Raw genomic sequence first — 144179 nt, 5'->3', positions numbered from 1 at the left:
CATTTTTTTACATTTTTTTCTCCAGAACTATGATGATGGTACAGGACTCCATCCTTCTCTTTCCTTCCCTCGCACTGCGTGGGAGTGAGAGGGACAGGGTAACAGCCCGGTCCGGCGGGGGAAAGCGCTGTCCGTCCAGACACCTCTCCCTGGCCCTGTCCCTTCTCAAACCTTCTCCACTTTTTTACATTTTTTTACAATTTTTTTTCCAGAACTCTGAGGGAGGCTCCCAAATTTTTACAAACATTATTTTATTATATATTTTTGTATATGTATATATATATTTTTTCCAGAAATCTAAGGGTGGTTCCCACTTTTTTACAAACACGTTATTTTCAGAGATCTAAGGGTGGTTCCCATTTTTGTACAAACAGATATTTCCAGAAATCTAAGGGTGATTCCCACATTTTTACAAACAGATATGATTTCCAGAGATCTAAGGGTGGTTCCCACTTTTGTACAAACAGATATTTCCAGAAATCTAAGGGTGATTCCCACATTTTTACAAACAGATATGATTTCCAGAACTCTAAAGGAGGTTCCCACGTTTTTACAAAGACATATTATTTCCAGAACTCTAAGGGAGGTCCCCACAATTTTACAAACACACAGGAACACACCTTTTTTCTCCAGAACTTAAAGGGGAGTTCCCATATTTTTACAAAATAATTTTTCCAGTACTCTGAGGGTGTCTCCATTTTGTTATAAACTTTGTTTTACTAAGGGATGGTGCGGAAATGGAACGGAGAGATGCGGACGACGTGCGCCGGCCAGTGCATTGCCTTTGAACCCTGTAAACTGCCCAGTCGTCGGACCAGGGTAGGGGGTTCATCGAGATAGCATCAAACAACTAACCCTAGCCCGTGCCTTCGGTCAGCGATCTCTCTGAACACACAAGCCAGGTTAGCACCATCCCCAACGTTCCTCCTTGCTCCTTGCTCCTACACAAAGATGAAAACTGAACCAGAAAATGGACTATTAAAACTGACTGAAAATACTGGTCATTCCTCAAAGACACAATGATAACTAAACCAGAATATGGACCATTACAAATAATTAAGTCTCTGAAGACACCGATAATAACCAAACCAGAATGGATGGAAAATAAGTATGTCATTAAAAACATCGATAACTAAACCAGAATATGGATTACAAATAATTAAGTCTCTAAAGACTTAATAATCAAACCAGAATATGGATGGAAAATAAGGATGTCATTAAAAACATCGATAACTAAACCAGAATATGGATTACAAATAATTAAGTCTCTAAAGACTTAATGATCAAACCAGAATATGGATGGAAAATAAATATGTCACTAAAAACATCGATAACTAAACAAGAATATGAATTACAAATAATTAAGTCTCTAAAGACTTAATAATCAAACCAGAATATGGATGGAAAATAAGTGTCACTAAAAACATCGATAACTAAACCAGAATATGGATTACAAGTAATCAAGGCTCCAAAGATTTAACAAGAATCAAACCAGAACATGGATGGAAAAGGATTAAGTTTCTAAAGACATCGACAACCACGCCAGAATACAAACTAGTAAAACGGACTGAAAATAAAGGTGAGTCCTTTCAAGGATTTAAATACTACCATTAAAACGGAATAAAAATATAAAAGCATTTTTTAATAATTATTAAAACGGGTTAGAGATAGAAATTATTTTAATAATTAAATATTACCATTGTAGAAGATTAAAAATACAGGGGATTATTTTACTTATTAAATATATACATATATAACATGATTATTTAATTCGCCGGATTAACCGGATGCAGCAGAAAAAGAAAAGATTTAACCAGAAGATAGAAAATACAGGTGATTATTTTAATTATTAAATATATACATATATAACATGATCATTTAGGTTTTTAAAATTAACCGGATTACCCGGATACAACAGAAAAAGAAAAGATTTAACCAAATGATAGAAAATACAAGGGATTATTTTAATTATTAAATATATACATATATAACATGATTATTTAGACTTTTAAATTTCACCGGATCACCCGGATACAAGGAAAAAGAAAAGATTTAATCAGGACAGACAATATAGGCGATTATTTTAATTAATAAATAAATATATACATATATAACATGCTTATTTAATTACCGGATCAACCGGATACAGCAGAAAAAGAGTTAATCAAAGGTTGGAAAAATACAGGTGGTCCTTTAATGATTAAACACTCCCTAGTGGTTAAAAGCGGGCATAACAGCCTTAATTAGGACCCTTATTCCATAACAAAGAGACCCCCCTATTTTTAAAAATCTAGCAGTAAGGGGAGCTGAGTAATTACATTTTACTTTTAACCATATTAGACGATTAGAAAACCCAGTTGAATTCTGGGTAAACCTACGGGAGACCTAATTATCTTAATAGCTCTGTAATTACAAATAAAAATATGGACATATGGGGTATTTTCGGACAGCTCTAAATGAGATCTTACTAATTATAGGGTTTTTAGAACATTTTTTTTGAAACCATAACGGAGTAGGACTGTAAGAAATATGACCTCCACTCACAGCCCAGTCTAAAAAACGAGTTTTCACAAATTCTGTAGTCATACGGTTTATGAGACACAGAATTACTTTGCCATGGGTGAAGAGGACCATTCTTCATCCTTCCTCTTCGTCACCCTGCTCCAAAAAAAAGGTGGGGGCTGCCTTGTGATGTCACAGACTCTCCTGTGCTGGAATTCAATGGTAAGTATGCCTTTTTCATGAAAAATTCACCTTGTTTTAAAAAAATAATAATAATAATAATACTATTTAAATAAATAATAATAATAATAATAATAATAACAATAATAATAATTATAATAATTAAATTCATAATAATAATAAATATAATAATAATTATATAATAAGTTTTATAATATATAAAAAAATATAGCCTTCCTACCGTGATTATAATAACTTTAACTCTGTAATATTAACTCATAAAATTAGATTTTAACTTATCTTTATACTAAAATGGACACACCCTGGGAACTGATCATCCCGGCGGGGCCATCCCTTGGGTGAGGGTGTCTGGTGGTAATGGCCGAAACACCCCGTGATCCCGGGGTTCACTACTGATGATGTGTCCTATAAATAGATTTAAAATAGACATAAAATAGGGAAATAAATAGATTTTTGCTGAATAGAATTGGAAATATAATAGAGAAATAAATAGATTATTGCTGGATGGAAATAGACTTTTATCCCGAAGGACCTGTCAACTGCAGCCTGGATGGGGTCCCCTAACTCTTCCCTCCAGTCCCTAAGCCTAACCCTTTCCCAGATCCTAACCTTAACCCTTCCCCCACCATAACCCTTCCCCAACCTAACCCTAACCCTTTCCCAAATCCTAACCTTAACCCTTTCCCAAATCCTAACCTTAACCCTTCCCCCCACCATAAATCTAACCCTAACCCTTTCCCAAATCCTAACCTTAACCCTTCCCCCCACCATAAACCTAACCCTAACCCTTTCCCAAATCCTAACCTTAACCCTTCCCCCCACCAAAACCCTAACCCTAACCCAAACCCACCCTGACCTTAACCCCAACCTCACCCTGACTTGGATCGTACCAGGAAATTCAGGACTCCATCCTTCTCTTTCCTTCCCTCGCACTGCGTGGGAGTGAGAGGGACAGGGTAACAGCCCGGTCCGGCGGGGGAAAGCGCTGTCCGTCCAGACACCTCTCCCTGACCCTGTCCCTTCTCAAACCTCCACATTTTTTTACATTTTTTTACATTTTTTTCTCCAGAACTACAATGATGGTACAGGACTCCATCCTTCTCTTTCCTTCCCTCGCACTGCGTGGGAGTGAGAGGGACAGGGTAACAGCCCGGTCCGGCGGGGGAAAGCGCTGTCCGTCCAGACACCTCTCCCTGGCCCTGTCCCTTCTCAAACCTCCACATTTTTTTACATTTTTTTACATTTTTTTCTCCAGAACTATGATGATGGTACAGGACTCCATCCTTCTCTTTCCTTCCCTCGCACTGCGTGGGAGTGAGAGGGACAGGGTAACAGCCCGGTCCGGCGGGGGAAAGCGCTGTCCGTCCAGACACCTCTCCCTGGCCCTGTCCCTTCTCAAACCTTCTCCACTTTTTTACATTTTTTTACAATTTTTTTTCCAGAACTCTGAGGGAGGCTCCCAAATTTTTACAAACATTATTTTATTATATATTTTTGTATATGTATATATATATTTTTTCCAGAAATCTAAGGGTGGTTCCCACTTTTTTACAAACACGTTATTTTCAGAGATCTAAGGGTGGTTCCCATTTTTGTACAAACAGATATTTCCAGAAATCTAAGGGTGATTCCCACATTTTTACAAACAGATATGATTTCCAGAGATCTAAGGGTGGTTCCCACTTTTGTACAAACAGATATTTCCAGAAATCTAAGGGTGATTCCCACATTTTTACAAACAGATATGATTTCCAGAACTCTAAAGGAGGTTCCCACGTTTTTACAAAGACATATTATTTCCAGAACTCTAAGGGAGGTCCCCACAATTTTACAAACACACAGGAACACACCTTTTTTCTCCAGAACTTAAAGGGGAGTTCCCATATTTTTACAAAATAATTTTTCCAGTACTCTGAGGGTGTCTCCATTTTGTTATGAACTTTGTTTTACTAAGGGATGGTGCGGAAATGGAACGGAGAGATGCGGACGACGTGCGCCGGCCAGTGCATTGCCTTTGAACCCTGTAAACTGCCCAGTCGTCGGACCAGGGTAGGGGGTTCATCGAGATAGCATCAAACAACTAACCCTAACCCTAACCCTAACCCTAACCCTAGACTTAACCCTAGACTTAACCCTAGACTTAACCCTAGACTTAACCCTAGACTTAACCCTAGACTTAACCCTAGACTTAACCCTAGACTGGGATTAAGGGGCCCCCCCGGGAGAGCATAGGACCAGCCGCAGCGAGCTGCTGCCTTCCCAGCCATCCCAGGTCGTTACGGCCCCCCGTGCCCTGGTGCTTCACCAGGCACTGACAGGACCAGCCACAGCGAGCTGCTGCCTTCCCATCAGTCCCCAGCTGGGTAGAGACCTGGACCAGCCGCAGCGAGCTGCTGCCTTCCGGACTCCCCCAAAGCACCACTCAGGACCGTAATAGCAACTCCTTTATTCCATATATTGCAAAACTCCAGGATTCTTGGGGAGAATTGGTATACTCACCAAAGTGGGTCTGGTATCTCCGACCTTCGGGTAAGGTTGTTTTTTGGGGGGGGGGGGGGGGGGGTATTCCTGGACTCTGCTTCATCTTCCATTCAAATGTTTATTAATTCGATATTATTATGTACAGGAACATGGTTTAGGTTCAGAATCAGTTACCCAACTTAAGATAAGACACTGTCCGACCGTATGAATTATAAAATTTTAAATCAACTTTGCTGATGATATTTGGTCTATAGAATGGGTGATACATTGTGAATAATGTTGATCACTGCTCCCCAAAACCCAAGCAGACATCCAAAAATATTTTTACACAAAGTAGTCCACAATCAAAATATATTCAATTTATTGTCAGACTGTCAAAAGAGACCATTTCTTGTATTGATGAGAGCATCTTGCAGATGGAGCTGGTTGATGTGCAATGTTCATTTACTTTAAAACAGCACTTGCAACGTCCTCTAAGATGGGTAATGGATAGGTTTAGTTTTTGGGCCACCCAAGACTGTAAAAATAAATCTATTCAAATCGAGAAACTCGACATACAAAGAATATAAATTTGGAAATGAGTGGATATTGAAGTCAGAGAAACACTAAAAACTGAAAGAAAACTGAACAGCCTACAATGGAGGTGGTCTCTGACCATGAAGAAGGTGAAGTAGCAGAGACTACGGATCAGAATTAAACATTAAGAGCAGGGCTAGATAGCATCAGCAACGACATACAAGACCTCAAGAAGGAGCTCTGCAACGGGTTGACATAATTCAAGGATGAAATTAAAAGTGATACGAGTCAAGGAGGCCGGTACCCTGTGGCAAGATATTGACCACAAACTCATAGAAAGTAACAAAGGACAGCCAACTGCTCGTGAACTTAACTAAACAGACACATCAGATGCAGAATAAATGAACTGACCTTCAGTCGAGGTTCCGGATAGATAATGCCCAAGGACACAAAGGGAGGCTCCATTACAGGCTACCTGGACCAACTTCTTAAAAACGGAGCTGGAGTTAACTGAAGGAGCTGATTCATACATCCAACGCGACCACAGAGCTCTAAGAAAACCAGGCCAAGGTGGTGCTCCCAGATCAATAGTGAATTTTCCCAAGTTTGAAACCAATGGTCTTACAAAAAGTCTGGCAGAAGAGGGCGATACAGGTCGGGAACAAGAAAATCCAATTTGACCAAGACTGTCCCACTGAAATTGTCCAAAAACCTAACACATACCTTGATACCAAGAAGACACTAAAAAGAGAAAGGGATTTGTTTTCAGAGCCTATACACAAAAATATGGATGCACTCGAGTGACGGCGGTAAGAGCTATGATAACATGAAGGACGCTACCCACTATATGAAAACAAGGGGATTAACCATGGATGAACTGAGCGAGGACGCAGAGCTAGCAGAGGAGAGGATCCACGGTGCCGTGGGATGGCAGTGAGTGGCAGATCAAGGTATGAAGCAGCGGCAGAACGAGGGAAGGCTAAGTTACAAGGAGGCCAAAGCACGCTGGACACTTAATATCTTATCATCAAGGAGGTAAAAAGGATAAAAGATTACATTGAAATATAGACTCATTCTGGATTAATCAGACTATGAAAATGAAACTTCAACCCTTTGAGTTTATAAATACACTAAGGCTTCATTTTTTTTAGTTCATGTGATACTACCAGCTGGGTGAGTCTGCTGACGGGAGCCTAGGTGCATTCAAGTGTCGTCACTGTGACCGAAGATGTACAAGCCGCATTGTACTAACTGTACTAATTGTACTAACCCTAACCCTAAAATAAAGGAGTAGTGTGTTTATAAAAAAAAAAAAAAAAAATACATTGGAACATGGACGTTTCGCAGGCAGCCATCGTCGACTCGACGGGCAGCTTTAAAAAGTAGGTGAGTCAAATTTTGGACATGTCTAGATGGGGTTTGACACCGTTTAACACCGTTTAACAGGTCTAACCCTGGGTCTAGGGACGGGCTGTTACAGGGTAGGATTTCCCATGACCCACCGACAGGGAATTAGGGGAGAAAAGGACAAACCCCAAATGGAAGGGTCTAGACTTAACGAGGGTTAAGTCTAGACAAAATGTTTTTGTTCATGTCCTTCCTAGCTGCTTGGGAAAACAAATGTAAACAGTGAAGCAATATGGTATCTAATGGCCTGATAATAGTGTTGTTGAATGGTTTAAATGCGCCTAACAAGAGGGATGAAATAAAAAAAAAAAACATGTCATTTTATAGGAGACCCACCTGTCTCGGTCAGAGCATAAATATATAAAAAGCTTGATTTTAGAAATGCATATTATAGTGCTTACACACAAGGATGTAGAATGGGGATCATCAAATGAATTCCAAAATCAACTAAATTTGTTTGTGAAAAGGAAATTAGCGATAAAGAGGGAGATGCATATTGAGAGGAAAATTGGAAAATGAATCTTTTATGTTGACAAATGTCTACTCACCCCAAGAAGGTGATACACTTTAAAACTTTGTTTAATGTTATAGCAGCAGAGAAAGTGGGTATTTTAATTTGTGCGGGGGGGTTGAGGTTGTTCCAGGAAAGTTAAAAGCTAAGATCACACTACTTAAAAATATAAAAAGCATATCTGAAACTCTCTGCAATAAGCAAATACTAAATGAAGAGAAATGATATTATTGGATGAATAAGGAAGATATTGGATGAATAGGGAAAGATGCGTATTTGAGACAAAATTATTATGAGAATGGCCCCAGAGCAACAAAACTCATACGAAAAACAGCAAGTAATAAGTACCATACAGAAAATCAAGGATCCACATACCAATGAGATAATACATGAACCGGATGGTATAGAGAAAATATTTCAGAAGTTCTATGAAAATTCACACACACTGAGAACTTCTTTAAATCAATTGGATTTACCATCAAGTGGTGTATCGCAAAATTAAAGACTGAAAGCAGAAATTACAAGGGAGGAGATTATCAAAGCAATAAATTCATTGACAAATAATAAATCTCCAGGGATCAATGGCTATCCTGCAGAATGGTACAAGGTGTTTAAGAAAGAGTTGTTACCGGTACTTCAGGCCTCTTAAAGTAAAGTCAGAAACCAACATGGGAAGAAGCCATTATTTCAATCATACCAAGGAAAATAAAACATCAAAATTTGTAAAGATCTCCATAGAAGAAATGGGAATGATAGACATGGAGGAGTCTCCACCCTCTTAAGGACTACACAGTATACGGCAAAGTGACTCTAGAATATACTTTATATATGGGGGATAGATACAGAGTGATCGAGTGTAAGATTGGAGGGGTGGATATATCAGATCATAATACCTAGTTTTTAAAAATAAATCTGAATGCAAGGGGAAAAAAAAGACATAATCTGGAGACTAAATGTGGGGATACTCACTAATAAAGGTTTTGTGGAAGAATTAAAATAGATCGGGCAATACATAAGAGAACAACAAGGAGAAGTTATCTGCATATTGTATGGGACGCCTTGACAGCTGTTCGAGGAAAGGTAATAGCCAAGATCCCACTATTTAAAAAGATAAGCATATCTGAACAACTCTGCAATACTGCGAGAATTAGAGCAACAATACCAGAGGACAAAAAAAAAAAAAAAAAAATAGTATATGAACAAATTAAGGACACCAAAATGAAGATAAATGAGAGATTATTGGATGAATAAAAGACACCATACAGAGACCCCACTTGAGATCAGTAAAGATCCTGTGGAAATCCAGCCCCCCCATACACAAAGTGGTATCCAAGCTGCTGCCCCGAGCTTTGCCAGTCAGGCCTCTTACAACCCCAGACTGACATCCAAGTCAAGATTTTCTCTGACCTAGAGGAGAAAGAACCAGCACATTCCACTTGCCTTCAGATCAAATCAGCACACGAGAAATATTTGAAACAAAATTACTATGAGATTGGTCCCAGAGCAACAAAACATACGAAAACAGCAAGTAATAAGTACCATACAGAAAATCAGGGATCCACATACCAATGAGATAATACATGAACCGGATGATATAGAGAAAATATTTCAGAAGTTCTATGACAATTTACACACACACACTTTAAATCAACTAGATTTACCATCAATTGGTGTATTGCAAAATGAAAGACTGACAGCAGAAATTACAAGGGAGGAGATCAAAACAATAAATTCATTGAAAAATAAATCTCCAGGGAGTGATGGCTATCCTGCGGAATGGTACAAGGTGTTTAAGGAAGAGTTGTTACCGGCACTTTAGGCCTCTTAAAGAAAAATCAGATACCACCAACATAGGCAGAAGCCATTATTTCAACCATACCAAGGAAAATAAAACATCAAAATTTGTAAAGATATCCTTAGAAGAAATGGGAATGATAGACATGGAGGAGTCTCCACCCTCTTAAGGACTACACAGTATACGGCAACACAAAGTGACTCTAGAATAGACTTTAAATATGGGGGATAGATAGTGATCCAGTGTGAGATTGGAGGGGCAGATATATCAGATCATAATACCTTGTTTTTAAGAATACATCTGAATGCCAGGAAAGAAGAAAGACAATCGGGAGACCAAATAAAGGTTTTGTAGAAGAATTCAAAAGAGGAGATTGGGCAATACAAAAGAGAATAATGGAGAAGTTGATCTGCATATTGTATGGGACGCCTTGAAAGCTGTTCTAGGAAAGGTAATAGCTAAGATCACACTTGTAGGAGCCATATATTGATGTTTCATTTGTTTGATCTGGTTGCCACGGTGATGAAGGAAGTTTGGGTCACGTGGGTCATCACCGTAGCTTATATAAGGAATCAAATCACCTGCACTGGGGAGGAGAGAGGCGAGTTGGGTAGCCGTAATTTTTGTTGACCGCCTTTTACTGATCACCCCGATTACACTTTGCAGTGTACACATTTAAAACCTATAAGTGAATGTAATCGGGAGGCTGAGCATCTGTCATTAAACGTCATAAAACAAATCTCGGACTCAGCGTGCTTCTATGTCAGCAGCAGCGCGTCATACAAATATACAGGACCCAACAAAAACTCTCAAGCGGCTCTTTTAAGTACAGGAAAGCCGCAATAACACTATTTAAAACATAAGCATATCTGAACTCTGTAATACTGCGAGAATTAGAGCAACAACACCAGAGGACAAACAAATAGTATATGAACAGAATTAACGACACACAAATGAGATTATTGGATGAATAAGACACCATACAGACACTCCACTTGAGATCATTGAAAATCCAGTGGAAATTCAGCCCCCCATACACAAAGTGGAATCCAAGCTGCTGCCCCGAGCTTTGCCAGTCAGGCCTCTTACAAACCCCAGACTGCCATCAAAGTTGAGATTTTCTCTGGCCAAGAGGAGAAAGAACCACCACATTCCACTTGCCTTCAGATCAATGCAGCACACCAGAAATATTTGAAACAAAATTACTATAAGATTGGCCCCAGAGCAACAAAACTCTTTAACCGTGTACGAAAACAGCAAGTAAAAAGTACCATACAGAAAATTAGGGATCCACATAGCAATGAGATAATACATGAACCGCATGGTATAGAGAAAATATTTCAGAAGTTTTACGAAAATGTATACACACACACACACACACACACACACACACACACTGCAAATGAGGAAGTAGTGAGAACTTCTTTAAATCAGCTAGATTTACCATCAATTGGTGTATCGCAAAATGAAAGACTGACAGCAGAAATTACAAGGGATGAGATCAAAGCAATAAATTCATTTAAAAAAAATGATAAATCTCCAGGGAGCAATGGCTATCCTGCAGAATGGTACACGGTCTTTAAGGAAGAGTTGTTACGGTACTTCAGGCATCTTAAAGAAAAATCAGATACCACCAACGTGGGCAGAAGCCGTTATTTCAATCATACCAAGGAAAACACATCACAATTTGTAAGGTATCCTTAGAAGAAATGGGAATGATAGACATGGAGGAGTCTCCACCCTCTTGAGAAGGACTACACAGTACACGGCAACACAAAGTGACTCTAGAACAGACTTAAAATACCGGGGATAGATACAGAGTGTTCCAGTAAGAGATACATCAGATCATAATACCCTGTTTTTTAAAATACATCTGAATGCCAGGAAAAAATACAGACATTCCGGAGACTAAATTAAGGTTTTGTAGAAGAATTAAAAAGAGATCGGGCAATACAAAATAACAATGGAGAAGTTGATCTGCATAGTGTATGGGACGCCTTAAAAAGCTGTTGTCCGAGGAAAGGTAATAGCCAAGATCACACTATTTAAAAACATAACCATATCTGAACCACTCTGCAATAATAAGAACAATACCAGAGGACAAACAAATAGTATATGAACGAGATATTATTGGATGAATAAAAGACACCATACAGAGACCGCACTTGAGATCAGTGAAGATCCAGTGGAAATTCAGCCCCCCCATACACAAAGTGGTATCCAAGCTGCTGCCCCGAGCTTTGCCAGTCAGGCCTCTTACAAACCCCAGACTGCCATCAAAGTTGAGATTTTCTCTGGCCAAGAGGAGAAAGAACCACCACATTCCACTTGCCTTCAGATCAATGCAGCACACCAGAAATATTTGAAACAAAATTACTATGAGATTGGTCCCAGAGCAACAAAACTCTTAAACCGTGTACGAAAACAGCAAGTAATAAGTACCATACAGAAAATTAGGGATCCACATAGTAATGAGATAATACATGAACCGGATGGTATAGAGAAAATTTTTCAGAAGTTTTACGAAAATGTATACACACACACACACACACACACACAACCACTTGCTGCAAATGAGGAAGTAGTGAGAACTTCTTTAAATCAACTACATTTACCATCAATTGGTGTATCGCAAATGAAAGACTGACAGCAGAAATTACAAGGGAGGAGATCAAAGCAATAAATTAATTTAACAAAATGATAAATCTCCAGGGAGCAATGGCTATCCTGCAGAATGGTACACGGTCTTTAAGGAAGAGTTGTTACGGTACTTCAGGCATCTTAAAGAAAAATCAGATACCACCAACGTGGGCAGAAGCCGTTATTTCAATCATACCAAGGAAAATACATCACAATTTGTAAGGTATCCTTAGAAGAAATGGGAATGACAGACATATGGAGGAGTCCCCACCCTCTTGAGAAGGACTACACAGTACACGGCAACACAAAGTGACTCTAGAACAGACTTAAAATACCGGGGATAGATACAGAGTGTTCCAGTAAGAGATACATCAGATCATAATACCCTGTTTTTTAAAATACATCTGAATGCCAGGAAAAAATACAGACATTCCAGAGACTAAATTAAGGTTTTGTAGAAGAATTAAAAAGAGATCAGGCAATACAAAATAACAATGGAGAAGTTGATCTGCATATTGTATGGGACGCCTTGAAAGCTGTTGTTCGAGGAAAGGTAATAGCCAAGATCCCACTATTTAAAAACATAACCATATCTGAACCACTCTGCAATAATAAGAATACCAGAGGACAAACAAATAGTATATGAACGAGATATTATTGGATGAATAAAAGACACCATACAGAGACTGCACTTGAGATCAGTGAAGATCCAGTGGAAATTCAGCCCCCCCCCATACACAAAGTGGTATCCAAGCTGCTGCCCCGAGCTTTGCCAGTTAGGCCTCTTACAACCTCAGACTCCTATCAAAGTAAAGACTCTCTGGCCAAAAGGAGAAAGAACCAGCAAATTCCACTAGCCTTCAGACCAAATCATTACACCAGAAATATTTGAAACAAAATTACCATGAGGTTGGTCCCAGAGCAACAAACCGTATACGAAAAAAGTTAAAGTTGAGAAAACAGCAAGTTATAAGAACCATACAGAAAATTAGGGATCCACATACCCATGAGATAATACATGAACCGGATGGTATAGAGAACATATTTCAGAAGTTTTATGAAAATGTATACACACAACCACTTGCTGCAAATTAGTGAGAGGAGATTATCAAAGCAATAAATGCATTGAAAAATAATAAATCTCCAGGGAGCAATGGCTATCCTGGAGAATGGTACAAGGTATTTAAGGAAGAGTTGTTACCGGTACTTCAGGCCTCTTAAATTGGACTCATTATTTCAATCATACCAAAACCAGGCAAAGAATCTCAATAAATATAGATTATAAAATTTGTATACATCAATCATCTCCAAATGGATAAAAACCTGTATAGCAGATTTAATAGATAGAAGACCAAACTAGGTTCAAATTGGGTCGTAAAACAAAATATTCAAAAAACAAGCGCAAACAAAGAAACGTAGCACTATATTGGTATATTATGTTATACAGGCTGGGTTTTTTAGATTCCCTGGGATTCTGGATTTGGAGTCTATTCTCTCCCTGACGAGGGGGATGGCGAGCCACCCATGTGAGTGTCTGGATTGAGGAGGGGCCTTTCCTTTCCGGCAAACTATTTTCTTTGTGTGTTTAATTCAGTGGATTTGCTAAAACTTACCTGCATGTTCCTTTTACTCATTGTGGTGTCCAGTCCCTTCTCATTACCTCTACTTGTGAATCTAGAAAATTCTGGTCCAGTGTGCACTTACCTGCCAGGTCAGCTACATAAACATCAAACCATCACTGAAAATGTGAGACTTTATGAACATTGTTCAGCATGATTTGATACACTTAAACTCAAAAAAGGTTCCCATTACAGATTAGTTATTTTAAAATTACCCAGCCAGGTGAAGGAAAGACCCGGAGCTTCAATACCTACAAGAAAAAAAAAAAATACCAGGTGAAAGCCTGCAAAACTCTGCATTTTTCCTCACACAGATTCATATAACCATATAACAATTATATATAAAGCCTAACCTTTGGCTCAGGTAAAAGGGGAAACATCTGGGCCGACACAGCTTTCATCGATGTCTGAAAAATGATCACTTACATACAATAAACTACTCAAAACTTTGAAAAACTGGACAATCTGAAATTGACTACATTTAACAGCCTACTGGAATACCGCATTGGCCTGAATATAAGACATTTTTTTGCATTGAAAGACTGAAAAAGTGGGGGTCGTCTTCCATTCGGGGTCTAGATATTATACCCATTCACAACGCTAGATGGCGCCAGATATCTTTAAAGCAAATGCTGAACTTAACTCCCCAGGCCAAAGCCAACCCCTGTCACGAAGAATAAAAATAGCGGTAGCACAAAATAAATAGAGGTAAGAAATAAACGAGAAAATAAGGAGATAAGAGAAAATTGGCAACAATCTGGAGAAAAGTGGGTGGAAGATCAGCAGGTAAACTGGCAGCTGAGGATGTTATGACGCAAATGATTTGAATTAAGCAAAACATGATTTTTCTCACGAATATGTTCTTTTTTTTCCCAAATGAACTAATTATTTTCTGTGTAACAAAAATTAATTTGGTGTTCAAAAAGTATCTTTTCAAACTTGAAAAGGAGGGTTGTCTTATAATCAGGTTCATCTTATATTCGGGCCAATGCGGTAGTTGGAGTAAGTACGATCAACGTGACACAAACAGACCTATGAGTGCGAGTGTGTGTACAAAGGGGGTAGGTTGTATGGACAAAAATGAAAGCGGTGGGCACATGGCTAAATATTCTTGAAAAACAGAGCGAGGTTTGCAAGCAGTAAGCATGGAGCACAGGTGAAGCTGCTGGCTGGGAACAGGCCTACGAAATTAACCAACTCTGCTAGACGACATGTCACAAATTACTGCTGATATGAAACACACATTTCATTATATTGAGGTTGGTAACGTTATGGTATAGTTTTTTTTTTGTAAAACAAATTGATCAATTATTACTGTAACAGGCCTAGCAGGGAATATTTTTCAGCAACGGTTGATCCGGTGGGGACAGAGCAGGAAAAGCCTTAATGACCCCTGAAGATCACTGGGGGAAACCGTGTACACCATATCCACAAACAAAAACATTAAGTCTGCAGCAAAACCTCCAGCACAGGTGGGGTGGTCGTCTGGGCGGAGGAGTCTGTCACAGCTGACTGAAAAGACAAGCACGTTTCACACAATTATACTATGACAAACTATCTAAACTCAATATCTACAGATTTTTTCTACCATGATACATTCCACTGAATTCCACAGTGTAGGTACCAGCTGAGTGTCAACATCCACGGACAGATCCACCTTCTTCCTCTCGGCAGCCTCAGCACGTCGTCCCTTACGAGGCATCCTGGCAGGTCCCAGCTTGCTGGAAATAAGACCAAGAAAAGACAGAGAGCCAAAAGTATGACCTACCATTCTGCTGAATCAAAGTTGTGAGTGGTGTGTTAGTGTTAATGAATGAAGGCAGTGAGGTGATGTTACCCGTCAATGTGGTGAACAGATGAATATAAGTCCTCAGGGTCGGGTCTCTCTCTGAATCAAAGTTTGCAGCAAAAACTCTGGAAATCAAATCTCAGTGTCAAGCTTTAAAAAGGAGGCAAAACATAAATAATTAATTTTGGAAGGCCAATTACTTGCTGGAATGTTTTGCTAATAAAGTACAGACTCCAATTTAACAAAATCATTCACTATGAAAAGTTATGCTTTTACAGCTTACATATGCGAATAAGCTTAATGTGACAAATCATTTGAGTTGTATCAAGATTTAAGTTGTTAATTCGTGACATCCGTACATAACTGCTCATTTTCATTCCACCAGTAATAATGCCATCATTTTGTGTAGTTTCAGGTTTGTTTTTTTTACATATAGCCCTACATTTGTGAATGTGACCACATGTACAGGAAGTGTAAGTTATGTACAATTGTCTGCACTTTTGAGGGATTTTTCTACACCAGGGGCCTCATGTACAAAGAGGGCGGCGCACTAAAAAAGTGTTTCTACACTTTCTACGCTCACGGTCAGATGATCAAAAAGTGACACTAACTTGAAAAGTCGCAGCAGTCCCCACATCACCAGATAAGTTACACATGAGTGGAACTGCAACAATCTCACAATCAATCAACCACAGGAACATATGAAGGTAGGAACATGTCAATCACCACAGGGGAACCTGTCTTTTTTTCCCCCCCTCTTTTCACACTCAGATGTTCCAGCAATAATAGGCCAGAAGCCTATGAGCCAGTTTTCTCATCATTGTATGAAGCATTGTTTTTTTCCAATTAAACAAAAAAAAAAAAAAAAAAAAAAAGGACCTGGACCGGTCTCTCCTCCCGGTGACGGAGGCCGAGGACTAAACGAGTCTCTCCTCCCGGTGACGGAGGCCGAGACGCGGAGCGGTCTCTCCTCCCGGTGACGGAGGCCGAGGACTAAACGAGTCTCTCCTCCCGGTGACGGAGGCCGAGGACTAAACGAGTCTCTCCTCCCGGTGACGGAGGCCGAGGACTAAACGAGTCTCTCCTCCCGGTGACGGAGGCCGAGGACTAAACGAGTCTCTCCTCCCGGTGACGGAGGCCGAGGACTAAACGAGTCTCTCCTCCCGGTGACGGAGGCCGAGGACTAAACGGGTCTCTCCTCCCGGTGACGGAGGCCGAGGACTAAACGGGTCTCTCCTCCCGGTGACGGAGGCCGAGACGCGGAGCGGTCTCTCCTCCCGGTGACGGAGGCCGAGACGCGGAGCGGTCTCTCCTCCCGGTGACGGAGGCCGAGACGCGGAGCGGTCTCTCCTCCCGGTGACGGAGGCCGAGACGCGGAGCGGTCTCTCCTCCCGGTGACGGAGGCCGAGACGCGGAGCGGTCTCTCCTCCCGGTGACGGAGGCCGAGGACTAAACGAGTCTCTCCTCCCGGTGACGGAGGCCGAGGACTAAACGAGTCTCTCCTCCCGGTGACGGAGGCCGAGGACTAAACGAGTCTCTCCTCCCGGTGACGGAGGCCGAGGACTAAACGGGTCTCTCCTCCCGGTGACGGAGGCCGAGGACTAAACGGGTCTCTCCTCCCGGTGACGGAGGCCGAGACGCGGAGCGGTCTCTCCTCCCGGTGACGGAGGCCGAGACGCGGAGCGGTCTCTCCTCCCGGTGACGGAGGCCGAGACGCGGAGCGGTCTCTCCTCCCGGTGACGGAGGCCGAGACGCGGAGCGGTCTCTCCTCCCGGTGACGGAGGCCGAGACGCGGAGCGGTCTCTCCTCCCGGTGACGGAGGCCGAGACGCGGAGCGGTCTCTCCTCCCGGTGACGGAGGCCGAGACGCGGAGCGGTCTCTCCTCCCGGTGACGGAGGCCGAGACGCGGAGCGGTCTCTCCTCCCGGTGACGGAGGCCGAGGACTAAACGAGTCTCTCCTCCCGGTGACGGAGGCCGAGGACTAAACGAGTCTCTCCTCCCGGTGACGGAGGCCGAGGACTAAACGAGTCTCTCCTCCCGGTGACGGAGGCCGAGGACTAAACGAGTCTCTCCTCCCGGTGACGGAGGCCGAGGACTAAACGGGTCTCTCCTCCCGGTGACGGAGGCCGAGGACTAAACGGGTCTCTCCTCCCGGTGACGGAGGCCGAGACGCGGAGCGGTCTCTCCTCCCGGTGACGGAGGCCGAGACGCGGAGCGGTCTCTCCTCCCGGTGACGGAGGCCGAGACGCGGAGCGGTCTCTCCTCCCGGTGACGGAGGCCGAGACGCGGAGCGGTCTCTCCTCCCGGTGACGGAGGCCGAGACGCGGAGCGGTCTCTCCTCCCGGTGACGGAGGCCGAGACGCGGAGCGGTCTCTCCTCCCGGTGACGGAGGCCGAGACCTGGACCGGTGACGGAGGAGAGACCCGGAGCGGTCTCTCCTCCCGGTGACAGAGGCCGAGGACTCAACGAGTCTCTGATCCCGGTGACGGAGGCCGAGACCTGGACCGGTGACGGAGGCCGAGGACTAAACGAGTCTCTGATCCCGGTGACGGAGGCCGAGACCTGGACCGGTGACGGAGGCCGAGGACTAAACGAGTCTCTGATCCCGGTGACGGAGGCCGAGACGCGGAGCGGTCTCTCCTCCCGGTGACAGAGGCCGAGGACTCAACGAGTCTCTGATCCCGGTGACGGAGGCCGAGACCTGGACCGGTGACGGAGGCCGAGGACTAAACGAGTCTCTCCTCCCGGTGACGGAGGCCGAGGACTAAACGAGTCTCTCCTCCCGGTGACGGAGGCCAAGGACTAAACGAGTCTCTCCTCCCGGTGACTGAGGCCGAGACCCGGAGCGGTCTCTCCTCCCGGTGACGGAGGCCGAGACCCGGAGCGGTCTCTCCTCCCGGTGACGGAGGCCGAGGACTAAACGGGTCTCTCCTCCCGGTGACGGAGGCCGAGGACTAAACGAGTCCCTCCTCCCGGTGACGGAGGCCGAGGACTAAACGAGTCTCTCCTCCCGGTGACGGAGGCCGAGACCCGGAGCGGTCTCTCCTCCCGGTGACGGAGGCCGAGGACTAAACAAGTCTCTCCTCCCGGTGACGGAGGCCGAGGACTAAACAAGTCTCTCCTCCGGGTGATGGAGGCCTAAACGAGTCTCTCCTCCCGGTGACGGAGGCCGAGACAAAAATCTTTTTTCCTCCCGGTGACAGAGGCCGAGACCTAAACGGGTCTCTCCTCCCGTTGACGGAGACCCGGACCGATGTGTAATGATGCACCGTACAAAACCCACAACTCTTCATGGAACGCAACACAAAGCAAAGAACTACGATACCCATAATGCAATGCAGCCAACACAACTTCAGCATGTCAGTTCTTTTACAACTTAAATCAGAAGAAAAGGCCCCAAATAAATGATTTTCCAGCCTCAACTTCTGACGGGAGAGTCTCCAGCTGACGACTGATGTTTCAATTATTTTTACTTGTTTTTCCAAGTACCTTGTCAGGATGAGCAGTTTACTGGATATTTATATTCAAATATTTCTAATTGAGGGCGGAGACGGGTGGAGTGTTGTTCTCCCGCATGTCGCTCGATTCCACGTTGATTGTGATATTCAAACAAATGTACATGGATTTGGGCGAACGCAGTTTTGAACATCTGAATTTCTTTTTGCGTACACAAGAATTCCACGCACGGATTCACGTTGAAATCCACGCACTCTTTGTACATGAGGCCCAGGTGATGACGCCAGCAGTACTGATGACAGGAGCAGCACTGATGACAGGAGCAGCAGGGATGAATAAGAGGGAAAAATCATGAACTAAACTAAAAACTTAAGTTAGGCTGTTTCAAGTGGTGGACTAAACATTGACTGCTTTGTTTAATTTTGCCGATTAAAATCACCAAAAGTCGATGAAATCTCAGAAACCAACGGTACGTTTATACCAAACCATTTTCAGATGACAGTTGGATGAAACAAGAAATAAACTTAACAGAATAAAGTAGGTCTGCTCACCTCGACCGGGAGTTCAGAGTGATGCTAGGATTGGGACGGGGACAGGTGCAGCGGACCAATCAGATGTTAGGATGGGGGGACGGGGACAGGTGCAGCGGACCAATCAGATGTCAGGATGGGGGGGACGGGGACAGGTGCAGCGGACCAATCAGATGTTAGGATGAGTTTCCAGGTAATGACAGGTGGATTCATGTGATGAAGTCTCACTCCTGCATCAGCACCACCGGTGCCGGATGCATTTAAAATAAAATGACGGGGGTGAGCCCTCTTCTCAGTCATGCAGCCGCTTCCTTTGAGTGCAGCCACAGATTTAATAATAGTTATCAGGATCACCATTAGCTGGTACTGACATACCTCACCAATTCCTCCTGGGGTCCACACAAAAACATAACAAGTGAATGGAAATGAATGCATGTTAAGGTTCTTGGTATTCCTAACTGTAACTTTCAAAGTAAAACACCCAGTGGCGGGCGGTGTATTTCACACTTAGGCCATTAGTGATGTCCAACTTAGTCAATAAATACCTTTCATTATGCAGCATTCATCACACCAGGACTGGAGAGAAGTTAGAAACACACTTAAGCACTACTAGGCATTGCATCACCTCAGTTGTGTACAAAATGGGCTATTATCCTGCACATTTTAAAAATCGACAAACCTGCGTCAGCAATTAAAACATACCTGGTCAAACCTTAACAAAAGGGTCTTTAAAATTATCTTCCCAAAAAGTTTTATTAAATGACTCAAGAATAAGCAAGCTTTAACAAGACTGTACTTTGTGAAAAGACTTTTTCATGCCAAACCGTGACGTATCACGGCTTATGCGACTTGTTGCTCTGAGTGCAACCACACTGCTGCGCCAATTATTTACTTACATTGCAGAAGGGAAAGATTTGTTTGTTCCATTTTCAGTACATTTGTCATTTCAGTTCGTTATTACTGATTTGATATTAACAAAATTAAACGTGGGAAAAAAAAAAAAGTGTTTGCATTTTTCAACTAAGGTATTTTGATTTGAAATTACTGAACGATTTGTGTGGAAATTGTCGACAACCATCTCAAGTAAAAGTGGACATTACTTTTTGAGCGTGTCTGGAGGTGAAGATGGGAAATCCCAAGTCCCTCCAGGCTGGAGGGTCTAGTGCAGCGGGACGTGCTGGTACCTGGTCCGGTGAGAGGAGGCTCGTGCCGGGTCTCTTCTGGTACCTGGTCCGGTGAGAGGAGGCTCGTCCTGGGTCTCTGGTGGAGGATGGATCCAGCAGGCCGGACCGGGAGTCCGAGTCCGCGGGGGAACAGCGTCTCTACCGGCTGCTCACACACTCCGGACGCATGCGCACCACAGGGGCTCCGTCTATTTATCCATTCAAAATAAAAACGGAGGTAAATGATTCCTTGTTGCATTTGATATTTCCTGAAAATTGTCTTCAAACCCCTCAGAGACTAACCGTCTTTCTGCACCGGACACTCTGCTGCCGTCACAGGTGTTGAAAGTTGGTCTGATGAGGGGGTGTGGCCTGATGAGGAGGCGTGGCTAACAGGTAGACCGACAGCTGCTTCACCACCACATCTCGATGCTTGTCTGAACGGATCCTTTTCAGCTCAGTTTAATGTCCCACACCTCGAGCTGCTGGATCAGAGGAATGATGGATGAATGTGGCGGTTAAAGAGTAACGTTGGTCAGCAGGTTTTTATGCTGGTAGCTGCAGAGCCATTAGACTAGATATCCCGGATACCTATAAACAGGAGATGGTTAGTAGCTGTGAACATGTAAGGAGCAATATTCTGATCCCTATAAACAGGAGATGGTTAGTAGCTGTGAACATGTAAGCAGCAATATTCTGATACCTATAAACAGGAGATGGTTAGTAGCTGTGAACATGTAAGGAGCAATATTCTGATCCCTATAAACAGGAGATGGTTAGTAGCTGTGAACATGTAAGCAGCAATATTCTGATACCTATAAACAGGAGATGTTAGTAGCTGTGAACATGTAAGGAGCAATATTCTGATCTCTCCAGGACTCTTACGCCCACAGCCTGTCCACACTGGCTAGGAAGAGAAGTTTGTTCTCCGGCTTACTGGAGCAACTGCGGTCATCACGTGAAGCTAAATATTGATCAGAGCTGCTGCTGTCCACGGTGACCGTCTATTGTTCCCTTCCTGGATCCAAGTTGGAACTTCTTAAAGTCCTCCATCACCAGCTCTGGAGGAGAGAATTGAACATTGATTAAAGGGGTTGTGCAAACAGAATAACATACACTCAGAAATATTTAGGTTTTATGCATTTCAAGTGCACATAAAATTTCCTTCCATGTGAATTACATATCATAAACGGGCTAATAAACTCAATGTGGTACATATTTATCAATGGAACGTAAATTAAAGAATGAGCTTTATGTAATACCAATAAACTTAACGTTCAAAATGACAAAGTATTTGTCATTACATCCAATTTGTTCCAAATGCTTAAAAACCAGTCTGTTTTAATACAAATTATTCCAGCGTGTTTGAAATGCTTAAATACAGGTCTATGCACCAGACCAAATTTAAATGAAATGGAGTAAAATATATTTGAAATGATAAACCCAATGCAATTTTTAGTCAGATATTTTTTCCCCAATCAGGCTGCACCTACAATATCTACAATTAAGCTACAAAAAAAAAAAAAAAAAAAACATTTTGTTTAACATTTAATTTATTAGGCTTCACAAGGCAAGTTAAGGCATCGCAAAACTCAAAGACAGCGTCACATCACACACCATCACCTACATTCAGCAAAACTACAGCTAATTCACATGTTCAAAAGAAAACCACATCTTGGCGTGCAAATCACACAAATAAATTTACTAATTTGTGTACATCAACATTGAGGAAGTCCTTTATTGTTAAATGGAACCTTTGCCAGAAAAATGGATAGCCTAATAAATGCAGACATTTAAACTCATTCAAGGGAACATGGAACTTCAATGCACTATATTCTCCTGAAGGCAACGTCAATGCATCAGGCACGTTAGTCACATCTTAATGTTTCGTTTTTGGACTCTGGTCAAAGTCAGGTCCTTACAATGACACAAATCAGTCCCAAGAACAACATCTTCACATGCAGCACAAACATCTGCAGTAATCTTGTCTTTAGGACAGGCTCCCTCAACCCGAACGAGGTCGATTCTCATCGAAATCCCTGAAACAGTCCAGGCAGATTTGCTTTTATCATTTTAAATACTAAACATTTGTACACGAGACCTTGCTGGGGCAAAAATGAACTCTGTTTAACTGTGTGAATCTTTAGAAAGACGGGTAAACTAACAGGAATGACTGTGATGCTTACCGCCGCCACTGTCTCTCACCTGTACTGACCCTGAACGCTCCTGGGTTCAACTCCAGCCGGGAACCTTCCCCAGAAGGGGGACTCCTCACCTCCAGCCAGGAACCTTCCCCAGAAGGGGGACTCCTCACCTCCAGCCAGGAACCTTCCCCAGAAGGGGGACTCCTCACCTCCAGCCAGGAACCTTCCCCAGAAGGGGGACTCCTCACCTCCAGCCAGGAACCTTCCCCAGAAGGGGGGACTCCTCACCTCCAGCCAGGAACCTTCCCCAAAAGGGGGGACTCACCTCCATACAGGACATAGTCTTCTCTGCCTCTCAGTGGGAGTTCTCCCAGAGAGTGGTGTGTTCCTCTGCTGGTCCATGCTGGTCTGTTCTGTCACCAGTGTGGAGGACAGGACCCAGATGCAGGAGACCAGGAGACAGGAAATGTTTAACTTAAACTAAAAGCACTGCTGAGCAGGATTGCAAAAACCAGAACATGACTAAATCCAAAACCCAGACCTGAAACATGGAGGAAGGAACAGTACACACCAGCAGGGATCAAGGGAAAGGCAAGGGAAAGACCAGACAGATATACACAGAAGGCCTGACGAGACACAGGTGACGACAATCAGGGCAGATGGAACAAAGGAAGTCGAAACAGAACTGAAACACAAGGACACAGACTTTCAAAATAAAACAGGAACTAAACACCAAAACCATGACAGATGGTCCCGCCCATTTTATAGATTATGCATCAAGAGGAGTCATATGTACTGTAAACTTCAGATGGCAACGTATCCCATAATGCATTTCTTGCCAATAAGGGAAAGTAATTGAGGAGGCAAGAGGAGTGAATATAAAGTTATAACTTTATTTTTGAGGACAAATCCGGGCATTTTTTCTTTATATTTTATTTTATTTATCCTTTATTTATCCAGGAAAGTCCCATTGAGATACAATATCTCTTCTGCCAGGGAGTCGATGAGAAGATATATATATATATATATATATATATATATATATATATATAAATACACATATACTGTATATAAAACAAAGGATGACACATCAGGTGACCTGTTGGTATTTTTTAACCCTTTTTTCCTAACCCTAAAGCATATATGCGTGCATTTTTGAAATAAAATATATATGATATATTTTTAAATATAGCCACCGGCAGCACGGTGGCTTAGTGGTTAGCACTGTTGCCTCACAGCAAGAAGGTCCCCGGTTCGACTCCCAGGCCCGGCAGGGTCTTTCTGTGTGGAGTTTGCATGTTCTCCCCGTGCTTGCGTGGGTTTTCTCCGGGTACTCCGGCTTCCTCCCACAGTCCAAAAACATGCATATTAGGTTAATTGATGATTCTAAATTGCCCGTAGGTGTGAGCGTGAGTGTGATTGTGAGCATGGTTTGTGTGTCTATATGTGGCCCTGTGATGGACTGGTGACCTGTCCAGGGTGTAACCCCTGCCTCTCACCTAAAATGAGCTGGGATAGGCTCCAGCAGACCCCCGTGACCCCGCAAGGGATAAAGCGGGTAAGATAATGGATGGATGGATGGATATTTTTAAATATGTCACATATATTTATTTTATTAATATATATATTATCCAAGACGCGAAAAACACATGGAAACGCACGAGAACTGGAAATCGGGCAGTGGCGGCAGAGAGAAGCCCCGCCACCCCCCCCCCCCAGACCAACGACCCCCACCCGGCGAGAGGCCAGCCTGCCCAGAGAGACACATATATATATATATATATATATATATATATATATATATATATATATTTCGAATAATTCTTTTTCTTCTTCGATGGTTGTGGTGAGTGGCGTGGCGGTGTCCTGGCGCCCTCTACTGGCCGGCCGCCACTGCAGCAGAGGAACCCTAGTGGTCAGCAGATGAACTGCAGTAGCAGGTAAATGACAATGACACCAAATGACTTTAATGAGTTTATTAACAAAATGAAGCAGAATAAAAGACTCTTGGGCTACAGCTGAAGTTCATGGAGAAACCAGTATGAGGTTAACAGAAAGTTTCTGGACATAAAAAGAATAAAAGCTTATAAACATCTCTGCTCAAATCTAATTATTATACTGTTGTCTGAAGATGCATCTCTCCAAAAACTGTTTCTGGCTTTAAACTAATTTGTCAGTTTTACATTTAAACAGAAATCAAACAGGGTTAGAAGTCACTGTGAAGGCCTTCCTACGAAACGAGCATCTTTAGTACGTTACTATTCATGTCCTGAAGGAAAAACCCCAAGAGTCAAAGAAGAAACAGGAATTCAGATATGAAAGCTAACACAGAGACAAATCTATCGGGATCAAATTCATAAAAACAAGCGCTGAAATTATATACAAAGTAGTAAAAGCATCCAACTGGTGCTGCAGAAACACAGAGGTCAGGCTGCATCTCCAGAACCTTCCTCACATCTCCACGGACTCACAAACAGCTAAACATCTTAAAGGAAGAAGGAAATCCGGATGCAGCCATACTTCAGCCTTCTTCATCCAAACTTATCTTCAACAACTGCTCCAAATGTCTAAACTAAAACCTTTCTAAAGTGCTTAAAGGAAAATAACCCCAGGAGATAAATCCAATGAAACAAAGAACACCTTTCATATTTTACATTTGTTTCCATCGTCACCAAACACTCAGAGCTGCTTCCTTCCTGGTTTCCTCTGCGGAGGTCCAGTCCTGGTCCAGTCCTGGTCCTGGTCCAGGTCCAGGTCCAGGTCCAGGTCCAGGTCCAGGTCCAGGTCCAGGTCCAGGTCCAGTCCTGGTCCAGTACTTCAGTAAAGTCCTTGGGTCAGTACTTGGGAACCTTGGTGTAGTCCTCGTTGTGGACGTTCTTGCACAGACAGACGGACAGGATCATCCCCAGCAGCTGAAACAGACCAGCAAACATGAGCATGTCTTCGGTCCTGGGTCCAGACCACCAGGGTCTGGGTCCACTAGGGTCCAGACCACCAGGGTCTGGGTCCTCTAGGGTCCAGACCACCAGGGTCTGGGTCCACTAGGGTCCAGACCACCGGGGTCTGGGTCCTCTAGGGTCTGGGTCCACTAGGGTCCAGACCACCAGGGTCTGGGTCCACTAGGGTCCAGACCACCAGGGTCTGGGTCCTCTAGGGTCCAGACCACCAGGGTCTGGGTCCACTAGGGTCCAGACCACCAGGGTCTGGGTCCTCTAGGGTCCAGACCACCAGGGTCTGGGTCCTCTAGGGTCCAGACCACCAGGGTCTGGGTCCACTAGGGTCCCTAACCCGTACCTCCATGAAGGAAACGAACCTCCATGAAGGAAATGTACCTCCATGAAGGAAACGAACCTCCATGAAGGAAACGTACCTCCGTGAAGGAAACGAACCTCCATGAAGGAAATGAACCTCCGTGAAGGAAACGTACCTCGATAAAGGCCACGCCGGCGCTGATGCCCAGGACGACGCCCATGTTGGTGGTCAGCCAGCTCTCCACGCTGGCAGCACATCCCTGATGGAGGAGAGGGACGTTAGAACAGAAAACCCCCCCATGAAAACAGAGAACCCCCCCCATTAAAACAGAGAACCCCCCCAATAAAACAGAGAACCCCCCCATTAAAACAGAGAACCCCCCCAATAAAACAGAGAACCCCCCCATTAAAACAGAGAACCCCCCCATTAAAACAGAGAACCCCCCCAATAAAACAGAGAACCCCCCCCCCATTAAAACAGAGAACCCCCCCAATAAAACAGAGAACCCCCCCCCAATAAAACAGAGAACCCCCCCAATAAAACAGAGAACCCCCCCATTAAAACAGAGAACACCCCCCCCCCCCCCCCCCCCCCCCAGGAAACATCCCCCCCCCCCTCCAGGAAACAGCATTCACCACGTCGTAGACGGGCCAGTCGGGACTCTGGGCTTCACAGAAACCGCCGTCAGAGAAGTTTCCGGAGGACGGAGGAGTTTCCAGCGAGACGTTGTGGCAGGAGCAGGGGAACAGCAGCTGGGAGCTGTTGGTTACGACCAGGTTGCTGCTCCAGTCCTGGCGGCCGGTCCACCCACAACACGACATCTGTAACAACACGACATCTGCAAACATCAGATCAGCTACCAGCTCAGTTTTACAGGTCAGATACCAGCTCAGGTTTACGGGTCAGGTACCAGCTCAGTTTAAGAGGTCAGATACCAGCTCAGGTTTACGGGTCAGGTACCAGCTCAGGTTTACGGGTCAGGTACCAGCTCAGGTTTACGGGTCAGGTACCAGCTCAGGTTTACGGGTCAGGTACCAGCTCAGGTTTACAGGTCAGATACCAGCTCAGGTTTACAGGTCAGATACCAGCTCAGGTTTACGGGTTTACAGGTCAGATACCAGCTCAGGTTTACGGGTCAGGTACCAGCTCAGTATTACAGGTCAGATACCAGCTCAGGTTTACAGGTTTACACCCCCGGCTCAGGGTCAGGACCGGTATTCTGCTGATTTCTGCTGCTTCTTCAAAAAATGCTACCTAATTGTTTTCTACCTTTGAAGAGCTACAATTCTACTGTGTTTTACTCCCTAGCCCACTTCCTTTCCCCCAAGTGGTCCTTGTTTCTTTCCAGGCCGTCATTGTAAATAAGAATGTGTTCTTAATGACCTGGGGCCTCATTTAAAATGGACTGCGTAGGAGTCATACTAAAAGTGCACGTACGCTCAAAAGCCGAAAATGCCGGGCGCAAAAAAAAATCCGGATCTATAAAACAGCGTGCACGCAGACTTCCACGTAAGGTTCTCTTTATAAATCACAGTCCAGCTGGAAGGCTGCGCACGTGAATCCGCCTGGTATCCCGCCCACTTTCTACCGAAAATGGAATCATTTTGCATATGAATGAGCCTGCTGAGCATGCGCAGTGGCTTCCTGCAACCTGTTTGGCTTCAGAATGAATGAATGAACGTGTCGAGCCACCATGCCACTGAATTTCACTGAGATCTGAGATCTAGATGTTGTTGATAAGGAGGAGGACAGGAAAACCACATTATTTTGTGGTCACAGTAAAAGTAGAAAAATAAATAGTATAAAATAAAGCGAGTGAGTGGCAGCACGCCGTTGCTGCGCGGAACGCCGTGAGTTCCCCGGTGCAACAGGGGGACACACGTCCCCCCGTCTTTTCAAAATCATGTTTATTTTCTCCTTACTTTTTACAGTTTAAAAACTGAACAGCCTTAAATTGCAAATTATCAAGACACTATGAAAGCGATACGAGAACGGCCCCGCAGCCCCCCCCCCTCCTCCTCCTCTCCCGTCTCCCCTCAGAGCGGCTCAGGGCGGGTTTATGGTTCTGCGTCACCAACGCAGAGCCTACGGCGTAGGTGCACGTCGCCGCGTACCCTACGCCGTAGCCTCTGCGTCGTTTTAACGCGGGGTCATAATTTAGGCACCATACACCCGCACGTAAAGGTTTCACGTGCCCGTAAAACTCATATATATGAAAACAAATCTGAGTCCCTTTAGGGAAGAAATGAGGGGCTCCGTGGGGCTCCCTAAACGCAGCCCCTCATTTGTTCTGTCCTAAAGCGGTGAAGGAGGTTCCCGGCGTGTCCTGCACCGCGGCTGCAGCTCCAGCAGCACCAGAGTCCTGACTGACTGAGCTTCACACACAGAGGAACACGATCAGCGCTATATTATTTTATTTTATTATTTTATTATTTTAAGTCTGATATATTTTGTGATATGTGATGACATTATTACGAGTATGACATGAATCTGGCTTCATTTCACCACCTCAATCCCTGCGTCGCCAGTTCCCCGTGTCTTAAGTTAATTCTTACGGGAGGGTCTGAGTTGCCGTAAAGATAAGCAGATTTTTCGGTTAGTTTTTTCTTTTTAGATCCGAGGATTTGCGTAGAAGGCGGCTTCCGCAACTTTCAGGCGCTTTTTCTGCGCAAGCAAGCTTTATAGATGAGGCCCCTGACTGGTTAAATAAAGGCCAATGACTGAATTAATATCAAATAAAGAGATAGAATTGGGTTTTTTTTCTCTTTGTCGTATAATGTTCACAAAGTGTAATGCAATTCATGTCATGGGTAGTGTATTTTCAAGGTTAAAATACTCAACATCCCATATTATCAATTTTACATCGAGCAAGAAAGGATGGGCGTGGCAATCAAACTTTGAAAATCGACTGTGCGCACAACCACAAAGTAGCATTTCTCGACGGGGAGCAAGGATCGGCAGAACACCAGGCTGTACAGCTCACTCCTAAAGATCGGGGGCCTCATTTATAAAAGAGTGCATAGGATTCATACTAAAAGTGTACGTGCGCTTGTAGAGGAATTGTTTTTATGTATGTACAGTCATTTGCTTGAAATCTAGCGCTGGGAACGTTCTACTTCAGAATGATCTATAATGAACTTTAAGCTAAGGGAGGAAGGAAAAGGACGGTGTGTGGGTGTGGGTGTCTTTATCATCTTTATCATGTGGCTGTGTGTGTGTGTGTGTGTGTGTGTGTGTGTGTGTGTGTGTGTGTGTGTGTGTGTGTGTGTGTGTGTGTGTGTGTGTGTGTGTGACTCTCTCGCAGGGCAGATTGCCCCCGTGAGAAGCACCCACGCGCGCACACACGCAGTAGGTCCCCAACCAGGCTGTAGCGCGGATAAAGATGAGCGTCAGAGAGGTGAAGTTGGTTGTAGAAGACTTATAAGATGCAGGGCCAAAATGTCAACAGATAGGAACAGGGAAGAGTCATATATATGCACTAGATGGTACCATATACCAGTGATGTCATAGTTAAAAAGGGGCCTGTTGGCAGGAAACTGTCTAAAAGAGCATAAATAAGGCAGATTGTACAGTATAAGAGATGAGTGAAAATCCACAGGTTTTCAGAGTCGGTACCGGGACCCTGCCGGCTCTCTTGTGCGTGATGCTGATTGTAAATTCTTGCAATAAAGACCTGCACAGTATTTGGACAGAACATAAGCCGATACCTGACTCCTGTGTTTTTCTTCAAGTTCATGGATGAAGGAAAAACTTAAGACTATGTGGGGTAGGAAAAACTTAGAATTATGTGGAGGTCCCGAAAAGGATTTTCTCTACACACTCAAAAGCCGAAAATGGCGTGCGCACAAAAAAATCCTAATTTATAAAACCGTTATATGTTCTCTTTATAAATCACAGTCCAGCTGGAAGCTTGCGCAGGTGAATTCTCCTTATATCCCACCCTCTACACGCCCACTTTCTACCATGAATGGTCAAATGAATGAGCCTGCTGATCACGCGCAGTGCCACCTGCAGCTGGTTTCCTGCACGGCTGTGTGTCAGGATGAATGAGTCATGTGTCGAGCCACCGTGCCAATAAATTTGTCAGAACCATGTTTGAGGCACAAATGACTTGTACATTTATTGAATGCGATTTTTTACTGTTCACATAGACAAATTCATTTTTGCTCGGAGCCCTTATAGCAATGTGAGTGCGGGTCGACCCGCCTATTCCGGCGGGTCGGTCTGTCTAACACTGGACCCAGTTCAGCACATAGATCCAAGAGCACTGCTCTAGGGAATCAAAATCGGCTTATTTTTGGGCCAAGAAATCTTCATGGTCCCTTAATACTCTCTCCATCCTGATCCATTTACGTGATCTTCAAGCAGTGCCAGCGCATCCATGGTGCAGCGTTACGCACGGCTGTCACCACGCAATTTATATTCTTACTCAGCAACTAGACTGTTGTTACACACCCAGTCACGATAAATAATCATTCTGGTGCTATTCACCACTCCATACCATTTGAAGATGGAAGTATGATATATCAACTTATGGAACACATAGATCTATAACTCTGCCGGCTTGGGTGTACATGGATCTATAAGTCTGATATGTGATGACATTAAAAGTATGACATGAATCTGACTTCATTTCACCACCTCACCATCTGCATCGCCAGTTCCCCATATCTTCAAAATGTTTGTGCGCTAGGATCAAAGTTTGTGTAGAGATACGCACATTTTCCCGTTACGTTTTTTTTTATAAATCCCAACCATTGCGTAGAAGGTGGCGTCTCATATTTCAAGCCCTGTTTTGTGCTGCAAGCTTTATAAATGAGGCCCCAGGTCTGGCTGAGCTGGAAAAGTCACCCTCATCGTTCAGGGCACCTCTTCAATCCAAAACCCAATAAAAACAAACAAAATAATTATTATTCATAGTTACATGTCCTGTGAAACACTTTAATTACAGCAGAGTTGTTGGTAAATGGAGGGGTAGAGTGTCATCATGGAAGCTAACCAATCAGAACAGACTTCTGCCATTATATTTCACCAGGAAAAATGTTGAAGGTTAAATCCATACACAAAATTTCAACACGTTTTATTTGACTCATGGATTTACAGAAGTATGAAGCAGCAGCTGAGTCTGATCTCAGATCAGATCCAGAATAACTCACACTCCGCTGGACGAAGTCCCAGGCCTGCTCTGTGCTGGAGTTGTTTCCACGGTAACCGTCCAACACCTTCGTCACAACCTTCGACGTCTCGTCGTTCAGCTGGAAAACAGCAGAGTTAAACTGGAGTTAAACTGGAGTTAAACTGGAGATCCAGAATAACTCACACTCCGCTGGACAAGTTAAACAGGATGTAAACTGGGGTTAAACTGGAGTTAAACTGGGGTTAAACTGGAGTTAAACAGGAGTCAGTGTTTCATTGCGCAGGTCTCTCTATAAATCGCAGACCTTTCGTTTTTATCACCCAGGTATCGTTTTATCTCTCAAGTCTTAATTGATCAGCCAGGACTCTTTATGTCTCAGGTCTCATTTTAATATCTGGGGTCTTGTTTTATTGTCCAGGCTTCTCTTTAATAGTTCAGGTTTCCTGCAGATCTGTGCTGGAACATAAAGTAAAATAAAAACCCTACGGACAGATTTCTGAGATAGAAAAGAATGAACGTTTTTCAATCATCTTCATCAGGTCAAAATAAATATTTAAGATTTTCCATTTATCCTTCCTGTGATTTTCCATTGATTCTTGACATTCAACATCACTGTCTTAAGCAGTTAAAAGCAACTGAGATGACAGAAACGATAAACATGTTAAAATGGTAAAAAAAATGAGCCACAAAACTAAACATTTTATAGAAATATTAATAAAATGCATAAATCAGCATTTCTTGTCTTGTATTTCTACTGTTTCAAAATAAATCTCATGATCAAAGCCTCTCTGATGGCTCAACGTGACCAGCAGGGGGCAGCAGAGTCCAGATCCACGTCTCTGAGGTCCTGTCCCCAAGCAGGACTAGGAATGGTGACCCCTGTCCCCAAGCAGGAGTCACCATTCCTGGAGGACCAGGATTGGTGACTCCTGTTCCCAAGTGTCACTCAATCAGGAAACTGGGAAGTGAAGATGAGAAAGATGGATGTTTACTTGTGAGTGAGGAGTGAATCACTCACCACATCCTTCTGGAAGTAGATGAGGACGCCGGCAACAACCTGGGCCATGAGGATGAGCAGGAGGGAGGTGAAGTACTGAGGAAGAGCAGTGAGACACAGATACACGTTTTTATGTGAGACATCTGTTCAACCGTCCTACTCCAATAATATATATATATATATATATATATATATATATATATATATATATATATATATATATATATATATATATATATATATATATATATATATATACATGCTTTAATGTGTTTTCAGTTGAAATCATTAGTTTTATAACAAGCCACAGCTGAGCAGCTGAGCAACTATTTAACCTCTCGTCTGCAGCCGTTGGAACCTGGTAGTTTTTACCTCCTGAGGGTCTGACTAATACCTGGAACAATCACTACTGTCCCATAAGAACCTGGTAGTTTTTTACCTCCTGAGGGTCTGACTAATACCTGGAACAATCACTACAGTCCTGCTGAGGGCTCTGTGGGAGCAGCTCCTTCAGCCAAAGACTGCTCCACCCGCGCTGCAAGAAGGAACGCTACCGCAGGTCCTTCATCCCCACAGCCATCAGACTGTATAATAAGCAACAGTAGCCACCCGTGTGCAATAAACCTGTCTCTTTAAAAGTGCGATAACCACTAATACCTCGCGTATTTTTGGAAATATTTGTAAATATCTTGTAATTATCATCCGTTTACTTGGTGTTTACTACTTTTTTTTCTCTCTTGTACTTAGTCTTTTTCTACTTTTTATATTGCTCTTTTTTATCATTTAACTATTTATGGTAATTTCTATTTTACATTTTTTGTATAAAGCGTGTGTGTGTTTTGGCTGCTGCACGACTGAATTTCTCCTCTGGGAGATCAATAAAGTCTACTATTCTATTCTATTCATAAGAACCTGGTAGTTTTTTAACACCTGAGGGTCTGACTAATACCTGGAACAATCACTACCGTCCCATAAGCTCCTTAATGGACACAGTGTTGATTCTCCAGTAACTAGGACGGACCTGAGATACGACTTAGCAACGGGAGATATTCTAGTCCGCTCAGCTCCGCTCGGCTATGCTACAGTAACAAACAGGAAATATATTTGTTTCAAAGAATCAAAGTCCACAGATAGTTTCCTAAACCGTTTTATTAAGCTACATTTATATTTATATATATATATATATATATATATATATATATATATATATGCTATGTTCAGATTTGCCGGACTTCTGGTCTTTACCATCCTGGGGTAGCCGGCTCTTCTTTTCTGAATCTCCGTTGCCGTGGTTACCACCTGGCAGTTGATCCAGCGCAATGATATTAAAGTTATCAGGCAATTTGACCGAACTTGTTTTCTAGGTGTCGGTTATAAGTGATAACCTCCACCTGCCAGCCAATCAGAATCCAGTATTCACACAGACCGTGGAATACATACAGATATATACATACATACATACATACATACATACATACATACATACATACATACATACATACATACATACATACATACATACATACATACATACATACATACATACATACATACATACATACATACATACATACATACATACATACATACATATAGATATAAATAAATGTTTTACACACAGAGACAGGCCTCCAAAAGAACACTTTGCTCGGCGCTGGTTCCGCCGCTGACATTTACTGGCCCGACTGAGCTGGACGTCTCAAGTGTGTCAAATGTTTTGCTGTATTGCTGCTGCAACAGGTTCTATACATATGGATGATAAAGATGGGAATGTCTTTGCCTTGTACACCTATGAAGCGTGAAGCGCTGGGATATCAATCCATTTGTGGTGACTGTTGCCATCAGTGATGTGTAAAGAATCTTCATCGAATGAATAAATGATTCACTAACCCACATTTCTGAGTCCTTAAAATAGAAATTCCCAATACATTTTATCAAATGCTTTTTTTGCATCCAATGAAAATATGGCTGTTCTAATATTTGTGATGAATAATGAATTGAATTGAATCGTCTGTGCAGGTCATTAGCAGAGAGGTAGGTAGGTATGCATGAATAAAAACACATTGACACACATATGCTGAAGGCGAGTCATCATCACTTCCTGTTTCATTATTCCATTATTCACCAAAACAGTCTGCAGTTGGTACGAACCCGGCGTTGCCTAAACACACGGCTCATTTTTCCTGTCACCACCGAAACATCATAACCAGCTGAAGCTGGTGGCGGTAAGGCCACGTTTCCACGTGCCAGGTATTTACAAAAACAGATATTTGCCCCCTCTATGTTTTGAAAAATCCCATAATTTCCAGGAACCTGCATAAATATCTGTTAAGGTGCTATGAGCAGCCAAACCTACAGGGGGCAGTGTAACGAGAAGATAAAGTCATGCTAGCCAATCAGAATCGTGGAAAAAACACGAGTAACTTCCAGTTACTTCCAGTTACTTCCAAGATGAACCAGAGTGGTTTGGAGTGACAGAGAAGTGGAGTTACTTTTAAGTGTGACGTTAGAATATAAAACAGGTAAAATACAAGAAAATACTGACGGTTACAAACTAATTGTAACCACAGGTGTCACTCATGACGCTGGTGACGTTTCTGTCTCATAATGTGACTCACCAGAACCAGAACCATCCGGGTCCAGGAGTCACCAGAACCATCCGGGTCCAGGACTCACCAGAACCAGAACCATCCGGGTCCAGGACTCACCAGAACCAGCAGGGTCCAGGACTCACCAGAACCATCCGGGTCCAGGACTCACCAGAACCAGAACCATCCGGGTCCAGCACTCACCAGAACCAGAACCAGAACCAGAACCAGCAGGGTCCAGGACTCACCAGAACCAGAACCAAAACCATCCGGGTCCAGGACTCACCAGAACGAGCAGGGCCCGGATCTCGTAAACGGCCCCCAAACAGCCCACGAAGCCCATCAGCATCGACAAAGATCCGGCCGTGATGAGGAGGAAGCAGGTCGCCTTCACCGGAACCGAGTCGTCTGGAAAAGAACCAACACAGACACGTCAGAGTTCTGCTGGAAACCAGAACCAGAACCAACAACCGTCAAAGTTCTGCTGGAAACGGCGATGTGTTTCCAACACATGACCGGGTCAACCGGGTCAACCGGGTTCATCCAGTAAAGATCTGCTGCTCAGCGACACGGAGACAGAACCAGACCAGAACCAGAACCAGGGTGGACCGAAGAGTCACAGCACCGCTGGAAAATTGATCCGGGTCGCCGGTGACGGATGATCCACTGACCAGAACCAGAACCAGAGGATCCTCTGACCAGAACCAGAACCGGAGGATCCTCTGACCAGAACCAGAACCGGAGGATCCTCTGACCAGAACCAGAACCAGAGGATCCTCTGACCAGAACCAGAACCGGAGGATCCTCTGACCAGAACCGGAACCAGAGGATCCTCTGACCAGAACCGGAGGATCCTCTGACCAGAACCAGAACATCCTCTGACCAGACCATGTTTTTCCCTTTAAATATGTTTAAAAATATGAACATGTTAAAGTTTTCAGTTATAGTTAAATAACACAATAGCACAATAACTGCTGCTATTAAAGTTGTGAACGATATTGTTGAGGCACTGGATTGCAAGAAATACTGTGCAGCTCTATTTATTGACCTGTCAAAGGCGTTTGATACAGTCGACCATACCATTTTGGCGGATAGACTGCACAGGATTGGTTTATCTCGGCATGTCATTCATTGGTTCTCTAACTATCTGTCTGACAGATCCCAATGCGTCCAGTTGGCTGGCTCCTCTTCTTCGTTCCTCCCTGTATTAAAGGGGGTGCCTCAGGGTTCCATATTAGGACCGCTGCTGTTCAGCATTTATGTAAACAATATATGTGACAATGTATCAGATGCTGCTTTCCATTTTTATGCAGATGATACGGTATTATATTGTTCATCCCCTTCTGTAGTGCAAACTCTTGAACTCTTGCAGTCTGCTTTTGATGTTGTTCAGTCCCATCTGACTCAGCTTAAACTAGTCCTAAATGCAAGTAAATCGAAGGTGATGTTATTTTCAAATGGCAAACGGCTACCATTAAGTATTCCAAAAATATTAACTGCTCATGGAGTTTAACTTGAAACAGTCAAAACATATAAGTATTTGGGAATTATCATTGACGAGAACTTGTCTTTTAAACCACACATAGAAAAGCTGGTCTGTAAGCTTAAGATGAAATTGGGTTTCTTCTTTAGAAATAAATCTTGTTTTTCCCTACACGTTAGGAAATATTTAATTTCAACTACGTTTGTTCCTTTACTGGATTATGGAGACTTGCTGTTTATGAACGCACCTGTCACTTATTTGAGAAAGCTGGACACTGTATATCACTGTGCCCTACGTTTTATTACAGGATGTGGAAATCTTGTTCACCACTGCACTTTGTATGCAACTGCAAATTGTCCGTCTCTATCTGCCCGCAGACTTTCTCGATGGTTAGCGTTCATTTATAAATCTCTTCTTGGGCTGGTTCCCTCTTATTTATGTTCTTACATGTGTAGAGTCTCTAATCCTTACAGCGTACGCTCACAGGACGTTCTGCCCATGTTCGTTCCTAGAGCCAACACTGAACTTGGGAAAAAAGCCTTCAGTTACGCTGCTCCCCGGTCATGGAATGACATACAGAACGATCTGAGATTACCTGAACTGATCACTCTGGGGGAATTTACATCAATTTTAAAGGATCGAGAAACTAGTTCTCTCGGGCAATGTGCTTGTTTTTAATTCAAATGGTGCCAAAAAGTTTTCAAATTATATGGAACCGTTTATGTTGTATGTAATTTGTGTTCCTGACTACAGTGTGATTGCTGTTTGTTGTTTTTTGTTGTGTTTTCTGTTGTAACTTATGCTGCCCTCTTGGCCAGGTCGCTCTTGGAAAAGAGATTTTTAATCTCAATGAGTCTTACCTGGTTAAATAAAGGACAATAAAATAAATAGTTGCATAAATTGTCTATATTTCATTACTTTATATACTGTCTTGAGGTTACATTTGCATAAAATGCTAAAAACCAAATTATCAAAAATGATAAAAACTAAAAGTGATTTCCTCCGTCTCTGTTTCCTCCCTGGATGTGTTTGGTAATTCTGCCCCACGATGTTTCTGAAAGCAGTTCTATCAGCATTCTGGAGCTGATTGGTCCCTTACAGCATCATTAGCTGCAATACTTGCTGTTGAATCTCAATATAATACTAGTATTAACATGTTGCAGAACTACAGTCATATCATTCATGCAACAGCTCAAAAAACAGTTTTAATAACACTAACCCAAATCAATATCGGAATCGAATCAAATCTTGATAATCGATTCTGAATCTTAGAATGGATCCTCAGCCCTGATAAGAGCATTAGCAGAGGAAAAGGCCAACAAAGGAGGTTGAAATGTGGGGTTGTGGTCCGACGGGGTGATATAAAAGCTGAAATCAGCGCTTGTTCTGACTCAGCTTTGTTCCACCAGACACCAGCGGTCTGATGACATCACTCCTGGGCCTGATGACATCACTCCTGGGTCTGATGACATCACTCCTGCCACAACGGCCTCAGAAACGGTTCAACGTCAGTGACATCGATGTGCAAAACAACGCTGCTCTGTCCTCCGCCGGCCGCCTCCATCAGCATCACATGACCACATCCCCCCACCCCCCTCCCCCCCGACCCCCCGACCCTCGACCCCCCCGACCCTCGCCGCCCGGCGCTGCAGCGGTGAGTCAATGACCACATCCCCCCCCGACCCCCTGACCCCCCGACCCCCCAGCCCCCCCCGAAATTCTAATTGATTCATTCGTGTGTCTGCAGTGCTGCATCAGTCGTCTCTGTGTTTGGCTGTGACACGGCTGCTCTGTCTCCTCCTCATTTCAGCCGGCTCTGAGAAACTGCTGAGACTCCTGGTCACTACTCAGTAATCTCAATGTACCCATGTATAATGACAATAAAGTATTCTATTCTACTCACTAATCTCACTGTACCCATGTATAATGACAATAAAGTATTCTATTCTACTCAGCTGATTCACCGCTCAGAGAAACAAGTTGTCTCTTTCACTGGTCCAGGATTGTCCCCGAGGTTCCTCCTCTGAGAGGACGTTGTGTCCTGCATGTTTCTCAGCATCTACCAGGGACAAATCTATGGCAAGCCGTTTTAACATTTAATGGCTAGGTTTGGCTATCCGGAATTAACATGGCAGATATCTACAACTGCATTTTGACTAGTGGTAATTACATCGTGACTAGTCAGAATTGTCATTCAAGATATCTAAAACGTCATTTTGACTAGTCAAAACTCTAATTCAAGATATCTGTAATTACATTTTGACTAGGCAGAATGGAAGTTAAAGATATCTCCCATTTGAGATATATCTAATTAAAATTAATTACAAGATATCTATAACTTGATTATTATTGATTATATATTGATTATAACAATTAAATTAGGACTATCCGTAATTCCAGTTTGAGATATCTACAACTTTGTTCTGACTAGTCAAAACTTAATTTAAGATATCTAAAAAGGACGATGTTGATATCATGAATTGAGGGGAATTAAAGATGTCTTGAACTTGAATTATGACTAGTCAGAATTAAATTGTAGACATCTTAAACTGGAATTACAGCTAGTCGTAATTCAGTTGCAGATATCTGTAATCCACATTACGGATATCTGCAACTGAATTGTAGATATCTGTAATTAGAAACCCCACACACATGACTGGCAGAATGATGTTGTGGATATCTGAAATTACAATTGTGGATAGGAAGAATGCAATTGTAGATATCTGAAATGCTCTTTTTGACTAGGATGAATTGAATTGCGGATATCTGCAACACATATCCAGTCTAGCTGTTAAATATTAAAACAGCTTGACATATAAATCTGGTATAAAATGAAGTTAACGCACGTGAGATTCCAGTAGAAGTGTAAAAGGAAGTATAAGTATCATCAGAGCAGCGTAAACGAAGACGCACAACAGAAATCTGACTAAATCTTCAATTTTTAGAGCTCATATTTGCTTGAATTCACTGAAACACTGGAAATGTTCTCTGGAGGAGCCAAAGTCTGAAGATTCCCGACAGCTGGAGGGTCGAACATGAACCACATATAGGATGATAGGACTATTACACGCACGCACGCACGCACGCACGCACGCACAGGTATATACACACACACAGCCACATATACATATACACGCACGCACACACACAGACATATACACACACACACACACACACACACACACACACACACAGCCACATATACACACACACACACACAGAGCCACACACACACACACACACACACACACACACACAGCCACGCAGACATATACACACACACACACACACACACACACACACAGCCACGCAGATATATACACACACACACACACACACACATCCACACACACACACACACATACACACACACACACACACACACACACACACACACACACACACAGCCACGCAGATATATACACACACACACACACACACACACACATCCACACACACACACAGACACAGCCAAGCAGACATATACACACACACACACAGAGCCACACACACACACACACACACACACACACATCCACACACACACACAGACACACACATCGGCTTGTTCACCTGCATGCTGCTCTGTAGTTTTTGGGGTTAGTTAGCGGTAGCTTAGCTTAGACTGTGATCGGATCTCGAGATTTGGGTCGATTGCTGCTCATGTTTTGGCCGGTTCCGTGCTGGTTTCGTGTCTGTCTGTGTCTGTTTTTTTTTTCTTTTTTTGCAGATTTCCAGGGCTAGACGCGCGCCTCCATGTGTGTTCTTGCTTCCTGGTTTAGCAGCGGATGTCACCCCCCCAAAAAAAAAATATATATATGCCTTAAGTTCTTACCAGCATGGTATTAACCATTAATATGTGTGCAGACAAGGTAAAAAAAACAAGAAATATAATTAGTTGGAACTGGCTAGTGTTTCATTTGAGCAGTAAAGTGGCTCTATACATATACATGTACATACATGTACATGTACATACATGTACATGTACATACATGTATGTACATACATGTATGTACATATACATGTGTGTACATATATGTACAGACCAGCGGTTCCTCTAGCGACCGCTAGTACAAATAATAAAAGGTTTATTTATCTGTCGTTCACCTCAGTCCAGCAATGGAAGCAACATTTTCATTCCTTCTTCAAGAGAACAACAACAAGAAAACTTAATTCAGCAGGAAATGTGAACCACAAACTGATCCTCAACAAACTGATCCTGAAAATGACCCATTTACTTAATTTAGCTGACAAAAACAGCCCATCAACCTCCTCAGGCACTTACTGATAACCAGGATGAAGCTCTGATTGTCCAGCAGGAGCCACAGTCCGAAGCCCAGGATAACGAGTCCAGACAACTGCAGGGAACATGAAACAATGTTACAATGAATCAATAGAATTAGCTGGAACTGTAGTGTTTCATCTGACTGAACTGGCTCTTTACATGTAGCTGTATGTTGTTGTTAATGGCATCAAGGTCAGAGAAGGTCAAGCAGGACGGATCTGTTGTTCTTGTTGAGACGTCTCAGAACGGTCCTTTTTAAGCACTGATTCATATCAAAAAGCAAATTTTGTGTGACGAAGGCCTTTAATAACGTGTCAACGAGTGAATAAGGTCTATTTCATTAATAAATGTAATATGCTCACGTCATTTTTAAAGGTTTCACTACAGTTTATTTTCCAGCTGTGGACACAGACTCAAAGGTATTATCAGCTCAAATGAACATAATAATCACGTCAAACCGACCAACAGCTCTGCCACGTTGTGTAGAGATATAAACGCCCAGCAGCGATTGTAAAGCTGCTAAGAAGCTCATCACTGCACATCCCAGAATTCCCTTTCACAGCTAGAGGAAATGAGTCGCCGTGGTAACCAGGCCACCAGCTCGTCATCTGCTCCGTCATTAATCAGCGGACTGAGATCATGAACCCGAGAGCTTCGTTAAATCTACCAGACCAGCTTACAGCAAATATCTTGCTTTCTTATGGACTTAATCACAATCTGGGACGTTACCCACTAAAATGGAGGGAACAAAAAGGAATTAGCGGGAATTTAAATGAGGGACAGAAGCAGTTTCCAGTGAAAACCAAATATGTGTTTGCAGCAAAATAAAGGTTCAAATTCTAAACTAGTGTTCCACTTGAGTGATAGTGACTACGTTTCCATGCAGTCAAATTTGGGGTTACGATCAATATTCTGGTTACTGAAACAATGGGAATAATGTGTTTCCATGCGTGAGCTAACAGGGTTATCCCTGTATCCATGGTAACAGGTTTATCCCTGTATCCATGGTTACAGGGTTATCCCTGTATCCATGGTAACAGGGTTATCCCTGTATCCATGGTAACAGGGTTATCCCTGTATCCATGATGATTAATCATTTATCTGGATCAAACCAGCGACGCACGGAGAACCTCATGATGCAATTCCCCTCATTTCTGCTTCTTCTTCCTGGATCCAAATCCACAACGACAACAACAACAGCACGGAGGATAATCAACAACAACAACAACAGGAGGATAATCAACAGCCCAGTAGAAGTTCCTTTTCCAGCGTCTTCCAGCGGAGCTTGATCTGGTCTGGCGTTCCTACAAATCCTGCTGAAACTTTTGGATCACCTTCTTGTAAATCTTCTATCCCGGTACTTTCTACCGTCTACAAATGCAGAAATGTTCATATCTTTCATTACATTTATGAAGTGATTAGTCTCCTCCTGGTCTTGGTTTCTCCATGTTTAGAAGAACTTCCTGGACTCAAAAGACCAACATTCCTTGTGAACAGAGCGTGTGCAGAAAACAGATTCCTGTTCCTTTTGATGTGGATATCCTTTTAGGCTATACATGACAAAATATTCGGGTTAGAAAAGGAGTAACCCAGGGATCATATTCGGGTTTTTAAAAACCGGAATATGAGCAAATTCAAGTTATTCAAATTGGTGTTTACATGGCCGAGCGCAACCGGGCTATTGCTAATATTCCGGTTAGAAAAACCAGATCTGGTTTTAACTCTACTAGCTCTGGTTTTAACTCTACTAGCTCTGGTTTTAACTCTACTAGCTCTGGTTTTAACTCTACTAGCTCTGGTTTTAACTCTACTAGCTCTGGTTTTAACTCTACTAGCTCTGGTTTTAACTCAACTAGCTCTGGTTTTAACTCAACTAGCTCTAGTTTTAACTCAACTAGCTCTGGTTTTAACTCTACTAGCTCTGGTTTCTGGTTGCACAGACATTAACAAGAGGCTTCACCTTCATAAAACACTGATGACATCACAGCAGGTTTGACCAGCTCTTTTTTATCCGCCAACATCTGCATGTAGGAAATGTCTTTGTTTGTTCTGAACTGCAGATATTCGTTATCCCATTTTATCCCACTTTATATTCCAGTTGTGTTTCCCTCACAAGGCACAGTCTTATTGTGACACTAAGAGCGTGAGATACTCACAAAGAAGAGGAGGTTGAAGAGGAACAGGAAGTACTTGCTCGCCGTCATGCAGGCTTTACCCATGATGCCTAATCTGCAAACAGAAAAACACATTTGTGTGAACAGATCAAGCAGTGAGATCTGACCATAGCGTATCCCAGCCATGACAGATGCAGCTGCAGATGCTGCTACAGATGCTGCTACAGATGCTGATACAGATGCTGCTGCAGATGCTGCTGCAGATGCCGATACAGATGCTGCTGCAGATGCTGCTACAGATGCAGCTACAGATGCTGATACAGATGCTGCTGCAGATGCAGCTACAGATGCTGATACAGATGCTGATACAGATGCTGCTGCAGATGCAGCTACAGATGCTGCTACAGATGCTGCTGCAGATGCAGCTACTGATGCTGCTACAGATGCTGCTACAGATGCTGCTGCAGATGCTGCTACAGATGCTGCTGCAGATGCTGCTGCAGATGCAGCTACAGATGCTGATACAGATACTGCTGCAGATGCTGCTACAGATGCTACTACAGATGCTGCTGCAGATGCAGCTACAGATGCTGATACAGATGCAGCTACAGATGCTGCTACAGATGCTGCTGCAGATGCTGCTGCAGATGCTGCTGCAGATGCTGATACAGATGCTGATACTGATGCTGCTGCAGATGCCGCTACAGATGCTGCTACAGATGCTGATACTGATGCAGCTACAGATGCAGCTACAGATGCAGCTACAGATGCAGCTACAGATGCTGCTACAGATGCAGCTACAGATGCTGCTGCAGATGCAGCTACAGATGCTGCTACAGATGCAGCTACAGATGCTGCTGCAGATGCTGCTACAGATGCTGCTGCAGATGCTGCTGCAGATGCTGCTACAGATGCTGCTGCAGATGCTGATACAGATGCTGCTGCAGATGCAGCTACAGATGCAGCTACAGATGCTGCTGCAGATGCTGATACAGATGCAGCTACAGATGCTGCTACAGATGCTGGTGCAGATGCTGCTACAGATGCTGCTGCAGATGCTACTACAGATGCTGCTGCAGATGCTACTACAGATGCTGCTGCAGATGCAGCTACAGATGCTGATACAGATGCAGCTACAGATGCTGCTACAGATGCTGCTACAGATGCTGCTGCAGATGCTGCTGCAGATGCTGATTCAGATGCTGATACAGATGCTGCTACAGATGCTGATACTGATGCTGATACTGATGCTGCTGCAGATGCTGCTACAGATGCTGCTACAGATGCTGATACTGATGCAGCTACATATGCAGCTACAGATGCAGCTACAGATGCTGCTACAGATGCTGCTGCAGATGCAGCTACAGATGCAGCTACAGATGCAGCTACAGATGCTGCTACAGATGCTGCTGCAGATGCAGCTACATATGCTGCTACAGATGCTGCTACAGATGCTGCTGCAGATGCTACTGTAGATGCTGCTACAGATGCTGCTGCAGATGCTACTGTAGATGCTGCTACAGATGCTGCTACAGATGCTTCTGCAGATGCTGCTGCAGATGCTTCTACAGATGCTGCTGCAGATGCTGCTACAAATGCTGCTGCAGATGCAGCTACAGATGCAGCTACAGATGCTGCTACAGATGCAGCTACAGATGCAGCTGCAGATGCTGATACAGATGCTGATACAGATGCTGCTGCAGATGCTGATACAGATGCTGCTGCAGATGCAGCTACAGATGCTGCTACAGATGCAGCTACAGATGCTGCTGCAGATGCAGCTACAGATGCTGCTGCAGATGCAGCTACAGATGCAGCTACAGATGCAGCTACAGATGCTGCTACAGATGCAGCTACAGATGCTGCTACAGATGCAGCTACAGATGCTGCTGCAGATGCTGCTGCAGATGCTGCTGCAGATGCTGGGTGGGTTCTGTGCCCCCCCTCCCCTCTGTACCTGTCAATCACATCTAGACCTGCATGGCCTCCTTCAGTCACCTGAACGATGACCAGCTTCCCTACGGGGGTCCTGTCCTTCACACACCTGGAGATCCACACACCTGGAGATCCACACCTGCCTGTCCTTCACACACCTGGAGATCCACACCTGTCTGTCCTTCACACACCTGGAGATCCACACCTGTCTGTCCTTCACACACCTGGAGATCCACACCTGCATGTCCTTCACACACCTGGAGATCCACACCTGTCTGTCCTTCACACACCTGGAGATCCACACACCTGGAGATCCACACCTGCCTGTCCTTCAGACACCTGGAGATCCACACCTGCCTGTCCTTCAGACACCTGGAGATCCACACACCTGGAGATCCACACCTGCCTGTCCTTCAGACACCTGGAGATCCACACACCTGGAGATCCACACCTGCCTGTCCTTCACACACCTGGAGATCCACACACCTGGAGATCCACACCTGCCTGTCCTTCACACACCTGGAGATCCACACCTGTCTGTCCTTCACACACCTGGAGATCCACACCTGCCTGTCCTTCACACACCTGGAGATCCACACCTGTCTGTCCTTCACACACCTGGAGATCCACGCCTGTCTGTCCTTCACACACCTGGGGATCCACACCTGCCTGTCCTTCACACACCTGGAGATCCACACACCTGGAGATCCACACCTGCATGTCCTTCACACACCTGGAGATCCACACCTGCCTGTCCTTCACACACCTGGAGATCCACACCTGCCTGTCCTTCACACACCTGGAGATCCACACCTGCATGTCCTTCACACACCTGGAGATCCACACCTGCCTGTCCTTGACACACCTGGAGATCCACACCTGCCTGTCCTTGACACACCTGGAGATCCACGCCTGTCTGTCCTTCACACACCTGGAGATCCACACCTGCCTGTCCTTCACACACCTGGAGATCCACACCTGCCTGTCCTTCACACACCTGGAGATCCACACCTGCCTGTCCTTCACACACCTGGAGATCCACACCTGCATGTCCTTCACACACCTGGAGATCCACACCTGCCTGTCCTTCACACACCTGGAGATCCACACCTGCATGTCCTTCACACACCTGGAGATCCACACCTGTCTGTCCTTCACACACCTGGAGATCCACACACCTGGATATCCACACCTGCCTGTCCTTCACACACCTGGAGATCCACACACCTGGAGATCCACACCTGCCTGTCCTTCACATACAGACTTTATTTACAAGAAGGCACACCAGCCTCCACCTGCTGAGGAATCTAAGGACATTTAATATCAGAAAAGACATTTTAACTCTGGTTTACTGTTCACTCATTGAATCCATTCTTACATTCAACATCTCATCCTGGTACAACTTGCTCACCAGCAAACACAAAACCAGCAAACACAAAACCAGCAAACACAAAACCAGCAAACACAAAACCATCAAACACAAAACCACCAAACACAAAACCAGCAAACACAAAACCACCAAACACCAAACCAGCAAACACCAAACCAGCAAACACAAAACCACCAAACACAAAACCAACAAATACAAAACCACCAAACACAAAACCACCAAACACAAAACCACCAAACACAAAACCAACAAATACAAAACCACCAAACACAAAACCACCAAACACAAAACCAGCAAACACAAAACCAGCAAACACAAAACCACCAAACACAAAACCACCAAACACAAAACCAGCAAACACAAAACCAGCAAACACAAAACCACCAAACACAAAACCAGCAAACACAAAACCAGAGTGACCCGAATAATAAAGGTGTCATGTTTATTTATAAAATGTATGTTTAAGCAAAACAATAATCAGTAAAAAACATCAACTACCAGCTTGAATAATTTTGATCAACTGTGTGTTTTTGGTAAAGAGTTATTAGTTTACTCTCTCCATGATAATATCTATACGTTTACTTTCCACCTCAAAGAGTTTAAAGGTCCAGGTCGTTCGTCTCTGTAGGTTTCAGCCGGTTATTCTTCCGTGTGATGATTTATATTTATTGAAACATCTGAATCACCAACGTCCTTCAGCGTCCAATAAATCGATCAGATCCTACTGAAATGTGGAGGCGACCCACTTTCCCAGCGTGGATCTGGGTTACTGGTGCTGGTGCGGAGCCAGTTTGTGAGGGGGCACCCGCGGGTGGGGGCGGGTGGGAGGGGGGGGGGTGACGGGACCAGCAGGGTGGTGGTGGGTGGGGGGGGGGGGGGGGGGGGGGGCACCCGCGGGTGGGGGCGGGTGGGAGGGGGGGGGTGACGGGACCAGCAGGGTGGTGGTGGGTGGGGGGGGTGGGAGGGGGCACCCGCGGGTGGGGGGGGTGACGGGACCAGCAGGGTGGGGGGGGTCTGTGATGGAACTGGGTCACTGGTGCTGGTGCGGAGCCGTACCAGGCACCAGCGTCAGCCTGGCCGTGACGCCGCAGAGAGAAGCAGCTCTGTGTTCAGACGTTAGTGGATCCTCCGACGGAGGGAAACTCTGAACCAGCAGCTCACAACAACAACAACAACAACAACAACAACAACGCTGGTCCATCAGCTGCTGCTGCTGGAGCCGCTGGTTCAACTCTCACTCTCAACCTTCTGAAGAGACAAACACATCAACGTCCAGCTCCAACCCTCTAAACTGCGGTTCGGACTGCGACCCGAACCCTGACCCAGTTCCGGGTCCGGACCAGAACCCTGACCCAGTTCCGGGTCCGGACCAGAACCCTGACCCAGTTCCGGGTCCGGACCAGAACCCTAACCCAGTTCCGGGTCCGGACCAGAACCCTGACCCGGCAGCAGCTCTGCTACCTACAAACCGTCAACAGGATGAAAACCCGAAGGAGCAGCTGCAGCTGCAGAGGAGGAGCCCGGACCTGCAGGGACATTCCTGAAACCAGACCAGCCGGTTCTGCTCCGGCATCAGGGGGCGGGACCAGAACCAGAACCAGCCGGTTCTGCTCCGGCATCAGGGGGCGGAACCAGAACCAGCCGGTTCTGCTCTGGCATCAGGGGGCGGGACCAGAACCAGAACCAGCCGGTTCTGCTCCGGCATCAGGGGGCGGGACCAGAACCTCTGCAGGAACCGGGCCTCACATGGTCCTGTGTTTGAATACTTTTTGAAATGGTGTGAGGAATCTTTTTTATCTTTGAACGTCTTAAAGACAAAGGACATGTGTATTGATTTCAGCCTTCTCCTGTAAATAAAGTGATTGCGGGTGAACAAGTTGAAATTGTTGAGTCCTATAAATTTTTAGGCACTATTATTGACAACAAACTGTCATTTGGAAGAATTCAGACTCAATATATAAGAAAAGCAGCAGCGCCTTTTTTGTCTTGGAAAACTTTCTAAATTCCAGGTGAATTCTTCCCTGATGACGATGTTTTATCGTTCTTTTATCAAATCTGTTATCACTTTTTCTTTCAATTGGTGGTTTCAATCTTTGAAAGTCAAAGACAGAAACTTGCTCAACAAGGTCGTCAGTCTAAGCAGTAAAACCATCGGGTCGGCTCAACGAACTTTACAAGAACTTTATAACAAACAGCTGATCAAGAACTCCATGTTGTCTGATTCTCACATGATCCAGAACCAGGACCCAGAACCAGAACCAGAACCAGACCCAGGACCCAGACCCAGGACCCAGACCCAGACCCAGGACCGGGTCCTGCAGACTCGAGTCCTCCAGACCGAGTCCTGCAGACCCGAGTCCTCCAGACCCGAGTCCTCCAGACCGAGTCCTGCAGACCCGAGTCCTCCAGACCGAGTCCTGCAGACCCGAGTCCTCCAGACCCGAGTCCTGCAGACCCGAGTCCTCAGACCCGAGTCCTCCAGACCGAGTCCTGCAGACCCGAGTCCTGCAGACCCGAGTCCTCCAGACCGAGTCCTGCAGACCCGAGTCCTCCAGACCGAGTCCTGCAGACCCGAGTCCTCCAGACCCGAGTCCTCCAGACCGAGTCCTGCAGACCCGAGTCCTCCAGACCGAGTCCTGCAGACCCGAGTCCTCCAGACCCGAGTCCTGCAGACCCGAGTCCTCAGACCCGAGTCCTCCAGACCGAGTCCTGCAGACCCGAGTCCTGCAGACCCGAGTCCTCCAGACCCGAGTCCTGCAGACCCGAGTCCTCAGACCCGAGTCCTCCAGACCCGAGTCCTCCAGACCCGAGTCCTCAGACCCGAGTCCTCCAGACCCGAGTCCTCCAGACCCGAGTCCTCCAGACCCGAGTCCTGCAGACCCGAGTCCTGCAGACCCGAGTCCTCCAGAGTCCAGACTCTAGTCCGGTTCCTGCAGGTCTCAGAGTTGATCAGACCTGAAACGGATCTGAACCGTTTTCAAATGCCCAAAAGAAACATGAGCTCAAGAACAGCAACGTTTAAGACAACAACAATAAGAACTAATACAAACAACAACGAAAAGAACTAATACAAACAACAACAATAAGAACTAATACAAACAACAACAGTAAGAACTAATACAAACAACAACAGTAAGAACTAATACAAACAACAACAATAAGAACTAATACAAACAACAACAGTAAGAACTAATACAAACAACAACAGCAATAAGAACTAATACAGAGGGCAGATGTTTATCCGTTTATCCAGATGTTTATCCGCTTTAGCAGTAAAACTGTGGAACTCATTAGACAACGACCTTAAATTATCAAACTCAATAAAAGCATATAAGCTGTTATTTTCAAAGCAAAGGTAAAGGACACATTTATAGAAGCAGAAAAAGCAGAGAAGAATGGTGTGTGTGTGTGTGTGTGTGTGTGTGTGTAGGTGCACCTGCATGAGATGAAATTAGATTAATTATTATTATTATCATCATCATCATCATCATTATTACTATTATTATTATTACTATTATTACTACAGTTATTACAGTTATTAGGCTAATTATTATTATTATTATTATTATTATTATTATTATTATTATTACTATTATTACTACAGTTATTACAGTTATTAGGCTAATTATTATTATTATTAATATTATTACTACAGTTATTACAGTTATTAGGCTAATTAATATGATTATTATTATTACTATTATTACTACAGTTATTACAGTTATTAGGCTAATATTAATGATTAGTATTATTATTTTGTGTAGCCTCGTGATACTTAATTTGTTCTTTTTGCATATTCTATTATGTTAAAAGGTAAGATAATCTTTATGCTTCAAACCCAGACCTTTTCGGTCAAAATAATCACCAAAGAAAAACCTGTAAATGTCTATTATCTTGCTTATTGATTTCCATGCTTATAATTGACCGAAATAAAGATTAACTAACTAACTAAATGTGGCCTTTGCTCATCTGTGTGACACTTCAGGGTCCAGATATTCTGATCAGAGATCGATCTGAACCCGATCACCGCGCAGCGGCGGCGCGCATCGCGTTCACGTTAGAAGTCAGAGACAGTTTCAGGTGTGCAGGACTCACCTGTGTGCGGGTCTCACCTGTGTGCGGGTCTCGGGTCTCTGCGGGTCTCGGGTCTCTGCAGTTCCTGCGGGTCTCGGGTCTCTGCGGGTCTCTGCGGGTCTCTGCGGTTGCTGCGGGTCTCGGGTCTCTGCGGGTCTCTGCGGGTCTCTGCGGTTGCTGCGGGTCTGGACTCGGACTCTGGGAACTCTGCTCGGAGACGCAACAGTGCGAGCTCTGCCGCGGGCGCGCGCTTGGCGGCGAGCTCTGCCGCGGGGACGCGCCTGGCGGTGACGTCACGGCGCCACCACGTGGCGGAGAGAAGAACTGCTTTAACTGTTGAGGCGCCGGTGTCTTGCCAAAAAGAGATTGCCTGCCAGAATCTGATTTCTCCCCTGAAAATGGGGCATTTTACCTGCCAAATATTGATTGAAGGCCAAATACAGTTAATGAAAGGTTGTTTCTGCCTAAATATGATTTGATCTCATTTTTGAGCTTCATAATATAAACACTAGAGCTCACAGGATTGCTTTTAACTCTTTTAAAGGACCATTACAACACAAAATAGGCATTTTCACCTGCCAAAAATTGATTAAAGGCTAAATACAGTTAATGAAAAGTTGTTTCTGCCTAAATATGACTTGATCTCATTCTTGGGCTTCATAATCTGAAAATCTAACGTTTTAGCGCTATCGCTCAATGGGCTGCTGTGCGTGCTCCCGCGGCCAGGAATCAGATTCTGGCAAGACTCACTTTTTGGCACGACACCGGTGTTCTGACAATTTCTGCTGCTTTGCCCAAAAAATGCTACCTAATTGTTTTCTACCTTTGTAGAGCTACAGTTTTACTGTGTTTTACTCCCTAGCCCACTTCCTTTCCCCCCAAGTTGTCCTTGTTGTCATTGTAAATAAGAATGTGTTCTTAATGACCTACCTGGTTAAATAAAGGCCAATGACTGAATGAATATCAAATAAAGAGATAGAATTGTTTTTTTCTTCTCTTTATCGTATAATGTTCACAAAGTGTAATACTTAATAATTCCCTAACCCTGAACCTGAAATAAGACCAACCGGAATCGACCCAAACGCCACCTGATTCTACCCAGCAGTCCACCATTAGGGACTGACCATTAAATACAAGAAACTTAACTCCACTAAATTAACCAGAAGAGCTCTTCCTAAATATATCAACCTCCTTCCAAAACAAACTAGAAAATTTAAAATAAAAAATATAAAAAAACAAGGAAATGAATCTAACAAAATAAAACGGAACAATTCTTCAAAAAAAATATCGCTACAAACCAAAATATTGAAAGTAAAAAATACATAAAAAAATATAAGGAACAAAATCATTTACAATTTTTAGAATAAATATCCCCAAATAATATATCCAAATTACATAACAACAAGACCTGTCGAAAAACCTAAAAAGACTATTTGGGCACTGGACAAACCTTGGGATTTGATCAACCCAGGGGGCCACCAACGAGGAGGACGTCTGGGATTAAGCGGCCGAAACGTCTGTTGATACGTTGGCATACCACTGAAGACAAATCCAGAAATTTCTATTAGGTACCATTATTACTATCCCACCCGGCCCTCCAGGAGGGATAATAATTAAGGTTATCCTAAACTAGGAATCAATACACTCAAAACGGACCTCCAAACAAACAGGGTCTTCCTCTCAATAACTTCGGATTTACTTTAAAATCCTAAATAACTTTCTTAAATCTTTTTAGTTATCTTAAATAAACTTAAAAACTTCCAATTTATTTTAAAAGCGCAAATACACGCACTACACGCACCTGACACATCCCAGCCACAAGGGGTCCTCCTGCCTCACTTACATTCTGTTGACACAGTACAAACAGTCATTATACCTCGGCTACACGCACCCTAACCCGGACCCCAAATCCTAACCCCAACCCTAAACCTAACCTTAACCCAAACCCCAAATCCTAACCCTAACCCTTTCTACAACAAACCCCTCACCTTAACCTCTCCTCTCCGAACTATCAACCCCCTCCCCCTTCTAAACTCACGATTCTCCTCTCAAAGTGCACCCACTAGCCACATACGAAGACACCGGATCCTCCATAATCCGACTACACTCATAAGGGGTACCCAGTTATCCTGATACACCATACACCACATCTCATAACAAAACTCTGAGACTAACGCAGAGGTACCGCACCATACGCCACTGACAAAGTACTTTAGTGCATACGGATCTCATACTGGATGTACAATGTGAGGGTGCAACACTACCTTCAGCAATCTCTGGAATCGCTAACGAGCGTAGGAGGCAGAAGCGTATTGGTTCCCCTCAGGGGGCCGTAATCACAAACCTAACCCTAACTCTAGCCCTTAACCCCTAACCCTCTAACCTCTGGAGTCTCTACCTGTCGCCGTGGAGCAGCTAGCTTAGCATAGCTTCTTCTGGCTCTCGACGAAGGCGGGCGCTTTTCTGCTCCTCTCCCTTATCTGCCTGCCCTGCTACTGCTTTTGTTTGTCTCATCTTCAGAGTCTCTTCTTTTTCACTCCTCCGAAACTCTACAATCATATAAAATTTTTGCAACATGAAGTCAGGGGGTAAGGGAGCCCTCTTTCCCTGATGGTACATTTTTTTCTGGATACACAATTGATTCCAACAAATACTGGAAGCCTTTATGCCTCCAAATTCTGTCTGTCGAGGATGTTGGAGATGCCTTCATAATTGGATTTATGATAGCAGGATTTCTCTTGATCATCCTTCTAATTGGAGTGGGGGGATTCCTAGTATATCGACAAACGCGTAAGTCGTCGACAGCTGTTCTGGCTCTTTCAGAGCTGCCGGACGTGGCTGAAGGATCAAGCAAGGTGATCAACGCTCAGACTCTTACGTTGGGGGAGCAAAGCCGTAAACTGGATGCGATTCTCGAACAGAATCGCAGGCTGGCGGCGGTCTTTGAGGTCATTGGCAAGATTGATAACACCCTGGAGAAGTTGGAAGCTCGGCTTGGCGGGAAGTGATCACAAATTCGTCTGACTGGAGTTGCCATTGATGAACCAGGGACTGAAGGCAGACGGAAAAATTACTGAGGCTGCCTGTTTTCAATATAATTGTTGATCTTACAATCTGGCCTTGACAGAGCGGTCTTTGGCTGATCGTTCTGGTCACAATCTTTCTGGTGGAATGTAAACAAGGTGACTCTGCCCCCACTAACCCTCCTCCTCTCCCACGAACACCTGTGGATCCCTGTTTTCAGAACTGTACCGAGCCGCCTGATAACATCAACTACCATACCGTAGCTAGTGTACCATAGCTACCGTACCGTAGCTACCGTACCATAGCTACCGTACCGTAGCTACGGTACCATAGCTAGTGTACCACAGCTACCGTACCACAGCTACCGTACCATAGCTACCGTATCGTAGCTACGGTACCATAGCTACCGTATCATAGCTACCACACCGTAGCTACGGTACCATAGCTAGTGTACCGTAGCTACGGTACCATAGCTAGTGTACCGTAGCTACGGTACCATAGCTACGGTACCATAGCTAGTGTACCGTAGCTACGGTACCATAGCTAGTGTACCGTAGCTACGGTACCATAGCTAGCGTACCATAGCTACCGCACCATAGATACCGCACCGTAGCTACCGTACCGTAGCTACCGTACCGTAGCTACCGTACCGTAGATACCGTACCGTAGATACCGTACCGTAGATACCGTACCATAGCTACGGTACCATAGCTACCGTACCGTAGCTACGGTACCATAGCTACAGTATCGTAGCTACCACACCGTAGGTACCGTGCCGTAGCTACGGTACCATAGCTAGTGTACCTTAGCTACCGTACCATAGGTAGCGTACCATAGCTAGTGTACCATAGCTAGTGTACTGTAGCTACCGTACCATAGCTACTGTACCACAGCTAGTGTATCATAGCTACCGTACCATAGCTAGTGTGCCATAGCTAGTGTACCGTAGCTACCGTACAAGACTGTGGTACAGGTGTTCCCCGTAACCATGTAGATAGCTAGTGTACCATAGCTAGTGTACCATAGCTACCGTACCATAGCTAGTGTACCATAGCTACCGTACCATAGCTAGTGTACCATAGCTACCGTACCATAGCTACAGTACCATAGCTAGTGTACCATAGCTACCGTACCATAGCTACCGTACCATAGCTACCGTACCGTAGCTACCGTACCATAGCTACCGTACCATAGCTACCGTACCGTAGCTACCGTACCATAGCTAGTGTACCATAGCTACCGTACCATAGCTAGTGTACCATAGCTACTGTACCGTAGCTACCGTACCATAGCTACCGTACCATAGCTAGTGTACAATAGCTACCGTACCGTAGCTACAGTACCATAGCTAGTGTACCATAGCTACCGTACCATAGCTAGTGTACCATAGCTACCGTACCATAGCTACCGTATCATAGCTAGTGTACCGTAGCTACAGTATCGTAGCTACAGTACCATAGCTAGTGTACCATAGCTACCGTACCATAGCTAGTGTACCATAGCTACCGTACCGTAGCTACAGTACCATAGCTAGTGTACCGTAGCTACAGTATCGTAGCTACAGTACCATAGCTAGTGTACCATAGCTATCGTACCATAGCTAGTGTACCATAGCTACCGTACCGTAGCTACAGTACCATAGCTAGTGTACCATAGCTAGTGTACCATAGCTACCGTACCATAGCTACCGTACCATAGCTACCGTATCATAGCTAGTGTACCGTACCACAGCTACCGTACCAGACTGTGGTACAGGTGTTCCCTGTTACCGTGGAGACGCGTGAGCAGTTTGACCCATTTGCAGCTCAGTTGATTAAAAAAATTAATCCAAGATGCAAAATCAGCAAAAGTTGAAGAAAGGCAGGAAACAAACTCACAAAGAAACTTTATATAGTTTTCAAGTATTCAAAACTGTTAAATAAGTACAAGATGTGTTCACATGATTTACATATTGGACAATAACTTCTGCCCACTTAATTCTCTTTACACGCTTCCACTACCAGCTAAACGTCTGCTATTCACATTTGTTTGTTTTGCTGTTTCTGTTGCGTTTGGATCCTCTGGAATCTGCCTCTTGGACACGAACAACGACGGAACACCGGGAAGTTTTCGGTTGTGATGGAGACGTCGGACAGGAGGGGGGGGGGTCACAACGGCGGTAGCTGCTGGTGATGTGAACAGTACTATTAACAGGAAACAGGCGAACATTCAGTCTCATTGATCCCTTGGTCTCTCCGGAAACTTCCACTCGAAGGAAAACAGACCTGCAGGCGTTTCAGGGGGACGATGGCGGCAGCAGCGTTTAGATACACCAGCGTTTAGTCTGGTTCACGTCAGCGTTTAGTCTGGTTCACGTCAGCGTTTAGTCTGGTTCACGTCAGCGTTTAGTCTGGTTCACGTCAGCGTTTAGTCTGGTTCACGTCAGTGTTTAGATACACCAGCGTTTAGTCTGGTTCACGTCAGCGTTTAGTCTGGTTCACGTCAGCGTTTAGTCTGGTTCACTTCAGCGTTTAGTCTGGTTCACGTCAGCGTTTAGTCTGGTTCACGTCAGCGTTTATTCTGGTTCACGTCAGCGTTTAGTCTGGTTCACGTCAGTGTTTAGATACACCAGCGTTTAGTCTGGTTCACGTCAGCATTTAGTCTGGTCCACGTCAGCGTTTAGTCTGGTTCACGTCAGCGTTTAGTCTGGTTCACGTCAGTGTTTAGATACACCAGCGTTTAGTCTGGTTCACGTCAGCGTTTAGTCTGGTCCACGTCAGCGTTTAGTCTGGTTCACGTCAGCGTTTAGTCTGGTTCACGTCAGTGTTTAGATACACCAGCGTTTAGTCTGGTTCACGTCAGCGTTTAGTCTGGTTCACGTCAGCGTTTAGTCTGGTTCACGTCAGCGTTTATTCTGGTTCACGTCAGCGTTTAGTCTGGTTCACGTCAGTGTTTAGATACACCAGCGTTTAGTCTGGTTCACGTCAGCATTTAGTCTGGTCCACGTCAGCGTTTAGTCTGGTTCACGTCAGCGTTTAGTCTGGTTCACGTCAGTGTTTAGTCTGGTTCACGTCAGCGTTTAGTCTGGTTCACGTCAGCGTTTAGATACACCAGCGTTTAGTCTGGTTCACGTCAGCGTTTAGTCTGGTTCACGTCAGCGTTTAGTCTGGTTCACGTCAGCGTTTAGTCTGGTTCACGTCAGCGTTTAGTCTGGTTCACTTCAGCGTTTAGTCTGGTTCACGTCAGCGTTTAGTCTGGTTCACTTCAGCGTTTAGTCTGGTTCACGTCAGCGTTTAGTCTGGTTCACGTCAGTGTTTAGATACACCAGCGTTTAGTCTGGTTCACGTCAGCGTTTAGTCTGGTTCACGTCAGCGTTTAGTCTGGTTCACGTCAGCGTTTAGTCTGGTTCACGTCAGCATTTAGTCTGGTTCACGTCAGCGTTTAGTCTGGTTCACGTCAGCGTTTAGTCTGGTTCACGTCAGTGTTTGGTCTGGTTCACGTCAGCGTTTATTCTGGTTCACGTCAGCGTTTAGTCTGGTTCACGTCAGCGTTTAGATACACCAGCGTTTAGTCTGGTTCACGTCAGCGTTTAGTCTGGTTCACGTCAGCGTTTAGTCTGGTTCACGTCAGCGTTTAGTCTGGTTCACGTCAGCGTTTATTCTGGTTCACGTCAGCGTTTAGATACACCAGCGTTTAGTCTGGTTCACTTCAGCGTTTAGTCTGGTTCACGTCAGCGTTTAGTCTGGTTCACGTCAGCGTTTATTCTGGTTCACGTCAGCGTTTAGTCTGGTTCACGTCAGCGTTTAGATACACCAGCGTTTAGTCTGGTTCACGTCAGCGTTTAGTCTGGTTCACGTCAGCGTTTAGTCTGGTTCACGTCAGCGTTTAGATACACCAGCGTTTGGTCTGGTTCACGTCAGCGTTTAGTCTGGTTCACGTCAGCGTTTAGTCTGGTTCACGTCAGCGTTTAGATACACCAGCGTTTAGTCTGGTTCACGTCAGCGTTTAGTCTGGTTCACGTCAGCGTTTAGTCTGGTTCACGTCAGCGTTTAGTCTGGTTCACGTCAGCGTTTAGTCTGGTTCACGTCAGCGTTTAGTCTGGTTCACGTCAGCGTTTAGTCTGGTTCACGTCAGCGTTTAGTCTGGTCCACGTCAGCGTTTAGTCTGGTTCACGTCAGCGTTTAGTCTGGTTCACGTCTACCAGCTCCTTTAGCAACCAGGAAATGGGATGTTTTGGGGGCGGGGCCACACCCTTGACTCCGCCCTTCCCAGAGGAGTCAGGAGTGTGACTCCGCCCACTCTGGAGCTGCATAGATGTGTTTCAACTAGAACTGCTGTTCTCAGTTTAGATGCACTTTTATTAAATTATCTCTTTAATAAGTTGCAGGGAAACGACCCACTTTTGGAAAAAAGGTAAAAATGATGTCCAAGGAAAATAAAGTTATGTTGCATAAAGAATGTTTGGTATAATTTAATTTCTGTCATCAGATCAAACCGGGGTGTAAATACTTAAGTATTTCTGAGATGTTGCTGCTGCCGTCGTCCGCCTGCAACTCCAGACAGGAACAAGGGGAAGGAAATCAAAGTAGCACCACAGAAGAAGAAACTCCTCCACACGACGACTGTAGTGAACGCAACTTCATTTGTTAAAAAAAAACTAAACAAATTTAAAAGTGATTCTGAAAAGAAAAACGGAATAAAGGGAGTGAAGGACAAACTTCCTGTTCAGGAGCTTCAGCTGAGTTTACAGACTCGTCGGCCATGTTGTCCCCTGGAACCTGGAGGTTCACCTGGAACCTGGAGGTTCACCAGGAACCCGGAGGTTCACCAGGAACCCGGAGGTTCACCTGGAACCTGGAGGTTCACCTGGAACCAGGAGGTTCACCAGGAACCCGGAGGTTCACCTGGAACCCGGAGGTTCACCAGGAACCCGGAGGTTCACCAGGAACCTGGAGGTTCACCTGGAACCCGGAGGTTCACCTGGAAACTGGAGGTTCACCTGGAACCAGGAGGTTCACCAGGAACCCGGAGGTTCACCTGGAGGTTCACCAGGAGGTTCACCAGGAACCCGGAGGTTCACCAGGAACCTGGAGGTTCACCTGGAACCTGGAGGTTCACCTGGAAACTGGAGGTTCACCTGGAACCAGGAGGTTCACCAGGAACCCGGAGGTTCACCTGGAGGTTCACCAGGAGGTTCACCAGGAACCCGGAGGTTCACCAGGAACCCGGAGGTTCACCAGGAACCAGGAGGTTCACCTGGAACCTGGAGGTTCACCAGGAACCTGGAGGTTCACCTGGAGGTTCACCAGGAACCCGGAGGTTCACCAGGAACCTGGAGGTTCACCAGGAACCCGGAGGTTCACCAGGAACCTGGAGGTTCACCAGGAACCTGGAGGTTCACCTGGAACCTGGAGGTTCACCTGGAACCTGGAGGTTCACCAGGAACCCGGAGGTTCACCAGGAACCCGGAGGTTCACCAGGAACCCGGAGGTTCACCTGGAACCCGGAGGTTCACCAGGAACCCGGAGGTTCACCAGGAACCCGGAGGTTCACCAGGAACCCGGAGGTTCACCAGGAACCAGGAGGTTCACCAGGAACCTGGATTCTTCCTTATCGACTATCTTTGGGGTCAAACTGTGATTGAAACATGTTTAACCTTAAAAACCCTGGTAGACCAGGTTCCTGGTTCCTGGTGGACACGGGTCCAGGTTCCAGGTTCCTGGTGGACCCGGGTCCAGGTTCCAGGTTCCTGGTTCCTGGTGGACCCGGGTCCAGGTTCCAGGTTCCTGGTTCCTGGTGGACACGGGTCCAGGTTCCAGGTTCCTGGTGGACCCGGGTCCAGGTTCCTGGTGGACCCGGGTCCAGGTTCCAGGTTCCTGGTTCCTGGTGGACCCGGGTCCAGGTTCCAGGTTCCTGGTGGACCCGGGTCCAGGTTCCAGGTTCCTGGTTCCTGGTGGACCCGGGTCCAGGTTCCAGGTTCCTGGTTCCTGGTGGACCCGGGTCCAGGGTCCAGGTTCCTGGTTCCTGGTGGACCCGGGTCCAGGTTCCTGGTTCCTGGTTCCTGGTGGACCCGGGTCCAGGTTCCGGGGAGAACGTGGCAGCAGAGGAAGTGACGACCTGCTAGGACAGAAAATAAAAAGGTGGTAAAACCTAAAACCCCCGGTGAGACGGAGGGACATGAACTGTACACTTTCTACATGATGGACGAGCTTCACCTGGAACCAGCTCCTGGACCGGGACCTGGACCGGGACCGGGACCAAGTCCTGGTCCTGGACCCGGAGGCTCAGAAACGTCCCGCGACCCAATGGAGATGTTTCAGGTGAAAAGCTCGTTCTGATTCTGATTCTTCTCTTAAATTACTGGTTTTACATCGGTTGAGCTTTATGTACAGCACCGGACCCGGGACCGGGTCCAGGACCTGGGACCAGGTCCAAGCCCGGCCCCAAGACCGGCCCTGAGTCCGGCCCCGAGTCCGGCCCTGAGTCCGGCCCTGAATCCGGCCCTGAGTCCGGCCCCAGGTCCTAGACCCGCTCAGGCGTTGAGCCTGAGCGACTGGTCCTCCCTCCTCCTGGAGGAGACTGGTCCCAGGTCCAGGTCCAGGTCCCGGTCCAGGTCCCGGTCCAGGTCCAGACCCAGACCCAGGTCCCGGTCCAGACCCGTTCAGGCGTTGAGCCTCAGCGACTGGTCCTCCCTCCTCCGGGACGAGATGTCGATGTCGATCGAGTCTTTCCCCACGATGAGCCGCAGCCGCTTGGCCGGCGGCAGCGGGATAAAGTCGTCCTCGAACTCGTCCTCGAAGTAGTCGTCGTCCTCGTCCTCGTCCTCGTCCTCGCTGTCCTCGTCCGACGAGGTCTCGGCCCGGACTTTGGGGGCCCAGTGGGCCCCGTTCCGGGCCTCCAGACCCGGGTCCCTGCCGTAGGCCGGCGGGTCGGCCTTGGCGCCGCCGCGGCGCGGCTCGTCCTCCCGCTTCAGCTGGATCTTCAGCTTGGTGGCGTTGCCGTGGGCGACGGGGGCGTAGCCGTTGCTCAGCTTGGCGGCGTTGCCGTGGGTGACGGGGGCGTAGCCGTTGTTCAGCTTGGCGGCGTTGCCGTGGGCGACGGGGGCGTAGCCGTTGCTCAGCTTGGCGGCGTTGCCGTGGGTGACGGGGGCGTAGCCGTTGCTCAGCTTGGCGGCGTTGCCGTGGGCGACGGGGGCGTAGCCGTTGCTCAGCTTGGCGGCGTTGCCGTGGGCGACAGGGGCGTAGCCGTTGCTCAGCTTGGCCACGTAGCCGCCGGCCTTGTCCTGGTCGCGCTCTTTGCTGAACTTGATGCTGATCTTGCTGGAGGAGGCGTGGCCGAGCACGGGGGCGTGGCCGAGCGTGGGGGCGTGGCCGAGCGGGGCGTGGTCGTGGGCGTCGCCCGCCTTGCTGCCGCTGCTGTCCCGGCGCCGGCGCAGCGTGAGCTTGGGGATGCCGGTGCTGTTCTCCAGGATGAGCTGCGCGTCGTAGCGCGTGATGCGCCGCTTCTTCTTGGGCTTGTCCTGCGAGCGGCAGCTGCTCTTGTTCTTGTCGCGGTGCGGCGCCTCGCCGTAGTCCCGGCGCCGCTCGCCGAGGTCCGGCAGCTCGGCGGGGAACGGGTTTCCGGGTCCCGGGTCTCCGGGTCCCGGTTCCTCCCGCTTGATGGTCCGGTCCTTCCGGAGCCGGGCCGGCCGCTTCCAGCCCGGGCCCCTGGCGGCGTAGCCGGGCTCCGGCGGCGCCGGGCCGGCGGCGTGCTGCAAGTACTCGTCCATGTCGGCCGGCTCCGTCTTGACGACGACCGGGACCGGCCCCGACCCGTCCAGGGGCCCGGGCTCCAGTCGGGCCGCTGGTTCCGGGGCCTCGGGCAGGGCCCTGGTGGACCTGCGAGTCCTGTAGGCGGAGCAGCGGCCGCCCTGGCAGCCCGGCGCCGCCAGGCCGCCGTTCTCCTTGGCGGCGTGGCGGGTGAGGCAGCGCCGCGGCCCCGGCGGGCCCGGCGCCGCTGGCGCCGCCTCTGGCCCGTCCTTCTCCTTCTTGATGAGGCTCTTGCACAGCGACACCTTGGAGTCCCTGAGGCCCAGCGGGCACGGCACCGCCTTAGGCTCCGCCCCCTTAGGCTCCGCCCCCTTCCGCCGGCTGCGCAGCTGCACTTTGGCCAGCGACGGCTTGGACTGGGACTTTAGTCTCTTTGGTACCCTGTTGACGCGAGCTTGTTTGGGACATGAGGTAGAGAGAGTTCTGGACAGCGTCTGTCTGGTTCTGGTCCGGTTCTTGTACTTCAGACCGGAGGATGATGAAGATGAAGACGACGTCCGTTTCCTGGCGGCTGGAGACACAAACACACGTGATTAATCTTTAATCCCTCTCCCCCTCTGGAGTCTGAGGTTTGATTGTTAGGCCCCGTTTCCACGTAGCAAAAACCGTGTTTTCATGCGTTTTGGCCGTTCATTTACACGAAAACGAAGCACAAAGTCTCCAAAAACCATCATTGCTGAAAACTCTGGCCAAAGTGGAGATTTGCAAAAACTCAGTCTTTACATTTGCCTATAAACGGAGAGGAACGGACATTTAGGCTTCAGAACGTCAAATTATGCGACAGAAACGTCACCAGTGTCATGAGTGACACCTGTGTTTACAATTTGTTTGGCCACCGTCAATACTTTCTTGTATTTTATATTCATATTCTAACGTCACACTTAAAAGTAACTCCACTTCTCTGTCACTCCAAACCAAAGACTCTGGTTCATCTTGGAAGTTACACGTGTCATTTGTTGATGGTTTTTTCCAGGATTCTGATAGGCTATGATGAGGCATTGTGACACCGTGGCTGACGTGAAACTCCAGCTTCCTACCCCCTGCAGGGCCGACACCTTGGAACAGACTTGAACCACGGGAATGCCATATGACGAAGTTCCTGACTGACTGATATGTTAATACCAACTCATTTGGCCACAGACTTGAATCACAAGAACACCCTATGGGGTAATTTACAACTTAGTGACAGTCATGCCAAATCCCCGATAACGGCATTTGGCCACAGATCACATCTGACTGTAAATTGCTTTTTGTCTCTCACTTGACTTGTTTCTTCCTGCCTTTTGTACTTTGAACTTACTGTATAAAAGTCATGATTCCAACCACTCTGGGTCAGCACACCAACCCAGACACGCTCTGCGTAGGTCTGCTCACCGCCGGCTACTGAATAAAACTCTCTACACCACAGCGGACTAAAAGTCACTACACCACAGCGGACTTCTCAACTGGATTTTATATTATTCTTCGACAATTTGGTGCCATGACCCGGATGACAATGGACCTTCGATGGAAACTCCTTTTCCAGACACACCATTGACTTCTATCCAAATTATTCAGAGGTAAGGGGTCCTTTTAAAAATCCCAAATTATTGTTGCTGGGCTGTTGTCGAAAGTCTGTGAATTGGAGTGCCAGACAATGGTTGACGTCATCCTAAAATTTTAGGTAAGTTCGCTGTGTGTGGTTGTGAGCAGGGGTTATTGAGAAGGTTACTTTGTAGAGATGTTTAGGAATGCTTGCAGTTTCATAACACTTGAACTTGATTGTGTTGTGAGAATGTTTCGCTTCTCCTGCCTTAGAATTTGACTCGCTCTTCTAAAAAGGTTTAATATCTCGGGTAACATTAAAGAGAGAATGGCCAGAGTGCCATGTAGGTCTGGGTACCAAGAGAATAGTCCAGTGGGGCTTATAGCATATTCAGGACTTGATGTCCATAAGAAGTGTTTGGAACACTGATAAATTTGTGGGAAATAGACATATATGTAGAGGAACAGGTTTTAATAAGTGGGGATGATTTGCTCTACCAAATACTTGGAGATATATTTCATTTTAGTAAGGATCTGACGCGCTCTCCTTACATCAACAGGAATGATTTGTATCCTCTGAAGTAGACTGATGATCGGAAGAATTAGCAAGTGATTTGTGGGTAAAAGTAAGTGTAATTGAAGGTTTTTTTGGGAGGGATCTTACAGAAAGAAAACATGGGAAGTTTTTTCAGTAGAGAGTCAGAGCAAGAGTTGACTGGTCCTATTAAGTACATGTACGATAATTAGGGTACCGTATTAAATAGTATAGATATTATAGATAGTATTGTTACTTAGTTAGTATTAAATATGGTTAAAATAACTAAAGCACTTCAACTCCCTCAGACTTTGGAGGGATGAAAGTAGACGCTGTAATGCGAAATCCCAAATAGTCTCTTCTTCCGGCTCTCGACGAAGGCGGACGCTTTTCTGCTCCTCTCCCTTATCAATCTGCCCCGCTACTGCTTTTGCTTGTCTCGTCTTCAGAGTTCTCTTCTTTTCACTCCTCCGAAATTTACAATTATGGAATTGATTAACTGGTCTCTCAGCACAATTGACCAAATTTTTGTAACAAGAAGTCAGGGGGTAAGGGAGCCCTCCTGCCCCGATGGGACATTTTTTGCTGGATATACAATGGATTCCTACAAATACTGGAAGCCTTTGTGCATGGCGATCATGTCCATCGAGGACGTAAAAGATGCCTTCATATTTGGATTTATGATAGCAATATTTCTCCTGATTATCCTCATGATCGGAAGTGGTGGTTTCCTGATGTATCGACAAACGCGTAAGTCGTCGGCAGCCGTCTTGGCTCTTTCAAAGCTGCCGGACGTGGCAGAAGGATCAAGAAAAGCGATCAACGCTCTGACTTTTACGTTTGGGGAGCAGGCTGGATGCGATTCTCGAACAGAACCGCAGGCTGGCGGAGCTCATTAACAAGATTTATAACAACCTGGAGAAGTTGGGAGCTCAGCTTGGCCGGAATTGATCACAATTCGTCTGATTGGAGTCGCCGCTGATGAACCAGAGACTGAAAGGCAGACGGAAAATTACTGAGGCTGCCTGTTTTCAAAATAATTGCTGATTCTATAATCTTCCCTCGACAGAGCGGTCTTAGGCCGATCGCTCCTGGTCACAATCTTCCTAGTGGAATGTAAACAAGATGACTCTGCCCCCACTAACCCTCCCCCTCTCCCAAGAACACCTGCTGATCCCTGTTGCAGAACTGTACCGAGCCGCCTGATAATCATCAAGGACATTTGGCTGAGAGCAGCTCTGGGCGAAGGTTCACGGACGGACTCATCGCTTCACAGACAGACACTTACTGATAAGCACACACAATTCCCTCAATTCAACGCCTTCCTCGGCTCCTCCCTCTTATCAGCCCCCCCAACAGTCTTCGGGTTTCGAGCGCCAGACGGCGATCACTTGGATGTACTGTGCGGAGACTTGTTTTCTTCACTGACGGCTCTGCTTATAGAGAAAATGGAATACCATACGAAGGTTGTGCAATTTGTGATAATTTCAAGTGTTGAAAGCTCCGCCCTGCCCTTCTCCAGCTCTGCCCAAGTAGCTGAATTATAGGCACTGATGAGAGCCTGTAAACTAGCAAAAGGTAAAGCTGTTAGAATCTATACAGATTCCAGATATGCTTTTGGTTGTGTACACGACTTTGTATATGTATATTGTGGGCGAACCAAGGATTCCTCACATCCTCGGGGACACCCGTTAAATGTGGTAAATTGAGAACTGTTGGAAGCATGTCAACTACCTTCATTGATTGCTGTTGTTAAATGTGAAGCCCACACCAAATCCAAAGATCCTGTTTCACAAGGCAATGCTTCGGCTGACCATGCAGCAAAAGAAGCCGCCAAATTTGGCTTACCTGTCCATGTAAAGCTCTGCCCTTCTATACCCGCTAGCGACCTGGCTTCTCCTAATGATGTAGCCCTCTTACAAGAGACTGCTGATGTGAAGGAGTACAGATTGTGGCTTTCCCATGGTTGTAAAAATGTAAATAATTTGTGGGTCAGCAACGACGGCCGCATTGTGACACCCACATCCTTGTACCCATGGCTATCACGCATGTCACATAGTTTGTCACATGTGAGCAAAGGGGGGATGTGTCAGATAGTGTTGAAAGACTGGTATGCTCCAAGATTTACATCCTATGCAAAAAAATATTGCGAACATTGTCAACACTTCCCCCCACGGGGACCTTTTGAAACTCTACAAATAGACTTTATTCATATGCCAAAATGTGAGGGATATGAAAATATTCTTGTATGTGTAGATTTTTTTTAAAAACTGGACTTAAATGGACAATGTTGTTGCCTTTGGTCCTAATGTCAATTAGGTCAACACCTATTAGGAAGCACAAACTCGCACCTCATGAAATGATTATGGGTAGACCTATGACTATACCAAGCAATTCAGTTCTATGTACAAAGAAGATGGACTTCCATGCCATGGATGAATCCATGATATCATTTTGCTCTGCTCTAACCTCTGCCGTTCAGTCAATCCACAGAAAAGTAAAAGCTGTCCAGTCTCCTCCTGGTGACAAACCGTGCCATAAACCTCCAACCCGGGGACTGGGTCTGTGTCAGAGAAAACCTCACTGGTCCAAACCTCAACCCGTCCTGCTCACCACCAACACTGCAGTCAAGTGTGAGGGGCGTCTAACCTGGATCCACGCATCCCACTGTAAGAAAACAACACCTCCACCATGCACCAGAAACCAGCCGATTCCCTCTTCTTCTGGTGGATCCTCGTCCTCACCACCGTCGGTGCCATTGAAAGGAGCAATGCAGGCTACGAAAGCCCAGAAGTAGACGGACTACAACACTTGAGACATCCACAACTGGCAGAAGAGCAGAGGAGCAGCGCAGGCTGCAGAGGCCCAGAAGCAGACGCATTGTACACACCAAGACACTCACATCTGTCACAGGAACAAGACAGAGAAACCTACAAATACCACAAACGAGACCTATCTATTACTTCATGTGACACCTGTTACATTTTGAACTTCAATTCCTCTTATGAGCACTGCACCTGTCACAAACCCCCCCAAATGAGACAATTGTACTGTGATAAACTTCACACCAACTGTTATTCCTGCAACACACCTATTCCTCTCACCATGGTCCCAAAGACATTAAAGTGGTGTGTTGAAGGCAAAGGAACCATTCACCTAGGAACATCAAAATGTGACTCCACATACTCTCCTTCTGAAGAACCGCTTGTTAAGCCTAAAACAAGCCAAAATCCACTGTCCGATTCTATTGAGGATTATAGCTACCTTGCTACAATGGTTAATCACTGTTCTATACCTCTACCAAAAGGTGTTTACTGGGTTTGTGGCATGAAGGCTTACAAATATCTACCAAAAGGTTGGTCTGGAATATGTGGTCTGGGCCATGTGGTACCAGCCATGAGAATCCTTACTGTACCACCAAAGGTTCACATTGTTAAGAGAATTTTAAAACACCATGGAAAAGATTTTTGGTGCTCTTGTTCCAAATTACGGAGTCATGGCAGCTTTGGACCAGATAAGAGACTTATCCCATGCAGTTGAAGACTTAACCCCACTGCATGTCTATGCTCTCACAAGAAATGACTGCTGTAAGGATGATGGCCTTACAACATTGCGCTGCATTGGACTACTTACTAGCCTCTCAAGGGGGAATTTGTGCTGTCATTAAAACTGAATGTTGTACATTTATACCTGACCACAATGCTACCGTCCAAGAAATAACGGATCACTTGAAAGATATTGCCAGAACATTACATACACCTGTCACCACTGGTTCGTTTGACTTGTTTAAAGAACAGTTAGGACACATTGGTTACTTGATTTTTGAATTTGTTTTGCTTGGGTTTGGATTCCTAACTCTTATTTGGCTTCTGATTACATGTCTAAGGTTCACTTGCAAAATATGTATCACTCAAACTACCACTAAAATTATGTACTCTACTGTAACTCAACAAAAAAAAATTTAAAAAAATGTGGCATTATGACACCGTGGCTGACGTGAAACTCCCGCTTCCTCCCCCTGCAGGGGCGACACCTTGGAACTCGCTTCAACAAAGACATGAACCACGGGAATGCCATATGATGAAGTTCCTGACTGACTGATATGTTAATACCAACTCCATATGATGAAGTTCCTGACTGACTGATGTGTTAATACCAACTCCATATGATGAAGTTCCTGACTGACTGATATGTTAATACCAACTCCATATGATGAAGTTCCTGACTGACTGATATGTTAATACCAACTCCATATGATGAAATTCCTGACTGACTGATATGTTAATACCAACTCCATATGATGAAGTTCCTGACTGACTGATATGTTAATACCAACTCCATATGATGAAGTTCCTGACTGACTGATGTGTTAATACCAACTCCATATGATGAAGTTCCTGACTGACTGATGTGTTAATACAGACTCATTTGGACATGGACTTGAATCACAAGAACACCCTATGGGGTAATTTACAACTTAGTGACAGTCATGCCAAATGCCAGATAACGGAATTTGGCCACAGATCACATCTGACTGTAAATTGCTTTTTGTCTCTCACTTGGCTTGTTTCTTCCTGCCTTTTGTACTTACTGTATAAAAAGTAATGATTCCAACCACTCTGGGTCAGCACACCAACCCAGACACGCTCTGTAGGTCTGCTCACCGCCGGCTTACTGAATAAAACTCTCTACACCACAGACTAAAACTCTCTACACCACAGACTAAAACTCTCTACACTACAGACTAAAACTCTCTACACCACAGACTAAAACTCTCTACACCACAGACTAAAACTCTCTACACCACAGACTAAAACTCTCTACACCACAGACTAAAACTCTCTACACCACAGACTAAAACTCTCTACACCACAGACTAAAACTCTCTACACCACAGACTAAAACTCTCTACACCACAGACTAAAACTCTCTACACCACAGACTAAAACTCTCTACACCACAGACTAAAACTCTCTACACCAGTGTTTCTCAACCCTGGTCCTCGTGGGCCCCTGTCCAGCATGTTTTAGATGTTTCCCTGCACCAACACACCTGATTCTAATTAATGGTCCTAATTAGCTTGTCACCAAGGTCTGCACAACTCTGTTGATGACACAGGTACTTTTATCACGGTGTGCTGAAGCAGGGTAGCATCTAAAACATGCAGGACACCGGCCCACGAGGACCAGGGTTGAGAAACACTGCTCTGCACCACAGCGGACTAAAACTCACTACACCACAGCGGACTTCTAAACTGGATTTTAAATTATTCTTCGACAGCTAGCATGACTTTATCTTCTCGTTACACTGCCCCCTGTAGGTTTGGCTGCTCATAGCACCTTAACAGCTATTTATGCAGGTTCGTGGAAATTATGGTATTTTTCAAAACGTAGAGGGGGAAATATCCGTTTTAGTAAATACCAGGCTGTGTGTAAACGTGCCACCCCCCCCTCCCCCCCCCCCCCCTTCACTTAAAGGGGTGGTTAGGGTTAGGGTTAGGATGTTAGGGTTAGCCCCCCCCTTCACTTACAGGGGTGGTGAAGTGAGAAAAAATAAGTTTTGTGTCCTGAAGATGCCCTGGGTTCCCAAAACACAGCTTTAGTTTTAGTCAGCCGCGCACCTGCTGTTTATTATAGCAAATGCCTGTTTTTCTGTGAGAAAGGGCCTGGTTCGCACGGGATTTTGGGTCCCGTGGGAGCCGAAACTTGTTTTGAGAGCTTGCGGACGGGGGGGCGAATAGGTCTTTCCCACCCCCTCCGCAAGGTGCTAAGGGAAAGGTATAAAAGACAGGGAACCCGGAAGTCTAGTCAGAGTCGGCCGTGGGTTCTTGCAAAACGCCCGGCATTGGGGTTTTTTCCTTGGCTTATTCAAAAACCGGACTGCAGGGCTCTCCAGTTTCGTGTCGAGGTAAGAAGGCCTTAAAAACCCTTGTACTTGTGTGATGATTGCAACTGTGATGATTGCTGCTGTTTTGCGGGGGATAGCTTGTAGCGTAATCCTAGCAAACGAGTGATATTGTGTGTACTGCCGAGTTGTGGGGGGGTAATTCGACACTTATCCTAGCAAACGGGTAGTTTTGTGGATGTCTTCTATGTAAATGCTTGCTTTTTGCTAATAAATGTATTCCTATCTTATAGCAAAAGCGAGTGTGTGTCTGATTCATTTTGGTACAGCCGACCACTCCAAGAACCTAATTGAGATTTCTCCCAAAACAGGTGGTTAGGGTTAGGATGTTAGGGTTAGCCCCCCCCCCCCCTCACTTACAGGGGTGAGCCGGGTCCTGAGAGTCAGAGTCAGGATGTTAGGGTTAGGGTTTTAGGGTCAGGGTTAGAATGTTAAGGTTAGGGTGTTAGGGTTTTAGGGTCAGGGTTAGGATGTTAAGGTTAGGATGTTAGGGTTAGTCCCCCCCGGGTTAGCCCCCCTCACTTACAGGGGTGAGCCGGGTCCTGGTCCACGTCCGTGTGGGATCCCACCGAGTGGCTGTCCGAGTTCCTGTTTCCCTCTCCGAGCTTCTTCAGCCGGTTCAGCCGCTTGTCCGTCTCCCGCAGCCCGTACTTGCTGTTGATGACCGGAACCTCCGCCGGCAGCCCGGCCTTGGACTTGAAGGCGCCGGTGCCGCGTCTGCAAACAGAGAACACGGGTCAGACTCACCACTACCCCGTATCTGACCCCCGACCCTGACCCCCGACCCCTGACCCCCGACCCCTGACTTAACGCGTCTTAACGGGTCTTAGCGGGTCTTAGCGGGTCCTAACGGGTCTTAGCGGGTCTTTTCTCTTCTTCCGGCTCTCGACGAAGGCCGACGCTTTTCTGCTCCTCTCCCTTATCAATCTGCCCTGCTACTGCTTTTGCTTGTCTCGTCTTCAGAGTTCTCTTCTTTTCACTCCTCCGAAATTACAATTATGGAATTGATTAACTGGTCTCTCAGCACAATTGACCACATTTTTGCAACAAGAAGACAGGGGGTAAGGGAGCCCTCCTGCCCCGATGGGACATTTTTCGCTGGATATACAATGGATTCCTACAAATACTGGAAGCCTTTGTGCATGGCGATCCTGTCCATCAAGGACGTAGAAGATGCTTCATAATTAGATTTATGATAGCAGGATCTCTCCTGATTATCCTCACGATCAGAGGTAGGGGTTTCCTGATGTATCAGAAACGCGTAAGTCGTCGGCAGCCGTCTTGGCTCTTTCAAAGCTGCTGGACATGGCAGAAGGATCAAGAAAAGCGATCAACGCTCTGACTTTCACGTTTGGGGAGCAGGCCCGTAAGCTGGATGCGATTCTCAAACAGAACCGCAGGCTGGCGGGGGTGTTTTTTCGTCTGATTGGAGTCGTGCTGATGAATCAGAGACTGAAAGGCAGACGGAAAATTACTGAGGCTGCCTGTTTTCAAAATAACTGCTGATTCTATAATCTGCCTTCGACAGAGCAGTCTTAGGCCGACCGCTCCGGTCACAATCTTTCTGGTGGAATGTAAACAAGGTGACTCTGCCCCAACTAACCCTCCCCCTCTCCCACGAACATCTGTGGATCCCTGTTTTCAGAACTGTACCGAGCCGCCTGATAACATCAAGGACATTTGGCTGAGAGCAGCTCTGGGCGGAGGTTCATGGACGGACTCATCGCTTCACAGACAGACACTTACTGATAAGCACACACAATTCCCTCAATTCAACGCCATCCTTGGCTCCTCCCTCTTATCAGCCCCCCCCCCCACCCAACAGTCTCCGGGTTTCGAGCGCCACGACGGCGATCACTGTCTGTTATTCTGTGTGCTGCTGAGGTGTTTTTTTGCAACTTGATACTGTGTATTGTATGATATTCAGTGTGAAGATGTTTCCCCCCCCCCCCCATCCCAGTGTTACCCTTTGGAAAACAGACGCACAAAACCATGTCCGAAGTCAAAAACAGTTTTCCAAGCTGACTTAATAAACTTGATTCTGATTAACGGGTCTTAACGGGTCTTAACGGGTCTTAACGGGTCTTGACAGGTCTTGACGGGTCTAAACCGGTCTTAATGGGTCTTGACGGGTCTTAATGGGTCTTAGCGGGTCTTAGCGGGTCTTAACGGGTCTTAACGGGTCTTAATGGGTCTTAACGGGTCTTGACGGGTCTTGACGGGTCTAAACCGGTCTTAACGGGTCTTAACGGGTCTTAATGGGTCTTGACGGGTCTTGACGGGTCTTGACGGGTCTAAACCGGTCTTAATGGTCTCTTGACGGGTCTTAATGGGTCTTAACGGGTCTTGACGGGTCTAAACGGGTCTTGACGGGTCTAAACCGGTCTTAATGGGTCTTGACGGGTCTTAGCGGGTCTTAGCTCGTCTTCTCACCTTTCACATGTGTAGCATTCGCAGAACTCGTTGTTCTCTCCGAAGAACCCGTCTCCGTAGTAACAGGAGATTTCCTCCCCGGGTTCGATGTCCCGCAGAACCTTCACGCAGGCCGTGTCCCGACCCGTCGATACGAACTGGAAACACATCACAGCGTTAGCGGCCCTTTAGCGCCCGGCAGAACCACGGAGAACTTGTCCCGGTCAGCAGAACCTACCTTGCAGTTCGGCCGGCAGTCTAGAGAAACCAGAACAAACAATTAATATCCAGTTATCAACCAGAACAATTAATATCCAGTTATCAACCAGAACAAAACAATTAATATCCAGTTATCAACCAGAACAATTAATATCCAGTTATCAACCGGAACAAAACAATTAATATCCAGTTATCAACCAGAACAATCAATATCCAGTTATCGACCAGAACAGACAATTAATATCCAGTTATCAACCGGAACAAAACAATTAATATCCAGTTATCAACCAGAACAATTAATATCCAGTTATCGACCAGAGTCATTAAAGCGTCTCCGGTCCTGGCAATCATGAAGCTGGTCTGAGACTGAGAGACGTCTCAACGCGCTCAGACCTCTGGAACCAGGTCCAGCTTTTCCTCTGGAACCAGGTCCAGCTTTTCCTCTGGAACCAGGTCCAGCTTTTCCTCTGGAACCAGGTCCAGCTTTTCCTCTGGAACCAGGTCCAGCTTTTCCTCTGGAACCAGGTCCAGCTTTTCCTCTGGAACCAGGTCCAGCTTTTCCTCTGGAACCAGGTCCAGCTTTTCCTCTGGAACCAGGTCCAGCTTTTCCTCTGGAACCAGGTCCAGCTTTTCCTCTGGAACCAGGTCCAGCTTTTCCTCTGAACTGAAGATCAGTGAAACATCTCCTGAAACCTGATTGAGTGCGTTTAATTCCTCTTTAATTCAGAATTAAAATTATATCCGATTTAAAATGAGTAAAAATGACCATGTAAACACCTAATTCAGAATGAAAAGGGCCGTTCTGAATTAAACTTAATTCCAAAGTAATTGGTTTATTCCGATTTTAAATCTGAATAGAATAATTCCGGATCATGTTTACTCATTCCCCTTTAAATTATTCCCGGTCTTTCTGCTCGTTCCCTCGCCCGTCTGTCTCCATGACGCTTTTATTCCGATATTTGGATTGATGAACCTGCTGACTGAAGTGGACCGGTACCGGTACCGTGGTTAACCTGTGGAGTGAAGTGGACCGGTACCGGTACCGTGGTTAACCTGTGGACTGAAGTGGACCGGTACCGGTACCGTGGTTAACCTGTGGACTGAAGTGGACCGGTACCGTGGTTAACCTGTGGACTGAAGTGGACCGGTACCAGTACCGTGGTTAACCTGTGGACTGAAGTGGACCGGTACCGGTACCGTGGTTATCCTGTGGACTGAAGTGGACCGGTACCGGTACCGTGGTTATCCTGTGGACTGAAGTGGACCGGTACCGGTACCGTGGTTAACCTGTGGACTGAAGTGGACCGGTACCGGTACCGTGGTTAACCTGTGGAGTGAAGTGGACCGGTACCGGTACCGTGGTTAACCTGTGGACTGAAGTGGACCGGTACTGGTACCGTGGTTAACCTGTGGACTGAAGTGGACCGGTACCGTGGTTAACCTGTGGACTGAAGTGGACCGGTACCGGTACCGTGGTTAACCTGCTGACTGAAGTGGACCGGTACCGTGGTTAACCTGTGGACTGAAGTGGACCGGTACCGTGGTTAACCTGTGGACTGAAGTGGACCGGTACTGGTACCGTGGTTGATGAAGGCCGCCGGGCCGAGCCACAGCTGGGCACAGTTCTTGCGGGTCGAGTACATGACGCTGAAGTCGTTCTCTCCGTGTCGCAGCAGCATGTTCTCCTCGCTCTCCGACAGCTCGGCGATGCAGCCGACCAGGAACTCGATCTTATCGTTCCGTTTCCTGAAACAGAGGAGAGAACCATCAGAACCAGGCCCGGGTCTGGACCAGAACCGGGCCTGGTTCTGGACCAGGAACTCGATCTTATCGTTCCTCTTCCTGAAACAGAGGAGAGACCATGAGCTGGGCCAGCGACCACCAGGGGGCAGCGTTACATGTTTGTAACTGTTTGGCCGGCGTCTCCATGACAACAGGCCGGGCCTAGTCTAGCTTAGCCTAGCTTGGCCTAGCCTGGCCTGGCCTGGCCTAGCCTGGCTTGGCGTAGCCTAGCCTAGCCTGGCCTAGCTTAGCCTGGCCTAGCTTGACCTAGCCTAGCCTGACCTAGCCTAGCCTAGCAAGAGAGGCTACAGATCCGTCTGACCTTCCAGAGAAACCTAACTGGTTCCAGTTCCAGAGAAACCGAACTGGTTCCAGTTCTGGTTCCAGTTCCAGAGAAACCGAACTGGTTCCAGTTCTGGTTCCAGTTCTGGTTCCAGTTCTGGTTCCAGTTCTGGTTCCAGTTCCTCCAGGATCTTTGGGGTTCAGGTTGTGATGCTACTTTTCTAAAAGAAGGTTTTCAGAGAGAGAAGTTTCAGTTCCTCACCATTCCTTCGTGGCCACGATTTTAGCGCCGTTCTGCTCCGACGAGTAGCGGTTGCAGGGAAGAATCTCGAAGCCGCTGTCCGTGGCAAACATCCGCAGGTAAACGAACACCTGCAGAAACAGAGGTCAGGGGTTAGAGGTCAGGGTCTGCTCAGCAGCCAATCAGAGGTCAGGGTCAGCAGCCAATCAGAGGGTTAGTCTGCTCAGCAGCCAATCAGACGGAGGATCAGGCTGGTGTTTACGTGTTGTTTGAAGAGTTAGGGTTAGTTACGTGTTGTTTGAAGAGTTTCTCCTGGGTTAGGTTTAGGGTTAGTTACGTGTTGATTGAAGAGTTTCTCCTGGGTTAGGTTTAGGGTTACGTACGTGTTGTGAAGAGTTTCTCCTGGGTTAGGTTTAGTTACGTACGTGTTGTTTGAAGAGTTTCTCCTGGGTTAGGTTTAGGGTTACGTACGTGTTGTTTGAAGAGTTTCTCCTGGGTTAGGTTTAGTTACGTACGTGTTGTTTGAAGAGTTTCTCCTGGGTTAGGTTTAGGGTTACGTACGTGTTGTTTGAAGAGTTTCTCCTGGGTTAAGTTTAGTTACGTACGTGTTGTTTGAAGAGTTTCTCCTGGGTTAGGTTTAGTTACGTACGTGTTGTTTGAAGAGTTTCTCCTGGGTTAGGTTTAGTTACGTACGTGTTGTTTGAAGAGTTTCTCCTGGGTTAGGGTTAGTTACGTACGTGTTGTTTGAAGAGTTTCTCCTGGGTTAGGTTTAGGGTTACGTACGTGTTGTTTGAAGAGTTTCTCCTGGGTTAGGGTTAGTTACGTACGTGTTGTTTGAAGAGTTTGTCCTGGGTTAGGGTTAGGGTTAGTTACGTACGTGTTGTTTGAAGAGTTTCTCCTGGGTTAGGGTTAGTTACGTACGTGTTGTTTGAAGAGTTTCTCCTGGGTTAGGTTTAGGGTTACGTACGTGTTGTTTGAAGAGTTTCTCCTGGGTTAGGTTTAGTTACGTACGTGTTGTTTGAAGAGTTTCTCCTGGGTTAGGTTTAGGGTTAGTTACGTACGTGTTGTTTGAAGAGTTTCTCCTGGGTTAGGGTTAGGTTTAGTTACATACGTGTTGTTTGAAGAGTTTCTCCTGGGTTAGGTTTAGGGTTACGTACGTGTTGTGAAGAGTTTCTCCTGGGTTAGGGTTAGTTACGTACGTGTTGTTTGAAGAGTTTCTCCTGGGTTAGGTTTAGTTACGTACGTGTTGTTTGAAGAGTTTCTCCTGGGTTAGGTTTAGTTACGTACGTGTTGTTTGAAGAGTTTCTCCTGGGTTAGGGTTAGTTACGTACGTGTTGTTTGAAGAGTTTGTCCTGGGTTAGGGTTAGGGTTACGTACGTGTTGTTTGAAGAGTTTCTCCTGGGTTAGGGTTAGGGTTACGTACGTGTTGTTTGAAGAGTTTCTCCTGGGTTAGGTTTAGGGTTACGTACGTGTTGTTTGAAGAGTTTCTCCTGGGTTAGGTTTAGGGTTACGTACGTGTTGTTTGAAGAGTTTCTCCTGGGTTAGGTTTAGGGTTACGTACGTGTTGTTTGAAGAGTTTCTCCTGGGTTAGGTTTAGTTACGTACGTGTTGTTTGAAGAGTTTCTCCTGGGTTAGGGTTAGTTACGTACGTGTTGTTTGAAGAGTTTGTCCTGGGTTAGGGTTAGGGTTACGTACGTGTTGTTTGAAGAGTTTCTCCTGGGTTAGGTTTAGGGTTACGTACGTGTTGTTTGAAGAGTTTCTCCTGGGTTAGGGTTAGGTTTAGTTACGTACGTGTTGTTTGAAGAGTTTCTCCTGGGTTAGGGTTAGGTTTAGTTACATACGTGTTGTTTGAAGAGTTTCTCCTGGGTTAGGTTTAGTTACGTACGTGTTGTTTGAAGAGTTTCTCCTGGGTTAGGTTTAGTTACGTACGTGTTGTTTGAAGAGTTTCTCCTGGGTTAGGGTTAGTTACGTACGTGTTGTGAAGAGTTTCTCCTGGGTTAGGTTTAGGGTTACGTACGTGTTGTTTGAAGAGTTTCTCCTGGGTTAGGTTTAGGGTTACGTACGTGTTGATTGAAGAGTTTCTCCTGGGTTAGGTTTAGTTACGTAGGTGTTGTTTGAAGAGTTTCTCCTGGGTTAGGTTTAGTTACGTACGTGTTGTTTGAAGAGTTTCTCCTGGGTTAGGTTTAGTACGTACGTGTTGTTTGAAGAGTTTCTCCTGGGTTAGGTTTAGTTACGTACGTGTTGTTTGAAGAGTTTCTCCTGGGTTAGGGTTAGGGTTACGTACGTGTTGTTTGAAGAGTTTCTTCTGGGTTAGGGTTAGGGTTACGTACGTGTTGTTTGAAGAGTTTCTCCTGGGTTAGGTTTAGGGTTACGTACGTGTTGTTTGAAGAGTTTCTCCTGGGTTAGGTTTAGGGTTACGTACGTGTTGTTTGAAGAGTTTCTCCTGGGTTAGGGTTAGTTACGTACGTGTTGTTTGAAGAGTTTCTCCTGGGTTAGGTTTAGTTACGTACGTGTTGTTTGAAGAGTTTCTCCTGGGTTAGGTTTAGTTACGTACGTGTTGTTTGAAGAGTTTCTCCTGGGTTAGGGTTAGTTACGTACGTGTTTGAAGAGTTTCTCCTGGGTTAGGTTTAGTTACGTACGTGTTGTTTGAAGAGTTTCTCCTGGGTTAGGTTTAGTTACGTACGTGTTGATTGAAGAGTTTCTCCTGGGTTAGGGTTAGTTACGTACGTGTTGATTGAAGAGTTTCTCCTGGGTTAGGTTTAGGGTTACGTACGTGTTGTTTGAAGAGTTTCTCCTGGGTTAGGTTTAGGGTTACGTACGTGTTGTTTGAAGAGTTTCTCCTGGGTTAGGTTTAGTTACGTACGTGTTGATTGAAGAGTTTCTCCTGAGTTAGGTTTAGGGTTACGTACGTGTTGTTTGAAGAGTTTCTCCTGGGTTAGGTTTAGGGTTACGTACGTGTTGTTTGAAGAGTTTCTCCTGTTTTAGGGTTAGTTACGTACGTGTTGTTTGAAGAGTTTCTCCTGGGTTAGGTTTAGTTACGTACGTGTTGTTTGAAGAGTTTCTCCTGGGTTAGGTTTAGGGTTACGTACGTACGTGTTGTTTGAAGAGTTTCTCCTGGGTTAGGTTTAGGGTTACGTACGTGTTGTTTGAAGAGTTTCTCCTGGGTTAGGTTTAGTTACGTACGTGTTGTTTGAAGAGTTTCTCCTGGGTTAGGGTTAGGGTTAGTTACATACGTGTTGTTTGAAGAGTTTCTCCTGGGTTAGGTTTAGTTACGTACGTGTTGATTGAAGAGTTTCTCCTGGGTTAGGTTTAGGGTTACGTACGTGTTGTTTGAAGAGTTTCTCCTGGGTTAGGTTTAGGGTTACGTACGTGTTGTTTGAAGAGTTTCTCCTGGGTTAGGTTTAGGGTTACGTACGTGTTGTTTGAAGAGTTTCTCCTGGGTTAGGTTTAGGGTTACGTACGTGTTGTTTGAAGAGTTTCTCCTGGGTTAGGGTTAGTTACGTACGTGTTGTTTGAAGAGTTTCTCCTGGGTTAGGTTTAGGGTTACGTACGTGTTGTTTGAAGAGTTTCTCCTGGGTTAGGTTTAGGGTTACGTACGTGTTGTTTGAAGAGTTTCTCCTGGGTTAGGTTTAGTACGTACGTGTTGTTTGAAGAGTTTCTCCTGGGTTAGGGTTAGGGTTACGTACGTGTTGTTTGAAGAGTTTCTCCTGGGTTAGGTTTAGGGTTACGTACGTGTTGTTTGAAGAGTTTCTCCTGGGTTAGGGTTAGGTACGTGTTGTTTGAAGAGTTTCTCCTGGGTTAGGTTTAGTTACGTACGTGTTGTTTGAAGAGTTTCTCCTGGGTTAGGTTTAGGGTTACGTACGTGTTGTGAAGAGTTTCTCCTGGGTTAGGTTTAGGGTTACGTACGTGTTGTGAAGAGTTTCTCCTGGGTTAGGTTTAGGGTTACGTACGTGTTGTTTGAAGAGTTTCTCCTGGGTTAGGTTTAGTACGTACGTGTTGTTTGAAGAGTTTCTCCTGGGTTAGGTTTAGGGTTACGTACGTGTTGATTGAAGAGTTTCTCCTGGGTTAGGTTTAGTTACGTACGTGTTGTTTGAAGAGTTTCTCCTGGGTTAGGTTTAGGGTTACGTACGTACGTGTTGTTTGAAGAGTTTCTCCTGGGTTAGGTTTAGTTACGTACGTGTTGTTTGAAGAGTTTCTCCTGGGTTAGGGTTAGTTACATACGTGTTGTTTGAAGAGTTTCTCCTGGGTTAGGTTTAGTTACGTACGTGTTGTTTGAAGAGTTTCTCCTGGGTTAGGTTTAGGGTTACGTACGTGTTGTTTGAAGAGTTTCTCCTGGGTTAGGTTTAGGGTTACGTACGTGTTGTTTGAAGAGTTTCTCCTGGGTTAGGTTTAGGGTTACGTACGTGTTGTTTGAAGAGTTTCTCCTGGGTTAGGTTTAGTTACGTACGTGTTGTTTGAAGAGTTTCTCCTGTGTTAGGGTTAGTTACGTACGTGTTGTTTGAAGAGTTTCTCCTGGGTTAGGGTTAGTTACGTACGTGTTGTTTGAAGAGTTTCTCCTGGGTTAGGGTTAGGGTTACGTACGTGTTGTTTGAAGAGTTTCTCCTGGGTTAGGTTTAGGGTTACGTACGTGTTGTTTGAAGAGTTTCTCCTGGGTTAGGTTTAGTTACGTACGTGTTGTTTGAAGAGTTTCTCCTGGGTTAGGTTTAGGGTTACGTACGTGTTGTTTGAAGAGTTTCTCCTGGGTTAGGTTTAGGGTTACGTACGTGTTGTTTGAAGAGTTTCTCCTGGGTTAGGTTTAGTTACGTACGTGTTGTTTGAAGAGTTTCTCCTGGGTTAGGTTTAGGGTTACGTACGTGTTGTTTGAAGAGTTTCTCCTGGGTTAGGGTTAGGGTTACGTACGTGTTGTTTGAAGAGTTTCTCCTGGGTTAGGGTTAGTTACGTACGTGTTGTTTGAAGAGTTTATCCTGGGTTAGGTTTAGTTACGTACGTGTTGTTTGAAGAGTTTCTCCTGGGTTAGGTTTAGGGTTACGTACGTGTTGTTTGAAGAGTTTCTCCTGGGGCTTGCTCTTGTGCAGGAACAGGTTCCGGCACCAGTCGCCCGACGTCAGCGCCCTGAAAGCTTTCTCCAAGCTGTCGTGTTTCTTGAAGCACTCGATGATTTCCTTCAGCTCCTCCTGCCGCCCTTTGATTGGTCGAAACCTGTCGGGAGACAAACATGAATCAGGTTAGACTCATTAATTCATTCATTCATTCATTCATAGACGATACTATTATATAATAATATTCGAATGACCTTTATTAATAATAATGTTAATTAGAATTGTGGTAAGTAAAACATCTATGTGGAACAGACATTAATTCATTCATGTTTTAGCTACAGCTTTAAATGGGGGCGTGTCCCACACTCAGGTGAGCAGGTGAGCAGGTGGACAGGTAGACAGGTGAGCAGGTGAATAGGTGAGCAGGTGAATAGGTGAACAGGTGAGCAGGTGAATAGGTGAACAGGTAGACAGGTAGACAGGTGAGCAGGTGAGCAGGTGAACAGGTGAATAGGTGAACAGGTGAATAGGTGAGCAGGTAGACTAGACAGGTAGACAGGTAGACAGGTGAACAGGTGAGCAGGTAGACTAGACAGGTAGACAGGTAGACAGGTAGACAGGTGAACAGGTGAGCAGGTGAACAGGTGAGCAGGTGAACAGGTGTTAAAAGTTTGCTGCGGTAAAATCGAGCCGTATGAACTTCCTGGTTTCCAGCAGTGATGCATGATGGGACTTGTAGTTTTCTTTGCAGTAAACGCCATTCATTAATTAATTAATTCATTCATTCATTCATTCATTCATATAGTAAACAAACTACAGGGCCGGTTTTGGGCAAGTTTTCATTATATTACTTAGAATACATTTGATATGTTAATATGTTTCTTTCTAGCTTTATTGCTGTTATTATTGTCTGTTATTCGTTTGATAGTTTTTTTAATAGATATACATATGATATTTTGGATATCAAAGTATTTGGTTTGATAATAGACAACATTTATTATGGACTGATGAACTAATTATTTATGATAATTTAATGTGATGAATTGATGCTTCATGACGTTATTATGGGTTGAAGCATAACATTATTGCTATGGTAATTGGCATAAAAGGCTTCATAATGTATATTTATTATTTATGTGGGTTATGTGACACACATTAGAATGGCTTTATGGTCATAATTGTCATTTATTTTATCATCATTTTAGGTTATTACCTGGGAACTTTTGCAAAATTATCTTAAAGGAAAATAAATGAAGAAAAAGAGAGAACGCTGAGTAATATTGTTCTGTGGGGAGAGTCCAATAAAACAGAACAATAAGCAATAGCCAATATGGATTTAGATCCAATCTCTCCACAGCTATGGCTCTCATGGAATTAACTGAAGAAATATACACCGTAATAGATAAAAGACAATATTTTTGTAGTATTTTTGTTGACCTTAAAAAGGCATTTGATACCATCAACCATAGCCTACTTCTTAAAAAACCTAGCAAATACGGGATCAGAGGGATAGCACATTAATGGGTATCAAGTTATTTAGAAAAGAGAAGGCAGTTTGTGCAGACAGATAAAGTAAAATCTGAATTACAGTACATGCAGTGTGGAGAACCTCAGGGCTCGGTCCTAGGGCCAAAACTGTTTAGTTTGTTTATGAATGATCTTGTTTAATGTAACCAAATTGCTAAGGTGTATTCTGTTCGCGGATGATAAAACTTTATACTATTGTGGGGAAAATGTGACACAGGTATTGGCGGTGGTTAAACAAGAACTTAAGAGTAAAAACATGGTTTGATCTAAATAAATTATCGTTGAATCTTAATAAAACAAACTTTATGATATTCAGCAATAGGAACAAAGACGCTGGTGCTTCAATTAGTATAGTACCTGATAGTGCCTTATGTTCCTGTCAGAGCTCTCTGTTCTCAGAGTGCAGGTTTACTCGTAGTTCCTAGAGTATCTAAATGTAGATTTGGAGGGCGGGCGTTCTGCTATCAGGCACCATTACTATGGAACCAACTTCCAATCTGGGTTAAGGAGGCTGACACCACCTCCACCTTTAAAACTAAACTTAAAACCTTTCTGTTTAGTAAAGCCTATAGTTAGTGTTTAGTAAACCTCTAGCTGGCAGGGCTGCACAGTGCGACAGTTTTCATCGCATTTGCGAATAAAAATCACCCGGTGCGAAGATAAATATGTATCCACTCGCATTTGTGCGAGTGAGTTGCGCTGGGGTCATGTTAAAAAAAGTGTGAAAATCAATATGAATGTCTCTTGACTTACATCAGACTTTCTCAACCGGGGTGTCGTCAAAAAAATTACCTATTCTGACATTTCATATAAAAATACCATATTTTCGCGACCATATGGCCGGGGCGCCGTGTGGAAAGGCTATTAATACTATTAATACATCCATGATCCGACCGCGCGTGGCGACTGCGCCTCAACACGCGGACCAAAATCTTACTCCGCTCAGAAAAAAGTAGTACCTTTTTGCGGTCCCGTTCACGGGACTCTAGCGGGGTTTTGAGCTCTGAACTTTTAAGGCTGGTGTAGAGTGAAGCCTTACCTTATTAAATTAAACCTTTTTCGGGTCGTGAGTAGGATAAACACGGGGAAACTTCTGCTGAGTTTGAGAGTACTTTACTGTCCCTCAACAGTGTAGGATTTTAGAGCATCAACACAGCACCTAGTGCTGTATCACTCCGCCCAATCTAAAACAGACTAATCACTACAGATAAACTGACTAGTGTCATTATAGTCCCTGATTTACATCAGAATATAAAGAATATATTTATAAATTAATAATGAACCCTGAATTACCAAAATAACCTTCTTAACAAAAATAAATCTCCTCTTACACTTATAAGGTGAGCATGAATCAATCTTTTTTATGATGTAAAATTGTATGTATTTATTTACTTTTATTTATTTATTTAATTTTAGTTGTTAAATTTCTGGAAAATAAAAAAGTCAAATCATACATGAGAAAAACTATTCAGTTTGTGGCAAAATATTTTTATTTGTATGAAACTGAAGATGCATAATGCAAACCTGACATTTACTTTTAGTTCAGTTTGTGGAAAATGGTCGGCCTGGCTTTCTCTTTAAAACTTAAACAGTTATAAAGCATTACAAACTGTAACAATAGGGCAAACGCACAGTATTGTTTTGTATTTTGTGTCTTTCAAATAAAAGACAATTTTTTCCAGTCATATGTTCCTCATTCAAGGTTGTTAAAAAAATACTGCTATAATATCGTATCGTTATCGTGACCTCAGTATCGTGTATAGTATCGTGAGATTAGTGTATCGTTACACCCCTACTAACTGTCCACCCGGGTGTGCTAGTAAATTTTTATTTGTGCTACTAAAATTTTTAACTTGCTAGCACCAGTGCTACCATTCAAAAAAGTAAGCGTACAGCCCTGAGCTGGTGTTGGTAAATCTCTAGGTAGTGTAAACTCTAGTGTGTTAGAGTCACTCCTGTAGTTTCTTGTGCTGGCCCCCCTTTTCTTCTCTTTTTTCTCTTTTCTACATGGTGCAGCATCCTCTGCCGGTGGTGAAGAGCATCTCTGAATGCAAAACACCGGATCCTGCAGTGTGGGAGTGAGGGGGGCAGGGTAACGGTCCGGTCAGGGTAACGGTCCGGTCAGGGTAACGGTCCGGTCAGGGTAACGGTCCGGTCAGGGTAACGGTCCGGTCAGGGTAACGGCCCGGTCAGGGTAACGGCCCGGTCAGGGTAACGGCCCGGTCAGGGTAACGGCCCCTTTTGGGCGGGGGAGAAGGTTCGTCCCTCAAGACTCCTCTCCCTGGCCCCCATTGTCATATTTTTTTTCTCTGAATCAAAAAAGAATACGACCATCTGTGTTTGCCGACAGCTATTTTGTGGTATTTTATAACTTTGTTGTAGTTTTGGTTTCGTTTTTTGTTTGTTTGTTGTTTTTTTTAAATTACGTTTACTGCAAAGTGTTTTTTTTTTTAATTGCGTAATTTGTAATTGGTTTTTGTTTTTTTAAATTACGTTTATTGGAAAGTGTTGTTTTTTTTAAATAGCGTAATTTGTAATTTCTTTATTTTTTATTTAAGTTACGTTTATTGGAAAGTGTTTTTTTATTGTGTAATTAGTCATTTGTTTTTTTGTTTTTAAATTACGTTTATTGGAAAGTTTTTTTTAATTGCATAATTTTTTATTTTATTTTTTTTTATTAATTTGATTTCTTAGGAAAAAGGGACGGATAAAATAAGCTTAGTCTTCTTTCATTCTATTCATTAGTTCCCTTTCATTCAGGGAAAGAGATTTGTTGTAATTATATTGAATGTTTTGTTTTTCTTTTAATGAATGAACTAAAATGAGTGCGTGTGGTGAAGTGGTGAAGTGGTGAAGTGGTGAAGTGATGAAGTGGTGAAGTGGTGACCCCCCGGCGGTGAAGTGGTGAAGTGGTGAAGTGGTGACCCCCCGCCGGTGAACCGTTGCCCCCCCAGCGGTGAAGTGTTGCCCCCCCGGCGGTGAAGTGGTGACCCCCCGGCGGTGAAGTGGTGAAGTGGTGAAGTGGTGACCCCCCGCCGGTGAACCGTTGCCCCCCCAGCGACCCCCGGCGGCCCCACCTGGTGTTCATCTTGTGGGTCTGGAAGCCCAGGTACGGGTCCAGGATGAGGCTGGTGGTCAGGTCGTCGTTCTCACACAGCTCCTTGGCCGTCATCCCTGAGGACGGAACGTAGCGCCGCTCCGCCTCCAGGCCGGCGCCGGCGCCGTGGCTCCCTGCAACAGCAACAAGGCCGGCGTTAGCGGGCCGCCGCTGCCTGAGCGTCCACACGGGCCTCGGGGGGGTTCTGAACTCACGACGGCTACATCTCCGGCTCCGCGGGAGGTTTCTGTGCCGCAGCGAGGCCCGCTGGGAGTGCTGGGAGTGCTGGGAGTGCTGGGAGTGCTGCGAATGCTGCGAATGCTGGGAGCGAGTCGGGCCCGCCGGCGGCTCGCCGCTCGGCTTGCTGCCGTGTCGTCTGCCATTCAACACCATGTTCTTGGATTCGCCCAGCCACTTCATACCCACAGAACCCCGGGTCCAGTTGCATTTAGTCTCTGAGGTGAAGAGGAACCGGAGAGATGGGACCGCGGGAAAACCTGCAGGAGACAAACGGGGAGAACTCAGAACGGAGACGGAGACAAACGGGGAGAACTCAGAACGGAGACGGGAAACCGTCAGACCTCCCACACATTAAACAGAAACTTATCAGCGGATATAAGACGACCCGGATACAAGACGACCCGGATTATAAGACGAGCCGGATATGAGACGACCCGGATTATAAGACGAGCCTTGTTTTCAAGACTCAAGTTGGAAAAAAGAGTTTTTTAACACCAAATTCAATGTTTATACAGAAAATAATGACAGCACATCTGAAACAAATGATTATAATCTATTGGAGAGAAAAGCCAGTTATTTTGTCTCATTAAACCATCATGTGGAAGTTTCATCATAACTTCTCCTCAGCTGCCGGTTCACCTGCCGATTTTCCACCCACTTTTCTCCAGATTGGAGAAACTACGTTTCTACATTTTCTGTTATCTCTTCTCTTATTTTCTTCTCGTTTCTTTCTTACCGCTATTTTTATTTTTATTAGGGCCCGAGCACCTTCAGTGCGAAGGCCCTATTGTATCTGTAGGAATTTTTTTTCTTCTTCTTTTTCTTCTTCTGACGAAAGGAAGGCCTTTTTGCCCCCCTAAACGTGCCCAAAAAGTCACCAAATTTTGCACGCGAGTCAGGCCTGGCGAAAAATTTGATATTTAATGGTTTGCATTAATGGGCGTGGCAAAATGGCTCAACAGCGCCCCCTTGAAAACTTTGTGCCTCAAGCCCCACGATACGGTTTGACGTACATGCACGAAAATCGGTACACACCTGTATCAGTACACAACTTAAAGAAAAGTCTCTTGGCGACATGGCCGAAACCGAACAGGAAGTCAGCCATTTTGAATTAATCGTGTCACTTTGGCGCAATTTATGCCATTCCTTCGGCAGTTAATTCAGCCCGAACCGTAACGTGCACCCAGGTGTGTTATACATCAAAATGTGCGTCTCCATCCTGCGACACCACGCATTACTATTCTCTTTCAAAAGCGTTACCGTGGCGACGCTAGACGCCAAAAAGCCCGCCCACCCTTCATCTGATTGGTTCCGACAGAAAAAACTTTGCGCTTCAAGCCCCATAATATAGTTTGACGTACATGAACGAAAATCGGTACACTCCTGTATCATGTCGCAACTAAAAGAAAAGTCTCTTGGCGCCATGGCCAAAACCGAACAGGAAGTCGGCCATTTTGAACATTCTGAATTAATCGCGTAATTTTGGAGCAATATGAGCCATTCCTTCGAGAATTAATACGGCCCGAACCGTAACGTGCACCCAGGTGTGTTATACATCAAAATGTGCGTCTCCATCCTGCGACTACACGCATTACTTTTCTCTTTCAAAAGTGTTACCGTGGCGACGCTAGACGCCAAAAAGCGCGCCCCCCTTCATCTGATTGGTCCATATTTGATAGTTCCCCAAAAGTCACCAAATTTTGCATGCAAGCCAGGCCTGGCGATAAATTTGATATTTCATGGTTTACATTAATGGGCGTGGCCTAATGGCTCAACAGCGCCCCCCGGAAAACTTTGTGCCTCAAGCCCCACGATACGGTTTGACATACATGCACGAAAATCGGTACACACCTGCATCATGTTGCAACTTAAAGAAAAGTCTCTTGGCGACATGGCCGAAACCGAACAGGAAGTCAGCCATTTTTAATTTATTGTGTAATTTTGGCGCAATTTATGCTATTCCTTCGGCAGTTAATACGGCCCGAACCGTAACGTGCACCCAGATGTGTTATACATCAAAATGTGCGTCTTCATCTTGCGACTACGCGCATTACTTTTCTCTTTCAAAAGTGTTACCGTGGCGACGCTAGACGCGAAAAAGCGCGCCCCCCTTCATCTGATTGGTCCATATTTGATAGTTCTCCAAAAGTCACATAACTTTTGAATGGTTTGACATAGAGAGTCGTGGGTGTGTCGTTTCTGATATGCTTATGGGGGGCGGTGGCCGTGAGTGCGAGGGCCCGTTCATCGCTGCTTGCAGCTTTTATTCTTCATGCTACCGCTATGTTCATGTGTCTTCTTGGTTCAGGGGTTGGTTTTGTCCTGGAGAGTTCAGCATTTACAGATCTCTGTCTCCCTCTAGTGGAGAGATGGTGTAACGTCTAGAATAACCCTCTCACCAGTACATTCACCCTCTCACCAGTAGAATAACCCTCTCACCAGCACATTCACCCTCTCACCGGTACATTCACCCTCTCACCGGTACATTCACCCTCTCACCAGTACATTCACCCTCTCACCAGTACATTCATCCTCTCACCAGTACATTCACCCTCTCACCAGTACATTCACCCTCTCACCAGTACATTAACCCTCTCACCAGTTATTCACCCTCTCACCAGTACATTCACCCTCTCACCCTCTCACCAGCACATTCACCCTCTCACCAGTACATTCACCCTCTCACCCTCTCACCAGTACATTCACCCTCTCACCAGTACATTCACCCTCTCACCCTCTCACCAGTACATTCACCCTCTCACCCTCTCACCAGTACATTCACCCTCTCACCCTCTCACCAGTACATTCACCCTCTCACCAGTACATTCACCCTCTCACCCTCTCACCAGTACATTAACCCTCTCACCAGTTATTCACCCTCTCACCAGTTATTCACCCTCTCACCAGTACATTCACCCTCTCACCAGTACATTCACCCTCTCACCCTCTCACCAGTACATTCACCCTCTCACCAGTTATTCACCCTCTCACCAGTACATTCACCCTCTCACCAGTACATTCACCCTCTCACCCTCTCACCAGTACATTCACCCTCTCACCCTCTCACCAGCACATTCACCCTCTCACCAGCACATTCACCCTCTCACCAGCACATTCACCCTCTCACCAGTACATTCACCCTCTCACCCTCTCACCAGTACATTAACCCTCTCACCAGTTATTCACCCTCTCACCAGTTATTCACCCTCTCACCAGTACATTCACCCTCTCACCAGTACATTCACCCTCTCACCCTCTCACCAGTACATTCACCCTCTCACCAGCACATTCACCCTCTCACCAGTACATTCACCCTCTCACCGGTACATTCACCCTCTCACCAGCACATTCACCCTCTCACCAGTACATTCACCCTCTCACCAGCACATTCACCCTCTCACCAGTACATTCACCCTCTCACCCTCTCACCAGTACATTCACCCTCTCACCGGTACATTCACCCTCTCACCAGCACATTCACCCTCTCACCAGCACATTCACCCTCTCACCAGTAGAATAACCCTCTCACCCTCTCACCAGTACATTCACCCTCTCACCAGTAGAATAACCCTCTCACCAGTACATTCACCCTCTCACCAGTAGAATAACCCTCTCACCAGTACATTCACCCTCTCACCAGTACATTCACCCTCTCACCAGTACATTCACCCTCTCACCAGTAGAATAACCCTCTCACCAGTACATTCACCCTCTCACCCTCTCACCAGTACATTCACCCTCTCACCAGTACATTCACCCTCTCACCAGCACATTCACCCTCTCACCAGTTATTCACCCTCTCACCAGTACATTCACCCTCTCACCAGCACATTCACCCTCTCACCAGTTATTCACCCTCTCACCAGTACATTCACCCTCTCACCCTCTCACCAGTACATTCACCCTCTCACCAGTTATTCACCCTCTCACCAGCACATTCACCCTCTCACCAGTTATTCACCCTCTCACCAGTACATTCACCCTCTCACCAGTACATTCACCCTCTCACCAGTGCATTCACCCTCTCACCAGTACATTCACCCTCTCACCAGTACATTCACCCTCTCACCCTCTCACCAGCACATTCACCCTCTCACCAGTACATTCACCCTCTCACCCTCTCACCAGTACATTCACCCTCTCACCAGTACATTCACCCTCTCACCAGTTATTCACCCTCTCACCAGTTATTCACCCTCTCACCAGTTATTCACCCTCTCACCAGTTATTCACCCTCTCACCAGTACATTCACCCTCTCACCAGTTATTCACCCTCTCACCAGTACATTCACCCTCTCACCAGTTATTCACCCTCTCACCAGTACATTCACCCTCTCACCAGTTATTCACCCTCTCACCAGCACATTCACCCTCTCACCAGCACATTCACCCTCTCACCAGCACATTCACCCTCTCACCAGTTATTCACCCTCTCACCAGTACATTCACCCTCTCACCCTCTCACCAGTACATTCACCCTCTCACCAGTTATTCACCCTCTCACCAGCACATTCACCCTCTCACCAGTTATTCACCCTCTCACCAGTACATTCACCCTCTCACCAGTACATTCACCCTCTCACCAGTACACTCACCCTCTCACCAGTGCATTCACCCTCTCACCAGTACATTCACCCTCTCACCAGTACATTCACCCTCTCACCCTCTCACCAGCACATTCACCCTCTCACCAGTACATTCACCCTCTCACCCTCTCACCAGTACATTCACCCTCTCACCAGTACATTCACCCTCTCACCAGTTATTCACCCTCTCACCAGTTATTCACCCTCTCACCAGTTATTCACCCTCTCACCAGTTATTCACCCTCTCACCAGTACATTCACCCTCTCACCAGTTATTCACCCTCTCACCAGTACATTCACCCTCTCACCAGTTATTCACCCTCTCACCAGCACATTCACCCTCTCACCAGTTATTCACCCTCTCACCAGTACATTCACCCTCTCACCCTCTCACCAGTACATTCACCCTCTCACCAGCACATTCACCCTCTCACCAGTACATTCACCCTCTCACCAGTTATTCACCCTCTCCCCCGGGTTTTAAACTTCCTCCCCGGTCCCGGTTCCTCCGCGGCTCCGCAGCGCCGCTCGGCGGTAACCTCTGGAACTGCAACTGTCAGGTTAATCCCGACCGTAAATTAAAACATTAAATTCATTTAAATCCATTTCCCCCCGCCAGACCCCCGGGCCCCTGCGGGCTCTGCCGCCTCACGGGGGGGTTTCTGCGGCTCCGCGGCCTCGGATCCTCCGTGGATCCTCCGTGGATCCGGGGAACCCGGAAGGCCACGCCGACGGATGAAGAACCAGATAATCACCGGGACCAGGTCCTGCTGGTCCCCGGGAAACAGGCCCTGGACCCGGCCGGAGCTCCGCCGGAGCCCCGCCGGAGCCCCCCGGAGCCCCGCCGGTCCCCGGCTTCACGCCGGGCTCCTGCGGGCTGCTGCGGGGCTCCGGCGTGCAGCCGAGCCGGAGCCTCCCGGCTCGGGTCTCCGGGGCTCCGGGTCCAGGGATCAGCCCTCCAGGACCGGGTCCAGGTCCTGGTCCGGGTCCTGGTCCCGGATCTGCAGATTATTCACCAGAAACCGCAGGTTTTCGTTTCTCCCACAATAAAAACAACTCACAATAATCCCGGCAGCAACGCGGCCGCCCTCCGCCGCACTCATGGGCTTCTGTCCCTCGACCCTCCGGGACCAGATCACCGCAGCAAAACTCTTTATTTCTCTTTATTCCCTCTTTATTCCCGTTTCTGGAGGTTTTCCGGCTCTTTTCTTTTCTTTTTTTTAATTAAGAATTGAACATTAAAATTCAATATGGCGGCCTGACAAGGCGAGAGGCGACGGGAGCCGCATCACACCCTCCTCCGCGGAGGGAAGTAGGTCCCGCAGATCCGCCGCCCGTTCCCGTTCAGATGAGGCTGTTGCTGCGAGAACCTTCGGGGCGTCGCTGTGTCTCCTGCTCTTCTGCTCAAACTCCAGAGGAAACGTTTTGTTGTCATTTACTTTTTATTGGTTTTGATTTTACATGTAAACAAACAAACAGTCAAACAATCAACATGAAGTAAAGTAAACAAGGGGAGTGGTAAACAATAAACACCTCCAGAAAAACAAGAAACAAGTAAATACATGAAAAATCAATAAAAATACAGACACCTGCAGATGCACCAAAACATTAAATAAGATGCAAAATACAAATAGTTCACAAAAGTGTAGATTAAGAGGAAGAACTGCTGGTACCAGATCCTGTTAGACCCAGAGACCCGAGACCAGAAACCAGCGTCGCCACCCGTCCCTTAAAATACGGAATTGTTCCGTAATTGGGAATTAAATGTTGCGTTCCGTATTGAACCAATACAGACACATATTATGCTCTTATTTATTGATGTCATAATATACAGGTGAAGGTCTGAACATTTGAATATATTGCGAAACTTAATTCGTAGTAAATTCAACTTAAGGTGAAACAAATATATTATTTCCCACTTCATTCAAAGTGAGATATTTCAAGCCTTTATTTGTTATAATTTTGGTGATTATGTCTCACAGTTTATGAAAACCCCAAATAAAAAATCTCAAACAATTAGAATATATTATGAAATCAATAAACAATTAAATCATCAAAATTATAACAAATAAAGGCTTAACATATCTTGCTTTGCCTGTAATGAGAATATGTAATATACATGTATTAGTTTCACATTTTAAGTTGAATTATTGAATTAAACTAACTTTTACACCATATTCTTCACCTGTATCTTTATTCTACATCTTGGCTGATGTTACATACAGTATCATAGGAGGCTATTTCAGTTGTTAGTATGGTTGTCTGTCTGGACAGTCATGCAAGTTCAATGCTATTAAAGCACTTTAAATTAAAGCGTTTTGTTTTTTCATATAAAATAAATACATTTCTATGCATTTTAGAAGTTTTGGGGATGTCCCTTTTTTGGCGCCTGCGTTGCTAAAATCGGGCGTCCCTTATTTCTATTTCTGAAAGGTGGCAACCCTACCAGAAACAGATGTAGAACTACAAGTCCTTAAAATGAATAAAGATGTCTTTTCTGCGTAAACCTCCTGCTCTAGGAGTTCACGTTAATAACTGAACAAAATAAACATCTCAACTTAAATTTGCCTTCGTTTAAGTGATTTCAGTCAGAAAAGTCTGTAAAAATTAAAAAAACTGAAATTTATGGATCTGGTTAAATACAAAACAACGCAAATAATGTTCGAAGCAAAGAATAATCTACTACCAAAAATATGAGAGAAATGTTCACAGAGAGAGAAAGAGCTGTAATCTAAGAGGAGAACTACATTTTAGAAAACATAAAGTAGAACAATAATGTGCAGCATGTGGATATGGAATAATAATAATAATAATAATAATAATAATAATAATAATAATAATAATAATAATAATAATAATAATAATAATAATAATAATAATAATAATAATAATAGTAATAATAATAATAATAATAATAATAATAATAATAATGATAATAATAATAATAATAATAATAATAATAATAATAATAATAATAATAATAATAATAATAATAATAATAATAATAATAATAATAATATGGAACTGTGGAGACTCTGCAACAGTTTGGAGCAGGAAATGAAACAAAGTAATAACATAAATCTGTTTAAAAAGAAATACAAAAAACATTTATAAACAGGTAAATGGAAGAGGAAATGGGTTAACGTGGAGTGTGATAAACAAATAAAATAGGGAAAATGGAATATTATACTTGCTTAAGATATGTTTAGATATTTATGTGGATATTTATGTAGTTTATATTATATGTTGAGAGGGATAGTTATAATTATGTCATATATGTGAGATATTTATTGGGTATGTAGCATATATATATTTATAGGGATGTTTATGTAGTTTATATCGTGTATATTTATATAGATGTATATAATAGTTGTATTTTCTAGATATTGATATAATATTTATGTAATATTTATATTGTCTATATACTTATATGGATAATTGTGTAATAATAGGCATGTTTACGTAGTATTTATATAGATTATATTTATATGGATATTGTGTAGATTTAATAATAGCAATAATGTAAATCCATAGTTATAAAGGGGGAGGAACTAGGAAAAAGTGTAAACTTCTTCCCACTCCTTTTTTTCGAACATATGTGAATATGAAGATGTAAATGTTTATCTTTTTATTATTATTTTTAATTTCATTTTATATACATGTTCGAAATTTAAAAAAGATCATTCATTCATTCAAAATATTTAAAGCAGCACAATGTAACTTTCAGCTTTTGTTGAGTTTGGCGGCTCCTTTGGACAAAAGCGGTAGTGCTTTACCAGTAGTGTGGCAGGGTTCCTACCATGCTCCTCCAAGTTACATAGTGCCAGTGAAGGCGATACAGATTATTATTATGATTATAATAATTATTATTATTATTATGATTATTATTATTATTATTATGATTATTATTATTATTATTATTATTATTATTATTATTATTATTATTATTATTATTATTATTATTATTATTATTATTATTATTATTATTATATTTATTATTATTATTATTATTATTATTATTATTATTATTATTATTATTATTATTATTATTATTATTTTTATATTTATTATTATTATTATTATTATTATTATTATTATTATTTTTATATTTATTATTATTATTATTATTATTATTATTATTATTATTATTATTATTATTATTATTATTATTATTATTATTATTATTATTATTATTATATTATCCCTCAGACCAGGACAGAGGTTCATTAAACTGCTGGGAGTTGATGTTCCATCACAATGATGATGATGAAATATTAGATTAAGGTGTAAAGTTACATAGTGCTGCTTTAAAGGAAACGTTGCTTTTCCATAACTGTAGTAGTTCAGAAGTAGAAGCTGCATCAACAAACCTGCAGGATCTCTGGAGAACCAGCAGAGGTTCTGGTCCTGGTTCTGGTTCTGGTTCTGGTTCTGGATCTGGTTCTGGATCTGGTCCTGGTTCTGGTTCTGGTTCTGGTTCTGGTTCTGGATCTGGTTCTGGATCTGGATCTGGTTCTGGTTCTGGTTCTGGTTCTGGTTCTGGATCTGGATCTGCTTTAGTCGATCATATTTTAATTTCTCTCCAAAGTGGTCCAAAGTGCTGGACAGACAAAAGGAAAACTAAAACAGAACACTGTAAAACATAAGACACATAAAAAATAAAACAATATAAATAATATAAAGGGAAAATTCATTTACATTCATAACACTTTGTACAGTGACATTTAGTTAATGCAAATTAAAATATTTAAAATGAGTTCAACAATCACTCACTAACTTTGCACCAAATTGTTTAGACATGAAAGTGGTGAAAAGAAACTGTGTTTTAATGTTTAATGTTTAATGTTGGAAGTGATTCAGCCCCAGATCTGCCACATGGACCAGATCTGCATTTAATAAACCCAAAAACTTCCTACAAATGTCAAAGCAATGTCCAGTTCTGGACGTTGGACTTGTTCAGGCCGGGAGAGATGTTTAATATGTTGGAAGAATCTGGAGAATGTGGATAAGGAAAACCAAACTCTGGGAACCATATATGAACATTATGACAGATGAAAGTGCAAGATTTACATGAAAATAACTTGTAAATATTGTGGAAAATATCATCTTTTTATTTATTTATTTCTATTTAATTTATCTCGTTCGGTTTAATTAATTTATTTTATTTATTTTATTCTTCCTCCCTGATTGGTTAATTCAATATAATTATTTATATTTCAATTGAAAATGGTGCAAGCTGAGGCCCCGTTTCCACGTAGCAACAACGCTGGTGTTTTCATGCGTTTTGGTCGTTCGTTTACACGAAAACGAAGCTCAAAGTCTCCAAAAACCATCATTTCTGAAAACTCCGGCCAAAGAGTAGAGTTTTAAAACCTCCGTCTTCACGTTTGCTTGTAAACGGAGAGAAACGGACATTTAGGCTTCAGAACGTCACATTATGAGACAGAAACGTCACCAGCGTCATGAGTGACACCTGTGGTTACAATTAGTTTGTAACCGTCAATATTTTCTTGTATTTTTTTTTTTTACTTTATTAAAATGACAATTACAAATCAAAACCTTTTTGAACAATCCTTGACAGAGAGCTTTTCAGTCACATTTTTAAGTTAGCACTTAAATGATTATATGTTTAAATATTCCTTCACTGGTCCATCTTTGCAGGAACAAGTCCGTCCTCATCTGCAGCTCAGCTGTCATTACTCCATTACTCCATAACATTAATCTGCAGCTCAGCTGTCATTACTCCATTACTCCATAACATGAATCTGCAGCTCAGCTGTCATTACTCCATTACTCCATAACATGAATCTGTTTCAGTCTCATCTTCCACTGGGTTCTTGTTGGTGAGAGTCTCTTCTTCCAGTTTACAGTTACCGTCTTTCTTGCAATCATCAAACGTACACGTAGCATGTATCTCTTGTCCCTACTTGTTACATTGTCTGGGAAAACTCCCAGTACAGACATTACAGGATCCGTAGGAATTACAGAGTTCAGTATATTATCAAACTCCTCCTTCACGTCTGGCCAGAACCTTTCCAGTCCTGGACAGTAGAAGACGTGATTGATCACCGATCAACCCACAGTTCCTCCAACAAAGTGGAGACACTGAATGTTTATAAAGTACTAGTGGGGTCCTAAAAAATCTGACTTTTGTTTTCCATTCGAATTCTTTCCACATGTTACAGTTGAAACCTGAATGGCCATTCAAACACACGTCCTCTATTATCACATTCATCTCAAGCTCCCATTTCTCCTTTACATCAAGTGTATTATCAGACATACCATGTGATTTATTACCATAAATATGTGAGACATGGTCAATCCTGCACCGAGTCCTGCTCTGTTTGAATCCCCCTGATGTCTTGGTTGTTGTTTATCCACTGGGTTATGGCAGTAAGTTGGCTTGCCCAATAATAGTGTTTGAAATTAGGTAGTGACAGACCCCCCTTTATTTTCTAGTATTTTACCTGTTTTATATTCTAACGTCACACTTAAAAGTAACTCCACTTCTCTGTCACTCCAAACCAAACACTCTGGTTCATCTGGGAAGTAACTGGAAGTTACTTGGAAGTAACTGGAAGTTACTCGTGTCATTTGTTGATGTTTTTTCCAGGATTCTGAACCTGGGGAATCTAGGACCTGGGGGAGACCGAGACCTGAATCTGGGGGTCTAGGACCTGGGGGGTCTAGGTGACCCAGACCCGTCCTGGTTCTGGTCCGGACTCCAGCAGAACCGACTGTCATACGTTCACAATCACATCACTCTGAATAATTCTATTTTCATGGAGGAGAAACTGGACCAGACGTATGTTTAATTTCATCTAAACCTAGTTATATTTTTGTATTTATTTATTTTAATTGAAAGACAAAATGCAAACATACAATCCACCACCAGGGGGCGAAACTCACTCAGCGGAGGAAACTCAGGACAATGAACTACAGAAATACACGAAAAAGAGACACAAACTTACAGAAATACATGAAAAAGAGACACAAACTTACAGAAATACATGAAAAAGAGGCACAAACTTACAGAAATACATGAAAAAGAGACACAAACTTACAGAAATACATGAAAAAGAGACACAAACTTACAGAAATACATTAAAAAGAGACACAAACTTACAGAAATACATTAAAAAGAGACACAAACTTACAGAAATACATGAAAAAGAGACAAAAACTTACAGAAATACATGAAAAAGAGACACAAACTTACAGAAATAAAGTAAAAAGAGACACAAACTTACAGAAATACATGAAAAAGAGACACAAACTTACAGAAATACATGAAAAAGAGACACAAACTTACAGAAATACATGAAAAAGAAACACAAACTTACAGAAATACATGAAAAAGAGACACAAACTTACAGAAATAAAGTAAAAAGAGACACAAACTTACAGAAATACATGAAAAAGAGACACAAACTTACAGAAATACATGAAAAAGAGACACAAACTTACAGAAATACATGAAAAAGAGACACAAACTTATAGAAATACATGAAAAAGAGACACAAACTTACAGAAATACATGAAAAAGAAACACAAACTTACAGAAATACATGAAAAAGAAACACAAACTTACAGAAATACATGAAAAAGAGACACAAACTTACAGAAATAAAGTAAAAAGAGACACAAACTTACAGAAATAAAGTAAAAAGAGACACAAACTTTGGTTGGTGGAGAGTTTAATATAGTTAATATAGTATAATATAGTAATATGTAATATAGTTCTAATATATTGTTTCACCTCATTTTCAAAAATACAAAAACGAGGCTTTTGATTAATATAACGGGATTTGTGAATAAACCATTTTGCCAATAATATAATAAGATGAATGATAAACAATTGTTTTTATTAACAGAACAAACATGTTCTAAGCAAAGAGAGAATCTGGTTTAACATAAACACTAATCAATTACAGATATTGATCCATCATTTTGTAGTGAAATAACTAAATAAATGAGAAACATCTTCATTGATCCTTCACAGAAACAACAGAATCTGTGAATGATTTTAACAGATTCTTCCTTCATTTTATTAGTAATTCAGTATTTTGCAGGTTAAACCAAAGATCCTCTATACAGTGTTGTTTAACGTCTCAGGTTAAACTTTACATGTTTCTTTTATTGTGACAGGGCCGGAAATACGTCACCAGCGTCTGTGGTCGACTTCCTGTCTGACGTCAGAGGCTCGTGGTCGTTCGCGGGAAACGTCCGGGACCTGAACCGAGCCGACCCAGTCGAACCAGCAGAACCCGGACCCGGAACCGGTACCGGTACCAGTACCAGTACCAGAACCCGGACCAGAACCAGAACCCGGTACCGGACCTGTAACCAGAACCGGAACCAGAACCAGGACCAGGACCATGGCGGAGCGGCCGGAGGACCTGAACCTTCCGAACGCAGTGATTAGTAGAATCATCAAGGAGGCGGTGAGTGGAGGGAGCTAGGACCCGGGGGAGACCTGGGGGGGTTTAATAATAATAATAATAATACATTTTATTTGTACTGAACTTTTCATGAATAATCTCAAAGTGCTAAAATAAACAAAGGGGATAAAGTCAAGACACATAAAAGACTAGAAGTAAAAGCATAAAAACAATAAAAACATCTATAAAAGACCAGAAGTAAAAGCATAACAATTAGGGCTGAACGATTTTTGAAAATAATCTAATTGCGATTTTTTTCCTCAAGATTGCGATTTAATATGCGATTATTTTTTCAAGGTCCTGTAGTATTTTTCAACTACACAATAAATCAGTCTGTTTTATAATAAACAATGCCAGATGTATTTAAAGCACAGATTACAACAATAAAAAACACTTTTCTGAACTTATCAATATGACTCTGTCCTTCACAGGATAAGTAACATGATCACTGCAAAAACTCACAATCTTAAGAATATTAAGAATATTTGTCTTATTTCTAGTTAAAATGTCTCATTTCAGTAAAAAAAATCTCATTACACTTAAAACAAGACTCATCACTGGAAAAAACAACTATTTTCACCTGTTTCAAGTAGATTTTCACTTGAAATAAGATTTTTTTGCTTGTAATAAGAAGATAAATCTTTTCCCACTGGCAGATTTTTCTACTTATTTCAAGTGAAAATTCACTTGAAACAGGTGAAAATTGTCAAATAAGTTATTTTTCTGGTGTTATTTTTCTGGTGATGACTCTAAATGTTGAAATAGCAGTAAAACCACATTCATTGATGAAATGACATAAGGGATGGAAAGGAGGGATGGCAGTTTTACAGGGGGGATGATTTGGACCGTTTTTATTTCAGGGGGGGATGATTTGGACCGTTTTTATTTCAGGGGGGGATGATTTGGACCGTTTTTATTTCAGGGGGGATGATTTGGACCGTTTTTATTTCAGGGGGGGATGATTTGGACCGTTTTTATTTCAGGGGTTCATGATTTGGACCGTTTTTATTTCAGGGGGGATGATTTGGACCGTTTTTATTTCAGGGGGGATGATTTGGACCGTTTTTATTTCAGGGGGGATGATTTGGACCGTTTTTATTTCAGGGGGGATGATTTGGACCGTTTTTATTTCAGGGGGGATGATTTGGACCGTTTTTATTTCAGGGGGGATGATTTGGACCGTTTTTATTTCAGGGGGGGATGATTTGGACTGTTTTTATTTCAGGGGGGATGATTTGGACTGTTTTTATTTCAGGGGGGATGATTTGGACCGTTTTTATTTCAGGGGGGGTGATTTGGACCGTTTTTATTTCAGGGGGGGATGATTTGGACCGTTTTTATTTCAGGGGGGGATGATTTGGACTGTTTTTATTTCAGGGGGGATGATTTGGACCGTTTTTATTTCAGGGGGGTGATTTGGACCATTTTTATTTCAGGGGGGATGATTTGGACCGTTTTTATTTCAGGGGGGATGATTTGGACCGTTTTTATTTCATGGCATCCCCCTCATCCCTCATAACTAGCGGTTAACTAACGGTTACTAGAGATTAACTAACACTAACTAGTGGTTAACTAGAGGTTAACTAACACTAACTAGTGGTCAACTGACACTAACTAGTGGTAAACTAACACTAACTAGTGGTTAACTAGTGGTCAACTAACACTAACTAGTGGTCAACTAACACTAACTAGTGGTTAACTAACACTAACTAGTGGTCAACTAACACTAACTAGTGGTTAACTAACACTAACTAGTGGTTAACTAGAGGTTAACTAACACTAACTAGTGGTCAACTAACACTAACTAGAGGTTAACTAACGGTTACTAGAGATTAACTAACACTAACTAGTGGTTAACTAACACTAACTAGAGGTTAACTAACACTAACTAGAGGTTAACTAACACTAACTAGAGATTAACTAACACTAACTAGTGGTTAACTAACACTAACTAGTGGTTAACTAGAGGTTAACTAACACTAGTCTCTCTCCAGCTGCCAGACGGGGTGAATGTCTCTAAGGAAGCCTGCAGAGCTCTCACTAACTAGTGGTTAACTAGTGGTTAACTAGAGGTTAACTAACAGTAACTAGAGGTTAACTAACACTAACTAGTGGTTAACTAACACTAACTAGTGGTTAACTAACACTAACTAGTGGTTAACTAGAGGTTAACTAACACTAACTAGTGGTCAACTAACACTAACTAGAGGTTAACTAACGGTTACTAGAGATTAACTAACACTAACTAGTGGTTAACTAACACTAACTAGAGGTTAACTAACGGTTACTAGAGATTAACTAACACTAACTAGTGGTCAACTAACACTAACTAGTGGTTAACTAACACTAACTAGTGGTTAACTAGAGGTTAACTAACACTAACTAGTGGTCAACTAACACTAACTAGAGGTTAACTAACGGTTACTAGAGGTTAACTAACACTAACTAGTGGTTAACTAACACTAACTAGTGGTTAACTAGAGGTTAACTAACACTAACTAGTGGTTAACTAGAGGTTAACTAACACTAGTCTCTCTCCAGCTGCCAGACGGGGTGAATGTCTCTAAGGAAGCCTGCAGAGCTCTCACTAACTAGTGGTTAACTAGTGGTTAACTAGTGGTTAACTAGAGGTTAACTAACAGTAACTAGAGGTTAACTAACACTAACTAGAGGTTAACTAACACTAACTAGTGGTCAACTAACACTAACTAGTGGTTACTACAGGTTTACCAGCACTAACTAGAGGTTAACTAACAGTAACTAGGTTAACTAACACTAACTAGTGGTTAACTAACACTAACTAGTGGTTAACTAACACTAACTAGAGGTTAACTAACACTAACTAGGTTAACTAACACTAACTAGAGGTTAACTAACACTAACTAGAGGTTAACTAACACTAACTAGTGGTTAACTAACACTAACTAGAGGTTAACTAACAGTAACTAGTGGTTAACTAACACTAACTAGTGGTTAACTAACAGTAACTAGTCTCTCCTCAGCTGCCAGACGGGGTGAACGTTTCTAAGGAAGCCCGCAGAGCCATCTCTCACTAACTAGAGGTTAACTAACAGTAACTAGTGGTTAACTAACACTAACTAGAGGTTAACTAACAGTAACTAGAGGTTAACTAACACTAACTAGAGGTTAACTAGAGGTTAACTAACACTAACTAGTGGTTAACTAACACTAACTAGGTTAACTAACACTAACTAGTGGTTAACTAACAGTAACTAGTGGTTAACTAACACTAACTAGGTTAACTAACACTAACTAGGTTAACTAACACTAACTAGGTTAACTAACACTAACTAGGTTAACTAACACTAACTAGAGGTTAACTAACACTAACTAGTGGTTAACTAACACTAACTAGGTTAACTAACACTAACTAGTGGTTAACTAACAGTAACTAGTGGTTAACTAACACTAACTAGGTTAACTAACAGTAACTAGTGGTTAACTAACACTAACTAGTCTCTCCTCAGCTGCCAGACGGGGTGAATGTTTCTAAGGAAGCCCGCAGAGCCATCTCTCAGGCCGCCAGCGTGTTCGTGCTGTACGCTACTTCCTGGTGAGAACCGGAACGTCCCGCGCTCCCTGAACACACCACTCTCTTCTTCTTCTACTGTTCCCTGAACACACCACTCTCTTCTACTGTTCCCTGAACACACCACTCTCTTCTTCTTCTGTTCCCTGAACACACCACTCTCTACTACTGTTCCCTGAACACACCACTCTCTTCTTCTGTTCCCTGAACACACCACTCTCTTCTACTGTTCCCTGAACACACCACTCTCTTCTTCTTCTGTTCCCTGAACACACCACTCTCTACTACTGTTCCCTGAACACACCACTCTCTTCTACTGTTCCCTGAACACACCACTCTCTTCTACTGTTCCCTGAACACACCACTCTCTTCTTCTGTTCCCTGAACACACCACTCTCTTCTTCTACTGTTCCCTGAACACACCACTCTCTTCTACTGTTCCCTGAACACACCACTCTTCTTCTACTGTTCCCTGAACACACCACTCTCTTCTACTGTTCCCTGAACACACCACTCTCTTCTTCTGTTCCCTGAACACACCACTCTCTTCTACTGTTCCCTGAACACACCACTCTCTTCTTCTACTGTTCCCTGAACACACCACTCTCTTCTACTGTTCCCTGAACACACCACTCTCTTCTACTGTTCCCTGAACACACCACTCTCTTCTTCTGTTCCCTGAACACACCACTCTCTTCTACTGTTCCCTGAACACACCACTCTCTTCTTCTACTGTTCCCTGAACACACCACTCTCTTCTACTGTTCCCTGAACACACCACTCTCTTCTTCTACTGTTCCCTGAACACACCACTCTCTTCTTCTTCTGTTCCCTGAACACACCACTCTCTTCTACTGTTCCCTGAACACACCACTCTCTTCTTCTACTGTTCCCTGAACACACCACGCTCTTCTACTGTTCCCTGAACACACCACTCTCTTCTACTGTTCCCTGAACACACCACTCTCTTCTACTGTTCCCTGAACACACCACTCTCTTCTTCTACTGTTCCCTGAACACACCACTCTCTTCTTCTGTTCCCTGAACACACCACTCTCTTCTTCTGTTCCCTGAACACACCACTCTCTTCTTCTTCTACTGTTCCCTGAACACACCACTCTCTTCTTCTGTTCCCTGAACACACCACTCTCTTCTTCTGCTGTTCCCTGAACACACCACTCTCTTCTACTGTTCCCTGAACACACCACTCTCTTCTACTGTTCCCTGAACACACCACTCTCTTCTTCTTCTACTGTTCCCTGAACACACCACTCTCTTCTACTGTTCCCTGAACACACCACTCTCTTCTTCTACTGTTCCCTGAACACACCACTCTCTTCTTCTACTGTTCCCTGAACACACCACTCTCTTCTTCTGTTCCCTGAACACACCACTCTCTTCTACTGTTCCCTGAACACACCACTCTCTTCTTCTGTTCCCTGAACACACCACTCTCTTCTTCTGTTCCCTGAACACACCACTCTCTTCTACTGTTCCCTGAACACACCACTCTCTTCTTCTGTTCCCTGAACACACCACTCTCTTCTTCTACTGTTCCCTGAACACACCACTCTCTTCTTCTGTTCCCTGAACACACCACTCTCTTCTACTGTTCCCTGAACACACCACTCTCTTCTTCTACTGTTCCCTGAACACACCACTCTCTTCTACTGTTCCCTGAACACACCACTCTCTTCTTCTTCTGTTCCCTGAACACACCACTCTCTTCTTCTACTGTTCCCTGAACACACCACTCTCTTCTTCTTCTGTTCCCTGAACACACCACTCTCTTCTACTGTTCCCTGAACACACCACTCTCTTCTTCTACTGTTCCCTGAACACACCACTCTCTTCTACTGTTCCCTGAACACACCACTCTCTTCTACTGTTCCCTGAACACACCACTCTCTTCTTCTTCTGTTCCCTGAACACACCACTCTCTTCTTTCCTGTCTAATGAAGCGTGTCACTACCTGATTTATTTTATTTATTTGAGTCACTACCTGATTTGAGTCACACATGTGCAGCCGCGTCCAACATCGTCGGCCATCTTGGAAAGCAAAATACGGCAACACCACTTGGACAAACTATATACATAAAAATAAATGGAAAAACAGCAAACCCGTTTTAAAAACGAAATAAAAAATTATATAACATCTATAAAGGTACTATCAAAAGAAAATCAGTCTAAGTTACAATCTTGCTACGCTTAAACACTTTTGTTGAAATGTAAACCCCTGTGATTATTTTATTTTGTGATTATTTTATTTTGTGATTATTTTATTTTATTTTTTATTTTTTTATTTAATCTTAGAAGATTATCTTGGAGAAAATGTATAGGTAAACGTATTTGCTTGTGTGTTGTGAACTTGTTATGTTTCAGTTGCAAACAAATGTTTCCTCAAAGGAATTCTGTACTTTTGATATGTTAAATAAAGTTTATTATAAAAAAAACTACTCACAATAAGTTAGGGATATTATTATTTACAGTACATGCTTGCTTTTCCTATTTGGTCTGAATTTTTATGAAATAAGTAAAAGTTGCCTTTGATATTACTAATGATGAATGAGAAGAAACACCATTTTCATTAGTTTAATATTACCCCAAAACTTTAGACAATAAAAATAGTCTCTCACAATATCCCTAACTTATTGTGAGTAGTATATATATATATATATATATATATATATATATATATATATATATACATATATATATATATATATGTATATATATATAGTGTGTGTGTTTAGATATGGTCATATATAGAGAGAGATGCATAGATATGTTCATATTTTTTCAGTTGGGAATGGTATAAACTAGCACATTTTTAACATTGCATATGTTAAAAATTATATATATATATATATATGTATATATATATATATAAAATATAAGAGTGCACATCGAACATCAGATAAATCCTGGCCTTTTTTCAATCCAAATCCAGCTGTGAATGAATGAATGTATGAATGTAAAATGATTGTAATGTAATGTTAAAAATGTGCTAGTTTATACCATTCCCAACTGAAAAAATATGAACATATCTATGCATCTCTCTCTATATATGATCATATCTAAACACACACACTATATATATATATATATATATATATATATATATATATATATATATATACTACTCACAATGAGTTAGGGATATACCTATACATTTTTTCCAAGACCATCTTCTAAGATTAAATAAAAAAAAAAAAAAATGAATAAAATAGTCACACAAAATAAAATAATCACAGGCATTGACATTTTAAAACATAAATAGTTTCACATAAATCATTTATAGACTGATTTTCTTTTGATAGTACCTTTATAGATGTTATATCATTTTTTATTTCGTTTTTAAAACGGGTTTGCTGTTTTTCCATTTATTTTTATGTATATAGTTTGTCCAAGTTGTGTTGCCGTATTTTGCTTTCCAAGATGGCCGCCGATGTTGGACGCGACTGCGCATGTGTGACTCAAATAGGGTAGGGACTCAAATAAGGTAGCGACAAAGCTCCTACAGACTTCTTCTTCTTCTTCTACTGTTTCCTGTCTAACGGATCACTCTCTTCTTCTTCTTCTTCTTCTTCTTCTTCTTCTTCTTCTACTGTTTCCTGTCTAACGGATCACTCTCTTCTTCTTCTTCTTCTTCTTCTTCTTCTTCTTCTTCTTCTTCTTCTGTTCCAGCGCCAACAACTTTGCCATGAAGGCCAAGAGGAAGACGCTGAACGCGGGAGACGTGTTGGCGGCCATGGAGGAGATGGAGTTTGAGAGGTTCCTGCAGCCGCTGAGGGACGCCCTGGAAGGTGAGGAGGAACCGGTACAGGACCAGGACCAGGTCCTGGTCCTGGTCCTGGTCCAGAACAGGGTCCAGGGGCCTCATTTAAAATGGACTGCGTAGGATTCATACTAAAAGTGCACGTACACCCAAAAGCCGAAAATGGCGGGCGCAAAAACAAAAATCCGGATCAATAAAACCATGTGCACGCACACTTGCACGCAATGTTTGCTTTATGAATCACAGTCCAGCTGGAAGGTTGAAGGTGAATCCGCCTCATATCCCGCCCTCTACACGCCCACTTCATACCATAAATGGTATGTTTTTGCAGATGAATGAGCTGCTGAGCATGTGCAGCGCCACCTGCAGCCTGTTTGGCGTCAGGATGAATGAGAAGTATCGAGCCACCGGGACACTGACTTTCACGGAGACTGAGATGGAGATGTTGAGGATGAGGTGGAGGACAGGAAAACCACATTATTTTGTGGCGACAGTAAAAGTAGTAAGAGTATATAAATAGTATACAATAAAATAAAGCGAGTGAGTGGCAGCACGCCGTTGCTGCGCTAAACGCCGTGAGTTCCCCGGCGCAACAGGGGGACACACGTCCCCCCGTCTTTTCAAAATCATGTTTTTTTCCCCCCCACTTTTTATAGTTTAAAAACTAACGGTAGGCTCAGCCTGTGATTGCAAATCACCCAGACACCCTGTGCGAAGACGATGCGAGAACAGCCCTGCCCCCCCCGCTCCCTCCTCCCCCCCGTCTCCCCTCAGAGCTGCTCAGGGCGGGTTTATGGTTCCGCGTCACCAACGCAGAGCCTACGGCGTAGGTGCACGTCGTTTTAACGCAGGACCCTAATTTAGGCACCATACACCTGCACGTAAAGGTTTCACGCGCGTAAAACTCATTATATATATGAAAAAATCTGTGGCCCTTTAGGGAAGAAATGAGGGGCTCCGTGGAGCCCCTCATTTCTGAAACGGGCTGAAACGATTCCTCGAATAATTCGATTACAAAAAATGATCGAGGAATTTTCTCTGCCTCCAGGAATCGTTTCATTTATTTATTATTTTTTTTCGTTTAATTTCACCTGCTCAAATCCTCGTATTACGCCCGGACCACATTTAATGCGACACAACGCGCTGACGCTGCGCCGTACGTCCATGCGCTGCACGTTAAAGGGGGAAGAAAGAGGTTTGGTTTTAGTAACATCATGCTCAGGCCATATATATATATATACATGTGTATATGTGTATATATATATATATATATATATATATATATATATATATATATGTGTATATATCTATGTGCTCAGGCAGTCTGCAACGGCCCAGACGGGAGACACATGTAGCTCAGTGCTTAACTTTTATTTTTAATCCACGCTATATTCTTCTGGTCCGTTCTCCTATGTTCCCCCTCTAAAGCCAAAATTATTGTTCCGCGTTAAATCGACGCAGAGTTTACGCCGCTCTCTGTCGAGGGCAGAGAGCGCCGGTCCGGCTGGCGGTGCTGCGCTAACGTGCAGGCTCTGTTGCCACGGCTACGCCGTAGCCTACGCCGTACCCTACGCCGTAGGCTACGGCGTAGGGTACGGCGTAGCCTACGGCGTAGGCTACGCAGCGACGTGCACCATTCTGCGTTGTTGTAACGCGGAACCATAAATCAGCCTTTACCCGGTATATAAACCTCTGTTCCCACTACAGTTTTAACTAAAAGAAAAGGCAGAAAATGTCAGAAAAATAAAAACGTAATAAAGCTAACTGTAGTCATTCATGGATAAAACAAGCAGCGCTGGTGTCTAATGCGTTCCAATACAGCAGGGCTCATCATTTTATTTTGAACACTGCCCAAACTAACTTAAAACTTAACTAGAACTTAAAATGTGCTTGACACAAATGAAAGTTCAATTGAAACACGTGGGAAAAACACCTAACATTTTAAGTTATGTCTGTTATCAGGTGTAATGGCATTTTTAGGTTAGAAATAAGAACATTTCTTGGTAAGATCCTTAGTTTTTTGAGTGAACATAGTTAATTGTGTTGTGTTGTGCAATATTGGCTCATGCGATATAAAGAATCCTCAATATATTTATAAATAAATATATGTTTTGCATTTTTTGTAGTAGGTGGTAGATCATTTTGACTTGATCATTTTATAAGTAGCTCTCATGCTGAAAAAGTGTGAGCACCCCTGCCCTAAACGCTCTACAGAGCCCCTCATTTGTTCTGTCCTAAAGCGGTGGAGGAGGTTCCCGGTGTGTCACCGCGGCTGCAGCTCCACCAGAGTCCTGACTGGCTGAGCTTCACACACGATCAGCGCTATTATATTATAAATCTGACATATGTGATATGTGATGACATTATTAAGAGTATGACATGAATCTGACTTCATTTCACCACCTCACAGCCTGCGTCTCCAGTTCCCCGTGTCTTAAGTAAATTCTTACGGGAGGGTCCTGGTTGCCGTAAAGATAAGCAGATTTTTCGGTTAGTTTTTTCTTTTTAGATCCGAGGCTTTGCGTAGAAGGTGGCTTCCGCAACTTTCAGGCGCTTTTTCTGCGCAAGCAAGCTTTATAGATGAGGCCCCAGGTCCGTCTAAAACCTTAAAGGTACAGAGAGGTTCCTGCAGCCGCTGAGGGACGCCCTGGATGGTGAGGAGGAACCGGTCCTGGGCCTCATCTATAAAGCTTGCTTGCGCACAAAAATGGCTTGAAAGATGCGGAAGCCGCCTTCTACACAAAGCCTCGGATCTAAAAAGAAAAAAAAAAAGAAATCTGCTTATCCCTACGGCAACCAGGACCTCCCGTAAGAATTTACTTAAGACACGGGGAACTGGCGACGCAGGGATTGAGGTGGTGGAATGAAGCCAGATTCATGTCATACTCTTAATAATGTCATCACATATCACAAATATCAGACTTAAAATAATAAAATAAAATAAAACAGCGCTGATCGTGTCCCTCTGTGTGTGAAGCTGTCAGTCAGGACTCGGTGACACGCCGGAAACCTCCTCTTCACCCACCGCTTTAGGACAGAACAAATGAGGGGCTTCGTAGAGCGTTTAGGGGCTCCACGGAGCCCCTCATTTCTTCCCTAAAGGGACACAGATTTTTGTTTCATATATATGAGTTTTACGCGTGCGTGAAACCTTTAGGTGCTGCTTGTATATGGTGCCTAAATTCCCTAATTTAGGCATTAAATCCCGCGTTAAAACGATGCAGAGCCTACGGCGTAGGGTACACGGTGACGCGGAACCATAAACCCGCCCTGGCAGCTCTGAGGGGAGAGGGGGGGGTGAAGCGGGGCTGCCGGGCCGTTCTCGCCATAGACATTTGGTTCTCGCATCGTCTTCGCACAGACGTTTATTAATGGCTGATCCTACTGTTAGTTTTTAAACTATAAAAAGTGGGGGGACAAAAACATGATTTTGAAAAGACGAGGGCTATGTCCCTACTGTTGTGGCCGGGGAACTCACAGCGTTCCGCGCAGCAACGGCGTGCTGCCACTCACTCGCTGTATTTTATACTATTTATTTTTCTACTTTTACTGTGACCACAAAATAATGTGGTTTTCCTGTCCTCCACCTCATCCTCAACATCTCCATCTCAGATCTCAGTGAAATTCAGTACGGTGGCTGGACACTTCTCATTCATTCTGACGCCAAACAGGCTGCAGGTGGCGCTGCACATGCTCAGCAGCTCATTCATCTGCAAAAACATACCATTTATGGTAAAAAGTGGGCGTGTAGAGGGCGGGATATGAGGCGGATTCAGCTGCGCAGCCTTCCAGCTGGACTGGGATTTATAAAGAGAACCTTACGTGGAAGTCTGCGTGGAAGCGGTTTTATTGATCCAGATTTTTTTTTTGCGCCCGCCATTTTCGGCTTTTGGGTTTACGTGCACTTTTAGTATGACTCCTACACACTCTTTTATAAATGAGGCCCCTGGTCCTGGACCTGGACCAGGTTCCACCAGGGGGCTTTAACCCCTAAGAGTCTGACTAATACCTGGAACAATCACAGTGATGATGTCACTAAGTTGTTTCCTGTTTCCTGTTTCAGTTTACAAGAAGGGCCAGAAGGGGAAGAAGGAAGTGTCGGAGCAGAAACGGAGAGACAGAGAGAAGAAGAGCGACGCTGACGACAACAAGAGCCGGGAGGAAGAGGAGGAGGAGGAGGAAGAGGAGGAAGAGGAGGAGCAACGTATGGAGGAGGAGCCTGAGGCGGTGGCGGAGGAAGAGGAGGTGGAGAACTGAGGGAGGAAGAGGAGGTGGAGAACTGAGGGAGGAAGAGGAGGAGGAGGAGAACTGAGGGAGGAAGAGGAGGAGGAGAACTGAGGGAGGAAGAGGGGGAAGACCTGTGACTGACCTCCGCCAGGTCCTGGACCCCCCGGTCTCTCCTGGTCGTCCGTCCTCAACCGTCTCCATGAAGCTCTGCGTTTGTTTCTGCGTTTGTTTCTGCGTTTGTTTCTGCGTTTGTTTCTACGTTTGTTTCTGCGTTTGTTTCTGCGTTTGTTTCTACGTTTGTTTCTGCGTTTGTTTCTACGATTGTTTCTGCGTTTGTTTCTGCGTTTGTTTCTACGTTTGTTTCTGCGTTTGTTTCTGCGTTTGTTTCTGCGTTTGTTTCTGCGTTTGTTTCTGCGTTTGTTTCTGCGTTTGTTTCTGCGTTTGTTTCTGCGTTTGTTTCTACGTTTGTTTCTACGTTTGTTTGTGCGTTTGTTTGTGCGTTTGTTTCTGCGTTTGTTTCTACGTTTGTTTCTGCGTTTGTTTCTACGTTTGTTTCTACGTTTGTTTCTACGTTTGTTTCTGCGTTTGTTTCTGCGTTTGTTTCTGCGTTTGTTTCTGCGTTTGTTTCTACGTTTGTTTCTGCGTTTGTTTCTGCGTTTGTTTCTGCGTTTGTTTCTGCGTTTGTTTCTGCGTTTGTTTCTGCGTTTGTTTCTGCGTTTGTTTCTGCGTTTGTTTCTGCGTTTGTTTCTGCGTTTGTTTCTGCGTTTGTTTCTGCGTTTGTTTCTGCGTTTGTTTCTGCGTTTGTTTCTGCGTTTGTTTCTGCGTTTGTTTCTACGTTTGTTTCTGCGTTTGTTTCTACGTTTGTTTCTGCGTTTGTTTCTGCGTTTGTTTCTGCGTTTGTTTCTGCGTTTGTTTCTCAGTCAAAGAAGCTTCAGGAAACGTCAGAAAGCGTTTGTTCTTCATCTGCCGCCTCGTTTGTACTTTTGTAACTTGTTTATGAAACTTTAATAAATGTTTTGCAGAAAGCCAGACCTGAATGTTTCCTGGGGCCTCATTTAAAATGGACTGCGTAGGATTCAAACTAAAAGTGCACGTAAACTCAAAAGCCGAAAATGTTGGGCGCAAAAAAAAATCCGGATCAATAAAACCGTGTGCATGCAGATTTGCACGCAACGTTCCTTTATGAATCAGTCCAGCTGGAAGGCTGCGCAGCTGAATCCGCCTCATATCCCGCCCTCTACCCGCCCATAAATGCATATGGATGAGCCTACTGAGCAGGTGCAGCGCCACCTGCAGCCTGTTTAGCGTCAGGATGAATGAGAGGGTGTCAGCCACCTTGACACTGACTTTCACGGAGACCTAGATGATGATTTTTTTTTTTTTTTTTTTCCTTGTAAGCACTTTGAGATTTCCGAATGGAAAGTGCATTATAAATTAAATTCATTATTATTATTATTATTATTATTATGTGGAGGACAGGAAAACCACATTATTTGGTGGTCACAGTAAAAGTTAGAATAACTATATAAATAGTATACAATAAAATAAAGCGAGTGAGTGGCAGCACGCCGTTGCTGCGCTAAACGCCGTGAGTTCCCCGGCGCAACAGGGGGGACACGTCCCCCCGTCTTTTCAAAATCATGTTTTTGTCCCCCTTACTTTTTACGGTTTAAAAACTAACGGTAGGCTCAGCCTTAAATTGCAAATTATCAAGACACTATGAAAGCGATACGAGAACGGCCCCGCAGCCCCAATTCACCCCCCGCTCCCCCTCCTCCTCTCCCGTCTCCCCTCAGAGCTGCTCAGGGCGGGTTTATGGTTCCGCGTCACCAACGCAGAGCCTACGCAATAGTATACGGCTGCAGACCCGGAGGCAGCAGACCAGGGGCCTCATGTACTAAGAGTGCGGCGCACAAAAAACGTGCGTACGCCACTGGTCGGATGTACAAAGAACGACGTGAACGTAGAAAGCTGCGGTCCTTCACTCACACACATTAAGGCTGTTGTACGCACTTTTCTGAGGTTTTGTCCGTTGGCGACACTCACTGGTGATGCAGTGAAGTGCAGAATATGAGGAAACATGACGTCAACAATAAGTTCACGACCACGTGAAGGACACGACAGTCCCCAATCACCAAATAAGTGACACACGGGTGGAACTGCACCAATTACACAATTAACCACATGGTCTGAACATATAAAGGTCGGCGCAGGACAACGTTACCTGTGCAAATCACAATGGCAGTACTGCTCGTGGTAGACGACTGCAATAATGGCAGAATCAGGAGGGAGCGCATCTTCAGGGACCACACTGATTTACTGGCCCACGATGATGACTGGCTGGTCAGCCGTTTCAGATTTCCAAGAGCAATCCTCTTGGAACTCTGTGCTGAGTTGGGTCCCAGTTTGGAGAGGAGCACAAGGAGGAGCCACGCACTACCCTGCAAGTGCTGACCTTTCTTTTTTTTTCTTAATTTATTAATTTAAATTTTTTTTTTATGGATTGGGGCAGCTAGAATTGGAGAAACCCGTAGACTGTATATAACCAATAAAATCACGTAGATTTTTTTTTTTTTACTAAAATGGAATGTTTTGATTGGTCAAACAGCTAGCAGTCGGACGTCACTGTCCTTATAAACGCCGCACTGACAGCTCCGAGTTGTGGGAGTAGGAGTTTGATTGGAGAAAGATGAGTGAGAGAAGCGGTTGTAGTAAAAGAAAGCGGAAAAGAGAAAAGGAGGAGAGGGAGGAAACTTTTTTTAAAATTGTGCCTTCCATCCAACTTTTTTTCAAACAGAAGCAGGGATGAGGAGGAAGAGCCGTCGTCGGCTCCGCCGGTACAGCCACCCCCGCGCCAGCTCCGCCGGAGCCGGTCCTGCCGGAGCCGGTCCTGCCGGAGCCGGTCCTGCCGGAGCCGGTCCCGCCGGAGCCGGTCCCGCCGGAGCCGGTCCCGCCGGAGCCGGTCCTGCCGCCGGATCCTCCGGAGGAGGATGCCGGACAAAGCGCGACGCAGCCGGTTGCTAGTTGTAGCCACAGCGCGCCGGGGGATGCTGCTTGTTGGATGTACACGCCTTGTACATCCAACAAGCAGCATCCCCCGGCGCGCTGATGGCCATTGAGTCTCAGCTCGTCAAGAAGTTGGACTTTGATGAGATTGTGACTGAGTTATAGTAAGAAAGCAAGAAACAAGTCTTTCTGAGAGAGTGATCATGAGAAAAGAAGATGGGAGTAAAATGGAGAAAGAGCTGAGAAGGAGAAAGAGAGAGATGAATGTGGGAAAAAACATTTAGAAAAAAAGAAGAAAAAAAGAGAGATGAACCAGAAATGAGAGCCACATTGAAACACAGAGGAGGAGAGAGAGAGAGAGAGAGAGAGAGACATTGAAACACAGAGGAGAAGAGAGAGAGAGAGAGAGACATTGAAACACAGAGGAGGAGGAGAAGAGAGAGAGAGAGAGAGAGATGAATGTGGGAAAAAACATTTAGAAAAAAAGAAGAAAAAAAGAGATGAACCAGAAATGAGAGCCACATTGAAACACAGAGGAGGAGGAGAGAGAGAGAGAGAGAGAGAGAGAGAGAGAGAGAGAGAGACATTGAAACACAGAGGAGGAGAAGAGAGAGAGAGAGAGAGAGAGAGAGAGAGAGAGAGAGAGAGAGAGAGAGACATTGAAACACAGAGGAGGAGAAGAGAGAGAGAGAGAGACACACAGGTATTGTGTGTGTGTGTGTGTGTGTGTGTGTGTGTGTGTGTGTGTGTGTGTGTGTTTTAGTGTGTGTTTTAGTGTGTGTTTTAGTGTGTTAGGACAACCTATATTACATTTATTTTTCATTTTTATTTAATATCATAAGGCTTTTAGTCTAGTTGACCAGTGCTATTTTGCATCCTTTTTGTATTAGCAGAACATGATGACAGCCACACTGAAACAGAGATGAGAAGGAGAGGAGAGAGACAGACAGGAACGAGACAGCCACAGGTATTTTGTGTGTGAATTATGTAGGAATCTGACTCTGAATCCACAATCTGGATTTGTGGAGATGAAGCAGCTTTTGTTTGCAAATGGTAATGAGTAACAATATGCTGATAGTCTTGATTCTGATTCTGCTTGCTGAGGAAAGCATCGTTGCAAGTATGTGTCAATCCTGTATGATGGAGGATTTCTGCAGGTGCCGATTTTGTCCATTGTCGGACGGGCCTCAGGATCGGAGGCAGCGGTGGCGCGGGTTAGGGTTAGGGTTAGCAGTTAGGGTTCCTCAGATGGGAGGGGGGAGGCTGTGACCCCCGAGGTTCCTCAGATGGGAGGGAGGAGGCTGTGACCCCCGAGGTTCCTCAGATGGGAGGGAGGAGGCTGTGACCCCCGAGGTTCCCGGTTCGGCATCATCTGAATAAAATTGTAACAATATCACTTCAGTCACTCGAGTCAATATTTGAGTTTGAGTTTATTTTATTTATAACAGGGACAATACATATTAATGAACATATACATGTAAATATGCAAGATTATAGCCAACGGCTAATTTTCATCTTTAGTCCCTTAGGCAGGTTAGTGTCAACAACATAAAATACTAAAATCAATAAAACAACAGTAACGACAAGTAGAACAGTTAGCAGGAGGAGCAATTACAAGTGTCCTTAAAAACACAATAGGACAGAAAAGGAAAAGAAAAGCAACATCAATGAAAAGTATACATGTTTTAGGCACGGTTGTGGCAACAGTGTTGTTCTTCCAATAGCCAAGCTTTAAGATGTTTGGTAAAAGAGGACAGATTCGGGAGTTCACGTATTGTGTTTGGTATTGAATTCCAGGTGTGGGAAGCACGAACAGAAAAAGTGGCTTGGCTAAAGGCACTCTTTCTGAACGGAACTACACAGTCACCTCTAGAACCAGCTCTTGTTGATCTGTTTGAATTTTTTTTCACAAAATCTTGTAATGGAGGAGGTGCTTTGCCATGGAGGATTTTGTAAATCAAGATAGCGTCTGTGTGTTTAACAGTGTTGTCCCAGCTTAAGCGCTCATGTTTTTGTAATATCTGACAGTGATGGTACGTTTTTGGTTTTTTATCCAATACTTTCAGAGCTTGTTTATAAACCGTTTCAATCGGTTTTAGTCTCGTCTTACAGGCTGATGCCCAACTTGTTATGCAATAGGACATATGTGACATGATCATAGTATCAAAATACAATTTTGCTGACTCAAGAGTTAGATTATTTCTAATAAACCTAAAGTTGGACAAGTTAAACTTAATTCTATTCACAGTGTTTTTTATCTGTCGTTTAAAGAGAAGTTGTGAGTCAAGAGTGATTCCCAAGTATTTAAACTCTTGTACCACCTCAATTGTTTTGCCTTGCACAGAAACGTTGGTATCGCTGTCAGTATTTGCTCTTTTTGAGAAGTACATACACACAGTCTTGGATGTGTTCAAGTATAGTTGGGATTTCTCAAGCCAGTTATACACATTTGTCATAGCATCTGTCAGTTTTTGCGCAGCGTGATTTTTGTCCTTTGTATGGACATACAGAACAGTATCATCGGCATACATTTGGCAGGTGACATTCGAAGGACAACAACTTGGCAGATCATTTATAAACAAACTGAAAAGCAGTGGACCTAGCACTGACCCCTGCGGTACCCCAAGATTGTTGTTGCGTAATGTTGACTTCATGTTTTGTATCCTAACACACTGTGATCTTGCAGATATGTATGATTCAATCCAATTCAGAGTACTTTGGGAGAAGTTAAAGCTAGACAGTTTGGTCAACAGTATCTGATGGTTAATGGTGTCAAATGCTTTTCTAAGATCGATGAAAACAGCACCAATGACACCGCCTCCATCAAGCTTTGATTTGATATTTTCCAGAAAGAAGCAAACCGCCGTCTCAGTAGAATGATGTTTTCTAAAGCCAAATTGCATCCTGTTCAAGGTATATGGACTGTTGTTAAGATGATCTTCAATTTGCTCTGCTACTATTTTTTCCATGACTTTGGAGACTGCTGGAAGTATGCTTATCGGTCTGTAGTTGCTGGGTATTGCAGGATTACCTGACTTAAAGACTGGTGTAATGACAGAGCACTTCCAGGGTTCAGGGAAGGAACTTTCGTTTATGGATTTATTTATAATAGTAGTTAAGGGTGCTATGAAAGATTCTTTGTGATATTTTAGAAATGTTACATCCATACAAAATGCATCTTTGGCTTTAGAGCTTTTGAGGCCACACACAGCTTTATCAACTTGTGACTGCGACACTACGCACAAATTAAGAACGGGGTTGTCGGCGTTCAGTGGCATTGGTGGGTGGTATTCTATCTGGGGGAAGTTGCTTTGAGTCAGTTCTTTAACTGAGTCTATAAAATAATCGTTCAACATTGTTGCAATGTCCCTTGGATCATGGATGACTTTCTCTTCTAGCTGTAGCTCCCTAATTTCTCTGTGCACTGTACTATTTCCCGTCAATTTTTTAATATTTGTCCAGATCTCTTTAGCATTTCCTCTTGCAGTACTGATTATATTAATAAAAAAATTTGCTTTTGCAAATCGAATTTCCTTTACGACTTTATTTCTAAGAGAAGTAAATGTCTGTCTATCATTCACCCTTTTCGTTTTAAGTGATATTTTGAGAGCATGATCTCGTTTTTTCAGTAATGTCCATATGGTTTCATTCAACCACGGGAGGTGATTCTTTTTTGATGGTTTTGCTTTAATTTTTCTAGTAAATGCAGACACTGTGTCTTGGATAACAGTCATGAATACGTTACAGTTGTCACTAACATGATTATGGGTGAGATAATTATCCCAGTTGATATTGTTTAGTGCCTCTGTCAAATTTGGAATCTCCCTCCTTGGTACTCTCATCTGCTCTGATGTTGTTTTCTTAGTACAAGAAAATCTATTTTTAGATAGCTTTCTTGAGAACAGAATGAGGTTATGGTCTGACAGACCTGTGATCATATTGAACGTCTTTTGAATTCTCTCACACTTGTTGGAAAAGACAAGATCTATGCATGTTTCCGAGGAAGTAGTTAGTCTGGTGGGACCTTTGATTAATTGAGTAAAATTAAGATTAGTTAATAGTGATTTTAACTGTCTCCGATTTGATTTGTCAAGCCAGTTAATATTTAAATCTCCAAGCAAGATTACTTCATTTTTCGTGTCACATTCCTTAAGTACAGCCTGAAGCTCTGCATAGAAAGCATTAGAAGCTGATGGAGGTCTATACATCCCAATCAGCGTTATCGACATTTGTGGAGAGAGAGCTATTTTAAGACCGATACATTCAAGGTTATGTACACAGACCCATTCTATCTGTTTGCACTTAAAGTGTTCCCTTACATAAAATATTACACCTCCACCCCGATTTCCCACCCGGTCTTTCCTAAAGATGTTGTAGCCTGGTACATGTAGTCCAGCCATCGGTGAATTTATATTTAGCCAGGTCTCAGACAAACATAAAAAGTCCAGGTTCGAGTTACTTAATAGATTATGAACTTGGTCACACTTGGGCAAAATACTTCTAATATTTAAATGTCCACCAAGTAGACGTCTTGGCTTATATTGTGGGTCCCAGATTACCTTGGCTTGGTTAAGGGTGCTGTGTAGATTTGCAGATCGTTGTTTTTTGAACACAGGGTTTCTGGGGCATAACCCACTCCTGGACTCACCTATCGCTGCACTGCTGAGGGAGCCTGAATGAGCTGCTGGCAGTGGTGGAGGTCCCGCTGGCATCGATGTCAAGCCAGCCAGTGGTGGTGGAGGTCCAGCTAGCTGAGGTGGAGGCCCAGCTAGCTGAGGTGGAGGCCCAGCTAGCTGAGGTGGAGGCCCAGCTAGCTGAGGTGGAGGCCCAGGCAGCAGAGGTGGAGGTCCAGCTAGCTGAGGTGGAGGTCCAGCTAGCAGAGGTGGAGGCCCAGCCAGCCGAGGTGGAGGCCCAGCCAGTGGTGGTGGAGGCCCAGCCAGCGGTGGTGGAGGCCCAGCCAGTGGTGGTGGAGGCCCAGCCAGTGGTGGTGGAGGCCCAGGCAGCAGAGGTGGAGGCCCAGCTAGCTGAGGTGGAGGCCCAGCTAGCAGAGGTGGAGGCCCAGGCAGCAGAGGTGGAGGCCCAGCCAGCAGAGGTGGAGGCCCAGCCAGCAGAGGTGGAGGCCCAGCCAGCAGAGGTGGAGGCCCAGCCAGCAGAGGTGGAGGCCCAGCCAGCAGAGGTGGAGGCCCAGCTAGCTGAGGTGGAGGTCCAGGCAGCAGAGGTGGAGGTCCAGCTAGCTGAGGTGGAGGCCCAGCCAGCAGAGGTGGAGGCCCAGCCAGCAGAGGTGGAGGCCCAGGCAGCAGAGGTGGAGGCCCAGCCAGCAGAGGTGGAGGCCCAGCCAGCAGAGGTGGAGGCCCAGCCAGTGGTGGTGGAGGCCCAGCCAGTGGTGGTGGAGGCCCAGCCAGCAGAGGTGGAGGCCCAGCCAGCCGAGGTGGAGGCCCAGCCAGCAGAGGTGGAGGCCCAGCTAGCAGAGGTGGAGGCCCAGCTAGCCGAGGTGGAGGCCCAGCCAGTGGTGGTGGAGGCCCAGCTAGCAGAGGTGGAGGCCCAGCTAGCAGAGGTGGAGGCCCAGCCAGCAGAGGTGGAGGCCCAGCTAGCAGAGGTGGAGGCCCAGCTAGCCGAGGTGGAGGCCCAGCTAGCAGAGGTGGAGGCCCAGCTAGCAGAGGTGGAGGCCCAGCTAGCAGAGGTGGAGGCCCAGCCAGTGGTGGTGGAGGCCCAGCTAGCAGAGGTGGAGGCCCAGCTAGCCGAGGTGGAGGCCCAGCCAGTGGTGGTGGAGGCCCAGCTAGCAGAGGTGGAGGCCCAGCTAGCTGAGGTGGAGGCCCAGCTAGCAGAGGTGGAGGCCCAGCTAGCAGAGGTGGAGGCCCAGCTAGCAGAGGTGGAGGCCCAGCCAGCAGAGGTGGAGGCCCAGGCAGCAGAGGTGGAGGTCCAGCTAGCTGAGGTGGAGGTCCAGGCAGCCGAGGTGGAGGTCCAGGCAGCAGAGGTGGAGGTCCAGGCAGCCGAGGTGGAGGTCCAGGCAGCAGAGGTGGAGGTCCAGCTAGCTGAGGTGGAGGTCCAGCTAGCGGTGGTGGAGGCCCAGCCAGCGGTGGTGGAGGCCCAGCCAGCAGAGGTGGAGGCCCAGCCAGTGGTGGTGGAGGCCCAGCCAGCGGTGGTGGAGGCCCAGCCAGCAGAGGTGGAGGCCCAGCCAGTGGTGGTGGAGGCCCAGCCAGCAGAGGTGGAGGCCCAGCCAGTGGTGGTGGAGGCCCAGGCAGCAGAGGTGGAGGTCCAGCTAGCTGAGGTGGAGGCCCAGCTAGCCGAGGTGGAGGCCCAGCCAGCGGTGGTGGAGGCCCAGCCAGCAGAGGTGGAGGCCCAGCCAGTGGTGGTGGAGGCCCAGGCAGCAGAGGTGGAGGCCCAGCCAGCAGAGGTGGAGGCCCAGCCAGTGGTGGTGGAGGCCCAGGCAGCAGAGGTGGAGGCCCAGCCAGCCGAGGTGGAGGTCCAGGCAGCAGAGGTGGAGGTCCAGCTAGCTGAGGTGGAGGCCCAGCCAGCGGTGGTGGAGGCCCAGCCAGCCGAGGTGGAGGTCCAGCTAGCTGAGGTGGAGGCCCAGCTAGCCGAGGTGGAGGCCCAGCCAGCGGTGGTGGAGGCCCAGCTAGCCGAGGTGGAGGCCCAGCCAGCAGAGGTGGAGGCCCAGGCAGCAGAGGTGGAGGCCCAGGCAGCAGAGGTGGAGGCCCAGCTGGTAGTGGTGGTAGCCCAGCTAGCTGTGGTGGAAGCCCAGCTGGTAGTGGTGGTAGCCCAGCTAGCAGTGGTGGAAGCCCAGCCGGTAGTGGTGGTAGCCCAGCTAGCAGTGGTGGAAGCCCAGTCAGTAGTGGTTGGGGCTTGGCTAGCCATGGCAGGGACCCGGCCTGGTGTGATGGTAGCCCAGCCGGTAATGGTGGGAGCCTGGCCTGGTATGGTGGTATCCATAGCAGTGAAGGAGGCCCAGCTAGTGGTGGTTGAAGCCCAGCCTGGCATGGTGACAAGGCTACCTGTGGTAGTAGCCCAGCTAGCTCTGGTTGTGGCCTAGTTAGCCCATCCAAAAAATCAGAACCAAGGAACTCAGGCCCAGGATTTACTTCAATATCACCAGCCAGGAGCAGTATCATCAAGAGATGAACAATTCCCATAAAGGAACTAGTTGTTAAGGAGTGTTCATCTTTACCTGGGGGTGGCTTAGCATGGCCACAGTCCAGTACTCTTGTGTATAGAGCATGTTGGCTCCACTTGGCTTGCGGCAGGGCCAAATCATTCCTTTTTCTTGGACAGGTCAAAGTCAGAAGAAGATATAAAGTCACAAAGATGATAAACAGACCTGTTGATGGCAAAATCCGAGGTCCTTTTTTGTATTTACATGATTTTTTGCGCAAACCCACAGGACCTGCCAAACTGTGTGGCTGCTCCTCGGCGGCCATTTTGAAAAAAGTTGTGGGCGTGGTCAACTGCTTAAGACTCCAGGCTACAGCCCAGCTCCTCCAGGCTACAGCCCAGCTACCTCCAGGCTACAGCCCAGCTACCTCCAGGCTACAGCCCAGCTACCTCCAGGCTACAGCCCAGCTACCAGGCTACAGCTACCTCCAGGCTACAGCCCAGCTACCAGGCTACAGCTACCTCCAGGCTACAGCCCAGCTACCTCCAGGCTACAGCCCAGCTACCTCCAGGCTACAGCCCAGCTACCTCCAGGCTACATTCCAGCTACCTCCAGGCTATAGCCCAGCTACCTCCAGGCTATAGCCCAGCTACCTCCAGGCTACAGCCCAGCTACCTCCAGGCTACAGCCCAGCTACCTCCAGGCTACAGCCCAGCTACCTCCAGGCTACAGCCCAGCTACCTCCAGGCTACAGCCCAGCTACCAGGCTACAGCCCAGCTACCTCCAGGCTACAGCCCAGCTACCTCCAGGCTACATTCCAGCTACCTCCAGGCTACAGCCCAGCTACCTCCAGGCTACAGCCCAGCTACCTCCAGGCTACAGCCCAGCTACCTCCAGGCTACATTCCAGCTACCTCCAGGCTACATTCCAGCTACCAGGCTACAGCCCAGACAGGTAAAGAGGTATGGTTATGGTTGGTTTTTATTAGAAGAAAAACAACGCAAAAGAAGACAAGACTGGGCAAAGAAGACAAGACTGGGCAACAAAGATGGCTCGCGTGTCTGCAACATTACAGTTTTTAATTTTCCTTCTGGTTGCGGTTTCCCTGACCGCATTGGTCTCGTGCCGACTCTGTTGGCGTGCCTTCCCCGGAGATGGAACTGTCTTCTGCGGTGAGCGCCCTCGGCAAAGGAACTCGCACCACACCTGCTTATTTTAGTTTTATGTTGTTCTCTGTTGCAGATATATCCCTGAAGGTTGTACTTCCTGTACCACACCTGCTTATTTTAGTTTTATGTTGTTCTCTGTTGCAGATATATCCCTGAAGGTTGTACTTCCTGTACCACACCTGCTTATTTTAGTTTTATGTTGTTCTCTGTTGCAGATATATCCCTGAAGGTTGTACTTCCTGTACCACACCTGCTTATTTTAGTTTTATGTTCTCTGTTGCAGATATATCCCTGAAGGTTGTACTTCCTGTACCACACCTGCTTATTTTAGTTTTATGTTGTTCTCTGTTGCAGATATATCCCTGAAGGTTGTACTTCCTGCGGCAGCTCAGAAAGTTTAACCTGCACAGCAGCTGCTGATCACCTTTTACACTGCAAATAATCCAGTCTGTTCTCTGCTCCTCCATCACTGTCTGGTTCAGATCAGCCACCAAACTGGACAGGACCAGGACCTGGACCAGGACCAGGACCAGGACCAGGACCAGGACCAGGTCCAGGACCAGGACCAGGACCAGGACCAGGTCTACAGAGCTCTGTACGCTAAAACCTCCAGACACAGAGACAGTTTCTTCCCACAAGCGGTTGCTCTGATGAACTCCCACAAATAACAGTCTCAGAGAAACCAATCACGTGCAATAAAAAAATCATCCAGCACCCTCTTTAATAATCATGTCTCACTCTGCTGCACCTCTCACTTTTGTACTTCCTTTGTATAATTTTTTGTATTTTTTGTATAATTTGTCTGTTAAAATTGTAAATAGGTTATACTTATACTTATTCTTATTTTTATTCAGAACTGTCCTTCTCACTACCTCAAACTGCTGGACCTTAAAATGTTTATAATGTTTATACTGTAGATAGAAATACCACATAGAAATACCACATTTGTTTATTGTTTATTTGTTTATTTTTAATACCAAAGAGCGAAATAACCGGAGTCAAATTCCTTGTTGGACAATGTTCGAACCTGGAAACCAATAAAGCTGATTCTGATTCTGATTCTGAACTTTGACTTTGTTTTCTTCGCGCATTTACCAGCGATAATGGTATAATGGGGTTGGTGTCTGGGGGGGGGGGGGGTGGGGGGGGGGGGGGGGGGGGGTGGTGTCTGGGGGGGGTTGGTGTCTGGGGGGGGGGGTGTCTGGGGGGGGTTGGTGTCTGGGGGGGGGGTGTCTGATAATGGTACTCCAGGACTGTTTTCTCTGCGATGGTCCTAGACTGGCGGTGCCAAAGCTCCCATGGCTCACTACAGGAAAAGATGTGTAATATTTCTTCTGTTGTTATTATCTGGCAATGTTGAGCCCAATCCGGGCCCGGACCTTATGGTAATGTGTAATTCTAAGGGCCTACACATTATACATCAATGTGAGAAGTCCAGTCAATAAAATCTCCCAAATACGTAATCTTGTTCAATCGAGCAAAATAGGGATTATGTGTATTACTGAGTCATGGCTGGATTGCTCAATATCTGATACGGAGATTGAAGTAGAAAACTTTAGTATCATTAGGAAAGACCGAAATAGGAAGGGAGGGGGAGTATAGTTTATCAGGTCTGATATTGTTTTCAGATGACAACATGGAAGCCATCTGGGCTGATATTTCACTACCGAAGTGCAAACCTTTCTTAGTGGGAACCTGTTATAGACGGCCAGATCAAAATGATTTCTATGATAGGGTAGAGGAAATGTGCTCCAAACACAGTGAGTTTGTGTCTGTGCTGTTATTGGGTGATTTGAACACTGATGTTTCAAATCATGACCATTACTACTATCTTAACTTCTGCTCTAATTTTAACTTAAAACAAATAATAAATAAACCTACCAGGTTAACATGTACATCCCAAACCACTATTGATTTGGTGTTAGTATCTGACAAATCAAAAATCTCCAACAGTGGAGTAATAGACTGTGGAATTAGTGACCACTCAATGATCTTTTGCACCCGGAGAGTCCAGAAGTCTCTTGGCCATCACAACACAGTCAAGATAAGATCACTAAAGAACTACAATAGTGAGGTGCTGAAGGAAAGGCTTCTATACAAGGACTGGTCACAAGTCTTCCGATGTGTGTCTGTGGACAAAGCGTGGGGCTGTTTTAAAACTCTGTTCTTAAAAATCGTGGATGATATTGCACCGGTGAAATCAATCAGATTTAAAGTCAGATCGGAACAATTCAATTCAATTCAATTCAATTTTATTTATATAGCGTCTAATACAACAGATGTTGTCTCTAGACGCTTTACAGAGACCCATACCCAGAACATGACCCCCGAGCAGTTATTACATAAACAATGGCAGGTAAAAACTCCCTTAGTGGGAGAAAAACCTTAAGCCAAACAGTGGCAAGAAAAACTCCCCTTTAGGAGGAAGAAACCTTGAGCAGGACCAGGATCATAAGGGGGGACCCTCCTGCCGAGGGCCAGACTGGTGGAACAGTGGATGAATTCTGACATCCTCAAACTGATTAAATCCAGAGATGATACTTTTAAGGAATTTAGGAAAAATAGAGCGGAGAATCTCTTCAGCGATTTTAAAAAGTTTAGAAATGAGGTAACTAGTTTAGTAAGAAAGGCCAAGGCAGAGTACTTTAATAATACAATTACAGAAAACAAATCTGACCCACAACAGCTTTGGAAATGCTTAAAGCAAACAGGTTACAGTAGTAAGCTCAAGACAAAAGCAAAAAATATGAATTTAAATATTAATGATGAACTCATAACAGGTAAGGGCCCGGTTTCCCAGATCAGTTAAGTAGTTCTTAACAGCGAAAGACTTCTTTCAAACCTTCTTAAGGAGCCTGTGAAAGAAAATCGCGTTTCCCAGAGTCGCTCTTAGCTTAAGTATCTCTTTCATTAAGAAGGAAATGAAAGATGCTGCTGACCCAGTCTTTCCAACCTTCTTAGTGAACAAAGACTCACAGATCCAGCCGCGTCAGGCAAATCAATATCACACCAAGCAATGAGATATTAAAACAATGCACCCCGCACAAGTTTTGATTTATTTTATACTTTAGATTTATATTGTTTAGCATTTATTGGTGACAGCAAAGGGGAAAAAAAAGAAAAATAAGGAATAACAAGTGTGTTCCTGTATATGCTTTATGCGCACAAATAAAACGATCATCATGAATATCATTTATTTGATAATTTGGCTGCTATACAGCATGTTCTCGCTGCAAATCAACCGCGTCGCCGTGCGTGAAGCAGAACTGTTTATATGAACGCATTCGTGTGTCAGCACTTCAGTCCCCTGGACGTGTGTCGGACCGGGCTGTCCAGGCAGCCGGGACACCGATCCTGCCCGAGCCCGAGCCCGAGCCCCTACATGTGTGATGACAGGGAAGGGAAGGTGATGTAACGGGTTAATCTCTCCAGAAGGTGCAGTAGAGTTACAGGTGATGTAACGGGTTAATCTCTCCAGAAGGTGCAGTAGAGTTACAGGTGATGTAACGGGTTAATCTCTCCAGAAGGTGCAGTAGAGTTACAGGTGATGTAACGGGTTAATCTCTCCAGAAGGTGCAGTAGAGTTACAGGTGATGTAACGGGTTAATCTCTCCAGAAGATGCAGTAGAGTTACAGGTGATGTAACGGGTTAATCTCTCCAGAAGGTGCAGTAGAGTTACAGGTGATGTAACGGGTTAATCTCTCCAGAAGGTGCAGTAGAGTTACAGGTGATGTAACGGGTTAATCTCTCCAGAAGGTGCAGTAGAGTTACAGGTGATGTAACGGGTTAATCTCTCCAGAAGGTGCAGTAGAGTTACAGGTGATGTAACGGGTTAATCTCTCCAGAAGGTGCAGTAGAGTTACACAACCAAAATAAGTTACAGTTTCAGGTTCAGATTCACACAGGGAACAATTCACACACAAATCTTTCTTACATTTTAACAAATAATGTGTATCTATGAATTAGTTTGTAACACACTTCCCTCACTTTATTTGTAATTAAATATTTGTATGGAAGGTTCCATATATGGATCCAGTTCAGTCCAGGAACAATATTAGACCAGTACGGAACAACATATGGCATTAGAGGTGATTTCAGTCTGAAAAGGAGATCTTATTAAATCATTCCTTTTTTTAGTTTGAACAGAAAAACACACTTACTATGAATGATGAACAAAAGACATTGTAGCACTCTAAGGAAGATAAGGCCTATCATTCATGATCATAGTTCAGTGCAATAATGAAATTAAGTTTGATCAAACTTTATTTTCACAGTACAAACATCTGTTGGTTCCTAAATAAGGCTGCTCATTTTGGTTTTAAAATGCTGAGATATTTACTGCAGAACTGTAACCTTCCCTCAACAAAATCATCAATTTTTGGGAGTATGTGTGAAAGGTTGGTTGGTGATGGCGGGAGGCAGAGCTGCAGGAGAATATTCCCAGGGCTGGTCCTCCACTCTTCCTGAGTCCTACAGAGTTTCACCTCCTGTGCCGGTTCTGGAGTGGTAGAAGATGCTGTTGGTGACGGCTGGTAAAGATCCTTCCTGTTGTGTGTGTATTGTGATAAAGTTCTTTATTTTCTGTAATGCAATTTAAAAAAACAAAAATGTTATACATTCTGGATTCATTACAAATCAACTGAAATATTTAAGCCTTTTATTATTTTAATATTGCTGATTATGGTTTACAGTTTAAGATTAAGATTCCCAGAATATTGTAATTTTTTGAGATAGGATATTTGAGTTTTCTTAAGCTGTAAACCATGATCAGCAATATTAAAATAATAAAAGGCTTGTAATATTTCAGTTGATTTGTAATGAATCCAGAATGGATGATATTTTTGTTTTTATAATTGCATTAGAGAAAATCACAATATTCTAATTTTCTGAGACAGTCCTGCACTTCATCTTCTTCTGAGCAGCATTTCTTTCAGACCCAGCTCTTCTGTCAGTCAGTGCAGGCAAGCCCGGTTTTCCCGTCTCACAGCATTTTCTACCTAGAGAAAAAAAAGCCAAGTAGACTATGATGTAGTTTGGATACCAAAAATGAAGACATATATGTCAAATAATCTTGTTACCTTCCATAAGATCGCAGCTGAATGGGAACACGAACTCCGGTCCAGCAACACGAACATCCCGCAGGTCTGATTCTCCAGCTTCAGTTACAGAACCAGAGCTTTATCACGCATTGTTCAAACACTGGCCAGGCTCGACATTTGCTTTCAAATAAACAAAACGACCATGTTTGTATGACATGACAAAACCGACTTTGTCTCTGTGCAGATATTGATAAACCTCAGAAACTTTCAGTTTGTCCATTGCGGATTTCAGGAATTTCAGGTACCCAGGAGTCCCGGGACCAGGACCCAGGAGTCCCGGGACCAGGACCCAGGAGTCCCGGGACCAGGACCCAGGAGTCCCGGGACCAGGACCCAGGTACCCAGGAGTCCCGGGACCAGGACCCAGGTACCCAGGAGTCCCGGGACCAGGACCCAGGAGTCCCGGGACCAGGACCCGCCGACCCAGAGACCCCAGTTCTCACAACCACTGTTGCATCGCAGTGCAATGACTTTCTGTCCAAATGAAGACTGATTACAGAAAACTGGTAAAAGAAAAATATGATGAGACTGTGTCAAACACAATCTTATCTGGTAGACACTTTTGGGTGTTATAAGACACAGAGCAGGTGTTATAACACTAACCCTAACCCTAACCCTTATAACACAGAGCAGGTGCTCTGTTTTCAGTCAGTAGTAGCCATTTCTACTCTGATACTTCATCCCAGTCTTTCCCGGTTTCTAGACAGTATTTCTTCATCATGGACTTCAGCGTTTGATGAAAACGCTCAAGCGCGCCCTGAGATTGGGGGTGATAAGCGCTGGACTTTCTGTGGCGGATAGACAAAGATGAGATGACCTGAGCAAAAAGTTTAGAAGTGAAGTTTGTGCCCTGGTCCTACTTAGGCAGACCGAAGGTGGAAAAGAAATGTACAAGTGCCTTAACAAGGGTTTTGGCTTTAACTGTGCGCAGCGGAACAGCTTCGGGGTAACGAGTGGCAGCGCACATCAAAGTCAACAAATACTGATGTACGGACTTAGTTTTAGGAAGTGGGCCTACACAGTCAAGAATGATATACTCAAATGGCTCACCTAAAGCCGGAATGGGTTGCAGCGGAGCGGGAGGAATGGTTTGGTTTGGTTTCCCCACAACTTGGCACACATGACAGGAGCGGCAAAATCGGGACACATCTGACTTCAAACCAGGCCAGAAGAAATAACGCAAGATGCGATGGTAAGTTTTCTTAATTCCTAAATGACCAGAACAGGTATCATGGCCAAGACTGAGGACTTGGGTTCGAAAACTCTGGGGAACCACCACCTGCTGAACTGAATTCCACCCCAGATTTCCCACAGCAGGCGGGTGCCAGTTACGCATCAGGATCCCATCAGCAACACAGTACACAGGAGTCTCAGAACTAGTGGCAGCTGCTGCCACACAGGCAGCTAGAGTTGGGTCACTCTGCTGGGCTTTAACAAAAGCGCTACGATCCACTTCTAAGGCCAAGTCGGCCTCCACAGGCAACAGGTTATCCCTTTTCTCGCATTTAACTGCGGGTGTGTCTGTCTTTGCAGGTTCATCGACAGGACACAGGAAGGAGTCAGACAAGTTCAACACATCAGCAAACTGTCGTGACTGTGCACGGGTCACAGCACAGGCAGGAAACACAGCTGACACAGACGGACTGGAATCGGGCACAGGATTATCAACAACCTCAGGTGTCGGGAAGACTTTCTTTCCTGCCAAATCGTTACCGAGGATGAGCGCCACGCCGCGTACTGGCAAGCATGCACGGACACCAATTTTCACAGGACCAGAAATGATGGAGGAGCGCAGGAAAACAGTGTGCAGAGGGGCTCTTAAAACATTCATTTCAACGCCCAAAACAAGCGTGTCACAACCATGAGAAGAACACTCTGAAAAAGGCAGAACATCTTGGAGCATGAGAGACTGAGTGGCTCCGGTTTCACGCAAGATAACAATCGGCACCTGATCTTCATCCTTGCCTGTAAGCGAGACGGAACCTTTGTGGATGAAAGGTTTGTAACACTCATCAATGTAAACTTCCTCAGGCTCTGACGGACAGATCAGAGGAGCAGGAGCAGACTGGACCAAACCAACACTTTTGGGACGTTTTAAGTTCTGACTTTCTTTGTGCTGGAGAGCAGGACAGTGAGCAATGAGATGTCCTAACTCATGACATGATGTCATGACAATAGAAACACTCACGGCTGCCAGAAGGACCTGGACTTGAGCGCAGAAAAGTTTTGGGCTGCGCCTTTGGATTTTTAACTGCAACTGGAAAGTGTTCACGATGCACTGAGAGAAAAGTAGCACGATGAGTTAAAACAAACTCGTCTGCACACACAGCAGCTTTAGACAAAGTCTCCACTTTCTGCTCATTCAGATAAACCACAATCTTATCTGGTAGACACTTTTTAAATTCTTCCAGCAGAATTAGTTCCCGGAGCTGATCAAACTGCTTCACTTTACAGGCTGCGCACCATTTATCCAGCAGAACAGACTTCTCACGTGCAAACTCTACATATGTTTGGTTGGCAGATTTTTCACATGTACGAAATTTTTGGCGATACGCCTCTGGAACCAATTTATATGCTCTCAACTCTGTGGCTTTCACAATGTCATAATCCAAACTGTCGTCGATGGATAGGCTCGCACACACCTCCTGTGCCCTCCCCACCAATTTACATTGCAATAGCAGACTCCAAACACTTTTGGGCCATCTTAAGGTCGCTGTTATGCGTTCAAATGCATTAAAATAGCAATCAACTTCACTTTCACGAAAGGGTGGGACTAAGGCAATTTGTTTGCTTACATCAAAATGGTCAGCGGGAGCAGTGGGGGAACGCATACTCGCAGGTGTTGATGCAATGGGGGCAGACGGTCCGCTCAGCTCCATTGCCCTGATGCGGAGATGCATCAGCTCAACCTCACGGGTTTTTGTTTGGAGCTCCACCTCTCTGAGGCGGAGGGCGAGATGCAGATCCGCCGTGTCAACCCCAGCCTGAAGCAGGGCCATAGGTAGTAGAGGAGCAGGAGCCTCTACTCCTCCCTGGTCACTGAGGGCTTGTGGGGCCGCAGCAGCCTCCGCACCCACGTCCCCCAAACCCATGGATGCACCATCTGTCTGAGGCTGCGCCTTCACTGCGACTATACCTCTCTCCACTAGTTGCTGTGATACCACACGTTTAACTTCTGCTTTAAGCGCGTTCAAAGGGACAGGAATATCAAAAACAGCAGCAATCACCTGTCCAACTTCTCAAGAGCAGGAGCCTGTGCAAACTCATCCATCTCAAACATCACACTGCCTCCACACACAGAAAAAAACTGCCAACCAAACACACAAACTACCAAACCCCACAACGCGGGCGAATGTAGACAACCCAGTCTCACAGGAAAACGTGGTAGAGGCTACGTTGGTCCACATTGCAAAACGTGGCAATGTGTACGATTTGCACTCCTAAAACGTGAGATGAGAACGCGTTCCGTGGCCCATTCATTTTAATGGTTTCTTAGGTTTCGTTTCTGTCACGTGACTTTCAAGCTTTCGGCTGTGGAGGAAAAATAAAATTGCTGCCATTTCTTTGATTCTCGGTCTAAATTGCAATATTTTAAGATAGTTTCGCCATGAAAAGCAGATTTTATCATATTCATAGCAAGAAATATTGAAATTTCACAATATTTGTGTGTCTGCTTACCTCACGTCGAGCAACTTTTTCTTTTTTTTTTTTTTTTTTTTAAACTTACTCATCTTCCATGGCTCTCTCGCGGTAAAAACTTCTTCTTATAATTACGCGCGGCCCATTCTGACACCATGTGTTGTCTGTCTTAATATATATGTACTGTACTGCAGATGAGGCGTGTAGCTGGTCTCAGCAAGACGTTTATCTTGCTGCCATGGCAACAACAACAACTGACGCTTTGAGCCGGCGCTCTGCTGAAGCTACTGCGCATGTGCTAAGCACCTAGGGCATGCTGGGTAATGGAGTTCCTACATAGTAATCCATACAACACAGAAACGAAGTGGCTTATATGCTATTTTAATTACTTTTAATATTAGGTAGTTGTGTGAACGGTTAAGATATAAAACGGCTTTTAGTGTCCCCAGGGTCACACATTTCTTCTTTGAATTTCAGCACCCCCGACAATCCGGAAATTATTGCTCGCTCCAAAAAAAAGCATGTTTTTTTATTATACCTTTTATTTGACAAGGCAATCACTAAATTAATTAATTTTATGCTGCGTAAATGCAACCTATAAATAATTATCCATACATATATGTTCCTTAGAATATATTGGACACTGGACAATGTAAACCTTTTTTTTGGTAATGAATTATCTCTGGCTTGACAACTCGCCAGATCGTTTAGTGTATGTGGTGGTTTTATTTTGGAGGGGTGCAGCGTAAGCAATAATATTAAGACTTATTATTTTATCCGAAAACAATTGCATTTTTGAGGCGCATAACTTACTCGAAAAGTTGTGAAACTTGGCACGCACGTCCCATGTGGCGAAAAATATTCTATTCTAATAGTGTCAAAAAGGGGCGTGGCCTAATGGCTCAACAGCGCCCCCTAGAAAACTTTGTGCCTCAAGCCCCACGATACGGTTTGACGTAGATGCACGAAAATCGGTACACACCTGTATCATGTCGCAACATAAAAAAAAGTCTCTTGGCGCCATGGCCCAAACCCAAAAGGAAGTCGGCCATTTTGAATTAATCGTGTAATTTTGGCGCAAATTATGTCATTTTCACGTGTCGTACTTTAACGAACTCCTAGCAGGATCGTCCGTTCCACATAAAACTCGCTCAGGAGACACAAAAGACGTTAACCATGAAAAGCTATCAAAATCGTGATTTTTCGTGAAATGGCGTGGCCGTGGCGCCGCGTCAAACTTCAACACTAAACAGGAAGTGATACTAGTAGCTGAGACCATCAGGACCATGGACAGCTCCATCAGGACCATGGACAGCTCCATCAGCACCATGGACAGCTCCATCAGAACCATGGACAGCTCCATCAGGACCATGGACAGCTCCATCAGGACCATGGACAGCTCCATCAGGACCATGGAGAGATCCATCAGGACCATGGACAGCTCCATCAGGACCATGGACAGCTCCATCAGCACCATGGACAGATCCATCAGCACCATGGACAGATCCATCAGAACCATGGACAGATCCATCAGAACCATGGACAGATCCATCAGAACCATGGACAGATCCATCAGAACCATCAGGACCATGGACAGCTCCATCAGATCCATCAGGACCATGGACAGCTCCATCAGATCCATCAGGACCATGGACAGCTCCATCAAGACCATGGAGAGATCCATCAGGACCATGGACAGCTCCATCAGCACCATGGAGAGATCCATCAGGACCATGGACAGATCCATCAGGACCATGGACAGCTCCATCAGCACCATGGAGAGATCCATCAGGACCATGGAGAGATCCATCAGGACCATGGAGAGATCCATCAGGACCATGGAGAGATCCATCAGGACCATGGAGAGATCCATCAGGACCATGGACAGCTCCATCAGCACCATGGAGAGATCCATCAGGACCATGGACAGCTCCATCAGCTCCATCAGAACCATGGACCGCTCCATCAGGACCATGGACAGCTCCACCAGGACCATCAGGACCATGGACAGATCCATCAGCTCCATCAGAACCATGGACAGCTCCATCAGGACCATGGACAGCTCCATCAGCTCCATGGAGAGATCCATCAGGACCATGGACAGATCCATCAGGACCATGGACAGCTCCATCAGCTCCATGGAGAGATCCATCAGGACCATGGACAGATCCATCAGGACCATGGACAGCTCCATCAGGACCATGGACAGATCCATCAGCTCCATCAGGACCATGGACAGCTCCATCAGGACCATGGACAGATCCATCAGGACCATGGACAGATCCATCAGGACCATGGACAGCTCCATCAGCTCCATCAGGACCATGGACAGCTCCATCAGGACCATGGACAGCTCCATCAGGACCATGGACAGCTCCATCAGATCCATCAGGACCATGGACAGCTCCATCAGATCCATCAGGACCAAGGACAGCTCCAGCCTGATCTCAGTAGTTAACAGACCAATAACCACATTAATATCTGCCTGTTATTCCTGTAGTAGTTAATATAGTAGTATTAATATATAGTATAAGTAATAGTTATTAACTCACACTCACTCTACCCGCTGTTTTCACCGTTACTGTTTTTCAATGTTCTGTATAAACTGTTCATACTTTATAATTATAGATATTTATTACCTTTTACTTGTTTACCCTCCCCTGCATGTGTTTAACTGGTTACCAGTATAAAATAATCCTGTTTAACTATACTATATATATGTTTTAACCAATAACCGTAACCAATTCACCATATTTCGCTGAGGGGGGTAGAAACCAAAAGTGTATATATGTGCATTATTACTATATGTAATATATACATATATATACGCACACATATGCGTACACATACATAAACATACACATACAAACCCAGTGTTTTTTTTTTTTTTTTTTTTTTTGGGGGGGGGAGGGGGTGGGGGGGGGGGGTGACGACATCCACTGCCAATCCAGGAAGCAGGAACACACGGAGACACACGTCAAGCACTGGAAATCTGCAGCAAAAAACCACAAACAAAGCACGAAACCGGCACGGAGCCATCCAAAACATGAACAGCAATCGACCTAAATCTTGAGATCTGATCGCATTCTGAGCTAAGCTATCGCTACCGCTACCTAAACCCAAAAACTAGAGAGCCAGCATGCAGGTGAACAAGCCAGTGTGTATGTCTATGTGTGTGTGTGTGTGTGTGTGTATATGTACATGTGTGTGTGTATGTGTGTGAGTGTGTGTGTGTGTGTGTGTGTGTGTGTGTGTGTGTGTGTGTGTGTGTGTGTGTGTGTGTGTGTGTGTGTGTGTGTGTGTGTGTGTGTGTGTGTGTGTGTGTGTGTGTGTGTGTGTGTAATAAACCAAACAAAGCTCCACCTGAAGTGTATCTATAGTGGGGGAGGGGGGGGAGCGACCCCGCCACCCGCGAGACCAGAGGCCGACAAGGAAGAGCCCGGAACCCAGGCCACCGGCAACCCCACAGAGGGGAGAAGTAGGAGGGAGGCAACCCACCGCCTGCGAGGCCCCCCCCCCACCCGGCGGCGGCCGAGGGGGCCCGCGGGCGGGGCCCCCACGGCGCGGAAAGAAGCAGCCAGGGATCCCGCGGCGGCGGACCGCGACCCAGGCAATCCCCGGCCACCCGGTCCAGGCCGGACACGCGGCCAGGAGGCCCTCACCCTTCAGGCCAACGACCCCCACCCGGCAGGGGGCCAGCCTGCCCGGAGAGACAGAGCCGCCCCGGCCGCCGACGCGGGCAGGCACACCCGCCCCCCACGAAAGTGGCCCTCCAAGACCAGAGGGGCGCCCCGCCGCAGAGGCAGCGGGGGGGACCGGAGACGGGCCCGGAGAGAGGGAACCCCCCAACAAGGCGACACCCGCGCAGGCCCGACAACGGAGGGCCCCAGACCCAAAAACAAAGAAGCTCATTGTTAATGTTATCTTAAAAAATGTCAACAGAGAAGCTGAAGCTCATGTATTTTTAACAGATAAAAAGTCTCCTTTATAGACACAGAATTTATTTATATCATTTAAAGAAGCTCATTGTTCATATTATTTTAACCAAAATGTCAACAGAGAGGCTCATATGAATTTAAACCTTTTACTTCTTAACATATTATCTTATAATATCCAAATATATTCTAAAATGTGTCACCTATTCAACCCCTAAATAAGATTATCATCAGCATAATATCTAGCTTTTTAAAGCATTACTGTGCTTTCAACTGGTTACCAGTATAAAAGACCTGTTTTAACTGGTTACCAGTATAAAAGACACACCTGTTTTAACTGGTTACCAGTATAAAAGACACACCTGTTTTAACTGGTTACCAGTATAAAAGACACACCTGTTTTAACTGGTAACCAGTATAAAAGACACACCTGTTTTAACTGGTTACCAGTATAAAAGACACACCTGTTTTAACTGGTTACCAGTATAAAAGATACACCAGTTTTAACTGGTTACCAGTATAAAAGACCTGTTTTAACTGGTTACCAGTATAAAAGACCTGTTTTAACTGGTTACCAGTATAAAAGACCTGTTTTAACTGGTTACCAGTATAAAAGACCTGTTTTAACTGGTTACCAGTATAAAAGACACACCAGTTTTAACTGGTTACCAGTATAAAAGACCTGTTTTAACTGGTTACCAGTATAAAAGACCTGTTTTAACTGGTTACCAGTATAAAAGACACACCTGTTTTAACTGGTTACCAGTATAAAAGACCCGTTTTAACTGGTTACCAGTATAAAAGACCCGTTTTAACTGGTTACCAGTATAAAAGACCTGTTTTAACTGGTTACCAGTATAAAAGACCTGTTTTAACTGGTTACCAGTATAAAAGACCCACCTGTTTTAACTGGTTACCAGTATAAAAGACACACCTGTTTTAACTGGTTACCAGTATAAAAGACCCGTTTTAACTGGTTACCAGTATAAAAGACACACCTGTTTTAACTGGTTACCAGTATAAAAGACCCGTTTTAACTGGTTACCAGTATAAAAGACACACTAGTTTTAACTGGTTACCAGTATAAAAGACACACCTGTTTTAACTGGTTACCAGTATAAAAGACCTATTTTAACTGGTTACCAGTATAAAAGACACACCAGTTTTAACTGGTTACCAGTATAAAAGACACACCTGTTTTAACTGGTTACCAGTATAAAAGACCCGTTTTAACTGGTTACCAGTATAAAAGACACACCTGTTTTAACTGGTTACCAGTATAAAAGACCTATTTTAACTGGTTACCAGTATAAAAGACCTGTTTTAACTGGTTACCAGTATAAAAGACCTGTTTTAACTGGTTACCAGTATAAAAGACCTGTTTTAACTGGTTACCAGTATAAAAGACCTGTTTTAACTGGTTACCAGTATAAAAGACCTGTTTTAACTGGTTACCAGTATAAAAGACCCACCTGTTTTAACTGGTTACCAGTATAAAAGACACACCTGTTTTAACTGGTTACCAGTATAAAAGACCTATTTTAACTGGTTACCAGTATAAAAGACACACCAGTTTTAACTGGTTACCAGTATAAAAGACACACCTGTTTTAACTGGTTACCAGTATAAAAGACACACCAGTTTTAACTGGTTACCAGTATAAAAGACCCGTTTTAACTGGTTACCAGTATAAAAGACACACCTGTTTTAACTGGTTACCAGTATAAAAGACACACCTGTTTTAACTGGTTACCAGTATAAAAGACCTATTTTAACTGGTTACCAGTATAAAAGACCTGTTTTAACTGGTTACCAGTATAAAAGACCTGTTTTAACTGGTTACCAGTATAAAAGACCTGTTTTAACTGGTTACCAGTATAAAAGACCTGTTTTAACTGGTTACCAGTATAAAAGACACACCTGTTTTAACTGGTTACCAGTATAAAAGACACACCTGTTTTAACTGGTTACCAGTATAAAAGACACACCTGTTTTAACTGGTTACCAGTATAAAAGACACACCTGTTTTAACTGGTTACCAGTATAAAAGACACACCTGTTTTAACTGGTTACCAGTATAAAAGACCTATTTTAACTGGTTACCAGTATAAAAGACACACCTGTTTTAACTGGTTACCAGTATAAAAGACACACCTGTTTTAACTGGTTACCAGTATAAAAGACCCGTTTTAACTGGTTACCAGTATAAAAGACACACCTGTTTTAACTGGTTACCAGTATAAAAGACACACCTGTTTTAACTGGTTACCAGTATAAAAGACACACCTGTTTTAACTGGTTACCAGTATAAAAGACACACCTGTTTTAACTGGTTACCAGTATAAAAGACCAGTTTTAACTGGTTACCAGTATAAAAGACCTGTTTTAACTGGTTACCAGTATAAAAGACCTGTTTTAACTGGTTACCAGTATAAAAGACCCACCTGTTTTAACTGGTTACCAGTATAAAAGACACACCTGTTTTAACTGGTTACCAGTATAAAAGACCTATTTTAACTGGTTACCAGTATAAAAGACACACCTGTTTTAACTGGTTACCAGTATAAAAGACACACCTGTTTTAACTGGTTACCAGTATAAAAGACCCGTTTTAACTGGTTACCAGTATAAAAGACACACCTGTTTTAACTGGTTACCAGTATAAAAGACACACCTGTTTTAACTGGTTACCAGTATAAAAGACACACCTGTTTTAACTGGTTACCAGTATAAAAGACACACCTGTTTTAACTGGTTACCAGTATAAAAGACACACCTGTTTTAACTGGTTACCAGTATAAAAGACCCGTTTTAACTGGTTACCAGTATAAAAGACCTGTTTTAACTGGTTACCAGTATAAAAGACCCGTTTTAACTGGTTACCAGTATAAAAGACCTGTTTTAACTGGTTACCAGTATAAAAGACACACCTGTTTTAACTGGTTACCAGTATAAAAGACCCACCTGTTTTAACTGGTTACCAGTATAAAAGACCTGTTTTAACTGGTTACCAGTATAAAAGACCTGTTTTAACTGGTTACCAGTATAAAAGACACACCTGTTTTAACTGGTTACCAGTATAAAAGACACACCTGTTTTAACTGGTTACCAGTATAAAAGACCCACCTGTTTTAACTGGTTACCAGTATAAAAGACACACCTGTTTTAACTGGTTACCAGTATAAAAGACCTGTTTTAACTGGTTACCAGTATAAAAGACACACCTGTTTTAACTGGTTACCAGTATAAAAGACACACCTGTTTTAACTGGTTACCAGTATAAAAGACCCACCTGTTTTAACTGGTTACCAGTATAAAAGACCTGTTTTAACTGGTTACCAGTATAAAAGACACACCTGTTTTAACTGGTTACCAGTATAAAAGACCTGTTTTAACTGGTTACCAGTATAAAAGACACACCTGTTTTAACTGGTTACCAGTATAAAAGACCTGTTTTAACTGGTTACCAGTATAAAAGACACACCTGTTTTAACTGGTTACCAGTATAAAAGACACACCTGTTTTAACTGGTTACCAGTATAAAAGACCCACCTGTTTTAACTGGTTACCAGTATAAAAGACACACTAGTTTTAACTGGTTACCAGTATAAAAGACCTGTTTTAACTGGTTACCAGTATAAAAGACCTGTTTTAACTGGTTACCAGTATAAAAGACACCTGTTTTAACTGGTTACCAGTATAAAAGACACACCTGTTTTAACTGGTTACCAGTATAAAAGACCTGTTTTAACTGGTTACCAGTATAAAAGACCTGTTTTAACTGGTTACCAGTATAAAAGACCTGTTTTAACTGGTTACCAGTATAAAAGACCTGTTTTAACTGGTTACCAGTATAAAAGACACACCTGTTTTAACTGGTTACCAGTATAAAAGACACACCTGTTTTAACTGGTTACCAGTATAAAAGACCTGTTTTAACTGGTTACCAGTATAAAAGACACACCTGTTTTAACTGATTACCAGTATAAAAGACCTGTTTTAACTGGTTACCAGTATAAAAGACACACCTGTTTTAACTGGTTACCAGTATAAAAGACCTGTTTTAACTGGTTACCAGTATAAAAGACACACCTGTTTTAACTGATTACCAGTATAAATGACACCTGTTTTAACAGGGGGGGGGGGGGGGGGGGGGGGGGGGGGGGGGGCGCTCCAGTACACAGACAAACGTTCTTGACCTAAACAAACAAACTCCCAAAAAGTCCTCTTCTTGAAGCTCATGTATGTTTTATCAAATAAAAAAGTCTTCTTTATTAGACACAGAATGCATCATTTAAAGAAGCTCATTGTTAATGTTATCTTAAAAAATGTCAACAGAGAAGCTGAAGCTCATGTATTTTTAACAGATAAAAAGTCTCCTTTATAGACACAGAATTTATTTATATCATTTAAAGAAGCTCATTGTTCATATTATTTTAACCAAAATGTCAACAGAGAGGCTCATATGAATTTAAACCTTTTACTTCTTAACATATTATCTTATAATATCCAAATATATTCTAAAATGTGTCACCTATTCAACCCCTAAATAAGATTATCATCAGCATAATCTCTAGCTTTTTAAAGCATTACTGTGCTGTACTGTACTGTGTTACCAGTATAAAAGACACACCTGTTTTAACTGGTTACCAGTATAAAAGACACACCTGTTTTAACTGGTTACCAGTATAAAAGACACACCTGTTTTAACTGGTTACCAGTATAAAAGACACACCTGTTTTAACTGGTTACCAGTATAAAAGACCTGTTTTAACTGGTTACCAGTATAAAAGACACACCTGTTTTAACTGGTTACCAGTATAAAAGACCTGTTTTAACTGGTTACCAGTATAAAAGACACCTGTTTTAACTGGTTACCAGTATAAAAGACACACCTGTTTTAACTGGTTACCAGTATAAAAGACACACCTGTTTTAACTGGTTACCAGTATAAAAGACCTGTTTTAACTGGTTACCAGTATAAAAGACACACCTGTTTTAACTGGTTACCAGTATAAAAGACACACCTGTTTTAACTGGTTACCAGTATAAAAGACACACCTGTTTTAACTGGTTACCAGTATAAAAGACACACCTGTTTCAACTGGTTACCAGTATAAAAGACACACCTGTTTCAACTGGTTACCAGTATAAAAGACACACCTGTTTTAACTGGTTACCAGTATAAAAGACACACCTGTTTTAACTGGTTACCAGTATAAAAGACACACCTGTTTTAACTGGTTACCAGTATAAAAGACCTGTTTTAACTGGTTACCAGTATAAAAGACCTGTTTTAACTGGTTACCAGTATAAAAGACCTGTTTTAACTGGTTACCAGTATAAAAGACCTGTTTTAACTGGTAACCAGTATAAAAGACCCACCAGTTTTAACTGGTTACCAGTATAAAAGACCCACCTGTTTTAACTGGTTACCAGTATAAAAGACCCACCAGTTTTAACTGGTTACCAGTATAAAAGACACCAGTTTTAACTGGTTACCAGTATAAAAGACACCAGTTTTAACTGGTTACCAGTATAAAAGACACCTGTTTTAACTGGTTACCAGTATAAAAGACACCAGTTTTAACTGGTTACCAGTATAAAAGACACCTGTTTTAACTGGTTACCAGTATAAAAGACCTGTTTTAACTGGTTACCAGTATAAAAGACACCAGTTTTAACTGGTTACCAGTATAAAAGACACCTGTTTTAACTGGTTACCAGTATAAAAGACCTGTTTTAACTGGTTACCAGTATAAAAGACCTGTTTTAACTGGTTACCAGTATAAAAGACCTGTTTTAACTGGTTACCAGTATAAAAGACCAGTTCTATTTCGTCCCTACTGACCGCCAGGCGGTGCTGTAAGCACTGGATATCTCCCCTCGCGCATGCGCATGTCGAGTACAATACCAACAATGTCACGTCACCCGTGACCCCTGCATGACCCCCGGAAGGGGTATATCTTCCGGGGTCAAGCATGGGATCGGCTCCTCATTCTTCTCGCATCGCGCTGAAGTACAGGACGGAAATAGAAGGCTGGTTAAAAGCTTCTTCCTTTCCTCCCTACAACCGCCGGCCTCTGTGCAGCTTCGTGCCGTAAGGTAGGAGTAACGATCTCTGTCGTCCTCCAAGAGGCTGTGGCCACGCGGTATTTATTGGTGTTCGTTGCGGCGGCGGCGGCGTCTCCCCGCCCCGCCCCCCTGGGCCAGCTGGCAGAAGGTAAGCTGTTGGCTGCGCCCGACACCTGAATATTATTCTGTGCAGTTATTTTTTCTGCAAAAAAAAAAAAAAAAAAAAAAAGAAGACAGAAAAGGATTATTATTTATTTTTTTTTCTAAAAAAAAAAAAAACAACACCTTTTTTTGTCCTTCTTACAGCCGTGGTGAAGGCCACGCCCCTCTCCCACCGGCACACTTGTGGTGACGGCAGCGTTTCGCTCCCTCTCCCACTTTATTAAAGTGTCAACATTATTTTTTTCCTTGCAGATTATTTTTTCTTTAAAAAAAAAATAATAATATAAGAAAGGAAAAGAACAGCGCCTTTTTGCCTGTTTTGCGGCCGTGGTGACGGCAGCGTTTCCGCTCCCTCTCCCACCGGCTCGTTCAGGGTGACGGCAGCATTTGCTCCCTCTCCCACTTACTGATGTGATATTGTTATTTTTCCTTGCAGTTATTTTTTATTTTTTTCTTGAAAAAAAAAAAAAAGGGAAAAGAAACAAGAGAGGATTGTTCTCTTCTTTTTTGAGTAAAGACGCCTTTTTTGCCTTTTCTCATAGCCGTGGTGACGGCAGCGTGGCTGCTCCCCTCTCCCACCTGCATATCGGTGGTGACGGCAGCGTGCTCGCTGTGGTGACGGCAGCGTTTCCGCTCCCCTCTCCCACTGACACATCCGTGCTGACGGTAGCGTGGCCCTCCCCTCTCCCGCCTTCATATTGGTGGTGACGGCAGCGTGCTCGCTGTGGTGACGGCAGCGTTTCCGCTCCCCTCTCCCACCGACACCTACGTGGTGACTGCAGCGCGTCCGCTCCCCTCTCCCACCGGCACATCCGTGGTGACGGCAGCGTGACCGCTCCCACCGACACATTCGTGTGGACGGCAGCGTGTCCGCTCCCCTCTCCTGCCAGCACATCCGTGGTGACGGCAGCGTGTCCGCTCCCTCTCCCACCGGTCCCTGTGATGGAGCGTTCATGCCCAGGGTGCATGGCCTCCCTGGATCCTGCGGTTGACCAGGACCTCTGCGTGTCATGCCTGGGCCCTGAGCAGCCGGGGCCGTCGGCCAGCCTCCCCTCATCCCAGCCGGGGTCTTCGCTGAAGCGATCGGCGAAGAGAGTGGTGGGGGCCCCCAAACGACGGCGGATGACGAGCCAGCTCTCCTCGAAGGTAGATCGCTTGGCTGCCGACATGGAGCAGATGAAGGCGCTCCTCCTCAATCTGCAACCTGGTACTGGCCAGGTGGAACCTGCCGTGCCAGAGTTTGCTCTGGGGTCGCCACCGCCGCTGCCAGAGGACGCAATCTCCATTGCAGCCTCGGCGAGCCAGTTCAACGTGTCATCAGGGGACCCGGCCTCACAGCGCTCGGGGTTCTCCTCGCACTCATCTGCCCAGAGCTCTCGGGAGGGGACGGTTTGTTCCTCCGTGCAGAGCATTATCCGCACTGCCCTGGCACACTTGCAGCTGGATGCACCGCGTGCGGAGGTGGCCTCTAGCGCCTTCCACAGGCGCAATCCTTCTCCGGTGGAATTCACCATTCCGCCTTCGTCGGATTTTTTGAGGGAGCTGCACTCATGCTGGAGAGATGTCACAGCCCTCTCCAGGCTAACAGCTGATGACCGTGCTCTGACGGCGATGGAGGACGCTGCAGTGGCTGGTCTCCACCACATGCCCCCCATCGAGCCCTCCATTGCAGCACTGATAGTGGCTCCTGATGAGGCTCTGAAGCCAGATCCCAAGTGCCCCTCTACCCAGTGTAGGGTTACTGATGGGCATATTTGTAGGGCTTATGAAACAGCGGCGCGCATCGGCCGGCTGGGGAACACCCTTTCTCATCTGCTACTGGCCCTCTCCACCTCCCTGCAGGATGCACAGGTGGATGATTCCACACGGGACTTGTGTGATGTGTCCCTACAGGCTTTTGCCTCCCAGACGAGGGAACTGGGGCGGCTGATGTCCACCCTGGTGCACACACGCCGTCATGTCTGGCTGGCGCAGTCACCCCTGACAGAGACTGCTCGTAGGGTTCTTCGTCAGGCACCGGCAGAACCGGGGGAGCTGTTTGGGGCAACTGCCCTGGAAGCTCTGAACCGCACCGCCCTGGCCGATGAGACCAGGCAGCGACTGGTGCACCTTCACAGGAGGGCGCCCGCTTCCAGTACACCGAGGGGCCCTTCGTCCGCCCCTGGACGTCGCCCCCAGCCTCCTGCCCGCAGGAGCCAGCGCAGCTCCCAGCGGCCCGTTGGACAGCCTGCCGGGGGGTTTCGCCCCCCTGTGCGCGGACCGCCCCAGCAGCGTCGGGGTGTTGGCCTCGACCATCGCCCCCCCGGCACGTCCAGAGGCCGGGGGAGACGGCGCTAGGGCCACGGGGCCGGTCGTCGGCTGCTTTTCCCGGCAGCAGCTCAGTCACTGGGCTGCCTGCTCGTCGGACCCCTGGGTAATTTCCACCTTAACCCACGGGTACGTACTGCAGTTCCGACACCGGCCCCCTACCTCCGGCCGGGTCAAGATGACCGTCATCAGAGACCCGGCGAACATTCTGGCTCTGACTCAGGAGTTGTCCGTCCTGCTGGCCAAGGGCGCCATTGTGCCGGTAGACCCCCTGCTGCAGCCCCAGGGGTTCTACTCAACCTACTTTCTCGTCAGCAAGAAAGACGGCGGCCTTCGTCCCATCTTGGACCTGAGAGGCCTCAACGGGTACATGAAGGCCCTGCCCTTCCGGATGCTGACCACAGCAGATGTTCTGCGTGCGGTCGGTCAGGGGGAGTGGTTTACGACGGTAGATCTACAGGACGCTTACTTTCACGTGCCGATTGCGGCACAGCACCAGCGGTTCCTGAGGTTCGCCTATCAGGACCGCCATTACCAGTTCAGGGTGCTCCCGTTCGGGCTCTCCCTGTCCCCAAGAGTTTTCACCAGGTGCGTGGCGGCAGCCCTCGCTCCCCTGCAGGCACAGGGTATGAAGGTTCTGCCGTACCTGGACGACTGGCTGATATGCGCGTCGTCCCGAGAACAAGTGGTGGCAGACACGGCCCTCCTTTTGTCGCATGTGGCCAAACTAGGGCTCACAGTGAACAGAGGGAAGAGCTGTCTGGCTCCCTCCCAGCGAGTTGCCTACTTAGGATTGGTACTCGACTCGGTGACCATGAGGGCCTGTCTCTCACCGCGGCGTGTGAGCGACATCCTGCGGCTCCTCCCCCGATTCAGGAGGGGCAGACGGCTGCCTTACCTCCAGTTCCTGCAGCTTTTGGGCAGATTAACAGCCGCCTCGGCTGTTGTGCCTTTGGGCCTGCTGAGGCTACGCCCCCTGCAGATGTGGCTGAACAGCCTTCGCCTGGATGCCGAAAGGCACAGGCACAGGCTAGTCAGGGTGTCGCGGGTGTGTGTCCATGCCCTGGCACCCTGGAAAGACGGGGCATTCCTGCTGGGGGGTGTGCCCTTGGGCACTATCACCTCCTTCCGGGAGACTGTCACCGCAGATGCCTCCCTCTCGGGGTGGGGTGCTGTTTGGCGCGGCAGGCCTGCCCAAGGGCAGTGGTCTGCGCGGGACCGCACACGCCACATCAATGTGCTGGAGCTCCGTGCTGTACACCGAGCACTCGAGCACTTTTTACCTCACCTATGGGGGAGGCACGTACTGGTTCGGTCGGACAATGTGTCCACTGTCTCCCAGATCAACCACCAGGGGGGCACCGGGTCTGCACAGCTGCTGCAGGTGTCCCGGGGCCTTCTGACGTGGGCCGCTCCTCGCCTCCTCAGCCTGCGGGCGATATACCTGCCAGGGGTCAGGAATCAGGTGGCAGACTTCCTGTCCCGACACAAGCCTCCCCCAGGAGAGTGGCGGCTTCATCCGGAGGTAGTGGGGATGATTTGGGTCCTCTTCGGCAGAGCGGTGGTGGACCTCTTCGCCTCGGGCGTCTCGGCTCACTGCCCCCTCTGGTTCTCCTGGACAGAGGAGACCAGTCCTCTGGGTCAGGATGCCCTAGGGCACGAGTGGCCCAACGGGCTCCTGTACGCGTTCCCCCCACTACCTTTAATCCTTCCGACGTTGCAGAGGGTCCTCCAGAGAGGTCACAGGCTCCTCTTGGTGGCCCCCTTCTGGCCGGGGAGACCGTGGTTCCCACTACTCCGGAGGCTCTGCTGCGGCACGCCATGGCGCCTACCCGACCGGAGGGACCTTCTGTCCCAGCTGGGGGGTCGGATTTGGCATCCCGACCCCCGTCGCCTTCAACTCTGGGTCTGGCCACTGCAGGGCCCGACCCGTTAGTGTCAAGCTGTACTGAGCCCGTCAGGGCTACCATCTTGAACGCTCGTGCGCCCTCCACCCGCCTCCAGTATGAGTGCAAGTGGAGGAGATTCTCTGCCTGGTGTGCGGACAGGGCAGAGGACCCTATGCTTTGCCCTGTGGCCACGATCCTGGAGTTCCTTCAGTCCCTCCTGGATGATGGCCGTGCTCAGTCCACCTTACGGGTGTACGTGGCGGCCATTTCATCACGACATGCCCTGGTCGAGAATGCCACCGTGGGGTGCCACCGGCTGGTTTCTCTCTTTCTTAGGGGGGCTCTGAGGCTGCGCCCCCCGAGGACCCCAAGGGCCCCGGTGTGGGACCTGTCTATGGTACTAGGTGCCCTCTCTTCTCCACCTTTTGAGCCCTTGGCCCAGGTGGACCTGAAGTGTCTTTCTATGAAGACGGCTTTTCTCCTCGCTATGACGTCAGCAAAGCGAGTCAGTGAGTTACATGCCCTGTCAGTCAGCGGGTACTGCCTGAGGTGGAACCCGGATGGCTCAGGGGTTACGTTGTGGCCGAACGTGGCGTTCCTGCCCAAGGTCCTGCCACGCGATCATGCTAATCGGCCTATCCAGCTTGCCCGGTTCGACCCCGAGCCTGCGGAGGGTGGGCCAAGCCCTTTGTGCCCCGTACGGGCCCTTACTGCTTATGTTGCTGCCACCGCGCCTGTGCGACGGTCGGAGCAGCTTTTTATCTGTCATGGTGGCCCTCGCAGGGGGCGCGCTATTTCTAGACAGCGCCTGTCCCACTGGGTGGTGGACACCATCGAGCACGCCTACAGGGCCAGTGGCCGCCCCTTACCAGTGGGGGTGAGGTGCCACTCGACCAGAAGCGTCGCAGCTTCTTGGGCTGCCCTGAAGGGGGTGCCTCTGGAGGACATCTGCGCAGCAGCTTCGTGGACGTCGCCGGACACGTTCTCCAGGTTTTACCGGATCAATGTCGCCACTCCCCAACCATTGGGCGTGGTTCTACTCCCGGGTCCTTCTGCCCCTGATCAGTGAGGTATGTGACCGGGATTCTATGTGACATTGTTGGTATTCGTCATCCAGTGCTTACAGCACCGCCTGGCGGTCAGTAGGGACGAAATAGAACGAAAGTTACGCCTGTAACTACGGTTCTATGAGTCCCGGATGACCGCCAGGCCTGCCGGTCACTCCGAATCCTCGTGCTCTCGCGAGAAGATTCTAGGAGCCGATCCCATGCTGACGCCGGAAGATATACCCCTTCCGGGGGTCATGCAGGGGTCACGGGTGACGTGACATTGTTGGTATTGTACTCGACATGCGCATGCGCGAGGGGAGATATCCAGTGCTTACAGCACCGCCTGGCGGTCATCCGGGACTCATAGAACCGTAGTTACAGGCGTAACTTTCGTTTTAACTGGTTACCAGTATAAAAGACACACCTGTTTTAACTGGTTACCAGTATAAAAGACCCGTTTTAACTGGTTACCAGTATAAAAGACCCGTTTTAACTGGTTACCAGTATAAAAGACACACCTGTTTTAACTGGTTTTAACTGGTTACCAGTATAA

At 45.1% G+C, this 144179-nt stretch overlaps 3 protein-coding genes and 1 long non-coding RNA gene across 7 annotated transcripts; 1 reads left to right on the top strand and 3 right to left on the bottom strand.

The window, feature by feature from the left end:
• Positions 1-24715: 24715 nt before the first annotated feature.
• On the bottom strand, positions 24716-50251 carry LOC133418605 (CD82 antigen-like). 4 transcript variants are annotated; one of them, XM_061707408.1, is made up of 11 exons: positions 50184-50240; positions 50048-50127; positions 42653-42725; positions 40497-40569; positions 35015-35136; positions 32162-32236; positions 31163-31261; positions 26642-26827; positions 26182-26265; positions 25557-25666; positions 24716-25526 (listed from the first exon to the last, which is right to left on the bottom strand). In XM_061707408.1, exons 3-10 carry the CDS (start codon positions 42713-42715, stop codon positions 25589-25591), a joined length of 780 nt encoding a protein of 259 aa, XP_061563392.1. In that variant the 5' UTR covers positions 42716-42725; positions 50048-50127; positions 50184-50240; the 3' UTR covers positions 24716-25526; positions 25557-25588. The 4 variants fall into 4 exon arrangements, with proteins under 4 accessions (XP_061563392.1, XP_061563384.1, XP_061563376.1 ...); XM_061707400.1 differs by having other exon boundaries at positions 50031-50127; positions 50184-50239; XM_061707392.1 differs by having other exon boundaries at positions 50031-50251.
• Positions 50252-54906: 4655 nt separating this feature from the next.
• LOC133418629 (uncharacterized) lies at positions 54907-58396 on the bottom strand. Its single transcript, XR_009770474.1, has 2 exons — positions 58338-58396; positions 54907-57802 (listed from the first exon to the last, which is right to left on the bottom strand). It is a non-coding gene; the product is annotated as an uncharacterized LOC133418629 (long non-coding RNA).
• Positions 58397-59136: 740 nt separating this feature from the next.
• On the bottom strand, positions 59137-89545 carry kmt5b (lysine methyltransferase 5B). The gene is made up of 11 exons (XM_061707371.1): positions 89270-89545; positions 83598-83879; positions 83363-83516; positions 78753-78918; positions 73741-73850; positions 72994-73160; positions 71434-71453; positions 71217-71353; positions 69310-69500; positions 59646-61331; positions 59137-59252 (listed from the first exon to the last, which is right to left on the bottom strand). The coding sequence occupies exons 2-10, from the start codon at positions 83800-83802 to the stop codon at positions 59674-59676; spliced, it is 2808 nt and encodes a 935-aa protein (XP_061563355.1). The 5' UTR covers positions 83803-83879; positions 89270-89545; the 3' UTR covers positions 59137-59252; positions 59646-59673.
• A 6859-nt stretch (positions 89546-96404) lies between these two features.
• On the top strand, positions 96405-109229 carry pole3 (polymerase (DNA directed), epsilon 3 (p17 subunit)). The gene is made up of 5 exons (XM_061707420.1): positions 96405-96652; positions 100138-100223; positions 103887-104005; positions 108041-108248; positions 108295-109229. Exons 1-4 carry the CDS (start codon positions 96587-96589, stop codon positions 108232-108234), a joined length of 465 nt encoding a protein of 154 aa, XP_061563404.1. The 5' UTR covers positions 96405-96586; the 3' UTR covers positions 108235-108248; positions 108295-109229.
• Positions 109230-144179: the final 34950 nt, after the last annotated feature.

Source organism: Cololabis saira, chromosome 2 (assembly GCF_033807715.1).
Source record: "Cololabis saira isolate AMF1-May2022 chromosome 2, fColSai1.1, whole genome shotgun sequence".
NCBI lineage: Eukaryota > Metazoa > Chordata > Actinopteri > Beloniformes > Belonidae > Cololabis > Cololabis saira.
This window is presented reverse-complemented; position numbering and strand designations above follow the sequence as displayed.

Bases quoted from the DNA above. Each gene is read 5' to 3' on its own strand.
- pole3 (XM_061707420.1), top strand. From the start codon at position 96,587: ATGGCGGAGCGGCCGGAGGACCTGAACCTTCCGAACGCAGTGATTAGT. The intron at 96,653-100,137 runs GTGAGTGGAGGG...GTCTCTCCTCAG, and splicing joins GTAGAATCATCAAGGAGGCG to CTGCCAGACGGGGTGAATGT. The intron at 100,224-103,886 runs GTGAGAACCGGA...CTTCTGTTCCAG, and splicing joins GTGCTGTACGCTACTTCCTG to CGCCAACAACTTTGCCATGA.
- LOC133418605 (XM_061707392.1), bottom strand. From the start codon at position 42,715: ATGGGTAAAGCCTGCATGACGGCGAGCAAGTACTTCCTGTTCCTCTTC. The intron at 31,262-32,161 runs GTGAGTGATTCA...GCTGTTTTCCAG, and splicing joins TCTACTTCCAGAAGGATGTG to CTGAACGACGAGACGTCGAA. The intron at 25,667-26,181 runs GTACGTTTCCTT...GGTCTGTTTCAG, and splicing joins CCGGCGTGGCCTTTATCGAG to CTGCTGGGGATGATCCTGTC.
- kmt5b (XM_061707371.1), bottom strand. From the start codon at position 83,802: ATGAAGTGGCTGGGCGAATCCAAGAACATGGTGTTGAATGGCAGACGA. The intron at 78,919-83,362 runs GTGGGGCCGCCG...GTCTCCCGACAG, and splicing joins ACCCACAAGATGAACACCAG to GTTTCGACCAATCAAAGGGC. The intron at 71,454-72,993 runs GTACCAGTACCG...TGGTTTCTCTAG, and splicing joins GGCGGCCTTCATCAACCACG to ACTGCCGGCCGAACTGCAAG.